This window comes from Rhineura floridana, chromosome 2, assembly GCF_030035675.1.
Source record: "Rhineura floridana isolate rRhiFlo1 chromosome 2, rRhiFlo1.hap2, whole genome shotgun sequence".
In the NCBI taxonomy this organism is placed as follows: Eukaryota; Metazoa; Chordata; class Lepidosauria; order Squamata; family Rhineuridae; genus Rhineura; species Rhineura floridana.
The window spans coordinates 32,222,625-32,366,803 of NC_084481.1; the positions used below are offsets into that span (position 1 = coordinate 32,222,625).

The 144,179-nt window shown below is 43.1% G+C and overlaps 1 protein-coding gene and 1 pseudogene across 1 annotated transcript; one reads left to right on the forward strand and one right to left on the reverse strand.

Moving 5' to 3' along the window:
• Nucleotides 1-3,118: 3,118 nt before the first annotated feature.
• On the forward strand, nt 3,119-120,846 carry TFPI (tissue factor pathway inhibitor). The gene is made up of 13 exons (XM_061612686.1): nt 3,119-3,458; nt 3,588-3,827; nt 45,712-45,858; nt 47,196-47,250; nt 47,361-47,418; nt 55,431-55,599; nt 75,329-75,451; nt 85,178-85,378; nt 97,350-97,394; nt 109,805-109,981; nt 113,225-113,308; nt 117,229-117,411; nt 119,214-120,846. Exons 1-13 carry the CDS (start codon nt 3,119-3,121, stop codon nt 119,318-119,320), a joined length of 1,929 nt encoding a protein of 642 aa, XP_061468670.1. The 3' UTR covers nt 119,321-120,846.
• LOC133376068 (G1/S-specific cyclin-D3-like) lies at nt 87,167-88,844 on the reverse strand (annotated as a pseudogene).
• Nucleotides 120,847-144,179: the final 23,333 nt, after the last annotated feature.

Below are 144,179 nucleotides of genomic sequence, written 5' to 3' on the forward strand. Positions count from 1 at the left end.
AATATCAATAAATGAAAGGATGTCTATAAAATTATCATTCTTAATATCGATACTTTAGAGGTGGATTTTTTTTAAAATATCCATTTTCAAAGATAGCTGTGGAAAATCACTACATAAAAATCTGATCGACAAATACAAAATAAGTGAATTAATGGAAAATGTGGCACCAAATTTGAATTGGATGGAATTCTAATGTATATTAATAAAAAAGAAGTAGAAAGTTCTTGTGTGAATCAGTTTTATGCACAGCTGAACCTATGTATAGTGTGCCTAACTCACACAATGTCTTACATATTTGGGAGCAAGGAGGTTACCTGTCGCTGCTCTCTGCACCACAGAACAACAGTGCCCAGCTGGGTGAGTGTGTGAACTGCCCCAATGATTATCTTTCATTGCTTTTGCACCACTAGGTCTTGAGGCACATAGGCAATAGCAAACAAATATTCCCAGTTCTACCAGAATTTAGGAGGTTCAATAACTTGTCAAGTGTTGCATTTCTTGTTAGTACGTTATATTTATTTATGATTTATTTATTAATTAAATTTATATCCCGCCCTTCCAGTAGGAGCCCAGAGTGGCAAACAAAAACGCTAAAAACACTCAAACATTATAAAAACAGATTTTAAAATATGTTAAAACAAAACATTTTTAAAAACATGTTAAAATAAAACATCTTTAAAAATATATTTTTTAAAAGCTTTAAAAGCATCTTAAAAAGCAATTCCAACACAGATGCAGACTGGGATAAGATCTCTACTTAAAAGGCTTGTTGAAAGAAGAAGGTCTTCAGTAGGCGCCCAAAAGATAACAGAGATGGTGCCTGTCTAATATTTAAGGGGAGGGAATTTCAAAGGGTAGGTGCCACTATACTAAAGGTCCACTTCTTACGTTGTGTGGAACGGACCTCCTGACAAGATGGTATCTGCAGGAGAACCTCAACTGCAGAGTGTAGTGATCAACTGGGTATATAAAAGATAAGACAATCTTTCAGGTATCCTGGTCCCAAGCTGTATAGGGCTTTGTACATCAAAAGCAGACCTTGAACTTATCCCGGTAGCTAATGGGCAGCCAGTGCAATTCTTTCAGCAGCGAGGTGACATGCTGGCGATATCCTGCCCCAGCGAGTAGTTGCACTGCCACATTTTGCACCAGCTGCAGCTTCTGAACCAACCTCAATGGCAGCCCCACATAGAGTGTATTACAGTAATCCAGACTGGAGGTCACCAGTGCATGGACAACAGTGGTCAGGCTGCCCCAGTCCAGAAACGGCAACAGCTGTCTTACCAGCCAAAGCTGGTAAAAGGCACCCCTAGCCACTGTATTTAGGAATTTTCAAACAACCACTTGATTAAATGACTTTCATATACAAATGCTGGAATAGTTTTCTATATGCTTGATTTCTGCCTAGCAAGCTAAAGCTAGACAGGTTTTTCAGTCACTTGAAAATGATATGATAAAGGGCATTGTTGCCTATGGTATGCATACTCCCAAGACAAAAAAGAGACCTGTGGCCCTCCAGATGTTGTTGGTCTACAACTCACATCATCCTTGACCATTGGTGATGCTGGCTAGGGCTGATAGGAGATGGAGTCCAACATCTGGATGGCCACGGGTTCTCCACCCCTGATGTAAGCCATAATCAATGATGCCTCTGTCATCAATCATCTGTCTTAATGCAACTTATGTGTCTTCAGCGGATGCATTGTAGAAATGCTAAGATGAATTGTCCCAGGTATGGAGCTCCTAGAAAAGAAAAACAACAATGTCCTGCTTTAAACAGTGTGTAATGGCTTTATCCATGACAGATTTCTCAGGGCTCTGATAAAATAAGATGAAAGACTCAATACTTCTGCTTTCTAAATCTGTTTCCCAGCTACCAATAATTGCTTTTATGAGCATTTTAGAGTATTTTTTCCTAGCAGTGAAGTCAAATGCGGCAAATTCACTTTTATAGATGGCTTATGTTCATCATGGAATGGTAATTAGGCAATTTAAGCAGCATTGTAGCTGTGGTGTATGACACTTGGAAAGGCAAACAAGAACGGACAGTTCAATATAAGCGTTTTAATCTAGTCTCTAACAAATTATTTTACCTTCATTACAACTCCTGTAACTACTGACAAGCTGCTTTATTGGGGGTCTGCTCATTGCTCAGATTTTCATAATTGACAAATGTCACAAGAAACAGAGCAGGCACTTATGATTACAATGAACTGCTAATGTTAAATTCCTAGGCGTTAAATTACTAGGGCCATGTTTGATGGGTGGGCGGTATGATGACGGCAGGTGACTCACTGAAATCAAACTGTATGGGCAAAGGTCACCGTCTTTGCAAGCCTAACAATCAGCTTCTCGTCTATGCCTGCAAAACCCATTTTGGTTAAACCACATCTTTATATGCATGGCAGGTGTAGAGCGGGTGGCATGGCTTGACCGAAACAGTCTCGCAGGCCAAAATGGGGTAACATTGGTGAGTAGCATATATTGGTGCCATTCTGAGCACCTTCCCTTCATGTGCTGACAAGGGGAGCCAGGTTGCACCTGGCAGCCGTGCCTCTCATCGATACCTTGTGTGTTGTCGACACCCCCTCTTGGCCACACATATTTAGTCAGAGTGTGAAGTGCCCCTGTATAAGTGTTATTCCTCTACATGAGGGGGAGAATGTTGGCTCATGATTAGCTGAGTCATTCCACAAGTCGGGAATGGGTTAAACTGTATGTAATTAGTCAAGGACACACAGCTGCAACTGATCTAAGGTGCTGGCAATAAATAGAAGCTAAGAGAGCCAGGCTGTGTGGGGGGATAGTAGGAGCATGTAATGTTGGTGAATGTATTTGTATTTGTTAACTGCACGTTGATAAAGATTTCTGTTACTAGCACGAATCTGGACTGTGTCGGAGTTCTTCATTCCTGTTTGCCGCCTTACTGGACCTGTTTTGTCAGTAAACCTCTGTGTCCTGTGCAGCAAGCTAATTCTGCCTTGCCTGTGCAGACTAGAGCTCAACGAAGGGTTATGGGCCCAGTCATTGCAGCTGAAACAACGCTCTTGTGAGGTTGTGCAACAGGCAAAGAATTAGAAAGTGCAAAAGAACTGAACAGCCAAGAAGGGTGAAAAGGATGGCAGCGTTTGGAAGCGCGTCTTTTCCCTTGGAGAGGCTGAGGAGCACCAACTACTCCTACTGGAAGGTAAAGACTGAAATGCTGCTGGTGAAGGAGGGTGTCTGGCACACTGTTGCAGAAGACCCCCCAGCAGCCCCACCGGCAGAGTGGATAAGAGCAGCAGAGAAAGCAAAAGCTCTGCTTATCCTAGCTCTGGAGAATGAACAGTTAATACATGTCAGTGGCTTAAACACAGCAAAGGAAGTTTGGAATGTTTTACGTGCTGTACATGTGAGAAAAACTGCAGGCTCTAAAGTTCTACTTGCTAAAAGACTGTACCAGACCCGATACAAAGAGGGTGAGTCCATGCAGAGGCATTTACAGAACTTACAACGTTTGTTTGCCGACCTGCAAGAAATGGACATACAGCATACACAGGAACAGATGGCATATATTACGCTGTCTACTCTAAATGATTCCTGGGAAGGAGTGATAAGTGCGTTAGAAAGTCTTCTGGACGCGGACCTCAGCATGACGTACATCACAAACAAACTACTTCAAGAAGCAGAACGCCGACAAGAGAAAAGTAAACAGAGCAACAAAGAAAACCCGGAGCGGAATGCACAAGGACCGATGGCGTATGGAGTGAAACGTTGCTACAGATGCGGCTCCACAACTCATCTACGCAGACAATGCCAGGCAGAGACGAAAAGAAGATTGCAACAAAGTGAGAAAGACCCGTTTAAAGTGCATGTCGTTGGCACTAAAGACAAGGACAATGAACTGCAAAACACATCCTGGGCTGTAGACTCGGGAGCAAGTCATTTTCTAGTAAATAATGAAAAACAGTTTAAAATCCTGACCCCAACAAAGAACCAGAGTGTTTATTTGGCGGATGGAAGCTGTCGGCAAGTTAAAGGGGTAGGAGTAATATATTTAAAATGTTTAAAAACGCTAGTTACAAATGTGCTTTATGTTCCCAGTATGGACAGAAATATTATGTCAGTAGCCAAGTTAAATGCTATGAATTATGTTGTTAACTTTGACAAAGGGAAATGCACAATAGCTAAAGGGAATAAGATTTGTGTGATAGGAAAGTTCAAAGAAGCCTTGTTCATAGTAAATGATGAAGCCCCACAATGTGTAAACACAGTAAGAAACAAACAAATGCATGAAAAATGTATACATTTGTATCATAGAAGATTGGGACATGTAAGTTATGCTACTCTACTAAAAACAATGAAACATAGTGCAGACTTACAGTTTAAACCTTGTAAGCAGTATGAGGACTGTGATGTTTGCAGTGAATGGAAATCAACTGCAGCTCCCATACACAAAGAAAGGCTAATTAGCACGCAAAGGCCATTTCAGTTAATCCACATGGATCTGGCCGGTCCCTTTAAACAGTCAAAAGGAAATGCAAAATTTTATTTTGTGTTGGTCGATGACTTTTCAAGATACGCTTTTGTTTACCTATTGAATAACAAAGCACAAGCCGCTGGGAAGTTACAGCATTTTGTGGAATGGGTAGAGGCGAGATTCAAAACCAGGATAGCTACACTAAGGTCGGATAGAGGAGGGGAATTTCTCTCCTCAACTCTGCAAAAATATCTGTACAGAAAAGGAATAAAACACGAATTAACAGCTCCTTTTGCGCCACATCAGGACGGTGTTGCAGAGAGATATCATAGATTTTTACAGGACACTGTGAGAGCAATGTTAGCAGACTCTAAACTTACCAGAGATTTCTGGGGTAAATGTGCAATTCATGCTAATTTTCTGTTGAATAGGGTATATAAAAGTACTGTGGATTGTACACCTTATGAAAAGATGTTTAACAGAAAGCCTTATCTAAATCATGTAAAGAAATTTGGAGCAATATGTTGGGCACATATTCCCAAGCCTCAACGTAAAGGCAAACAAGGTCCGAGAGCGTTAAAGGGTTACTATCTCGGCTTTGAGGGAGCATATCACAGAGTCTGGTTAATGAAAGAAAAACGTTTACATGTGTGTAGAAGTGTAAAAACACAGGAGCAAGACTGGGAAGACAATACACAACATGTAGAAATAAACATAGGTAGCACACAAGATGAGCAACAGGAAATAAACGTTAAACCTGATCCCCAGGAAGAGAGGGGAGGGGGAATTGTAGAAATTGCAGAAACTGAAGTTAAACAAGAGGCAGAGGAAAGAACAGTGGAATGTCAGAATGTTAAAGAGATAGAACAAAACATTGCACAGACAGAGAGTCCAGAAGTACCAATAGTAGAACCTACACCCATACTAGAGATAGAACAAAACATTGCACAGACAGAAAGTCCAGAAGTACCAATAGTTGAACCTACACACATACCAAGGAGATCAAAAAGAGCTAATCTGGGGCATCCTCCAGAGAGATTTAAAGTGATGACTGTAAAAGTAAAACAGGAACACAAAACACCAGCAAAGTGTCAGAATGGGGAAGATGACTGGACCGAGCAGGATTTTCAAGAATGGTTTGCAATGCTGGATGGGGGTAGAGATTGGCGAGATAAGTTACATAACATAAATGCTGACCAAAACATGTAATAAACTGACGTTTATTGAATATGAAAATGTAACTCAAATAGGAATGAGACTGTATGTATACAACTGTATTACGTATGTGTTCTAAAACTAAATGTAAATGTGAAATGAAATGTAAAACTGGAACAGCAGAGCAACAGCATCACCCAACTTGTGAAATGAGGTGGGGGCTGTTGGCTCATGATTAGCTGAGTCATTCCACAAGTCGGGAATGGGTTAAACTGTATGTAATTAGTCAAGGACACACAGCTGCAACTGATCTAAGGTGCTGGCAATAAATAGAAGCTAAGAGAGCCAGGCTGTGTGGGGGGATAGTAGGAGCATGTAATGTTGGTGAATGTATTTGTTAACTGCACGTTGATAAAGATTTCTGTTACTGGCATGAATCTGGACTGTGTCGGACTTCTTCATTCCTGTTTGCTGCCTTACTGGACCTGTTTTGTCAGCAAACCTCTGTGTCCTGTGCAGCAAGCTAATTCTGCCTTGCCTGTGCAGACTAGAGCTCAACAGAGAATACTGATTGGTTCAGTACACACACACCCCTGTATGGAGCTGCTGTACATGTGTAGGGCCACTTAGCTTTTTAAAAGACTAGCTAGCTTATATCCCACTTCATATTTCAACCAATCTCTAAGCAGCTTACATGTTTAGCATCATGGCCAAATGCATAGCTGGTGCAACCCCAACACATAAAGGATGTTCATATGAATACATCTTGTGTGGACCATGTACATGCAATCAAATATGGGGATGATCAACACAGGAAGTAGCAGATGAGGGGCTGTGCTTGCTGACTTTACCTCCAAAATCTACACAGTTATTTGCTCTCTTGCACAGAACCTATGAGCATCCAAGCTGTATGCATGTTAGCTCTCCCCACAATCTGCAGAACTCCAATTGTGCATACACATTTTACACATGCACACTGTGTGCAGAAGAGCTATGATGTGGAGAACTGAGGAAGGGCCAGCCCTGCTTCCCATTTTGATTAGCTAGTCATCAAGCTTTCATTGATTAACTCTTGCAGTGATTGCTGTTTCAGGATCTTACAGCAGCTATGACAAATTTGCAATCCTTTCTACAAGACAGAAGAAATGATTGACCAACATTTTGTTTAGGATGCTGACTCAGCTGATCATGTCCAAAAAAAAAGTTTGGGAGATAAAAGGAGAAGCTATTACTTTGTATATTTTAAAAGCTGCTAGGATACTCGATGCAAAAAAATGGAGGTAAGCTTCTATACCTTCCAATGGTATAACAAAGTTTGAGAGTTTGTAATAATGGCAAAAGTAACACATTATCTAAGGTGCAGAAATGGTGAACAAAGACAAGACGCTGTTATGGTAAAATGGCTGGATTTTATTCAGCATGGTAGAACTAGGAAGTATATGCCAAGTACACTTTATGGATTTACAGTGTTCAGATTTTACTGAAGGAGAACTTTTATTTATTTCGTTATTTTGAACATGAAGAAAGTTTCAGTAATAACTGGGGGGAAACAATACAGTGTCACCCTTGCTTGCTTGTGTTTATGATAAAGTGTCTATGATTAAATGCACTGAGTTTCATTCATGGATACTGATATTTTATATATTGTAACAGTAACTCAGGTGCTCAAGATTCTACAACATAGTCTCTTACCATATATGGAGTGAGAAATGCCAGATGTCTAAGCTGGATTTAGAAAGGCAAGAGGTACCAGAGATCATATTGCAAACATATGTTGGATATTGGAACTGACCAAGGAATTTCAGAAGATAATCACCCTGTGATTACAGCAAAACCTTTGATTGTGTAGATCACAAAAAAACTATGGAATGCTTTAAAAGAAATGGGGGTGCCACAGCATCTGATTGTCCTGATGTGCAACCTATACTCTGGACAAGAGGCTACTGTAAGGACAGAATATGGAGAAACTGATTGGTTCTCCATCTGAAAGGGGTATATTTTATCACCTTATTTGTTTTATCTATATGCAGAACATATCATACAGAAGGCAGGTTTGGATCAAGATGAAGGAGGTGTGAAAATTGGAGGGAGAAATATCAACAATTTAAGATATGCAGATGATACCATACTACTAGAAGAAACTAGTAATGATTTGAAACGAATGCTGATGAAAGTTAAACAGGAAAGTACAAAAGCAGGACTACAGGTGAACATCAAGAAGACTAAAGTAATGACAACAGAAGATTTACGTAACTTTAAAATTGACAATGAGGACATTGAACTTGTCAAGGATTATCAATACCTCGGCACAGTCATTAACCAAAAGGGAGACAATAGTCAAGAAATCAGAAGAGACCAGCTATGAGACAACTAGAAAAGTTCCTCAAATGCAAAGATGTATCACTGAACACCAAAGTCAGGATCATTCAGGCCATGGTATTCCCGATCTCTATGTACGGATGTGAAAATTGGACAGTGAAAAAAGTGGATAAGAGAAAAATGAACTCATTTGAAATGTGGTGTTGGAGGAGAGTTTTCCGGATACCATGGACTGTGAAAAAGACAAATAATTGGGTGTTAGAACAAATTAAACCAGAACTATCACTAGAAGCTAAAATGATGAAACTGAGGTTATCATACTTTGGACATATAATGAGAAGACCTGATTCACTAGAAAAGACAATAATGTTGGGAAAAACAGAAGGGAGTAGAAAAGGGGGAAGACCAAACAAGAGATGGATTGATTCCATAAAGGAAGCCACAGACCTGAACTTACAACATCTGAACAGGGTGGTTTACAACAGATACTATTGGAGGTCGCTGATTTATAGGGTCACCATAAGTTGTAATCCACTTGAAGGCACATAACACTCACAACAGTAATATATATCATCATAATAAAAAAAAAACCTTGGCCCTTCCTCAAGATACCTTCCTTTGCTGTTGTAAAAATAAAATGCTGGGGTTAATGAACCAGTTTTTTTAGTAAGCCATCTGATAATTCCACTCAGATGGTCTAGCTGTGAAAAGCATGCTGGAAGTATCACTTTATGTAAGCAGTCAGCCAAAGTAGGGGGGAAACTCTCTCTCTCTTTTTGCTACTAGCTAATTGAGCTACTGCTCTGGCTGCCCTTTATATTTCTCTCCCTAGCAAAGCTACTGAAGCTTCGAGGTCCTTGTGATGTTGCCAAGAGGAGAAAGAGGGTTTGCGCACTGAATAGCAAGGGCTGAAAATAAAGAAAGAAACAAGAGCCCTCGGAGCTGATTCTGTGCTCTCCACCTGGATGAGTGTACCTCTTCCTCCCTTAGTTTTTATATTGTGGTGTAATATTTAAGACCGAGGCTGCTGACAGGATGTTGATAGATTTGCTGCCACAACCTTGTCCACAACTGAGGCCATCTGAATTTATGGAGTCAACGTGACTGAAAAATGCTCTTGTAGCTCAATGTGGATCATGAGGAGTGGGGTCATATATTTTGCTTTTGACTCTGGAATATGATTGTAAACAAATACGTACTGGTTATATATGTGTTTCCCTTGTCAGGAAATTTGCATTATTTCCAGTGGAGAGGGTGGTATTGATCAAGGTCTCTGTCAGGAGTGGAAGGTGTGGAAAATGGGAAAAGATAAATGGGGAATGTGCTAGAAGTCCTAAATTACAGCAACCAAAGTCTGAGCTCACTTTTCCAAATTCTGAAACCACTGCTGTCAAATGTTGTTCATTTTCTGCCCTCAGTGGCTCAGGACGTTCTTCGAATACCAGGAGCAGGAGAGATAGCAGCTTCCATGGACTATGTGGAGGGCAACTTCTTACATCTGTCCATGGGAGGAATGTGTGGTTTCCTCTCTTAATCCATTACACGTAGAGACAGAAATAAGAGGAATCAGGAAGAATCACTTGCATTTCTGTTCCAATTCTTTGGCTGGAGAACCACATTGCAAAATTTGGAGAAGTGCAAATTTCAAAGGATAGCTGTGTTTCAGCTCACACATTGTTTCAGAATATGCAAATTAGGTCTAAGCCAAATTTCTTCTCCATCCTGCCGTGGCTATTCCTGTTTTTCTCTTAACTGTACTCTAATGTTTCCATCAAACTTCTTTATATTACTGCCACAAGTATCACACAAAATAATTTCAAAATCCCAGTTGATACTATAGAGCCGCACTGGTACTACAGGCAGAATCTTCCAAGCATTGCTAATACAGCTGCATCATGCAGGGATGTATTTCTTAAAATCATCATGGCTGCTGCCTATGGCAGGAAATTTGCCTGAGGTGTTGAATCTAAAATAATGGGCTGGAAGCCAGTGGTGGTGTTGGAGATCTACAAATGCACAAAATTAGAGCACTGAAATTTAGTCCCCATCATGTTCTGGTGTGGGAGAACCTGATGCAGGCAGGTCAAGGTTGCTGACCCACAGGGAGCTCTGACCGAGCAACTTGCTCTGACAAAGCGCAAAAGCAAACCAAGTCTTTTTAAGTGTCTGTCCCCAGACCACTTCTTCACAGCTCCACCCCTTTGTGGAGAACTTAGTTTCTCTGGTCTGAAGTTGAGCACTCCTCCTACATTCCATGGCTTCCCACTTGGTGCACTCTCTGTGTCATTGGACCGGTGATGTAATGTGGGAGGCATTTGATTGCTCAGGCTCAGAGGAAGGCACATGTGAAATCAAGAATGATGAGGGATAGTAGCCACAGATCCTGGTGAACAATTTTAGTAGAGTTCCTGAAAATAACCCAGCAACATATGTTGTCCTCCAGGAAAAATTCTATGCATCTTGTTCTTTCTGTTAAGTATCTAGAATACAGGAGTGTATTTCTTAATCTAAACCAAAAACTATCCTTAAGTTGTCCTTAATTTTTACTGTTCATGGATTGGCTGGTAGGGTTTTGTCTAAGAAAAATATGTACAGTATACACAAAGTGAATGATCATCAGATACCTTATCTGAGAGTCAACTTCAACAAAGTCACATAAGTGAAAGATATGGCAATCTCTCTCTTAAATCTGAACTTTTGAAAATGTCCATGCTAATTAAACTACAAAGGGATCATGAAGTGATTGTTTGCCAACTCTTACAGAATTAAGGTATAAAGGCCTTTTTTAAAAGTGTCCATGCTCAGATGAAGAGCTCCTGATTGTTCTTCCAGAAACCAGAAGTGATGAAAGAAGCATGAGTCCAGATTATGGCTCAAACCTCATTAGTAGAGACACAAAAAGCCATGTGATACTCCATCTGCAAATTGGTAGTATATGGAATTTAGGAAGTGGGAGATGTATAGAGAAAGGTTATCAGGAAGAGGGCCCAAAATTTAGCGTAGGGGTGGTCACCATGGTGGCCTTCTGATGTTGTGGGCTCCAACTCCCATCAGTCCCAGCCAGCATGGACAATGGTCATGGATTATGGGAGTTGGAGACTACAACATCAGGAGGGCACCACATTGGCTACTGTGACTCAGAGGGTGCTTTGGAGGCAAAAGGGTCTGAGTTTAATTTATGGCATCTCTAATTAAATTAATCTCAAGAAGTAATGCTGGCAAAAAAAAATGCTGATTGAGACCTTGGGAAGCAGCTGAGAATGAAAATGTACTGTATCGGGCCAGACAGACCAACGGTTTGTCCTGGCATAAGTCAGATTGATATGCTCATTTATGTTCATAGAATCACAGAGTTGGAAGGGACCTTGTAGGCCATCGAGTCCAACCCCCTGCTCACAGCAGGAAATCCACAGCTAGAGCATCTCCCGCAGATAGCTGTCCAGCCTCTGCTTGAAGACATACAGTGAAGGGGATCCCACCACCTCCCTAGGCAGTCGGTTCCATTGCCAAACTGCCCTTACTGTCAAGAAATTCCTTCTAATGTCCAGTCTGAATCTACGCTCCTGCAACTTAAAACCATTAGACCAAGTCCTACCCTCTGGGGCAGCAGAGAACAAATCTGTACCCTCCTCTATGTGACAGCCCTTCAGGTACTTAAAGAGTGCAATCATGTCACCCCTCAGCCTTCTGTTCACCAGACTGAACATGCCAAGTTCCTTCACCCTTGTTTGTTTTTCTCTTAATTATTTTTAGAAGTCACGTCAATAAATATAAGTCACGATGGCTATGCCACCAGTATCAGAGACAGTATGCCACTTAATATCAGTTGCTTAGGAACAACAGTGGGAGAGGGCTATACCCAGAGGCACCTAGGTAGTCACTGTGAGGAGAGGAAGCTGGGCTAGATAGGCCTTTACTCTGATGAAGCAGGGCTCATCTTATGTTTTTATGGGGCAAAAAAGTTAAAAGCTGAAAGTTCATCTAGTTGCAGTACTTCTGCATGTCATGTTTTAAACAAGAAAAGGAGCATTGCACTTTCTGCCAAAGAGGCTCTCATAGGATAAAGTCCAAAGCAAATGTGTCACAACAACAGATGAATTATAGAAAGAGAGAATGCTTGCAAAATTTATACTTTTGGGCCAAAAGTAACTGCCTGTTTTCCATCTATATTGGTTTGCAGAGAATGTAAGAGAGAATTTTAATTTTCATCACACCTGCTTGAATTATAATTTAATCAGAGTCCCTGCATTCACGTTCTGTAAAAGAGATTTGCTGGAATTGAAGTACTGTGGGATATGGAATTGCTGAGTTATTGTGTTTTCCGATAAAGGCTGAAACTCTGGTGTATCTCATTGACAAATGGACAAGACCTAAGAAAGACGGGGCTTGTGCAATTGTAATACTAGCAGCATTTTGTTACCATCAACCTAAGCTCCTTTCAAATAATTCCATAATGTTTTTAATTGCACTGCTTGCTTTTTTGCGAATTGGTTTTTGTTATTGATGTTACATAATTGCATTTCAGTTATGTTTTGCAAGGTGCAGGATAGCATTTTCATCTGGTCAAGAGGCTGGAAGAGAAACATTATTAATATACTACTTGTGGTGGAACATTGCAAAACTAAGACAACCATCTTTCCAGGGGTATTCACTGACCGCATTCAACAAGTGTACAATCTGAGCTGAACACTCATGCAGTTGTTCATGTGCAACTTTTAACATGTGTATAGTCTGTGCACCTGTGTACATAATAGTTAAGCTGTACAAATCAACAAGTGTACACTCTTTCATACAAACATTTGTAAATGTGTTGAGACAGCTTGTACCTGTTTATTGTAACACATGAACAAGCCTTACAGCTCAGCTGTCTGTGAATATTTTTATGTTTGCTGATCTAAAGCATTTGCATAACACTTTAAAACAATTGTTAACAAAGTGAAATAGGATAAAACATAAATAGCAACAAAATAAAAGTACTTTTCATCAGTGTCCAATGACCAACCCGGTTTCCTTAATTTTTCACTGTGAAAATATTAGCCTGCTCAAAAAGGATTGCACAGAGGGTTCATATACTCTCAGATTTCTTAACTGGTTTAGATCACTCATGTGATCAGCCCAAAAAGCTTTGCAATCACTCTAAATAAGAATATCTCCTTATCACTGATGACAGTACATAGCTAAATTTGTTCAGCTATGTAACATCATTATGACATCATGTTCACTTTGTGTTCTGGTGAAGAACAACCATATGAAAACATATCAGTCCTTATAATCATTGCTTTCTGTATTTTGTCATTAAGATACGACAGCTTTTAATTATTTAAGCCTATAGAACAGGAGAAAAGACATTTTAAGTTACCTAAATCTGAGAATGATATATTAATGCGCTGTCCCATATTCTTTTACGTTATAGTAGAGGTGCCTAACCTGTGGTCCTCCAGCTGTTGTTGGACTCCAGCTTGCATCAGCCCTTGCCACCATGGCCAATAGACAGGGGCAATGGGAGTTTTGGTCCACCAACAACTGGAGGGCCACACGGTGGCCATCCCTGTTCTAAAGCCACACTGATCTATAATTTGATGGGGGCAAGTCTTGGGATTTTAGAAAGAATCTCAGGGCTATTATATATTTGCAGAAACTTAGATTCAGAGGATTCCTTCCGTTTGCATAAGGAACCCTTTCATTTGTGGAAAGAGCTTAGCTCTAGCAAAGCTTCTACACATGGAAGTGGGAGGAGGCAATTTTCACTAACTACCCCTTTCCCTTGTAGCCCCTTCTATGTTGTTCCAATAGCAGCAGCAAGATATTTCAAACAAAGACAAAAGTTATTATATAGTTCAAAACTTCCCACCTCCTCCCAAGGTCTAGATGTGCTAAAGAGAGTCTATGCCCTTGGACCTTACTCAAGGTTACTCCAAAAGAGCAGTCAGTGAGTTGGGGCCCATTGCCTGCTCTGCTGAGATGCAAAACTTGAGTGTTGCAATATATACTGTTCCAGCAGGTGGCCCCAGTAAGCTCTGATCATTCCTCCAAAATCTGGGAAAAATACTATACTCTGATTGATGGCAGGTGGTAGCCAAAAAAAAAAAGGGGGGGGGAGGCTCCTGCAGTTCCTTTTGGTCTCTGCTGTTTCAGCCACTAGGAACACCAGACCAAGATCCTAGGTTGCAGTAACTAGCCAATAAGAGTTAGAAATAGCCAACCTGCTAGTGTGGCTCAAAACAAACAAACAAAACAAACAGGCCACCCTCCCTTCCTTGTATTTAAGCTAGGAAGGGTGAGCACATTACGATCACAGCCAACAGAAATTACTGACAAAATTTAACAAAGTGCTTTTGCCTGGGTAGAATGTGCCCTTGAACTGTGAAAATGTCTCTTGCTATTTTGCACCTGGCAGCCATCCACCCCTGGACACCCCTTGAATGGTTGCCCATGAGGATATGTGGCCTTCAGGCTGAAAAGATGACCCACCCCTGATTTACTACATTTACATTCCAGACACACACACAAGACAAAGATTTCTACAAATATTATGCACACCTCTCCATCTTCTATCCAGACAAGCAAGAAACATTAGCACCATTCAAGCATACATTACAGCCAGGCATAATTATTCAAGGAGGGCCTGGAGGAAGGTTGGTGAAGGATGTGGCTTGGAGAGAGAGGAAACATGGCCTGGTGGGGGAGGCATGGTGTCAGGAGAGGAGACATGCCTTGGTAGAGGTGTAGCTGAGAGAGTCTCAAAGGCCAGGTAAAGCAACCTGGAGGAGCACATTCGGCCCAGGGGCTGAACATTCCCACCTCTGCTCTACGTAATTACAATTGAATGGAAGAGAATATCAGAAGGTGGTTAAGGAGATGAAGCAAATACAATGCAATGCAAACAAGTTGAGATTTTCCAAACAATTTGTGTTTGCGTGCACGCCATCAACATGAAAATGATACTTTTTGCTCTCTTGGTAATACATTACCGCTGATAATCCCACCTTGGACTCTAGATCAGGTGTAATATTATCAGTGGGTCTCAAACACTGCAGCTTTTCCTAAGAAACATTATGCAGTGAAACTGAAAGGCCAGTGGGCTATTGAAACTGGGGCACATGCTCATCATGGAACCATGACATCACTTTTGGAAACTTACAAAACTAACACAGTCTTCCCCTTAAGCATCTCAGTGCAAGGTTAGTGCTTATCCTATTTATGTTATGGTCTGCAAATAATTACTTAATACTAGCTGTTCCTATGTGTAAGATTTGCTAGAGGAGAACATGATACAGATCATTTATCACTCCTGCCAATAACGCAAATATTTTCGCAGCCGACGATAAAACAGAAATATATGGCTTGTAATGCAGGTTGTGGTTTATGTGAACAATTTAAAGAGTGGCAGTGCCTTTCAAGCCACCCAGATCAATCATTCAGAATGGGAGACATTTTTATTATTGTAATAATCCTCATTTGGTAACATCCTATAAAAAAACCCAGAGGCGGACAAACACAGAATGTCATTGTCAAGCATTCTGAATTTTAAAATGGTCAGGCCCTAGGCTCGTTGCTTTTTAAGGCACTTTGCACAATCCAGAATCTATGGGTATGCTCTCCCAAACACAGAGATGTCTGCTCAGACTACTAGACAGGGTCAATCTTCTGTACTTGCAGCAAAGAAGCTCTTTGCTCCATTGAGTGGTGCACACAGTGGAAAAGGAAGGCGCAACCATCAGCAGATGGAAGAGCAGCACTGTCAGTTCTGACCATGACAATCACCTGTTAGATGGGGAGCAAAAGGAGTTCACACAAAGGAGAGCTAGAGTGCAGCAGTGGTACCCACCTAACAGAACTGCTAGGTAGGGATGGAAAGATCTGCCAGTGTTGGTATACTTCGTTTCTCATTTTTCCAATCTTAAATTCATTTCTCCACATTTCTGCAGTAATTTGCAGGATTTTTTATCTTAAAAAAGCCTCATGAAAATTCTCCAGCATTTTATTACGAATTTCTCCTAATAAAAACATTTTGTAGGCAGTTTGGACTTATGTACACATTTTTCAAGCACTTTTTCATCATATAATGCATTTTATATGCTATTTTCACTCATATCTTCATTTTTATGCACACTTTGCCCTATGTATTTTTATAAACATTATTTGGTTGGCGAATTCCATCACAAAATTCGGACATGTGTGAATTTTGAACAATGGCTATGTTTCAGTTCTTATATTGTTTGGGAAAGTGTGGATTTGATAGAGTCAGCTTGAAATGTGAACTGAATTGAATTTTGTACCCATCCCTATTGGTAGTGCAAGGATTTCCACTTGCACAACAGAACTTCCCTCTCTTTCCTCTCTCCGCAGGCCCCGCGCCCTCCCCAAATCTGCTCCAGAGAGTTGGGGGAAAACCCAAACCAAATTTAAGGGGCATAAGGGTACACAGGGAGAGAAGGGGGAGGGGACATTCCTTTGTGCAGCCAAAAGTCCTTGCACTCATGGATCTATTTACTGGGACACTGTCCTAAGTGCTTTCTTAACTTCATAGTCCCATTATCTGGTTGCAGAATGAGATGGCACTTGCACTTTTCCTTGGGCAGGCAGAGAAAAATTGTTACAGTGGTGGTGGTGGGGAGCAGGGGAGTAATGTTTCAAATTGCCAGCAGCAGAAGCTTGTCTCCCCACTTCTTCATTTCTTAAAAAAAAGGGGGACCTTTTTGCCACCACAGCAAGTGGTGGTAGTGTTCCAAGTGTGCTCTGATAGTCATTTCCTCCACAGTACCTCTGTGGAAGGGTGCTGTCTTGTGAAGTAGCATGTTTCCAGGAGCTCTGTTTGTTTGTTTTTAAAAATGATTGGCCCCTCTGTTACCACCACTATCTTGAATACTGTTCAGTTGATTATCGTGGAAACTATAGGTGCCCTACACCATATTTATTAATTCATAAATTTCATCTCAGACAGCTGAGAACTGCCATCTCAGACAGCTGAACCCCACCTCAGCTTGGATCTTGGTGGCATGAATCCCCACCCGTGGCTGAGCCAGAGATATGCTTGCATGAATCCATCATCCTGTGTCAGGTAAGCCCGGTGTAAGTCCCCAAAGAGGGGTGTTCTGTGGACATGGTGGGATTGGGATGGATCAGAGGAAGACCTACACCTAGTCGAAGCCTCTTTCAGCTCACTCACATGACCTGGAAAACTGGCAGAAGTTACATCAGCAAAAAAGGCTGGTGTAAGTCAAACTCTGTTTGAAAGGCTTGTTTTCCCTCTGCCAGGCTCGGGCCACCTCAGCCAACAGTATTTATTATTATTATTATTATTATTTTATTATTACATTTCTATCCCACCTTCCCTCCACAGAGCTCAAGGTGACATACAAACATGGTTCTCCCCCTCCTGAGTTTATCCTCATAACAACCACACTGGCGCTGCCTCCTGCACCGAGTTTGGAATGGGGTAATTTATGCCGGATTAATTTAAGCCACCATAAATTCCATTGTCTTTCCATAGTTAGGATTGCTTTGTCTATGTGTTTTTTATGTATAGATAGATTTTTTTCATACACAGTTACATACAAACAACCAGTAGATTATAATGCAGTCGTAATCAGAAAATTACAATGCAGATATAAAAACACTCCAAAGCTGTGAAGTGAAAACCTTCTCCCAGAAATGGGGAACTTTTCAATAATAGAGCTGAGCCCAAATATCTCAGACGACATTTTTCTAAGAAAAATTCTGAGATTTTTTGTTTTATTTTTCTCACTCCCCTAGAAAAAGGCTGCTTTGTAGAATTTTCTCTGTATATTCTCCACTGTATTTTTTTGTGGCAGCTGCCATCCCCCCCCACACACACACACAATGCCTCAGAACAGTCCTAAATGGAGGGTGCAAAATGGTGGCTAGGCTGTCTACAGGGTTTCTGTTGCTGCTCCTTCCAACATCAGGAAAAGGAAACATTTTTTCTTGGGAGAAAAGAGAAAGGTGCTGTGCTACTGTTACAGGTAGAGCCAATCAGGTGCTCCCATCAGTGTATTTGCACCATGCTGCCTTGCTCCTCCTCCTCCTCTACCTTCCGATCAGCAGTGAAATGGCCAACCAGAGGTCAGGTAAGTGCCACTGCCCCATCATGCCCTCTGCTATTGGGGCTGTCCCAAGACGTTTTGCTACCTGAGATGAAGGACATGATGGTGTCACCCGTTCCATGTACAAAAAACTCTTACTTCAACACTGGCAATGGAACAGAGTCCACCTTCACACCTGAAGGCACCAGGCTAGCTTAGGGGGCATAGTCAGGCTGCATGGCTCTCCCAGCTCTGTCCATTCTCTGCCCTTTAGCAGCTGCTGCCCGAGGTGGCTGCCTTACTCTGCCTAATGGCGAGGCCAGCCCTGTTCCCATGTTGTGCCCTCAACAAAAATAATTCTCCTTAACATTTGGGACTGGGGAAAGGAGATCTACTTGCCAGGGTGCACAATATTATTTGGCATCAAGTGGTCTGGAAGCAGAGTCACTAGGGGTGTGGATAAGTCACTCACATTTAGAAGTACCAAGAGTATTAGAGAGAATCTGCTGCAATTGCAGACTCTGCTTTATGTTCTCTCTTTTGCCAGAGGGGAAAAATACCATTAATAAAACCAAAACAAACAGAAAATTAATTTCATGTCCAAAACTGCTTTCATTCAATTGCTCCCGAATGAAATGTCACGTCATGCAATGATAAGGGACAGTAAAGGTCACACAGCTCCTTTCTATGCTTCACTTGGCATTAACACAAGACTATAGAACTACTAGAACTGAACAGTCCATTTGTTCTCTGCTTATATACCTGCAAGCAATATTTTCCTGAAAACATAAAACCCATTTCTCCTAATAATAGGAGAAATAATAGCATATTATGTGTATATTAAAATATTTTCAAACAGACTTTCATTGTATCTGAGAAATACAAAAGTTCTGTATAGGCTGTTACAGGAAGTGATGGAAACAGGAAGTAAGAGGCAGTTGTGCTTCCTGTCCCACCCGTCACACTTCTAACCCAAAGCCACTACCAGAAAGATCCTTACACTTTGCCTTGTTCACATTCTGACTTCTCTCTCTCTCTCTCTCTCTCATGTCCTTAATCTCCTCTTTCCTTGCTTTGACAATTGTTATTTTGTACATAACAAAGGTTTTCCTGGAGCCATTTTAATGAACTTTGCTCTTTGAAACAGTATTGGAAATTTCATATTAATTATTCCATCTTAGTATGTACATGACTGACAGTCACACTAGCTAAAATATTCTTTAGCACTCTCATAAACTATTAAATTGTATATGTAATCTTTCACATTACCTGCTTGCTTGTATGAAGAACATCATAGGGGGAGGAAGCAAAGGTTATATTTCATAATGTTTTCTTTCTGAAGTGGCAGGGCTTTCATATAGTGTGAAGCTTTTCTCATAATACTACGTTAATCAGAACTGTTGCCCAACCTCGTTTAAACATCTGAATAGATAGAATATAGGCCACATTCTTCGTCTACAGAATCAGGGCTGGCCCAAGACAGTTTGCTGTTATCAGCATCTAAGAGAGAGTTTCTACTAATATACAATCTTTGTATACAATTTTTCCTAAGATACACATTTTTTGCAAAGTAATTTTCCCTACCATTGTGCATAATTTTAATGGACACTTTATCCCAGTATATGTAATTTTGTACACATTATTTGGCTGGAGAACTGAACTGCAAAATTCAGAGAAGTGTCAATTGGAAAGGATGGCTCTGTTTTAGATCTTGTACTGTTTCAGAAAGTGTAAATTAGGTAGGCTCACCTTAAGATGTGAACTGAATCAAATTTCTCCCTACTCCTCTTCCTTCGCTTCACCCAAGGGATGTGGAGCAAGACATACGGCCTACACACCTCTGTACTTTAATACCTCTATGCCACTTCCTCTCCTGCAGCATCTGCCATCTGAGACAGCTTGCCTAATGGTAGGGCTGGTCATGTACGATGGGTGCCTTTAAAACTTAGGTAGGAATTTATTGTGGTGTTTTTCTTTAACTTTACTTCCATATGGATCTCTTAGCACCCACGATGTCCGACTTTGTTGCTGTAATTTTTATTCTGGCAGTCAGGATTTGGTCAGACAGTAGCTGCCAGTGGGGCAGCAAAGTAGCACTGTGTTATCCTTTGGCTTCCCAGCGCCTCATGTTGCTGCTGGTTACTGAGATGGGGAGGAGCGAGGTGCAGGGATCTTAGTGCGGTGCAATGCACGGAGCCAATCCAATGCTCCTGATGCCACATGCCACACAGCTCTGAGCTCCCCACACCTCATGTCTCCCCCTCTCCCTCTCCAGTGATGTGTAGGGAAGTGGGAGAGCAACACAGCCCCATCAGCTGCTCCTCAGGTCAGATATTCGCTTTTTACAAACTAGGAGGTGTGTATTTATTTAGTTTATTGATGTAGTGTTTGCTCTGCTCTTATGAGCTTCTTGGGTGCTCTTATGAAGCTGCAGCTAGCGCAAAATGCAGCCGCCTCATGGCGCAGTGGGGCAGACAATCTTCACCATGTTATGCCACTGCTGAAAGAATTGCACTGGCTGTGAATTAGCTGCCGAGCTAAGTGCAAGGTCCTGGTTTTGGTGCACAAAGCCCTATACAGCTTGGGACCTGGATACCTGAAATATTACCTCACCCCTTATATACCCAACCAGTCAGTGCACTCTGCAGGAGAAGCTCTGGATCTTATCAGGAAGACCGTTCCGAATGGTGTAGGAATCCAGCCTTTAGTAGGGCGGCACCCATCCTTTGGAACTCCCTCCAATTACATATTAGATAGGGTTCATCTCTACTGTCTTTTCGGCACCTATTAAAGGCCTTCCTTTTCAACAAACCCTTTAAGTGGAGATATTTATTCTAGCCTGTTTCTGTACTAGACTTGAATAATATGCTTTGATTGTCTATGTTTTTATTGTGAAATTGCTTTGGGATGGTTTGTAGGAAGTGATTCTTAAATAAAATGAAACAAACAAACAAATAAATAAATAAACAAATGTTTCTCACCTGATCATTTTCATTATGGAGCAAAATGCCTTCTTTGTTGCTTTTCAGCAGAAGTAATAGGCGGGGAGGGGTTGTGACCTTTTTGCAGTCTTTGTACAAAAGGCAAGATTTGAATGTGTTGGGATTTTAGTCAGTACAGCCAAGGGGGGCGGAGAAGGGGGGGGCATTCCATCTGCGTGGCTGTGATTCAATGCAATGTTCTGCTTTTCCTGTCAAAGCAGAAGGGTCTAAATTAGTGGCAAGCTACATGTGATTCAGGAATACATGGTAGGGGTGGGGGGAAGTGTTGGATCTCAGCCATTTTTCTGGCAAGGGGAATTTAACAAATTGAATTCCACACACAGAAACGATTAGCTCTCTGCTGGGGGGAAACAGGTACTCATTTTGTACCTGTATTTTTTCCCCTCCAGGAAGCCTATTAGACTAACATTGGAGACAGCAATAGAGTGATGGGGTGAGGAGATTTAAATTGGAGGAATGTCATTGGGGGTTACCCTCCTCCAGAACAGCTCCTTTAAACTTTGGAAAATATGTTCAGGACTAGGGGCTGCTGCCTCTGCTCACTGATTTGTTCATTTACCCCACCACTTAATCTTAGGAATGCCAATGCCAACTACCCCACCCCATCACCCTCACTAAATCCCATCTGCACCCAGGCCTTGCCAAACTCCCCTTCCCCTTACACCTGACAAAGCTTCCTTCCCCCCCTCACCAAGATACCTCCTCTCCTCCCACAGATCGTCAAGCTTCCTCCCCCCTTTTAGACCTTCTCCTGCAAGGATGGAGGAAGCAGAGGAGGGAGGCAGCCAGCTGAGGCAAGCTATGCAGGAACAGCTGACCCAGCCTGTCCTGACTGTCCCCCCATGGCTCACCCGGGCTTCCCCCTTGCCACCTTGCTCACTCACCCTCCTTGCTTACTCGCCCATTCACACCTGCCTTCCCCCTTGTTCACCCATTCACCCATCCCACCCCTTGCTCACCTGTCCCCCACTTGCCTGCCTACCTGGATCCACTTGCTCACCTGCCTGCTCCCTCACTCACCCGCTCACCTGCTCATCCATCCCTCTCCGTCACTCCCTCACTAGTCCTGCTCACTTGCCCCCTTGCTCACTCATTCAGGCTTTTTTTTTGGCTACCTGCCAAACCAATGGATCCAGGGTGGGCTTTTTCAGGAGTGGTCGAATCACCGCCTCTTTCAAGGCAGCTGGAACCACTCCCTCCCACAATGATGCATTGACCACACCCTGGATCCACTTGGTCAGACTCCCTCGGCAAGCTTTAATAAGCCAAGAAGGGCAAGGGCCAAGAAGATACGTTACTGGCCACATCATTGCAAGCACCTTGTCCACGTCATCAAGTCGCATCAACTGAAACCGTTCCCAAGAAATTGCAGCAGATGTTGCACTGGACACCTCACTGGGGACTACAGTATATGTAGATGGGGCATCAAGACTGCTACGGAGGCGAGCAACTTTACCCTCAAAGTGCCTTGCAAACAATTCACAGTGGGCCTCCGAAGGGTCTAAGACTCCATTTCCTGGAGTTGGTGTCAACAGACCCCTGACAATACGGAAAAGCTCCACTGGACGGCTACTTGAGGACGCGATGGAGAAGTGGGCCTTCTTCGCTGCCCTCACCACCACACAGTAGGCACAGTTATGATGTTTTACTCATGCCTGATGAGCCTCACAGCACGTCTTTTGCCTCTTGTGCTCTAGCCATCATCCAGCCTGTTTCATTGCCCTTAGCTCACTGGTGTACCATGGTGCAAGCCAGGCTCCACAGTGCCGGAGAGGGCACTCGGGGGCAATTGTGTCCAGAGCCCAATGTGCCTCGCTGTTCCACAGCGTGACAAGGGCTTCAATAGGGTCACCTGCTCTATCTACTGGGAACTCCCCCAGGGCATTCAAGAATCCAGTGGATTCCATTAGTCTCCAGGGGTGGACCATTTTAATCTGTCCATGCACCCCGTAGGGAAGGATCAGAGCCATAAGTCTAAACTTCACCAGGAAGTGATCTGACCATGACAATGGGGAGACATCCACCCCCCCATCTCCAGACCACCCCCTCCTTCATCTGGAGCAAAAACCAAGTCGAGGGTGTGCCCTGCCCTATGTGTTAGGCCAATAACAACTTGAGACAGCCCCATGGTCATCATGGAGGCCATGAAGTCCTGAGCCGGGACACTAGAGGCAGCCTCTGCATGGACATTGAAATCACCCAGCGCTATCGTTCTGGGCTGCTCCAATGCCACAGCCGAGACGACCTCCACCAGCTCAGTCAGAGAAGCTGCCGGGCAGCAGGGTGGATGGTACACCAGCAGCAACCCTAGTTTACTGTCTCCTCGGCCCGACACCAGGTGCAGGCCCTCACAGCCAGCTCCAAGACAGACTGGTTTCCTGGTGACAACAGATGGCAGTTCTATAGACCACAGCAACTCCTCCCCCCCTCCCTGCAGCCTGTGCTGGTGCTGCAGCGAGTATCCAGGTGGGCAAAGTTGGATTAGATCAACTCCTCCAAGCTGACCCACCCAGGTGAGGATTTTTTTTTAAAAAAAATCGCAAATTGCTGCAGAAATGTGGAGAATTGAATTTAAGATTGGAAAAATAAGAAACAGAGAGAACCAAAATTGACAGATCTTTCCATCCCTAATGGGTGCCCTGGGTTACATGCTCTGTTCTTCATGCAAATGTGCCTCTGGGGATAATTAGGAGACACTACATAGAAATGTCTGAAATGGCCCTCAGTGGCCACATGGGTCATGATGTAGGAACACAGGAAAGTGCCTTATACAGAGTCAGGCTGTTGGTCCATTTAGCTCAGTCCTGTCAACACTGATGGGTAGTGGCTTTCCAAGGTTTCAGGCAGGATCCTTCTGAATGCAAAGCATGTGCTCTACCACTCAGCCACGGCCCTTCCACAATTCTTCTTTTATAACACAGTGGATGGTTGGATTCCTTTTCCTCCCTAGCTGTTTTCTTTTCACAGCCATTATATTTCCTTCAGAAGCTGTGTTGAGGAGGGAATTGGCCTGACGTCCTTTACCTCTGGGTTATATTGAGAGGAAGCCAGGTCATTCCATTATTGCAGTTCATCTTTCTGTCTTAACACACTATGGTCCACAATAGCATGAAGAAAGGGGAGCTTTGACAGAACAGTTGTAATGAAAGCCACTAAGGTAAGATGCTCTCTGTATGCCAAGGAGAGAGACCTCACAACAAAGTGCTTTTGATTAACACTCCCCTTAGGAAATAGGTGAGTTATAAACAGTTCTCCTCTCTCTTTTTGGTAGAAATAAATCAGGATACAGGTAGCTAACAAACTGAGGAGTGCAGAATGAGGAAGAGCTGGATATGATCAGAACTTCATTTCCTTTCAAATCGTTTTTCACCTCATACAGTAACCTTGCCACATTTAGTTACCTGTCCTGAGACCAGAACCAACTAAACTTCTAGAAATATACCTTGTTTACTAAAGTTCTGAAAAGCAAGATAATGTTACTGAAGAAGAAGTCGATGGCAAAGAAATTTCCTCAGAATGAATTCTCCCATTATCTCATAAAATGTTATTACCTTACAACAAAGTGCATTGCAGTGAGGAACATTTTTCAGGTCGCAGGCCACATACCCTTCTAGACAACCTTCTGGGGGCTACATGCCAGTTTTGGGTGAGGCCAGAGGGACAAGTGGGCAGAGCAATGAATGTGAATGTTACCATTGTACAGTAGGCTAGTTTCTTTCCACATTCTCACACACCCCTCGTTATCCTCCACCCAGGCAAGCAAAAGTACTCAATGAGGACACAAATCTTGTGCGGTGTGAGGGATATGGCCTGGGAAGAATCGTGAGGACCAGAGAGAGAAGCCTGGAGGTCTGCATTTGGCTCCCAGGCATAAGGTTACACATCCCTGATATATATGGTTTTGAACATCCTAATTTAAATTAAGAGAGAAAGAGTTATCAAGGAGTAATCTACATTATCGTGAAAAGTTATCCAGAAAGATAAAGCTGGATGGGGCCAGTGATTGCTTTAGTCAACCCTACCTCCACTGGTTCATACCTCCCATTGCACTTAGGCAAGAATGTGCTACATCAATGCTCTACATGGAACTCTATGTAGGGCTGCCTTTGAAGACAGCTCGGAAACTGCAGCTTGTGCAAAATGCAGCAGCCAGATGGGTAACAGGGACCAGATGGTTCAAACCAGAGCTTGGAAAAGTTACTTTTTTAAACTACAACTCCCATCAGCCCCAGCCAGCATGGCCACTGGATTGGGCTGATGGGAATTGTAGTTCAAAAAAGTAACTTTTCCAAGCTCTGGTCAAACATATAAAACCGATACTGGCCCGCTTGCATTGGCTGCCTGTATGTTTCCGAGCTCGATTCAAGGTGCTGGTTTTGACCTATAAAGCCTTATACGGCTTGGGACCACAGTACCTGATAAAAGGCCTTTCCCAACACAAACCCTCCCATACACTACGCTCAACATCAAAGGTCCTCCTCTGGGTGCCTACTCCAAGGGAAACTGGGAGTCTGGCAACAAGGGAGAGGGCCTTCTCAGTGGTGGCCCCCAAATTATGGAATGATCTCCCCAATGAAGTTCACCTGGCGCCTACATTGTTATCTTTTAGGTGCCAGATCAAGACTTTCCTTTTCTCCCAGGCATTCTAACACTCTGACCCCAGGTCTTTTAACTTGTTTATCTGTGCTTCATGGTTTTTAAACTTTGTATGGTTTTAAAATTGTATATTTGTTTTAATGTTCAATGTTTTTAATTTTTGTAAACCGCCCAGAGAGCTTTGGCTATGGGGCAGTATATAAATGTAATAAATAAATAAAATAAACCACCTTGCTAAGTTATTTGCAAAGTAGTAGAAATGGGTAAAACCCACCATTCCTGATTCAAAATTCTCTGAGCAGTTTCAGAGAATTGTAGCAAAATCTCAGGCTTTCTCTGAGAGTTCTCTGGAAACCCAGAAAGACCAAGCCCATTCAGGAGCTGGCTGCAAGTCCGCTCTCCCATCCAGAGCCTACCCTGCTTTTCATTTCTTTAATCTGGGACTCCACAGTCCTTCCATTTCTGCTGAGAATGCTGGGATTTGGAGGATTAATTCTCCAGGCTCAATTCATTCCATAGACCTCCCTCCCAAGTAAAAATGCATAGGCCTTCATCTTTAATTCATTTGCCCTGTGCTTAGAAAATAGTCTGTAATGGAAAACACACTTGTGTGTGCGTGTTTTTATTGTAAAATCTAATCAGCTGCAGGCTTATACTTGAGCTCCACCTATAGGACATTTGAGAGTTAGCTATTCATCCATTTACCTAAAATGTAATTAAAACAAGAGTGTTTTAATGGAACTTTGAGCCACTGGTTATGATTTTCATTTTCCTGTTGCTGGAAGTTAGATAACTGGCAGTTTACCACATAAAGAATCCAGATTCTCCTCCTCCTGATTTGCCACAAGGCAGGCTGGGCTACAGACCAATTGCAATAAGAAGTCATTGAACTAAAATGCAGCTTGTAAATGCCAATTAAGATTGGTTAATATATTTCTAAAATCTTAATGGTTAGGTTGTAAAATAACACTGGCATACAGAATTAATTCTGCAGATAGACTCCCCTTTTTGCTTACTGGAAAGAGTATATAGGCATTGGCTTGTACAAACTCCCTGTATAGAACAATGGCTTCAAATGCTAAATATGGATTTGATTTAGTGTTCCATGTTAAGATTGAAATGTTCTAGGTACTGAGGCTCCACAAAAGCAGTTGCTTCTCTTTTCAGCACAATATACAAGATTTCTAACCACTACAGTCTTACAGTAGCTGCTATAGTGTTCGAGAGATAGTGAGTTAACTGCCTAAGGAACACTTTCTGTGGAAGTTAGAAACAATGATCTGTAAGAATACTTTTTTCCTGAGAGTGATCAAAAAGTCTTTCTAAAATCCAGTGTTGATTTTAAGCCAAACAGCCATTTCCAAAGCACCATTCAAAGTATTTGCTGTTGAAAGTTGAGAAGATTATATGGGTGTGGGGAGGTGAAAAGGCACCCCCACCAGAGAAGTCCATTGCATGAGGAGGAAGTGCTGTATATGGCTAGAATTTCACTTTGCTGCTGAATTTAGGGGAGCTATTCCTCCGCACCTCTGATAAACTTTACTAGGCTTTATCAAAAAAAATTTAGCATTCTTTCAGAATTCTTCAAATGAAAGCAAGAGCTGTGGATAAAATGTGGTAGCAACGTCAGATAATAATTCACTAATAGGCAAAAAACCTTGCGGTTTAAGAATGTACCTGTAGCCCACAGATATTTCTAGCAAACTTTAACAAGCAGGGAAATTGGGCAGCTATAGTGAATGCATCAGGGGAGCAAGAGACCTGACCTCCTCTCTGTGATATTGTACTGTCCTACAAGTTTGTAAAAATGCAAACACAGTTTGGGTTGGTCTTTCATAGTCCAATCCACTTCCTGTGTAGCTTGGAAGAATTTGGTAATATGTGCCTCTGAGCAAATGGTGAGTGGTGGCAACACCTGCCATCTCCAAAGATGGAGAATTACATTTTTGTATGTTTGTTGGTGTTCTTATTTTGCTTCTTTCCTGTGTTACTCCTCTTTCTACAAAGAATCTAATCTAGAAAATCATATTTCTCTCATTACTCTCAACACCTGCAATCAGCCCAAAGAACAGAAACAAGAGATGTGCTGTGCCGATCTTATTTTAGCAGGGAGGAAGCAACAATATTAAAACAGTTGATATAGTTCAGATAGTCACTTTAAATATATTTGATTTACTTCGCAATTTTAGTGAAATTTCCTACAGGAAATCATTTTCTTTTGCTTCTGTTTCTGTGAATATGTGAAGTACAACAACATTTTGCAACACTAAAAAAAAAACCCTCCAAAAACAATTGTGGAATAATGGCACTGACTGTTCTGCAGAATAGCTTCCAATGGACATGAGGAGTGTCTTAGTTTGCACAAGATAAAATAGTGGGAGGTGAAATATATTCTAGCAAAATTCTAGGTATGCTCTATGTTTTTAATTGGCCATGCCCACCTTTGCTTAAATGGAGTAGTTTAAGCATAGCAGGCTGAAAACATGCATCTTGTGCAGGCCAAGTTTGTTTTTTCCAACAGCCAGAGGAAGGGGGGAGAGGGGAGCAGAAGGAGGGGGAGGGGGAAGGAGGGGATTGGAAGGGGAGGGGGAGGGATGAAGGAAGGGGAGAGAAGGGGCAAAAGGGAAGTGATGGGAGGGAGGGAGGAGGGAAGGGCAGGTTTGATCACTTGCATGCTTATTGAGTTCAGTGGGATTTACGCCCATGCAATCATGCTTGAAAATGAAATGGACTGCCTTCAAGTTGATTCCGACTTATGGCAACCCTATGAATAGGGTTTTCACGTTAAGTGGTATTCAGAGGTGGTTTACCATTGCCTTCCTCTGAGGCTGAGAGGCAGTGACTGCCCCAAGGTAACCCAGTGAGCTTCATGGCTGTGTGGGATTCGAACCCTTGCCTCCCAGGTCGTAGTCTTAGGAAAGGTAAAACTGACCATGGGGGAGGAGAAGGGGGAGGGTGGATGGGAGGGGAAGGAGGGTATGGGAAGGAGGGGGAAGGAGGGTATTGGAAGGGGATGGGAGAGGGGAACAGGGGGTAAAGGAAGGGGGAGGAAAGGGGCAAGAGGGAGGGGATAGGAGGGAGGAGGAGGGGAGGGCAGGTTTGATCATTTGCATGCTTTTTGAGTTCAGTGGGATTTACTCCTGTATAAACATGTTTAGGATAGGTGAAACTGACCAGGGGGGGGGCAGGAAAGGGAGGAGGAGGAAGGGGAGGGGAGGAGATTGGGTGGGTGGGCACTGGGCAGAGAGGAAGCCCCTTTCCTTTCCAAAAGGAAAACATTGTGAACAGTAACATTCTTTTTCAGGGTTTAGAACATAAGAACATAAGAAGAGCCTGCTGGATCAGGCCAGTGGCCCATCTAGTCCAGCATCCTGTTCTCACAGTGGCCAACCAGGTGCCTGGGGGAAGCCCGCAAGCAGGACCCGAGTGCAAGAACACTCTCCCCTCCTGAGGCTTCCGGCAACTGGTTTTCAGAAGCATGCTGCCTCTGACTAGGGTGGCACAGTTTCCCCCACCTTTTTATTCTACAGCAGGCACATGTATCCTCCCACCCAAATTTAAAGCTATCCCTGGCCACATCCACACCAGGCCTTTATTTCACTTTGAGTCCTCTCTCCCAGGCACATGACTTAAGACCCGCAAAAAGCCAGGCAATCTGCAAAGCAGGAGCCACCTCTGCCAGCCGACTTATGTATCCCCTCCAGGGAAGGAACAGGTGGATGATATCAGCAACAGGTGGCTAAGTACCTGGGGGCCTGGTCCTGCAAGGCATGACCCCTGCAGAGGAGAAGTCCAACAAGGAGAAGGTGGTGGTGGTAGCTGAGCAGCAGCAGCAGCAGCAGCAGCAGCAGCAGCAGCAGCAGCAGCAAGCAAGCAAGTAGGCAGGCAGGCAGGCAGGCAGGCAGGCAGGCAGGCGGCAGCAGCAGCAGCAGCAGCAGCAAACAGCTCTCCTTTTCTGGGCGGTGGTGGTTCCTCCTGCAGGCACTGGGTCTGGTTGATGACATGTGTCACGAGAGGGCGGAGGAGTGAAACTCTTCTTGTTCTCATTCTTTCAGCAGCTTTTGATACTATTGACCAAAGTATTCAGGGGAGTGGGGGTTAGGGTACTGTGCTTCAGTGGTTCAATGGTTCTTCCAGAAGGTAGTTATAGGAGGCTACTGTTTGGCACCATGGAAGCTGTCCTGTGGTATCCTTCAGGGTCCTCCATGCTATTTAACATTTATATGAAGCCACCGGGTGCTGTCATGAGGAGATTTGGAGTGAAGCATCATCAATATTCTGATGACATCCAGGAAGTGAGGAGACAGCCTATTTTGGATGGGAAGTGAGGAGACAGCCTATTTTGGATGGGGTTGCACTCTCCTGGAAGGAGCAGGTCTGTAGCTTGGGGGTGCTTCTGGATTCAACACTGTCACTGGAGGCTTCAGTGGCCTTGGTGGGTAGGAGTGCTTTTTTCCAGCTCTGGCTGGGTCACCAGTTCCAGCCCCTTTTAGGCACAAATGCCACTGTACTCCATGCTCTGGTAACTTCCAGACTGGATTATTGCAATGTGCATTACATGGGGCTGCCTTTGAAGACAACTCAGAAACTTCAATTGGTTCAAAATGCAGCAGCCAGATTACTAGCTAGGATTCCATTTAGATCACTAATACGCAAAAAACCTTGCAGTTTAAGAATGTACCTGTAGCCCACAGATATTTCTATCAAACTTTAAAAAATAGGGAAATTGGGCAGCTATAGTGAATGCACCAGGGGAGCAGGAGACCTGGACTCCTCTCTGAGATATTGTACTGCCCTAAAAATTTGTCAAAATGCAAACATAATTTGGGCTGGTCTTTCACAGTCCAATCCACTTGCTGTGTAGCTTGGAAGAATTTGGTAATGTGCCTCTGAGCATATGGTGAGTCAAAATGAAAGATCACTTCTCTTCTCTACTCCTTCCCTCTCAAGCTCTGGATGTTTCCACGGGCAACTTGGTTTCATTTCTCAGAAAATGAAAGAGGGGAGAAAGGCTATGTGTTTAACTTTATGGAGAAAAAGTGAGAAAACAGGATCCACCTCAACACACCTTGCTATTCCCATGATCCTACTCAGTAATGTGAAATACTACCCCACATCACCCCAATTTGCCTCATTATTTGGGGTGTACGTAGAGCTGATGCACATCCCTCCCAAATTTCCAGTTCTGTCTCCATCCAGCTGGTTGACGTAATAAATGTAGTGCTCTAATATGGACTTGGGAAGTGTGATACCTTTGTTTATACACAAAGCCATCATTAAAGAAAGGAAGATTTTAGGCACAATGAGGGGGAGGAGAGAATTGTAAGGCCATTATGGAGAGCCAATGGCACGCTTTCACCTTGACTACAGGTCCATGTTATCTCTTTACAGGGGGATACAGTCCAGATAAAATAGACAGGAGCAGCTGATACAATTAGAGACATGGAAATCCTCCCATCCGAGGGGAGATTAAAAAGATGTGACTGCCTAAAGAGGTAATGAATAAAAGATAACCTGGTAGAGGTATATGAATTAACTAATAGCAGAAAGTGAAGGTCATACTGGGGTATTTATCCTCTTCTGCAGCACAAAAGAACATAAAGTATATATATTAAAAAAGAAACAAAGTAAAAAGTGACAAGAAGTATATTGTCTGAACATCTCCAAATGCTGTTGGATCAAATGGCAACCACAACTGGACTCTTCCCCCAGGCCAACAACAAAGTGCTTGACTGCTTTTGTAGCCAATCATCAGGTGACTTTCCATCTCAAAGTTTGTATATCAGGATTTGGCAATCCCAAGCTGGAAAGAGGGGGGGAGCATCAGGTGAATAGTGTGGGAGTGAGTGAGTTAGAATGTTGAGGAATGCTGTGTGTTCATTGGCTGAGTGAATGGGAGAGGATGCATTTATTGGTGTGTAAAAGTTGTCAGATAGGGCAAAGTTCTTGAGGAAGAGAGGGTTGGATTTTGAGAGAGGTGTTCAAGTGCGTACGACTGTGTTGTTATTCTCTGAGGAGAATTTACAAAGTGTAACATATACAAAACCAGTGAATAATATATTGTAACTACATGCATTCAGAACCAGAATACTGAGTAATCTTGTTTATATTTATTACATCTGTTAAATAAATAAAATTTAACACACACCTGATCATGATCTAGCTATCACATAGAACAAGTAGGTTGGCATAAGAAAAATAAGGGCAGCCACAGTTATTTATGGTGACAGCAAAATGCTCAGTAAGAGAGACACTTACTGGTATCAGGTATAACCCATAGCTGGTATCTTTGGTGGCTATAAATATCCAGAGGGATTGTGGCTTTCTGTTGCCAGTGCAGTTTGTAAGCAAAGGCTGAGGGGAAATGAAACAAGCACCCTAGAAACAGCTTTGCTTAACCATAAATGTGTGGTAAAAGTATCTCCATCTGCTCAAGGTAGAGTGTTGGCAGGGGAGATACGACAAACTCAATACAGATTTGTTTGAAAATCCAGGAGCAATGTAAGGTCCAGAACCTTTTTATTTTGAGGGGTAGTGCATTTCTATCTAGGACAAAAAGAAAAAAAACTGGTATCACTCCAGCAACAGGGTGGTCCGTCATCATAACTGCTTTCTCGTCAGGACTAAGCTTCAGTCTGCTGATTCTCATCTGGCCCATATCATATCTGTGCTCAGGTGTTCATTTAGGGATAGAATTGATGCCCATGGATTTGATGAAAATAAAAAATAGAGCTGGTTGTTGTCAGTATATTGATTTGAGCTGTAAATTGCCCTTCATAGGATTTGTAAAGGTTGACAAGTGTACAAACTGTGTAAAACAAGTGTAAAAACTTATCTTAATTGTATCACTACTATCCATCAGTGGGGAGGAGAGCCTGGCTGGGAGTCCAGAGTCTGTGAGTTCAAATCCCCACTTGTGTCTCCTGGGTGTCAAGGGCCAGCTAAAGATCACACCCACAGTGAGTGGCTCAGGGGTTATGTGCCCTGCCACCTGCGCAGCCGTGGGCAAGCTGCATAGTCCCAAGCAGCCCAGTTGCCCCCCAGCTGGCAGTTGCGGACAAGGAAGGGGCTGGCTTGTGCAGCTGTGGCAAGCTGAGCAGGCCCTAGCCAGCTGGGGAGGACTAGTCTCAGAGGGAGGCAATGGCAAACCCCCTCTGAATACGCTTACCAGGAAATCCCTATTCATAGGGTAACCATAAGTCGGGATCGACTTGAAGGCAGTCCATTACTCACCAATGAGAAATTCAAGTAGATGGTTTTTATATGCAATCAAAATAACTAATAAAAATAACTATTTTCATTTGTGTTGTCTGTTACAATGGCATTTCGAGTTTTCTCTGTGTGGACCTCTTATTAATTTATCAGGGGGGGGGGAAGATACCACAGCACATTCATTGAGATGTCTGATTAACTCTAGTAGAGCTGATGTTTTAATCATATAATGGGCCTTTCTAAATTTGCTTGCAGTGCTAGTTCCGATGCAACTCCTCAATTATTAATAAACAGTTGAACAAGCTCCTAATGATTTACATGGAACAGCTTCTGTATATTCTGTCCTGATGCATTTGCAGCAGCTTAGTCAGAAATCCAACCAGCAATTCAGTACCTCTCTTTTTTTGTTAAGAAAGCTGAGCCACCAATGATGATGCTATTGGAAAAATAAAATATTGAATTAACCTTTGGTTAGAATAGTAGCGTTGGAAGGGGCCTACAAGCCCATCGAGTCCAACCCCCTGCTCAATGCAGGAACCCAAATCAAAGCATTCCCAACAGATGGCTGTCCAGCTGCCTCTTGAATGCCTCCAGTGTCAGAGAGCCCACTACCTCTCTAGGTAATTGGTTCCATTGTCGTATGGCTCTAACGGTCAGAAAGTTTTTCCTGATGTCCAGTCAAAATCTGGCTTCCTGCAACTTGAGCCCATTATTCTGTGTCCTGCACTCTGGGACGATCAGTTGTATATAAAGCAAATGGTTGGAGCTGATTTTAATAGCAAAACTGGTATGGATAAGGGGAGCTGAATCCTCTCCTGATTCTATGGCTTACTTCACCACATCCATTCATGAAGGATAATAGCTACTAATAGAATCACAGAACAGTAGAACTGGAAGGGACTCCAAGGTAACTGAATTCAACCCCCTGCACAATGCAAGAATCCAACTTAAAGCAAACCTGAAAAGTAACTATCCAGCTGCCCCTTGAATGCCTCCCTAGGTAATTGGTTCCATTGTCATAGCTTTCTAACAGGAAGTTTTCCTGACGTTCAGCTGAAATCTGGCTTCCTGTAACTTGAGCCTGTTATTCCATGTACTGCACTCTGGAATGATCGAGAAGAGACTCTGGCCCTCCTCTGTGTGACAACCTTTCATGTACTTGAAGAGTGCTAGCATATCTCCCCGCAGTCTTCTCTTCTCCATGCTAAACATGCCCAGTTCTTTCAGTCTCTCCTCATAGGGCTTTGTTTCCAGTCCCCTGATCATCTTTGTTGCCCTCCTCTGAACTTGTTCCAGTTTGTCTGCATCCTTCTTGAAGTGCGGAGACCAGAACTGGACGCAATACTCAAGATGACGCCTAAGCAGTGCTGAATAGGGGGGAACTAATACTTCATGCAATTTGGAAGCTATACTTCTGTTAATGCAGCCTAAAATAGCATTTGCCTTTTTTGCAGCCACATCACACCGTTGGCTCATATTCAGCTTGTGATCAACGACAATTCCAAGTTCCCTCTCACATGTCGTATTGCTGAGCCAAGTATCCCTCATCTTATAACTGTGCATTTGGTTTCTTTATCCTAAATGCAGAACTTTGTATTTATCCCTGCTGAATTTCATTCTGTTGTTTTCAGCCCAATCCTCTAGCCTATCAAGGTCCCTTTGATTTTTTTTCTCTCTTCCACAGTATTAGCTATGCCCCCCAATTTTGTATCATCTGCAAATTTGATAAGTATGCTCTGTACCTCCTCATCCAAGTGGTTAATAAAAATGTTGAAGAGCACAGGGCCCAGGAGTAAGCGCTGTGGTACCCCACTCGTTGCTTCCACCCAGTTTGAGAAGGAACCATTGATAAGCACTCTTTGACTACAATTCTGGAGCCAACTGATAGTTGTTCCATCCAGCCCACATTTAGCTAGCTTGCTAATCAGAATATCATGGGGCACTTTGTCAAAAGCTTTGCTAAAGTTGAGATATATTATGTCCACAGCATTCCCACAGTCTACAAGGGAGGTTACCCGATAAAAAAATGAGATAATATTAGTTTGACAGGATTTGTTCTTCATAAATCCATGTTGGCTCCTAATAATCACTGCATTGTTTTTAAGGTGCTTACTGATTGACTGCTTTATAATCTGCTCCAGAATTTTCCCAGGGATTGATGTTAGGCTGACTGGTCTGTAGTTCCCCGGTTCCTCCTTTTTGCCCTTTTTGAAGATAGGGACAACATTAGCTCTTCTCCAGTCATCCGGCACTTCACCAGTCCTCCATGATTTTGCAAAGATAATAGAGAGCGGTTCTGAGAGTTCTTCAGCCAGTTCCTTCAATACTCTAGGACGCAATTTATCGGGCCCTGCCAATTTGAACTCGTTCAAAGTGATTAGGTATTCCTTGACCATTTGTCTATCAATCTCAAGCTCCAATCCTGCCCCTTCTACTTCATGTTTCCTGGGAGGGTCATAGACCCTTTTTTGGGAGAAGACTGAGCCAAAGTAGGAATTGAGCACTTCTGCCTTTTCTTTGTCATCTGTTATCATTTTGCCATCCTCATTGAGTAGCTGTGCCACCATTTCTTTTCTCTGTCTTTTACTATGGACATACCTGAAGAAAGCTTTTTTGTTGCTTTTAGCATCTCTCGCTAACCTCAGCTCATTCTCAGCTTTAGCCTTCCTGACACCATCCCTGCAATTCTGTGATACCTGCCTGTACTCTTCCTTTCCACTTCCTGTATGTGTCCTTTTTAGTTTTCAGGTCATCTCTAAGCTTTTTGTGAAGCCACATTGGCTTCTTCTGCTGTTTCCCCCCTTTTTTCCTTGTTGGAATTGCTTGCCATTGCGCTTTTAGAATTTCCTTTTTTAGAAACTCTCATCCATCTTAGACTCCTTTTCTCATTACAGTTGCTTGCTATGGAACCATACTTACAATTGTTCTGAGTTTATTAAAATCAGCTTTCCTGAAGTCCAGGGTGAGTGTATGGCTACTCTCAGCTTTTGCTTCTGTTAAAATCAAGTATGGTGTGGTCATTTCCCCCCAGAGTTCCCATAACTGCCACTTCATCCACCAAATCATCTCTATTGGTTAGAATCAAATCCAGGAGAGCTGATCCTCTAGTTGCTTCCTCCACTTTCTGTAGAAGAAAGTTATCTCCAACACAAGTCAGAAATTTCTTGGAGGGACCATGTTTGGCAGAATTTGTCTCCCAACAGATATCGGGATAATTGAGGTCCCCCGTTACTACTATTTAGTGGGTCCATGGGTGCTCTTAATTTTGAGGTCATCTTGTCATGCTGCATTTTATTTGTAATCCACTTTGGAAGGTTTTGTGTCCTGAAAAGGACATAAACAATTGTAGTACATAAACAGTATATTCAAGTGCAGATGTACAGGTACCATATTAGTTATTAATAGCCAATGGTAGCAGTTCCATATTTTGAGGGCCCCTTGGGCAAGATGTCCTGAGTGGGGGCCCCTTCCCTCAGTTAGTCTGCCCATGTGGCCTACTTTATATTGGACAGTCCTCTATTTGAAGGGCTGTCCTCTACTTGAAGATCCAAGTCCAAGATAAAGAGCCATGAGAAGAAAGAACAGTAGGGGACTTGAAATTGCCCATCAACAGTGGACACCCGGACAGCAGACTGAGCAGACACATGTGTGACCTGGCCACAGTCCTTGCCACTATGGTAAGGTGTGACGCCCTTCCCTGGCTCTCCCTGTCAGGTTCCTACCTGCTCGTGGCTACTGCCTCTCACTAGGCACCACCAGGGACTCCACCAGTCTGGACTGTCCTTTTTTATAGTTTCTGTCTCCGCTCTAGCACAGATCTCAATAGATCCCCCTGCTAGGCAGCACCACCAGTCATGTTCTACAACCAATGTTCCCAGAGACCTTGCCTGAGTCTCTCTATCCAGTTACATTCGTGACTGCGTGCCTATGCTGTTCCCAACCCCCTTGTATCAATGCAGATAACTCATAACTTAGGGTTGCTCTGGATACTTATAATGTTATCTTCTCCTCTTCACCGCTGCCACCATTTGTTACTGTTTCCCTTCAGCCTTGGTTATTACCTTACCCTCCCTTCTGGTCTGTGAAACCCCAGCCAAGGATCAGGCCTTCGGTAAACCAAAATAGTATTTATTAAATAACATTAATAACAAGATAACTTTGATAATGATCTACAAGCTTATGGTTTCATCTATTACTGTGATATATGACTTATTACTAATCCGAACTCCACCTCCCTCTTTCTCCACACTCTCCTGACATACACCAACTCACACCCACCTCCAAACTCCACCAAAACAACCCACTCACATCCACCCCGATTCAACTGTCATCCTTCCATTTATACTCTCAGCCATCCAAACACTCAGCCAATCATCCAGCATTCTACTGCTCATTTACTCCCCCTCCTCTTTCATTCCACTTACCATGTATCTTCTATGCAAACAGCACTTACCATATATACATTAATACAGGAACATCACATAAGGCATGCTGAATTTCCATTTAAATTATAATAATTATTTCTATGTTTACATCTGCAATAACAACCACAATGATAAAAATACAATGAAATAAATAAATAACAAATACAGCATAAACTGCTTCCTCAAAACCAGAAGTAAGACTCAGAACAGAAATTCATTTCATTGTTTGATAAAATAAGCTTCAGATCTCTTCCCAACTCGACTCTTGTTAATATATTGTATTATTAAATCCTTTAAAAAGACTTTCTACAAATAACATTTATTTGGACAGTGATTGCTTATATACATCCCTCCCTTCAAATTTCATCAAACGTTTTTATAACTGTATGTTTTGTAAATTTATTTATTATTTAAATTTATATCCCTCCTTTCCTCCTTGAAGGAGCCCAGGGCGGCAATCAAAAACACTAAAAACACTCTTAAAAACAAAATACTTTAAAACATATTAAAACAAAACATCTTTAAAAATATATTAAAACAAAGCATCTCCAAAACCATATTAAAACATCTTCAAAAACATATTTTTTAAAAAGCTTTAAAAACCACTAAAAATGTAATTCTGACACAGACACAGACTTGGATAAGTTTCTACTTAAAAGGCTTGTTGAAAGAGGAAGGTATTCAGTAAGCCCCAAAAAGATATGGTGCCTGTTTAGTATTTAAGAGGAGAGAATTCCAAAGGTTCGATGCCACTACACTAAAGGTCCACTTCCTATGTTTTGTGGAACGGACTGTTACCAGTGAGTAAATGTTTTAGATCCTCCAGGAAAACAGGAGAGGAATGAGTTAACGGGAAGGCTGAGTGATTAACCTTGGCACATTACAGACACAGCTGCGGGAGATTAGCTCTTCACACTTTAGCCCATAAAGCCGAGAGCTAGAGAGCAGCCTGTGTGGGGGTGTAAAAGGAGACAAAGGTGTTGATGCCGAGCGGTATGCTGGTAACTTTGTTGGTGACTCGTGCTAGTGAGTGTTTGAACTCTACTAATAGGACCTGTTGGTGCTACTTGCCAATAAAAGTCCTTCTTACTTGAAGTGCTTCTGTGTGTGACTGGCATTTACTCTACATTACTGGTACTTGGCTATAGACCTCATAATTACACGCTAACACGGACTTCCTGATAAGATGGTATCTGTAGGAGGCCCTCACCTGCAGAGCGTATATAAGTGGTAAGATAATCTTTCAGGTATCCTGGTGCCAAGCAGTATAGGGCTTTATAGACCAAAATCAGAACCTTGAACTTCGCCCAGTAGTTAATGGGCAGCCAGTGCAATACTTTCAGTAGCAGGGTGTCATGTTGGCGATACCCTGCCCCAGTGAACAGTCATATCATTACAGTTTGCACCAGCTGCAGCTTCCAGACCAACCTCAAGGGCAGCCCTACATAGAGCACATTACAGTAATGCTGCCTGGAGTTTACCAGTGCATGGACAACAGTGGTCAGGCTATCTCGATCCCAAAACAGCCGCAGCTGTCTTATCAGCCAACCTGGTAAAAGGCAATCCTAGCCACTGAGGTCACCTGGGCCTCTATGACAAAGATGGATCAAGGAGCAACCCTAGACAATGAACCTGCTCTTTCAGAGGAAGTACAACCCCATCCAAGGCATGCAATTGATCAATTATCCACATTCAGGAACCACAAACCCACAGCGCCTCTGTCTTGCTAGGATTCATACTCAGTTTATTGGCCTTCATCCAGCCTACCACCGAGTCCAGGCACCAATCCAGGGCTTCCACAGCCTCTCCCAATTCAGAAGTTACAGAGAAATAGAGCTGGATATCGTCAGCGTACTGCTGACACCTCACCCAATATTTCCTGAGGACCACTCCCAAGGGATTCATATAGATGTTGAACAGCATTGGGGACAAGATGATACCCTGCGGCACCCCACAGCACAACTGCCAGAGGGCTGAAAGACAATCACTCAATGCTATTCTCTGAAAACGACCCTGGAGGGTGGGATCGGAACCACTGTAAAACAGTGCCTCCAATACCCATCTCACCAAGTTGGCTCAGAAGGATACCAGAGTCAACAGTATCAAAAGCCATTGAGAGATCAAGTAAGGATAACAGGGTTGCACTCCCCCTATCCTTCTCCCAATACTGGTCTTCCATCAGGGTGTCCAAGGCCAATTCAGTTCCATAACCAGGCCTGAACCCAGACTGGAATGGGTCAAAATAATATGTTTCATCCAAGAGTACTTGCAAGTGCTCCGTCACAACCTCTCAGTCACCTTCCCTAAAAAGGGAGTGCTTGCAACCATGTGGTAGTAGTTACAAACCAATAGGTCCAGAGTGGGCTTTTTCAGAAGTGGTTGGATTACTGCCTCTTTCAGGGTGGCTAGGACCACTCCCTCCCACAAAGATGCCCCCTCAGTCACACCCCCTCAGCAAGTTTTAATAAACCAAGAAAGGCAAGGGTCAAGGGGACACGTTGTTGGCTGCATTGTAACATGCACCTTGTCCATGTCATCAGGCTGCATAGATTGAAATTGATCCCAAGAAGTTGCAGCAGCCATTGCACTGGATGCCTTACTGGAGACTATGGTAGATGTGGATGGGGCATCACTACAGAGGCAAGCAACTTTACCCTCGACATGCCTTGTAAACAATTCATAGTGGGCCTCTGAAGGGTCTAAAAGTCCATTTCCTGGAACTGATGTTCACAGATCCTCCTGACAATACAAAAAAGCTCCACTGGACAGCTACAAGGGTGCAATGGAGGCCAAGAAGCAGGCCTTCTTCGCCACCCTCACCACCACCCAATAGACATAGTTATGATGTTTTACTTGTGCCCAATCATCCTCACATCATGTCTTTCATCACTTGCACTCCAGCTGTCTTCCAGCCTGTTTCATTGCTCTTAGTTCATTGGTGTACCAAGGTGCAAACCGGGCTCCACAACGCCGGAGAGGGCGCTTAGGGGCAATGATGTTAAGAGCCCAGTGCGTCTCATCCCACAGCATGACAAGGGCTTCAACAGAGTCACCTGCTCTTTCTACTGGAAATTCCATTTAAATTTCCATTCATAGTAATATTACAAACCAATCGAAAAGTAACAGAAATTAGCAAATCTGTTACAATATTTTAATTTGAAATATGTTTACAGTTTATTCTTCCTGCATGGTATTGTTATCCAACCAATTCAGAATCAGCACTGATATGTGGAAAACATCTTGACTGTAGATTAAGCACTAAACATCTTTGTGTCTCCAAAATAATTACTGTTATGTTCATATAATTTCCTGTCTGACTAAAATATCTTTAAACATCAGGCAATAACAATAGCATGTTGCTCCAGATACTCTATCTCGAGGTTTAATAAGCCTAAATTTTGAACAGTTGGTTTTTATCTTATGGTTAAAGCCCTGTTGCCTTTAATGTTAATATGTTCTGACTGGTTGCCACCTTCTGAAGAGATTTCCATTATCTGTGGCATCACTTTCATATGTGTAGGCCTCCAGCCTTTCCTTCCGCTTTGATAACCTTCTTGCATTTGATATATAACACAATAAACACAAAACCCTTCATTCCTTCATTTGCTTTTTCTGGGATCAATTCCCCTCTGTATTCCATTGCTTTCTCTCTTTTTACCCACCTGTCTCATGTTGTTCTTCCTTTACAGATCAAACTGTATATCCTTACTCTTATTGGCTTTTTTTTTTTTTACTGCCTTACTCTTTTTAGCTACTTGGAACACAATGTTTGTGGGGGATAGGAGAGAACGAGGCAGACCACAGCTAGCTGAGATGAAGCAGTTCATAGTGTTATTAAAAAGAACATGGCACAGCACATTAGCTCAGCCTTTCCCAAACCGGTACCTTCCAGATGTTTTAGACTGCAACTCCCATCGGATCCCACCAGCATGGTCAATGGTCAGTGATGGGAATGGTGTCCAGGATGTGGAAGGGTGCATTTGCTATTAATACAATTTTAGAGGGAATGTTATAACAATGCTTCTTGTTGTGATCGCCCAGGAAGGGTGGCATGGATAACCAGACAAGATGCCCCCGTTACCCAATGCAGTTCCCCCAGGAGCTATGTTCATATGTTCATGTGACCATATGTTCACTGTAAAGTGGGCTGCTCTGTGTTATTGATTGATTGATTGATTGATTGATTGATTGCATTTATACACTGCCTCATAGCCGAAGCTCTCTGGGCAGTTTACAACAATTAAGAACATTAAAAACAAGTATACATATTTAAACCATATCAAATTAAAACCCATAAAAAACAATAGACAAGTTAAAACACATGCTAGAGTTATATAGTTCAAACTGTCTAAGTGAACCTGCAGTTATGTTTCACTTAATATCAGGTTATGCTGAATTTGCTGTTCTGTTACATGTACCAAATACTGTGTTTGTTAATTAATACAAATGCTTAGGATTTTTTTTTTTAAATCCAGCCTTGTGTGTCTGCCTGACTTGTTATTAGCAAATAGCTTTGTGAGTGTTCTGCTGTTCCCCAACTGAAATGGCCCTTCTAGGCTCGATCCAAAACTTCCCATATTGTTAGTGTTTTCCCTTGACTATATTGCTTCTTCTGCTATAGGAAAAGGCCAGCTTGCCCCCCTCAGTCACGTTTCATAAATTATAGGGATGGGCAACAAAATTGATTCAGTTCGCATTTCAAGCAGAATCTGTCAAATTTGCACTTTCCAAAACAATCAGAGAACCAAAACACAGCCATCCCTAGAAATTCACACTTGTTTGGATTTTGCAATGCAGTTCACCAACAAAAAACGTTTATAAAAAATGCATGTATTAGGGGAAATTGTGCATTAAAAACAAATATGTGAGTGAAAATAATATACAAAAATGCATTAGATAAGAAGAAATTGCTTGGAAAAATGTGTATATTACAGTAGGGCCCTGTTTATACGGCGGGTTAGGGACCAGCCCCCCGCCGTAAAGTGGAAATCGCCGTAAAGCAGAACCCCATTGAGTATAATGAGGCGCGTCGCGTGAAAATGATGCGAAAATGCTGCAAAAGTGCAAAAATCGGCTTTAAAATGGGGAATGAAAGCCACTGCATTAGCAGAACGCCGGGGAGCGAAGCGCCGGGAAGTGGGGCCCTACTGTAGTCAAAATGGCCTACAAAAAGTCACAAATTGCTGCAGAAATGTGGAGATCCGAATTTACGATTGGAAAAATGAGAAACTGAGAGAACCCAAACTGACAGCTCTTTCCATCCCTAAGTAAACATGCCCCTTACCCAAAAAGCAAATACTGTCACTTGAAAACTGATGCTTCATAAAGCTATCCAGCTATATAATTACTATCTAAAGCCTAAAAATATACACACCTCTGCCAGCATCTTTGTCCTGTCTTAATGACTTAAAAATAGGTAAAAAATAATAGCTTCTACATGCCTGGGTAGGCTTGACTAAACAAAAATATTTTTAGAAGGTGCCAAAAAGAGTACAATGAAGGCACCTGCTAATGTCAGAAGTTGTTGGACTCCAACTTTCATCAGCCCTAGCCAGCATAGCAAAAAGTCAGGAATGCTGGGAGGTATAGTCAGCAATATCTGGAGGGCCACAGGTTCCCTGTCAGATCCCAGGCATGATGTGGGGGAAGGGCCTGGAGATTTTGGGGGGGTAGCCTATGCTACAACCCTATTGCCATGGGGAGGGGGTATGAGGCTAAATAGTAGATCAAGCTTGAGGACATTTATGGAAACTAAGTTCCTGTATCTTTGTACTTATTGTCCAGATTTGGCTGGAATAAAGACGTGAAGGCCCAGGAAAAAATTCAGGGGGAAAACCATTGGGGTTCCCTCCCAAAATGGGGGGTTTAAAAAGATCCCCTCCAGTTTTTTCTAGTTTTTGCCTGGGCCTTCACATCTCTAGGCTGGAGACAGTCAGAAGTAGTGTTAGAGCAAAACAGGCATGGACAGTGAGTTGCTGGCCCTGGCCCTTCTCTAGAACAGTGTTGGTGTGGGTGCTTGTGCAGTTAGACTAAGACGTTGTTTTAGAAACAAAGATATGTGTGCTTCCCTATGTAGCATGCAGTCTCAAGACCTACCATTCCCCAAGTTCCTCCTGCTCAGACGGGGAGGAGGGAGAGCTGGTGGGAGGGGCAAACTAATACAATAATCAGGGTCTGCATCAGAAACCACATTTTTACAGAGTATTGTTGAACCAAACCTCTAACTAACTAACCTGATGTGATGTGTTAATTGCTCAGCTAAGGCAGTGATTCTCAAACGGTGCACCCAGGCACACTGGTGCGCCCTAAGAGGTGCCACAAATATTATGAAAGTATATTTTAAAAATGAGAAGAAACCCATTTGTATAGGGTAAGTAATAGTTTTCTATAGTTTATTTTTATTCATAGTTTAAAATATATTAAAATATTTTTAATTTTGTACATAAAGTGCGCCAGAATATTTTTATATGTTTTACAGTGCGCCGCGAACCAAAAAAGTTTGAGTACCACTGAGCTAAGGTGATATGCTATACTCTCATGAACCATCCCTAGATTATGAAGGCAGGAGGTACCTTTCAGCCCTTTGCGGTTTTCTTCCTACTGCCACCAGTAAAAGCACAAAAGGATCCTTATGCAATGTTTTAGAACCTGTAAATATTGGCAAGAGGGCTAAAAAACATAATTTCTTGGAATCTCTTGCCATGCCACTCGTGCCATGATGTCTGTGTTCTCCCTCGTCCAATACCAGTTGCTGGGAATCACAAGTGGGGCGAGTGCTGTTGTGCTCGTGTCCTGCTTGCGGGCTTCCCATAGGCATCTGGCTGGCCACTGTGAGAACAGGTGGCGGGACTAGGTGAGCTTTTGGTCTGATCCAGCAGGGCTCTTCTTGTGTTTGTATATGCATGAGCATATGATAGTTGCAGCTAGAAACGTCCACAGTTTGACTGGAAGCGACAATTATCATGTACTGAGGGTGTCAAGAGAACAATAACTCATTAGATATGTATGTTTTCTTCACCCTTTCCCAATAGCACCAGTAGTGGATAAGACCACCTCCTGTCAAGTTGCTACACCCACCCCTTTTGAGTTTGATTGATGACATCAGTGGATATCCCTCACCGGAAATCCCACCCCAGAAATCCCATCCCAGAAGTTCCAGTCCCCCAATGACTTCACGGGATATCCCGCCCCCCAGAAGCCCCATCTCTGATGTCCCATCCAAGAAACAGAAGCCATGTGACCCCCCCCCCTGTGAGCATGTGGCACCCCACTGGACCAAAGGGTATATTTTTTACTCAAAATGGGGTCCTGGATTGGCCCTATAGGGGCATGTGACCCCTCTACGAGCACATGCTCTCCAGGGGACCAATATGAAGAGGTTTAAGTCCCTTAGGTCAAAATAGTTTATTTTAACTCCATCTCCAGATTAGCCCAATAGGGACAACTGAGCCCTCTACAGCTACGTCACCCAATCGCGCACCAATAGGGCGAGGTTTTGAAGGAGTGCATTTTGCATGCCCAGACATGTTCTGAGGGTTGAACATGGAAGCATCAACAGCAACATTGGGTTAGTAGGTTTTTCCTATCCTCCAGCAGCTTTGAAAATGCACTCAAAAAGGCTGGTAAAGCCTAGTAGTTTACACACCACACATACAGACCATAAATGTACACTCATCATCCACCCATACAGTATACACACACACACACCTATTTCTCTTCACCTTTGAGAAGTATCTCCCCTTCCCTCTCCCTGCCCTTTCCATCGGAGTGCCGCAGGGAGGGTAGAAACAATGTCTCTTACTCAATTGTGAAGAAAAATAGGTGTGTGTGTGTGTGTATGCGCTGTATGGGTGGATGATGAGTGTACATTTATGGTCTGTATGTGTGTGTGGGTGGGTGTGCCTGTATCCAGTATACATTGGCATCCAGGCTAAAAAGGGTTAGCCACCCCTGTTTTACGGAGTGTTGTAAGCCCAGGATTGGCTCCTGCCCCCAAAGTGCTTCAAGGTTGTCTGGATCACATGATGACTCACAGTGGAATGTTGGAATGACTCCATTGGAAAGCCCTGAACTTGAGGTGATTTGAGGCTAAATAGGCACTGTCCCCACACAACCCAGAATGAAGACGTGATAGGACACAATAAGTGAATTTAAACTATGGGAGAAATATTTATTTACTTAAAAGTCTGGTCTGCAGCTTAAAACCTCACCCCTTCAGCATGGGCACACTTGCTACCAAGGTGAGACCTAGGAAACCATGCTCCTGGCAGGAGAAGCAAATCCACCTATAGGTCAGATGCCTTGATTTGTGTGCTGAGAGGTCTCTTCAAGTATCATTAGCCCTGAGGCAGTAAAGAGTTGGGCTCTTTAAAGCCATCAAGGCTCTTTATCCCAGGTTTCTTTTGAGCTAATAAAGTTGGTTTGGATAAGCCTCCTTTCACTTCCCTGAAGTCTCTGAATGCCCATGATTGTCCCCTATGCCTTGTCTTTCCCTCCAGCCTGCACTGAGCATGCCACGTGTGACCGATTCCTGCAGGAAAGCCTCAACGCCCCCCAACTACCTGGTACAGTAGAGCACCGGCAGCAACAACAACAAAATGGCAGGACTTCAGCCCAGCCCTTTTCATCACGTTGGAAAGACTCAGGTGTGTGAAAACCCTCCTGAAGTTTAGGGGCACAGATGTTTGGATAGATGGTGAAGATATTCAGCTGACAAGGTAGCAAGGATTGGTTTCGTTTGATTGTTTCTTGGAGGGTGCTATTACATTCAGGTCTTGTTTGGCTTCCCCGAAGCATCTGGTTGGCCACAGTGAGAACAGATGCTGGACGAGATGGGCCTTTGGTTTGTTCCACCAGCCAGGCTCTTCTTTTGTTCTTATGCTTTTTTTCTTTTAACATTAGAAAGCTAAGCTGCGGCTCCAAGCACCCAGCTGCAGATCTTTTAAAAAATGGGTACCAGAATGTCTCTGGGAATGACACTACAGGAGGGGTTCCCAGACTGTAGACCCTGGACAACCAGTGGTCCATGAGCTTCATTCAGGCAGTCTGTGCCATGTCTGCATGAAACATTCATATTCATGTGTTTTGATTTGTTATATCGTGTTTTCAAATTGTAATACAATAAAATACAATAGATAAGAAATAAAAGAAGCAATAAAAATACAATTAAAAATCATACAGCATCTAACATGGTGCATTACGACTGCTTTGACACACAGAAAAATCATGAAGTGGTCCACCAAGACCCGCAAGCACTTTACAAGTGGTGACGTGTGGGAGCCACTGCACTACAGGATGACACAGGGCCATTCCCAGAGCCACTCCTGGGGGGGAAATGGCTGTGCCCACTGGACATTGATCCTAGGGACATTCCAGCACACATTTTTAAAGAGAGTGGCATTTGGGCTGCTGATCAGAGCCCAACAGCCACTTGGAGCAGGCTTAGATTGTTTAAAGAAAGAACAATCTTTGTCTATGTGTGAGTACTGTATATCCACAAAGTCCCTGAAATCTCCCCACCTTCGCAGTGAAGGTATGTGGGGTATAGCGCTCGGCCCTCAACAAAAATTCTCCTTCTGAGAATTTTAGGGTCCACCGGAACTAGCTAATCCTGGGAGGGCAGCGTTGGGCAGGTTGCTATCATGACAGGTTCCGTGGCTATGGGGAGATTCAGTGAATCCAATAACCATGGCCCTATCCACACCTCAATGGACTGGGTTACAAAAGGCAGCAAAGCCAGCCCAGCTTGTTCAAGTGCATCTGTCCCTCTAAAGAAGTGGTACCCAATGGGATGCCCTCTAGATGTTTTGGGCTATTACTCCCATCACCCCTGACCATTGGCCATGCTGACAGGGGCTGATGGGTGATGAAGTCCAATGACATCTGGAGGTCACCATGTTGGCTACCCCTGATCTCAGGTGTGGGCAAAATTTGTCCACTGTGCAAGCTGGGCTGGGGTATGCTGTTGTGCCTTTGGCCTTAGATCTGCGATGCCTCATTCACACATGCAAGCTGCAACTTGATGAAGTGGTCACCAAGTAATGAGCACACTTCCTGAATCATTAGTCCTATAGAAATCAATGGAAGTTATTATAGTAAGGACTGTGCTACGTTTGTAGAAAGCTTTTTTTTTTTTTTTTTGCTCCAGGCTGTCCTTATCTTACCGGAGCATATTTGCAGTAGCAGCAGATATAGTTCCAAACACAGTAAATTCTTACCCAGGATGTTTACTATGTTTACTGATACAGAGACATTCCACATAAAGGTAAAACACCATGAATATTGTGCCTTGAATATTTGGCTCATCTGCTTCATTGCTTCCATTCTGTGCTAGCCCAGGGAACATTTCTGAAGTAAATGGAGTGATTTTAAGCAGCCATTAAGAAAATGGGTCATTGTACAAACCTATTCCATGGAATGAGGCAATTTAGATAAAGCACTAGGGAGAGCCAAATTACATAAATAATTGTATTCACTGTACTCATTTTTAATCTCACAGTGATGCTCTTAGATAAAAATATGGGGTCTAAGAACCCATAAGAGCCCTGCTGAATTAGGCCATCTATTCAGCATCCTGTTCTCACAGTAGCCAACCAGATGCCTCTGGGAAGCCCAGAAGCAGGACCTGAGCATAGCAACGCTCTCCCCCCTTGTGATTCCCAGCAACTGGAATTCAGAGGCATACCACCACTTGATGGAGAAAGGCCTGGAGCCACTATTAAGAGGGCTGACCCCAGAGGGTGGCAAGTTCAGACATTTACTGGAGCCCCATGACCAAAACAGGAGACACAATAAATCCACCCTGGGAAAATATGCTAAAACAAAAACACCCACTAATAACTAAGATGACAAGAAAATATCATTTCGATTAGAACTGTAATTAGAAAAAAACACAATGATGATAATGAACAATAAGCATTACAAAAGACGAAGCAAAGAATACATGCGACAAGGCCTACATTCCCACATGCATACAGATTCCAGAGATGGATTTCTGGGCAACTCAAAGGCCAGGCGGAACCCCAGTACCCCAAGAGTATCATGCTGCCTTTGAAGGCAGCACTCAAGAAGTCTGACTGCCTTCTTACTTATCGGCACCTCTGTCTGTCATTGGCTCTGGCTCCAACTACTGTTGGTCTCGCTTCTTTCCACCCTTCCAGTTTCATTAGATGCCTGCCACCACTGCACTGGACACTGCCTTTTTTTATTCTTTCACTGTGGGTTGTAACTTTGTCCCTGATCCCTCAGATCAGGAGCACCCAACATATTGGAATCCAGCTCTCATCAGATGCAGCCTTCAGCCAACATGGCCAATGTTGTAGTCCACACACCTGGAGGGCACCACACTGGCTACTCTTGCCTCAGATTGTTCTTGCAGAGCCCATGATCACATTACCCTCTCTCACCTTGCGGAGTTTGGCCATCTGTCCTCCTGCCACATAGAAAAGATCATTGAACCTATTTCACCTGTTTGTGCAGATCTGAGGTAAAATGTGCAGTAGAACACACAGCTATATTAAACCATTTCTACCTCTCTATCCTCTTCTTTGGCTGCTGTTCTGATCTTCTAATACCCACAGCAAAGTCTCTCCATTCTCCCTCCAGCCACACAATCAGTTAGAGCTAGGGTTGTCAGGTTCAGGGCCTGAGACTGATTCTGTATCTTTAGGAGAAGAGAAAGTCAGCCAAGTGCAGGTGTTCTTGCAACATTGTAATGGGAAAAGCCACAAGGTGGAATTCTCCCTTCCCCCTGCACAACTTTTAAAGATACAGAAGAGACCTCTTAGAGGCCGGGCCTGGTAACCAAGAGGTCTTCTGTATCTTTAAAAGTTGTGCAGGGGGAAGGGAGAATTCCACCTTGTGGTTTTTCCCATTACAGGGTTGCAAGAACACCTGCACTTGGCTGACTTTCTCTTCTCCTAAAGATATAGGATCATTCTCAGGCCCTGAACCTGGCAACCCTAGTTAGACCAAAGGTGGTCAACATGGTGCCCTCCAGATATTGTTGGGACTCCAACTCCCAACAGCCCCAGCCAGCATGTCCAATTATAAGGGTTGATGGGAGCTGTAATCCAACAACATATGGAGAGCACCCTGTTGGTTACCAGAGAATCAGACAGAAATCTACAGCAAACTGCTATGGTGACACCATTTTAGAATGTTCAGACTGCTTGATTGTAGATTTTATGAATTAATGTTGTCTCTTTCGATTTAATAAGCCAATTTGACAACACTAGGTATAATTTTTTGAATATGTACTATTTTTTAAAAGTATGCACTAGGATAGATGGCACTAAGTAGAAGCAGAACTAGGGATAAGAATCATGCTATAACCCACATTGCCAGGATTTAGCTTGCATGTAATTCTTGTGTGGTCTGGATAGAAAAGAGGGGAGATCTTGGATATCTTTAAATGAGTTAAATACCTGTGATGTTAAAAGCTGTCACCAGAGGGCCACAGACAATAAGGAATACCTTTACTTATTAAGACAATGAAATATATAGGAAGTTAGAACTTGGAAGCAAACTATAGTGGGTGCTACAGTTGTCTGTAACAAAGCCTCAATAGCATGAAAAAGAAGGGGGTCATTAATCCCTGCCCATTGCTTTTCCCCTGAAACTTTCATTTCCAGCTGCCTTTACTCCTGCACAGTGTCGTAGACTTGTGTTTGAGAATCCTTCTCAAATGCAGGTCTGAACCTCTGGCTTGTGTGGTGTGTGGGTGTGTGCATGTGTGCGTGCCTTCGGCTGCAGTCTTATGCATGCTCACCTGCAGGAGTGGTTGCAAAGATTCTCCAGCCAGGCAGGCACAGCATAATTTCTATCCCAGGTAAAATAATGAAAAGCACCAAGACTGGAATCTGAACACTTGGAAGATCAAGCCTTGTTTAGGAAGGATTGGTAGAAATTGTGTTATATTGCTTCTAGCACTTTTTGTTGAATGATAGTATGTGATCCAGTAAATGCTGCATTGCATGCTACAAAAGGGTTTTGATAAAGTCACCCATAGAATGCTCCTTAGGAAACTTGGCAGCTGCAGGATAAGAACCAGGGGCGCAGCACATTCTGCAGCCACCATGCAAAAGCACATGATGGCTTTAAAGTCCTGTGTCAGCCTCCATTTTTCTTGATTTGGCTTGTTGCTTTTTGCATCATCTATGCGCCCTGAGATTCCATCTCTTCTCCTTCTGTATTTATGATGGTTTCTTCATGGACTGGTTGGGGTCCAAATCTGAGAACTTCTGAGAACCCTATGACATGTTTGCAAAACATTTTCAGGACAAAGTTGCTTGCAATCACACTGACCTTAATGCCACAATTGATGCAGACTGAGGGAGGCATCTAGAACACTGTCTCATTAGATGAAGTCAGTTAGTGCAGCCTGGCAACATGGACTTATGTTTGGCTTATAAGTGTTCGACTCTCTTGACCTTTGCCCAACAAGCTTTGTAAGATATAGCCAACTCGGACAGGCCAGGTGCAGAGGGTAGTTAATGACTCATTAAGAGGGTAGTGATGCCAACTGCCTTAAAAAAGCAGTGGTTTTCTCTTTTTAAGAGGTCCTCCCTGGAGGAGTATCCCCAGACTACATACCTGCTTCTTCAGAGGGAGTTCAACCCCATCCAGAACAGGCAATTGACCTACCTCCCAGACAGAGGAATCACCCACCCACAAGGCCTCCATCTTTCCAGGATTCAAGTTCAGTTTATTGACTCTCATCCAGTCCACCACTGCATCCAGGCACCAGCCCAGGGCTTGACTCAGATATAATGGAGAAATAGTTGGGCATCATTAGCGTACTGATGACACCTTGCTCCAAAACTCCTAATGACCACTCTCAAAGGCTTCATATAGATGTTGAACAACACTGGGGAGAGAGTAGTGCCCTGAAGCACCCCAAAGCATAAACACCAGGGGGCTGAAGAGCACTCTCCCAATGCTACTCTCTGGACATGACCCTCCAGGTAGGAACAGAGCTACAGCAACACAGTGCCACCAATATCCATCCCACAGAGTCGCTCCAGAAGAATATCATGGTCAATCATACTGAAAGCTGCTGAGAGATCAAAGAGAAGGACCAGGGTTGCACTCTCCTGGTCCTTCTCTCTATAAACATCATCCTTAAGGACAATCCATCATGATTACAGGAGTGGATTACCTAGGCACATTTCCACCTGGCTTTAGGCCTAGTTTTGGTACCAAAATAGCCTTAGTCACCCTGATTGAATCCCTTTTTCAGGAGAGAGATGGGGGAGTATGATCCTCCTTGACTTTCAGTGGTTTCAGTACCATTGGCCACAGTACCTTTATAGACTGGATCTGTGAGTTGGGATTTGGGGGCACCATGTTATGGTGATTCTGGTCCTATCTGCAGAACCAATAGCAGAGAGTATTAGATGCTGTACCACTGCACAACAACCCTTCTCTGTGGAGAAGAAGGTCTGCATCTTCGTTCTGCCCCTCAGTCTCTCTTCAAAGAATCATAGAATTGCTCCCTAAATGGTCCTGTATATGAGTTATGCATGTCAAAAAGGGGTGTGTGTGTGTGACTTTTTGAACTGTATGTTAACATTGTTAAGATGTGTTTTTAACATATATATATAATCTTGAGTTATATCCAATGGCAAGCCTTTGAATCTTGTCCAATCCCACTGAGATCTGAAATGGTGCCTCTGCCTTGCACTCTGCGCTTGATGTTCACACAAAGGAATTTATCCTCTGCCTTTCTCTTATTATTTGTCAGGACACACCCACACCCAACACACACATACATATACTGGAGATCAGCATATATAGTCAAAATAAATATTTCACTCCCTGCTATGACCATGTGACCATATGTGTAATATATATCCTGCAGATGCTTGGCTAAAATGATGAGAGGCGAAAAATATTTCAAGATCACAGGGCCTCTGTTTATTCAGGTTTTAAAAACTATCTCTTACAGTTTTCCTGTTTCAGTTGTGAGCTGTATACACACAATCCCTTTTTTTCTTTGGTGCTTTTTCTAAGGCGCTTGTGGAAGAATTGTTTGTGTGGACAAATGTTCTTGAATAAAATAACTAACCTTGCCAATTCTTGCTGAATTGTGCTGTTATTTTGTAGACTCCTTCTACCTTCAGTTAATGGGAATGAAGAGGAAAATATTATTACTGAAAATGTGACCTTTCATTTAACATTTGCTCAGCTTTCCGAAGATTATAGTGGTAACCAAGTTTAATGGCATTTGCTCACACTGAGTCCTTAACTATCCTTGAACCTACTTTCTCCATTCCCTCCCCCATGCCCTCTATTTCAGATTGTAAGCTGTTTGGGGGCAGAGACCTCTCTACATTTTACTTATGTAAAAGGACAGGGTGGCATCAGATGCTGCTGTTCCTCTCACAAGATTCAGCAAGATGCCTCAGCTAACGTAAGAGATGGGGAAGAGATTTTTCTCCATTTTCTCCTTCTCTCTGCAGCCCCTTGCTTTTCTGGAGGGTTCCCCAAACTTCTAGAACAGATTTTCATGTGTGGGTAGCACAGGGGTCTGCAGCAGAAAGGAGGTATTGGCAAAAATCATCTTCTCTTTACTCTAATAGAGGCATCTTGCTAAATCAAAAGCTCTTAAAGTGAGTCGAACTGCAGCATTGCATTCCATCCCTAAAGCACCATGTTCCTTCACTTAAATCTGGGATGGGAAACCTGTGACCCTCCAGGTGTTGTTCAACTACAAAGGGCATCATCCCTGCCCATTGGCCATGCTGGCTCAGGCTAACAGGAAGTGGAGTCCAACAACCTCTGGAGGGCCACAGGGTTTTTGTTGTTGTTTTGCCATCCTAGTTTTCACATTCATTTCTGCAACTACAAAGAACAGGAGCTCAAAGTCAAGCCATATTAAACCATAATAGCTCTGTTGAATTGCAAGCGGTAGATTTCACAATGCCAGCTACCATGCTATCCTTTCTACTCCAGAGGATCCTTGGGAAACTGACATTCATTTCTGACTTTTGTCGGAGAAACCGTTCTCTAAACTCCTCCCATAATACTGGGGCTGGCTAAGCCCAACCCTTATATCAGGTACATTGAAGGCCAAACTACATGATGAATCATGTGGTTTACCGTCAAGTGCAGGATTTTTATTACACAAATGGCAGAAGCAGGAGGATCCAGGTTGGGACACTAGAATGTGGGTAGGGGGCTTTAACCCTTTGCCCCCCCACTGTGGTACGGATCCAGATCAGGCTTCCCTCACCTGCCATTTGCACAAGGAGGAAATTCCCATTAAGTCCCAAGAAAAAAACCCTGGTTACAGTTTATGATTAGACTGGAGAGCTTAATCAGAAGCCCAAGTTCAGACAACATAGGAAGCCAAACGTTAGCTCAGTTCAGTGCAGCATAGCATCAAAAAGGACCAGAGAGAAGCAAAACTAGGGGGAAAGGCCATAGATCAGTGGCAGAGCATCTGCCTTGCATGCAGAAGATGCCAGGTTCAGCTCCAGCATCTCCAGGTAGGGCTGAGAGATGAAACCTGAAACCTGGAGGGCCCTGCCAGTCAATGTAAACAATAGTGAGCTACATGGATCAATGGTCTTAAGCCACCTTCCCATGTTACTCTCTGGCAGCCTCCGGGTCTGTACTAAGTCAAGGTTTGGCTTAGTGTGGTGGGCAAACCAGACCAGTAACTGGCCCAAGGCTACCCAATGAACTTCATGGCTGAGCAGGGATGTGAACCCAAGTTTTCCCTGCCATAGTCCAACATACCAAACACTACATCACCCTTTGCCAGCTCACTATTCTATGACCGTCAGCTGATCTGAATACAATGGGTATTATGTTATGTTATTTTATTATTTATGTAAGGAATTTATGCCTCGCTTTTCACTATGGGCCTCAAAGCGGCTTACAGAACAACATACAACTTTTAAAACATAGATTAAAACATCAGTAAGTAGAAACATTATAACAATGTTCATCGTGCTAAGGTTATCTACTACTGCTCTTTATTGTTGGTTCACACACACAGCTGCCTAGATTTTTGGACTCTCGTTGAGGCATGGTTATCAATCCTTTTGGGATATGGCTATGGGACTGTCATGATGAGCGTCTGAACTTCAAATCTACCATCTCAAAGTTGCCCATCCCCTACCAGTGGGAAAGAATTTTGTATTCGTTTTAATGAGAAACTACCTAATTCACATTTCTCAAACCCGTACATGAACTGAAAAACAATTACCCTTCAAAATTTGCACTTCTCTGAATTTTGCAATGCAGTTATCCAACCAACAAATGTGTCCACAAATGCATGTATTAGGGGAAAGTGTGCATAACAATACATGCCCATCAGTGAAAATAACATATTAAAATGTATTATGATAGGGGAAACTGCTTGCAAAAAAATGTGCATATTAGTCAAAACTGCATACAAAAATGTGTACAGTAGGAGAAAGTTGCATGAAAATGCTGTTGAATTTTCATGAGGACTTTTTTTAAAAGCAAATTGCTGAGGAAATGTGGAGAACTTTAAAAATGGAAAGATGAGAAACTGAGAGAAACCAAAATTGACAGATTCGTCCATCCTTACCCATTGCTGCATTTTTTTTAAAAAAAGAAACATGTTAAATGCATAGATTTTGTTTGACCCAGAATGCATCTGCCTGCATGAGCAGGAGCATTAAAATGCAGCCACGGTCCAGTTAGAAACATAAGGAGCTGGGGCCGAAACCAGAAGAACTCCAAGTGTGTGGGTGTACATGCTTTGCATTTATTTTAATAAACACCCCCAACATCCTCCCCAAAGGCAAAACAGGAACAGTGTTTTACTATGCAAAGCTTCTAACAAATACAAACAGTCTCCGATAAACTAGGGGAAAGTGGAATTCATGGAATCTAGCAGCAAGCAACCCAAGTCTGAACATGTTGCAAATGCAGTGTTTCATACGGGACGAGAGATCTGTTTCCATTAACTCTTTAGGGAATGGGGGGGACATCTGTGAATGCAGCCTGAACTTAGTCAGACGGACTTTGTTCATCGTGTTTCCCATACATTGTAAAGCATGTTATAGCGATAGCGTGGGGAATTATCCTGAACGCAGGCAGGGCCACTGTGCTCTAAACAGGAAGCTCTGCTATTGCCTCATTGCAGCTGATCCTCTGGAATCCCAACGCCTCTCCAGAGTAAAGAAGGGCAACCTCAGAGCAGTGCAGTCACATCAGGCTGTTGCAGCTGTATTAACAGCTCAAGCAGCAAGCTCAATTACATTTCTCCTATTGTCTTCTCTCTTTCTCTCTTCCCCTCTGCCCCCAAGGCATTACCTTCTGGAGCCAAAAGGGGAAGAAGCAAGCACAACATTCCCTCAGGAATTCCCCCTTTTGGGGCAACGTTCAATCGGCGCTGAAACTGCTTGGTGAGTAACTAGTAATATTCGGTCCATTTAAAAATGTTTATTTTGCTAGATAAACATTTCCCCACCTCCCAGGTGGATTTCAGATTGGTGGTGGTGGTTCTTTTTAAATCTGCTCAGCGTGTGTTAGATACAGAAATGAAGACTGTAAGTCTCTGCATGTAGACCTCCGAGGAGTTGTTCTACGTGCGTCTAAATGTAAAGGGGCGCTGTGGCAAAAAGACGGAATCTCTGTAGTGCTTGAGGAAAATAAATTATTGTCCCATGCTTTCTACTCGGACACTTCATTTCCTTAGCTCTGCCCATGCAGCACAATCCTAAAGCATATACTGCTCAGAAATAAGGCTCTCTGGTGTAATCCCTCATGTAAGCGCTCCTGGGATTCCAGCCTTGATAAACATTCAGCACTATGATAAACTCCTGAAAAAGCAGTTTAAAGAAAAGCCATTGGGGGAAAGGAGTTATTCTGGCAACTACGTGCACACTTTAAGGCAGCCTTTCCCAACCTTTGGGTCCCCAGATGTTGTTGGACTACAACTCCCATCAGCCCCAGCCAGCATGGCCAATGGTCAGAAATGATGGGAATTGTAGTTCAGCAATATCTTGGGACTCAAAGGTTGGGAAAAGCTGCTTTAAGGCATGGGTAGCCACTGGGTGCCCTCCAGATGTTGCTGGAGTACAACTCCCATCATCCTTGACTGTTTTGCCTGAGGTTGATGGGAGCTGTAGTTTCACAACATCTGCAGGGTGCCATCTTGGCTCTCCATGCTTTAAAAGCAATACAATATAGAAAGGATTGGACTGGGGCTCAAGAGAGGGAGCAGCCCAGTTTTATACATACCTGTTATGGACAAGTTTATAAAGGCAATCATTTGGAGCAGGGCTGGGGAACCTGTAGCCCTCCAGATGTACTTGGACTCCAACTTCTATTAGCCCCATCCAACATGGGCAACGGTCAGGGATGATGAGAGCTGTCGTCCGGCAGCATCTGGCATGCCACATGTTCCCCATCCCTGATTTAGAGACAAGTAAGGATTGGTTCACATGCCAAGTAAGCCTATGTAAGTCTACTTAGAAGTAAGGATGGGGGGAGAGTCAGCTTGCATTTAAAGCTGAATTTATCATATTCACACCTTCCAAAGCAATATGAGAACCTACACACATCCATCCTTCAGAATCCACACTTATCTCAATGTTGTGATGCAGTTCTCCAACCAATGTTTACATAAACTCATAAACTAGATTAAAGCATGCATACAAAATAAATATATTTGTGAAAATAACATACAAAATGCATTATATTGGGAGACATTGCTTGCCGAAATGTTTACATTAGTAAAAACTAATGTGTTTATTAGGAGAAATTTGCACTAAAATGCTGAAGAATTTTCATGAGTATTTTGGCAAAAAGTAGCTGCTGTTTGACATGTTAGATAAAAGTTTCATATATATTCTGGTCCTTGAAGAGCTATGCTTTTCCCAATGGAGCAAATAGCAACGTGGGAGGGCTAAACTGCCCCTTCTGTCAGCACCATAGCCCAAATCCAAATTGCCCTCCCCAAGCTGCTTTTTAATTCGCCTATTTTAAAAAATGAAATAGTGAGACTATTTAGATGTAGCAGTCTTCCTCTAATGAACCATGGTCAAGAAACAGCATGGTACCTGCATGCTCCTACCTCCCTTTGCCCACACAGTGGAACAGAACAAGGATGAGTAGCTGGTGGCCCTCCAGATGCTGTTGGATAGTCCAACTTGGACTCCAACTCCCATCAACCCCAGCAAGCACAGCTAATGGTCAGGGGTTATGGGAGTTGTAGTCCAGCAGCATCTGAAGATTCTCCACCCCTAGAGCAGACGTTTTTCAGGTTTATTGAGCCATAGTTTCCCATTATCATTGACTCTGAAATGCCCTGTGAAATCTGATCCTGAATCTCCATTATCTAGTTTGGTTCTTAGTAGACTTAATACAGGACCATAGTCATGGGGGTGGGAGCTTGGCTTCCTCAGGAATATTGAAGTCCTTTCCCCTGGATTTTCAGCACTCATTAGAAAACAAACACAAATCTCCTTATTGTTGAAATGAGGAGAAGTGTAAAGGCAGCATTCTATACAACGGTATATCAAGAATTAAATTTGTCTTCTAGAATAATGGAGTGGAATTTCATTGGGGCAATAACTATGCATTTATTTGTGGATGTTCAAAAAACATAGTTACATTATATTAAACATTAATAACAAAATACAATTTTAAACATATTGGTCTTTATCCAGTTAAGTCATACTCAGTGTAGAACCACTGAAATAGGCTTCTGCTGGGAGGAAGGGCAGGATATACATACATAAATAAATAAATACATGGCCATGATTAACCATTGGTTTCAGTGGGTCTGCTGATGCAACCCACAGAACTTAGGCTACCTGTAGTAGCTTCTGGCTGTGCTGCCATGATTTCCCTAAGCTGTCTACTCCATGTGCTTTTAGCCTCCCCCTCCTGCAATACTTCTGGCTATGGACATGTCTGTGTTTATTTATTTATTTCATCCCATTTATGAGTCGCTTCCCATAAAATTTCTCAAAGTGATTTCACAGTAAAAACATTAACAATGAAAAACAGTTCCATATGTAAAACAATTAAAAACAATTCCAAATATAAAGCCAATTTCTGACTGAACACAGATACAGACTGGGATAAAGGTCTCCACTTAATAAGCATGTTGAAAAAGGAAGGTCCTCAATATGCTTCACAATTATTATAGAGGCAGTGCCTGCCTGATATGCAATGAATGAAGTTCCAAATAGGGCTGAGTCCCAGATTCAGCTGAGGTGTGAAATGAATCAGACCAATTTGGGGGGTTCCAGGTATTGGTCGAGTCAGGTTGAGACAGCTCCAGATCGCTGTGGTTTGGGTCAGGCAGCCCAGAGCAATCTGAGGCTGTTGGGGGTGGGCATCAGGAAAGAAGGAGAAGGGGAAAACCTGCTAAGAAGACCTACCTTCTTCCTGGGAAAAGCTGTTGAGCAAGGGAATGGATCCTTCATGGTACAAGGGTGCTGCTTAACAAGCAACTTTTCTGATCCCACAGAATTGAACCCCCTTGTTCTTGCTCCAGGGGAAGGAGATGCAACATCTCCTTCCCCCAACTCTCCCTTAAAACGTTGCCCAAACACCCAGGCCCTTTCTGGGTGTGAGACAGAACGGGAGTAGATGTGCCTCGTGTGAAAAATAATTCTCGTAGAGGCCTACTGGGATAATTGGCTCAGGTAGGTTTTGTTGGTGGGCTCTTGTTGGGCCCATATCAGGTGTTTAGGAGGAGTCTTACTAAGGAGGGACATGGGTGATGCCACCCCAATTTCGGTGATCACTGGTAGAGGGAAGTATAGCCATGGGGAGGTGATGAATTACCATAGAAGATGAGGGCAATGCTATCTACGCCTTGTTCCTAGCTGCCACTCCTCTCATTGCTCATCTGCTGTGCCCACTGGCCTGTGTGTGTTGTTTAACGCCAGATCGGTACACAATAAAACCATACTCATCCATGATTTGTTCGTGGATGAAGGTGCTGATTTGGTGTGCATTACCGAGACCTGGGTGGGTGAGCTGGGAGGAGTTGATCTGACCCAGTTTTGCCCACCTGGATACTCGGTGCAACACTAGCACAGGCTGCAGGGACCGGGGGGGGGGGGAGCTGTGGTCTACAGAATTTCCATCTCTGTCACCAGGAAACCTCTCTGTCTTGAAGCTGGCTGTGAGGGCCTGCACCTGGTGTAGGGCCAAGGAGACAGTAAACTAGGTTGCTGTTGGTGTACCATCAACCCTGCTGCCTGGCAGCTTCTCTGACTGATCCGGTGGAGGCCAGCTCAGCTGTGGTATTGGAGGAGCCCAGAACGATAGTCCTGGGTGATTTCAATGTCCACGCTGAGGCTGCCTGTAGTGATCCAGCTCGGGACTTCATGACCTCCATGATGACCATGGGGCTGTCTCAAGTTGTCACTGGTCTGATGCATAGGGCAGGGCACACCCTTGACTTGGTTTTTGCTCCAGATGGAGGAAGGGGTGGTCCAGAGATGAAGGGGTGGATGTCACCCCATTGTCATGGTCAGACCACTTCCTAGTGAAGTTTAGACTTATGGCTCCGATCCTTCCCTACAGGGGTGGTGAACAGATTAAAATGGTCTGCCCCTGGAGACTAATGGAATCCACAGGATTCCTGAATGCCCTGGGGGAGATCCCAGTAGATAGAGTAGGTGACCCTGTTGAAGCCCTTGTCATGCTGTGGAACAGCGAGGCGCATTGGGCTCTTGACACAGTTGCTCCCGAGTGCCCTTTCCGGCATTGTGGAGCCCAGTTTGTACCTTGGTAAACCAGTGAGTTAAGGGCAATGGGACAGGCTGGACAATGGCTAGAGCGCAAGTGGTGAAAGATGTGCTGTGAGGCTGATCAGGCACGAGTAAAACATCATAACCATGTCTATTGTGTGGCGGTGAGGGCGGCGAAGAAGGCCCACTTCTCTGCCACCATCGCATCCTCATTTAGCTGTCCAGTGGAGCTTTTCCGTATTGTCAGGGGTCTGTTGACATCAGGAAATTGAGTTTTAGACCCTTTAGAGGCCCGCTGTGAATTGTTTGCAAGGCACTTTGAGGGTAAAGTTGCTCGCCCCCGTAGCAGTCTTGATGCCCCCTCCACATCTACTGTAGTCCCCAATGAGGTGTCCAGTGTAACATCTGCTGCAACCTCTTGGGAACGGTTTCAGTTGATGTGGCCTGATGATGTAGACAAGGTGCGTATGATGATGCCGCCAGCAACATGTCTTCTCACCCTTGCCCTTCTTGGCTTAATAAAGCTTGCCAAGGGGGGTTGACCGAGTGGATCCCCTGAAAGAGGCAGTGATCTGACCATTCCTGAAAAAGCCCAACCTGGACCCATTGGTCTGTAACAATTACCGACCAGTCACAAATACCCACTTCTTAGGGAAGGTGATTGAGAGGGTTGTAGCACAGCAATTGCAAGTACTCTTGACCCATTTCAGTGGGTTCAGGCCTGGTTATGGGACTGAATCAGCCTTGGTTGCCCTGACAGATGACCTTTATTGGGAGAAGGACAAGGGGAGTGCAACCCTGTTACACTTACTTGAGCTCTCAGCGGCTTTTGATAGCATTCACCATGGTATCCTTCTGGGCCGATTTGGCGAGATGGGTATTGGAGGCACTGTTTTACAGTGGTTCCGATCCTATCTCCAAGGTCATTTTCAGAAAATAGCATTGGGTGATTGTCTTTCAGCCCCCTGGCAATTGTGCTCAGGGGTCCTGCAGGGTACCATCTTGTCCCCCATGCTGTTTAACATCTATATGAAGCCCTTAGGAGAGGTCATCAGGATATTTGGGGCGAGGTGTCAGCAGCATGTTGGTAATACCCAGCTCTATTTCTCTTTAACATCTGAATTGGGAGAGGCCATGCAAGCCCTGGACTGGTTCGTGGACTCATTGGTGGGCTGGATGAGGGCCAATAAACTGAGTCTGAATCCTAGCAAGACAGAGGTGCTGTGGGCTGGTGGTTCCCAAGTTCAAATAATTGGTCAGTTGCCTGCTTTGGATGGGGTTGTACTTCCTCTGAAAGAGCAAGTCTGTAGTCTGGGATTGCTCCTTGATCCGTCTTTGTTGCTAGAGGCCCAGGTGACCTTAGTCTAGAGTGCCTTTTACCAGCTTTGGCTCGTAAGACAGCTGTGGCTGTTTCTGGACCGGGATAGCTTGACCTCTGTTGTCCATGCACTGGTAACCTCTAGGCTCAATTACTGTAATGTGCTCTATGTTGGGCTGTCCTTGAGGTTGGTCCAGAAGCTGCAACTGGTGCAAAATGCAGTGGCAAGACTGCTCACTGGGGCAGGGTATCGCCAACATGTAACTCTGCTGCTGAAAGAATTGCACTAGTTGCCCATTTGCTACCAGGCCAAGTTCAAGATTCTAGGTGTACAAAGCCCTATAACAGCTTGGGACCAAGATATCTGAAAGACCGTCTTATCCATTATATACCCAGTCGATCACTTCACTCTGCAGGTGAGCGCCTCCTGCAGAAACCATCTTATCAGGAGGTCCGTTCGCATAACATAGGAAATGGACATTTAGTGTGGCAGCACCTACCCTGTGGAATTCCCTCCCCTTAAATATTAGACAGGCACCATCTCTGTTATCTTTTCAGTGCCTATTGAAGACCTTCCTCTTTCAACAAGCCTTTTAAGTTGAGACCTTATCCCAGTCTGTGTCTGTGTTGGAATTGCTTTTCAATATGTTTTTAAATCTTTTTTAAAAAACAATATGTTTTTAACCTTTTTTAAGATGTCTGAAAAACTTTTTAAAAACTATTTTTAAAGATGTTTTGTTTTAATGTATTTTAAAGTCTGTTTTTATGATGTTTTAAAGTGTTTTTATTGCTTTTGTTTGCCACCCTGGGCTCCTGCTGGGAGGAAGGGCGGGATATAAATCAAATAGTAAATAAATAAATAAATAAAACATTAGCCCCGCCTGCAAACTAATTTGGGACCGGATCCAGGGTGGAGTGGGTGGTTCCAGGTGCCAAAATCTAAATGACTAATTGCTGCTGCCCTTGGCATGTACTGGAAATAATTCATAATAGAATACCTGGCACGAACAATGTAAATAAGCATGACTTACAAGACTGGAGATTACAAAAAAGGAAGTAAGTCATAGCGAGAGGCCATACAATATGATGGTTCAGTGCTCCATAAATTGGTCATAAACCTAAAACAGAATAAATGTGAAGATCTGTGTTCTTTTCCCAAATATTTTACAGACAAAGGTAGAGGAGACAGACAGAAGGAAAGCCCATCACCGTCTGATGATGTAAAATCTATAAACCATTTAAAAACAAATATATACTTATGTAATCATAATAATTAAAAATAAAGATAAAATTAACAAAATGTTAAAACCAATACAATTAACCAAATAGTGTGTCTAGATAGGCTTGCTGGAACCAAAAGGTTTTATGCAAGTGTCTAAAGCAATATAGGGAGCCTGCCTAATGTAAATAGGTAGGCAGTTCCAGAGTACAGGTACAATAACACCTAAATAAATATTTATTTAGTTATTATTACTGCAATATGGGACAAAAGAGGAGCAGGGGCACTGAAAAAATATAAAGAATAAATTGTCCCGGAAGAATCCTAATCCTGTATCAATTCCTACAAGTTTTTCATCCTAAACATGTTCAATGGCAGCTACAAAAATGTCTCTGAAATCATTACCCTGCTGTTTTAAGGGGAAAACAGATTTAACAAAGGAAGGACAGCTGTTGATGTTCACTTTTTGGGGGTCAATGTGCTGTAATTGAGAGCAAGGCTGTAGCTCAGTGGTAGAGCATCTGTCTGGTGTTCAGAAGGTCCCAACTTCAATCCCCAGCAACTCCAAGTAGGGCTGGCATTGTCCTCTTCCTGAAATCCAGGAGAGTCGCTGCAAGTCAGGGTAGACAATACTGAGCTAGATGGACCAATGGCCTGAGCATAAGGCAGCTTCCTATGTCCCTGTTTTCATCATACATCTAAGTATACAACACGCTGGTTCTGTTAACACACCTTCAAAAAGCAGTTGCATTTCAGTGGCAAATTACCTGTAAGTGTCTTACCCCAAACAAAAAGAAATAGGTTCTTGAGATGGCTGTCGCTCAGTGGCTATAGCTCAATGCCAGAGCACATTCTTTGCATGAAGACGGTCCCGGTTTCACTCCCCAGCATCTCCAGGTAGAACTGGGAAAGATCCCTATCTAGAACCCTGGAGAGTTGCTGCTAGTCAGTGTGGCCAGTGGTCTAACTCGGTATGAGGCAGCTTCCTACGTTTCTCTGATATGGGCATTTCTATCCATATATCCATACTAGAGTATATGAACTTTTAAAATGGCAAATTCATGTCGAAAGCTACTTCCAGCTCCAGCGTTTTCTCCATTACATCTTAGAGTTGGAAGCAAGACTTCCTGTTGCAATATCCTCTTGTCAGGCACTGATTATTGTACCATCTGTATGTCATTTCCCTAACTCTTTTAGTCTGGCCTTGTTTCTTTAAAACCAAATCTCTAGGGAGTAAAGAAATACACGCAGAAACACTTGCTTTCAGAACTCAAACATTAGTTCCAAGTAGAAACAGAAACCCTTGAATGGATGCTGCAAGCTTTTTGAAGTCAAACTAAGTTCAGTCTAATATTTAACCAGTGCTGATGAATTACCAGCAAGCAACGCTGTCTGCTTCAGAACAAAAGCCGCCTTTTCTCCTTAGTTATTTCCTGATGCCTGTTTCACAAAGGGATATGAAGTGGTGACTTGCCTGTGCCATCACAGATAACCCCACAGAGAAAACATCTCTTGAAGTCACATCAAACACAACCTCTTTCCTGTAGATTTCATTCACGCACCTTCAGCCATATCATTCATCAAGCGCATGGTACCCAAGTGTAGAGAAATCAAATGATATAAATGCACATGTAAGCTATGTATGCCTTGCTTTTGTCAACTATGAATTTAAGATTCGGGGGGGGGCTCAACAGACCTGGCCCAGCACCCTACCCTGAATAATACTTCTCAGTAGTGATGCTGCCAAAACTTGCAATTGGCCAGTTCCAACAGTTGAATGACTGGATATGTAGCAAACCTAGGTCTCTCTCTCTCTCTCTCTCTCTCTCTCTCTTGGGAACTATAACATTAGGAACACAGGAAGTGGCCTTATACTGATTCAAACCATGGGTCCATCTAGCTCAGTACCATCTGCACTGATTGGCAGCAGCTCTCCAGAGTTTCAGGCAGGAGTCTCTCCCAGCCCTATCTGGAGATGCCGGGGATTGAACTTGGGACCATCTGCATGCAAAGCAGATGCTTTGCCACTCAGCGATGTCCTTCCCCCCAATATCATAATTCAAACTAAGATTATTTATGTGAATGTGGATGCACACAAGTTAATGTGTGTGCATCCACATTCAGCATGACTAAGTGTAAGCACTGACATATTTGCACATGCTCAGATGCTGATTGCTGTAACTCTTGCCTTGCTGAAGGAAACTGTGATCTTCCTAATTTCGGTGCACAATCCACAACACTTACTGCACTGCAGCTTCTTCCTCCTGCACTGGGCCTTGCTGCTATCAGCAGCCTCAGCTGCTCCCTTTGGCTCCGTTCCATCACAGTTTTTAAAAAACGGTTGCAGGATGTAAACACAGGTACACGGGAATCCAGCCAATCAAAGAAGGGAGCGTTGGGATGCATTGGCAGCGTGCCATGTGCCATGATGGGAGAATACTCCCAACATGTTCCGAAGTCCCACTTTTTAATGTACACATGCGCGAAAATCAAAGTTATGGGAAGTTGGGAATATGGTGAATGTTCAGTCACAATGATACTGTGGTTTCTGTTAACAGCAAGACAATTAGGATTTCTAAGAGGGGAAATTCATCCAGCCCTACTTCCTATCACATCTTCCACATTGCTGGGGACAGGTCTCTCTATTACACCAGCCTAAACTGGAAATAATAAAGAGATAACCATCACAACAATACAAATACCGTCTCAAAACATAAACACTATTATTCTGTACTAATTCAGAAAATTAAAATAAGTCCTAGTGTATGATCAAAAATGCATTCTTTATGCACCGATTCATAAAGATGGAGAAAGAGAAGAAGAATAAGAGGGAGAAGAACAACTGCTTTTTAAAGAGATACTATCCCACCAAATTGCAAAGCAGTCTTGAAAGGCATGACACAGTTCACGGTGCTAATTAGTGACCACTAACTCAAACCAAAAACAAAAAAATAGGTTTGAATTAAAAGCCAGGAAGCTCTTTCAATGTCTGTGTGGTTTATAGCTATTCAGTGAAAGGTTCTCCCTCAATGAACTTAACTGTATTGATTGACGGCTGTTTTTCTTATACAGTATTTACTGTTATGTTATGAAGGCTCTTGATAGCCTGCCTTTCATCTCAATGGATCCCAGGGTAGGATCCAAAAAAACAGAATACATAAAACACATCAATAAAATATTTTAAACAGCAGGAGCAAGTAAAACCACAAAGCTGGTTGTCTATCATCAACTGACTAATACTGTACTCTAAAACCCTAAAAATGCCTGGGGAAATGAGTAAGCGCCAGAATTGGTGCACGTGTCATTGCCAAGGGCACTTCTAAGGGGAGGATTATCCACCAATGGGGTGCCACCACTGAGAGGACTCCCTCTTGTGTCATCACATAAGTTCATTCATTCTTCTGACTAAAATGTGTTTTAATTCTTTTTAATATTGTATTTTCGATTTTGTAACCCACCCTGGGACCTATTGGTGAAGGGCGGGCAATAAATAATGATGATGATGCAGATACCCATCAGTGGTATGCAGAGGAGAACCTCCTCTGAACATGATAAGGCATGGGCAGGATGATACAGGATTCTCCCTGCAGCTACTCACACACACCCATGCCACCTTCCACCCTGTTCTGGGTTCCACAACTTCCTGGAGGTGATTCTTGTGTGTGTGAGAGAGAGATACTGGGGGTAACAGAAAGAGGAGAAATCTGGGGGGGAAATTCCCTTCCTCTTCACTTAACAGACACCTCTCATGGGTCAAAAGCCCTTCTATGAGTGCAAGGGCACCACCAACTGCATTACCCCTGATCCAAATATGCATTCAGTCATACATATGGTGTCTCAAGCAGGCTTATCTTTTCTTGTGTTTATGGATACAAGTTGAATTGAATTGAAACTTTATTTTTACCCTGCCCTTTTTCCAAACTGGAACTCAGGGCAGCTTACAAATAGAACTACATGTAGTTAAAAACATAGAAAAACATACAATTAAAATACAATTAAACTATGTACAACCTTAAAACCGTGAAAGGCACTTAAAAATCTAGAAACAATTTAAAATAACACAAATAATAATATAAAACAATAAAACAAGCCTTGTAAAGCCCAATCCTAAACACCTTCTATCCCAAAAGCCTGTCGGAATACAAAAGTCTTTACCTGCCAACAGGCAAGCTCATATAGGGAGATACGGTCTGACAAATAGTCTGGACCTGGGCCGTATAGGGCTTTAAAGGTCAAAACCAGCACTTTGAATTGTGACCGGAAACAAACTGGCAGCCTGTAACAACCCCTTTAATACTCTGGCTGCAGCTCTTTGTACCAGTTTAAGTTCTCCTATGAAAGCTTTGCAACAGCACAGTAGCATAATATTTTTTTAATGATAAAGCATGACTACTAAAGCAATGTTTGCTAAAAAAATTTTTAAGAGGAATTAAGCTAGAATTGTGGTCTACACAGACCCTTTAAAAATCTTTAACTTAAATTGTATTTGTGATAACTTCAGCCTTTTGTCCTGTAATTCCATCCCTTATCTGCTTTCTGTTTGCCCTTTTACCATATCTTTTCCTTTGTGCTGCAGCCACAAAAGTGACTCATTCAAAGTGACAGCACAGGAAATGGAATAGAGAGGGGAGGGACACAATTCAGTATCATTCAGTGACATTTGCTAAGTCTGTCTGTTGTTGGCTCATGATCAATATGCTGCCTTTTCTTTTGCTTTCCAATCTATCCAATAGGATGCACATAAAAACCTAAGGGGGGGAGAGGCTTTTAAAAGCTAGTGGTTGCTATGGAAATCAGACCTGCACAAAGTTGCATGAAAGAAAGGAGTTCTAAAGGTTTGACCCCACAAGGCTGCAAAGGAATGCTTTCAGTGCATGTAACTAAGCACACACCCAAATGAATATGTGTTTTTTGTCTTTTTAGAAATATCTGTACATGTTGTTTACAAACTAAGATGTGGAAACAATGCAATAAGGGCAATCTCCTTGTCAATGCTAAATTTCTACACTGTTTCACCCAAAAGGAGATAGATGAGGGCTGGGATTGCATTGACATCTGGCTGGCCCAGAATTTACCTGGGTAAGCAACAAACATGTTTGAAAGAAAGTGTGCCATGCTTGGCAGTTATTATCTGAATGCTTCCATTCTGCCTCTTACCACCTTGTGATGCAAATCTATGCAACCTTAATCCCTGACTGCCATGGATTTTAAATGGTACATGAAAATATGATAACACTCCATTATTACTAAGCACAACTGTTTGCAAATCCACACATTTTGTTTGCAAATTGCAATGGGATGTGCTTCCAGGAAGAAGTGTTCAGGATTATGGTTTAAGATTGCACAGCAAACACACTAAATATTTCAGAAAAAGACTGCAGTTGCTTCACAGTTCATTTGCTATTTTTATACTGCCTCAAGAGACAAACAATGCAATTAGTTTGTCTTACTTGGCATCCTTTAGTCAAATTCCAACATTTGACAATATCCAAAAATTTTGGACAACTTGGAATTTTGTGTAGGTCTGACAAGAGAAAGGACAACCCAATTAGCTGGTTTTGATGTAACCCTAAACCATAGTGTTATGTGAGCAAGACTTGGGCTTATACTCTCTCATCGGCCACTCCCTCATCCTGTTGCAACCTCCTGATTTCTGCTTTGAGAACAAACAATATCTTGTGTTTACATCCAAACTGGACAAAGGATGATTGGTGGAAACCATAGCCTGCAAATAAGAACTGCAAGCCACAGTCAGACTGTGGTTTACAATTCTGAGCATACGCTGGGAAAAGGTAAGGCAAGAGAGAACCTGAAATGAAGGCTCGCTCATATAACGCTAAACCATGGACTGAAGCCTCTAGCAGGGGTGGGACACTTCACATCTCTTTCTCCAGCCCTTAGGACTCTCCCTAGGCCATGCCCCCTCCCCTCCTCATCAGCCTTACTCCACACCCTGAAGTGCTTTTGCCTGGCTGGGATGACTCCTTGAACTGTGATCACAGCTTGGAAGTAACTAGTTACAAGTAACGAATTACTTGTAATTTATTACTTTTTTGAGTAACGAGTGGGTAACTTCATTACATTTTGCTAGTAATAGAACGAGTAGTAACTTCATTACTTTTGAGGAGTAATTGTAATGTTTCCAGCATTACTTTTGCGCATTACTTGGGGGGGGAGCAGGGGAAGTCTTCTGCTCCTCTGATTTGTGAATAAAAATCATGTGCTTCAAATTGGGCTTCTGTGCAGCGTTGTTCTTCCTTCATGCTCTATGGGTGCTTAGGAGGCGACAAGGGAGGAGGTGGAGAGTGAGACGGGGTGGAGAAAACAATTGTTTAAAAATTGACAGGAGTGGAAGGAGAAAAGAGCTGGAGACAATATATATATATATACAAAACATATGTGTGTTGGGGTATCATTGCTGGGGTGGGGTGAGGGGATGTGAGATTTTATGCCATTCTGTTAATCTTATGGATAAAATATATATATACTACTACCCTCTGTGTGTGTGCTTATTTTTAATGCTTTTTAGGCTACTTAGATGTGCAGCAGCCAAGGCCAGCACCTTGTAGGCAATTTTATTTTAAAAAGTAACTAAAATGTAATTGTAGCAATTACTTTTGAGTAAAAGTAAAGTAATCAGTTACTTTCAGAGCAATTGTAATTGTAACGGTAATTACTACTTTTGGGGGGCCATGTAACTGTAACTGTAATTTATTACTTTTAAAAAGTAATCTTCCAAGCTCTGACTGTGATGATGCCTCTTGCTTGCCTGGATGGAGAGAGGAGTGTGTGTGTGTGTGTAAAACCCTCTTCGTTTTGTGTGGCTGGAATGTAGTTTAATAACACCCTGCTTGCCGCGTAGCTGGCAGGCTGGGCACAATTGCAGGTTGGGACGAAGCTGCTGCCTCCATCTTGAATGAAGGCAAAGTTGCACGTCGCGTCTATGATGCAAGCGCAATGCAGCAGACCTTAGGGGCGAAGCGGCTGGGCTTATTTAAGCCCAGCCACCCCTCCTACCTTCCTCTTGCAGCTGCGATGCCCACCCTGCCCTCCCTCTTTTATGGTGTGCCTAGGGGTCGCTTTGGGGCTGAGTAGGAATTTTTATCCTGCCCACCCTTGTTGGCGGGCAGGTTTTTTGCCTGCTCCACACTATGGGAGGAGGAGGGAATCAGGTTATGGGGCGTTGTTATTAATAGGTGGTTTTGGCTAATTGGCTACTTGACAGAAAGGTTAATGCCCTCTCAGGGCAGTTCGTTATAGCACTGGTAGCGGAAAGGTGCGGGAAGGGAATAGTTAAGGACAGCTAGGTGGCCCCCTTAGGCACCTTTGGAGGTGATTGGCGGTTCCGGAGGCCTGTCTGTCATGGCTATGCAGCTGGAGGACAGTATATGGGCTGCCTTTGGGGCCAACTCATCTCATCTACCCAGGGGTTATTCAGCCCCAGGTGGGGATGACGTGGGAAGGCCCCCCTACTCACCTACAAGGTGTGGTCAGGGTAAGGGGTAAGCAGATGGGCTTGCCCTTACCCCAACAGGGGCTGGTCGCCCGAGAGCTGTTTGGCAAGCCACTTGCTCATAGACAGTTCCCGCACCTAGGCTTCCCTCTGCAGGTCACTTTAAATTGGGTTTTTTCTTGCTGTAATTTAATAAAGTGGCCCTTGTTCAACCCAAGCTGATGTCTCTGTGTTTTATTTTGTCCCTTAACTGCAGTTGTCCAAAGGTTAGTCATGCCAATTGTTCCTCCCATGTTTGCCTCTGGTCCCATCCACCGCTGGTATATGGCTCCCAGAAGGTTGTCCATGAGGGAATGTGGCCCTCAGCCTAAAAAGGTTTCCCCATTTCTGGCTCTAGGTGATAAGAGATTCAAAGATACAGAATTAGGCCAAGTAAGAATAAACGTTGTTTTTAAACCCATGTTTTTTGCAGTATTTAATGTAGATTCTAGTTTGAGCAGTACTACAGTACATGAGACAAGTGAGAGGAATTTATCTCTGGAGTCCTCACCTCTCTGCCCCTGTGGTGTAAGAATTTGAGATACATAAAGTGAGAGAAAAAGAGGTTTCTGTACTAGCTTGTGCAATGTGCCAAATACTAATACTAATTTCTAGGAATTAGTTATCTCTCCCACTCCTCTCCCAACAAGGTATCCATTTCAAGGGAATAAAAATATTGTGCAACTTTCATGGGCAGAAATGTTTCTTTTGAAAACGGCAGTTTTCTCCATAAAATCCTGTTCCTTGTAATCGCTGTTGGATCTAATCCATTAATGTTCAGGAAATTTTTCACATTTTTTTATTGCTGCTCACCAACATTTTTTTTTCATTATCTGCTTCTCTTTCTTAAGTTGCAAGACTAATGATCTCTGCAAGTTATAATCAGAAATCTCCTAGGGAGTAGTTTCCTTTAAACATATGTTCTTCTAATATAAAAGAGTCATTAACATTAACATAATACAGTGTTCCATTAGAGGACTGTTCAATTCTGTTCCTAATTAAATTCTTAGGAATATTTGATCCCAGAAGATTTCTTTTGAACTCAGAGCTAACACAAGAGAAATCTTGAAACAGTGTTTCGGACTCCCATAGAAAAGAAGATAATCTTACATTCTAGTAGTTCAATCAGGTTGGTGTCAAAGGATTTAACATTAGCAATGTGGTCTAGACATTTGATCAAGTCATTTACTCTATGACTAAAACTTCTTTGTGAGAAATTGTGAGCAAAGTATGTAAAACACACACAGAAATAGGATACTTGAAACTACTTGTAGGTTTGCAGAGAAGCAGTCTAGAATTCCAAGTTTAAAAACCCTCAAAGTTCTTCAGTCAGAGAATTGAAATTATGCAAAATAACTCATCCAAATAAATTGGTATTTGCAGATGTATGTTCTGATTGCATAGTGTGCTCAGAAATTGACTGCAATAAGTGTTACTGAACATCAGGAAGTACAGGAGGAAAAAAAATAGGAGTGAGGGGAGATTGGGGAGTAAATGTCATAGGGGAGTGCACCTATAAGGTGTAGGAAGCCTATTTCAGATATTGTCTAGATCAGGGATGGAGAACACATGGCCCTTCAGATGTTGGAACTACAACTCCCACCATCCCTGGCCATTGGCCATGCTGGCTCAGGGCAGAGCTTGGAAAAGTTACTTTTTTGAACTACAACTCCCATCAGCCCCAGCCAGCATGGCCACTGGATTGGGCTGATGGTTGTAGTTCAAAAAAGTAACTTTTCCAAGCTCTGGCTCAGGCTGATAGGAGTTGAAGCCCAACAGCATTGGAAGAGCCACTGGTTAACCACCCCTGGTCTAGGCAATTCAGTGTATATCTGTGCCAGTTCAATGCTGGTGATGGGGCAACACCCTCTATTGTACCGGTTCACATGGCGATTTAATGTGAGATGGGTTCTACTTGCATGCCTGTTTAATTTGCACAGTTTACATGAATAGGAGGCAAAAGGAAGGCATCTTGCTGCTTTCCCCTTTTACTCTGCAACAAATCAATCCAATTTTAATCCGAAAAAGGAAGGAAAAACCGTCTGTGCTTCACATCTCTAGAGGCTTGTAGACACTTCCCTCCAATGCTTTGGTGAGTCCACTTGCACTCCCTTCTCCTCCCTTTGTTATGTCATTTCCTGCTGCCTCCTGTTCTGCAAGCCTGCTGCAAAAAGTATTTTTTTCCTTTCCCCCCTAACGTGTGCAAAAAAGCATAACTCATTCAAACACATATTTGTATTTCTGCCCGATTCTGAAAATACAAACAATAGCACTTGAGGATTTTTATTTTTTTTTAATGAAACTTACTCTGGAACAAACAGCATGCTCGGTTGCCAAGGTAACCAAATGAAGTGATAGTTTAACCTTAAGAGGGTGTGGTTATTAGGAAGCTGCGTAATTGACCCTTTCCCTTCAGTATGAACGTAAAACAGCGGATTGAGTGCTCGTATATGGTAAGAAGTGTAAACCTTTAAATTCTATCGCGATGGGAAAAGCTTTGTCTTTAAAACAGAGTTCAGCTCCCATGTGAATGAGCCTCCAACATGGCAGTCGCCTCCCTCTCCCCAATGGAAGGTCCAGACTCGAGTTTGATCCAGCCATCTACAAAGAAGCTTAGCCAAATTCATACCTGGAAAGGAGGGAAAGAAATAACATTTGTCATTTTTTTGTCCCATCCTGTATTTAAAATAAAAATAAAAATGGAGAAAGTGCCATTCTGAGGGCTTTGCATTAGCAGCATTCCAGTGGCTCAGGGCTTGCTATTCATAGGTTTCAAAGCTCATCCTAGGAATGGTGCAGTCAGATAAAAGAAACAGCCCTGAAGTACTTCCCAAAGTAATTATTGTAGATACGGGGAAGTAGGGCAGTCCATGTCAAGTGAATAAGTGGATGCAGGACAATGTTTGAAATTGTAACATAGTGCATAAGTGTGATAATTGCATGGTGTCAACTAAATCAATGTGTTTTAGGGTAGAAACAGCCAATGTCACTCACTCCAGATGAAGTTGGACGACAACTCCCATCAGAATCTCATTTACGCAAAGAAACACTGAGTCATGCATTATCACAACAGTCTCTGACACTTTAACCATTTTGCCGCAAACCATTTTTATGTGTGAAAGGTTTTGAACTTTTTTTGGCATCAAGCTAGTTATAGTTTGGGGGGCAGGGGGTGGAGAGATTATCTCCAAAAGCCATCCTTATTCTGGTAAGGAAAATACACTGAGCTACAAAACACTTCAGTGCATTTGTGTTTGGCGGAGGGATTGTTGTCATGCAAGACAAAAGGCTCTGGGCTTTTGTTTGTCTGTTTTTGGCCCTTCCATCGGGATTATTTCAGATCACAAGTCCAAACAGTCCCACCATGACATTAAAATTAAATGTGGCTGACTAAAAGATAAAACTGGTGGTTCATCATGTGGCTGAACTAAGTGTAGGCTGAACTTCCCATAGCAGAAGAAATACATATGAGGGCCAAGGCTGCAATCCTAATCTCCAATATGCCATGCAGCAGGAGTTCGGATGCTGTAGAGGTCTCCCTCAGCCAGGGCCGGTTCTAAAGGGTGGCCAGGTTGGGCACTGGCCCGAGTGCCCCAGAGCTGCAGGAGCCCCTGAGGGGCCCTCCGCCATCCCCCATGCGATCTGCACCCCCCACGCCTCCCACTTACCTGTCAGCCAGCTTTTTATCATTGCCCTTAATGAAGATGGCAGCCGCAGCTTCCCTAAGGTACTGAAGCCACTGCCACCATCTTAGCTGATGGCAGAGATGTGTGCGAGTAGCACACACGTGTGCCATCAACAAAGATGGCGGTGGAGGCTTCATTCCCCTTATGGAAGCCACAGCCGCCATCTTCATTAAGGGCAATGCTAATGCCCAGACAGGTAAGGGGGGCTGTGGGGGGGTGGGGGGCACACACACGCATATGCGCGTGCACACACACGCATATGCGCGTGCACACACACACCGGGGGGCCAGGGCAAGCTGATGCCCAAGGGCTCCCGCATGCCTGGAGCCGGCCCTGCCCTCAGTCCAGACCCAAACAATCCCATCAACCTCCACCCACACAGTGATGCTGGTATCACTGCTCTGGCATGGAGCCTCTCTATTATGTCTGCTGAAAGTGCAGGAGAGCAGAAGTACAGGAATTCCCAGCGGCCGTAACTAGAAAAAGTACCAAACAGGGCATTCCAAGGGAGGAGGAAGAGGAGGAGGTGAGCTGGCCCGGGATCTGATGGATCCTGAGCCAGACCCACTGATGTCAGTTTGGACCTATTTGCCACACCAGCTCCAGGCTGGCAGCATGGAGCAGCATAGCAGGGCTGTAGGTGTGGAGGTGGCTACGCTGCTCCGTCATGCTTTGCTGCTGCCTAGTCAAAGCTAGGTTTGCTCTGTAAATTGTGTTATTGTCTGATGTAGTACACAAACGTGTTGCTGCATGGGCAGAATCGAGGACAAACTTTCAATGACAGCAAAGCTTTCAGTTATGGAGACAAATTTCAGCAAGTTTTGTGTTCAACCCCTGACTTAAATATAGGCACTATATTTTCAGGGCACATGCCTTGTTAACTCAACCCTTCTCTCCATCTTCTGGGAGGATGGATGGACCCACCTGCATTAGTTACAGGCTCAGGGCAGGGGAATCCTCTCCCCCACACTGGTGGAGAATAAGACGTCAAATCTCCCTCCTTGCCTTCTCTCCTAGTATCACTCCTGCTGTTATGGAGTGCTGACTCAGGTGGATGGGAGACACTTCTCCCAGCCTGGTTGGAGTGAGCAATAAAAAAAAAATAACCATTGCCTTCCAAGTTGCAATGGTTTCTCATGTAAAATTTGATCACGTGTTTCTGAGGACGTTGTCTATTATGTAGACAAGTGTAAACATTCTGAGGACAATGCCTTTGTATAATTATTGTTGCTGCAATTGTAGAAAAGAGGAATAAGATCCAGCCAGAACAGAAATACCTGGTGGGTATTTGGTTGGTCACAGTGAGAATAGGATGCTGGACTAGATGGGCCGCTGGCCTGATCCAGCAACCTCTTCTTATGTTCTTATTATTTTACAAGAGTATAGCACGTCTTAGAGCTTGAAGCTCTTTGAGTCTTTAGTTATCTTTATATATCCCAGGGATGGGGAACCTACAGCCCTCCAGATGTTGCTGGACTCCATCATCCCTGACCATTGGCCAAACATCTGGAGGACCATTGGTTCCTCACCCCTCAATTATCCTCCCTGAATTATCATCATTGCCATCCTGTGGAATAATTCAGGCTAAGCTGCAAGTCAATGATTTGTCCAAGGCCATTCAAACAAACCATGATGTTTCAAAGCAAATTTGAGACTTAAGTGCTTCTTGCACCTATGCACTGTGTTTTCTTTTGCTTATTCAGGAAAAGCAAGTAGAATGAGAATGGATGTATTCCTAGCTGCCGTCTTATATCTTCTCTCCAGCTATGTTCCTTGTCATGGGACTGCAACTTCAGCGGATGGGGAGGATTATGTACATGTTGTTGGTAAGAGATTTGACTTATTTGTTATCAGAAGCTACAGGGGCATTGAGATAAAATGCCCCTATTTGGCAGAACATAGTCAGTGCATAAGAAAAAAACTAGGTAGACAATTGTTTACTGTAAACAATTTCAGTTATGATTATATTATATGCAGGGTTTTTTAAAATTACTCATAAAAATAGCATATTATATTTCAAATAATTTTTGAACAGAAATTTAAAAAGTGTACATGTAGCTTATGATTGCAATGTGTTATACTTTTCTAATTATGAGGAGTCAAACAAGTTTAAATTTTCCTGGGCAGTCACAGAGGGCAGTTTATTTGTCTAATTCATAGCCTTTTTGAAAACCTTCCCAATATGCTTTAATCCTATACTCGCTTTTTGGGAGTAAAGCTGCAATGCCAATCACTCATACCAGGAGTAAACCCCATTGAATTCAGTAGGTCTTACTTTTGAGTAGACATGGTTAGGCTTGTGCTGTAAATCAATTGGACATTTGAATGAACATAGCAAAGGATTGTGTTTGTGTTGTAAATCTTTCTCTCCCCCCACCCAATCCTATTTTTAAAGCAATTAGGCAGGGCTTACCTAGGTGTCACTGCTTTTATTTTGTAGGAAACTAATACTGATTTAATTTTTAAAAAATGTTCTACAATTACCAACTGGTTTTGACAATAAACTATTATATGGGATTTTACATCTGTGTAAAAATACATGTGTATGGAGTGTGTGTGTGCATGGAGTCTTTCCAACAACCCTGTGAAGTAGGGTTGCCAATTGCAAACCAAGGCAGCCCACAACAATAAATAAATCCATTTAAAATCCAATAACCATAAAACAAGTATAAAACAGTTGCAAAACAGCTTCAAGTGGCATGATTCTGAATTTTGGGTTGGGTGAGTGAAGTTCCTTATCACTTGAGGTTGCAGTTCTGTGCAGGCTTCCCCGTTTGAGTAAGCCCCACTGAATACATTGGGACTTGCTTCTGAGTAAGCCTGCATAGGATTGCACCATAAATATCTTTACAGGTTGTGTGAATAAAAAACATCTTTGACAGTCATGCGTATATACAGTAAATATTTCTTCATACTACGTCCCAGTAAGTATCTGATTTCACACTGTGGTTGTACATTATTTCCTCTACATTTTCAATGTGCCCTAATCCTTGGGATTGTCATGGCCCCCCTCTGTTGTTTCACTCTGAGGGGCACTTTAAGCTGAGAGATAGTGAGTAGCCCATGGTCACCCAGTAAACTTTGTCGCTGATTTCTATTTAAATAATAATAATTAAAATGATTTACATGCAGGCAAAGTTTATGAAGTAGATCCACACAATACATTTAAAACACATTCAACTTGCCCTCAAAGTGCATGACTTCCCCCAAAGAATCCTGGGAAGTATAGCTTCCCCCTCACAGTTATAGTCCCCACTACCCTTAACAAATTACAGTTCCCATGATTCTGTGGTGGGATTCATGTGCTTCAAATGTGTTTGAATGTACTTTAAATGAATGGTGTGGACCTGCCCTAGGTATGCTGTTGATTCATTACTGAATTGACAAGAACCATTTTTAAAAAATACTTTTTTAAACAGAGTAAGGGCTGTAGCTCAATGGTAGGGCATGTGCTTTACATGCAAAGGTCCAAAATCCAATTTCTGGAAAAGACTATTGCCTGGAATCCTGGAGAGCAAATGCTACTCCATGTTGTCAGCACTGAGCTAGATGGTACCAAATAGGCTGTGTTGGTATAAGGTAGATTCTTTTGTTCCTAAAAGTGGAAAGAGACCCAAGGGCCACAGTGACTCTGAAATTTGTTTATGTATTTTATTTACAACATTTATATACCACTTTATTGTAAAAAAAACCTCAAAGCAGTTTACAGAAGGAATTAAAACAATAACATTGGTGGCAAAATCAGTTAAAGACAGATATTTAAAAACATTCAAAATAATAAAACCAACAATGAATTAAAAACAGATAAAAAACATAGTAATTTCTACATGCCTGGGTAGGCTTGCCTAAATAAAACATGTTTTCAGCAGGTGCTGAAAAGAGTACATTGAAGGTGCCTGCCTAATGTCAATGGGCAGGGAGTTCCAAAGTGTAGGTGCTGCCACAATAAATAATTGATTTCTTACAAGAGCAGAACAAGTACTATGTGGCACCTGTAACATGAAAAGCACACATTGAACTTGGTCTGGTAGCAAATCAGCAACCCGTACAGATTTCAGAGAAGAGGTATTATGTGCTGATAGGGTCTCACTCATGTCAGCAATCGTGCTACAGCATTCTGCACTAACTGCAGCCTCCAGGTCACATTGTGCTGCATGGGGTTTCTGTGACCTTGGCTGACTGGCTACCAGGTTTTTTAAGTTTTGATTTTTGGGTTAGGAACCCTGACTAGTTGTGGGATGCTGTTTTCTGCCTTACTCATAGGAATTGTTGTGGTTGGTATGGTATTGCATTTAGGAAATCATCACTGTCTTTTGTTTTTGTTTTTCCATTTGCTTTTCATTTACCTCTGACCTCACTCCCTTACATCCATAGAAGCAACAACAGGAGTTCCATGCGCTCAGCTCAACCCCCTTAAACCCACTGATGATGCATCTTGTTGTTTGCATTTCTTGCCCAATAGTGGTAAAAGAGAACTGACATACTGGGAAGTGTGGCTTCAGTTGCTGTTGTTCCCATAGCTACTTCCTGTGAAGGTAGATCAAATTATGTCTGTTTTCTCTCTGTTCGTTATTACTCACTGGAATTGGGTTGACTGTCAAAGTGAGTTTATAGCAGCCCACAGGGTAGGCAGAAAAGGGTAGAGAAGCTTCTTAACTTTTACTCATTTCTCATACCTCCCTCTGCAGTGAAGGGTCAAGTTTGTAAACAAGTTTGGAACAGCGACGTTAAAAAGGAAGCAGGGCATTCCAGGCAGAGGGTTGCCAACACTGCTTTGATATCAATATCTTTGCAGAGGATCCCTAGTGAAACCTTAGCAACAACACAACCCTAGCCATATCTACTGAGAAGTTAGTCCTGTTGAGTTCCATGGGGCACAGGCAGTAAATGTGCTTAAAACTGCAGGCTTTGGGGGCTTCCATAAAGAATACACCCCTCTAACATCTCCACAACACTAGGCTCCCTTCTTCCTACAATTGGCTTCTGGTGACTGGCCTGGCCTGAGGACAAACCCTCCTTGCCAGAAGCAAGTAGGCTAGATTAAATGTTTCCTACCTAGGCTTCCTAAGCAGGTGAGAGTGAATGATCCTGTCACTTCAGCTGGACCAGGGAAGATTTCAATCTTAATTCCCCGTCAGAGAATTTTTTTTCTGGTTTGAGTGGTATGCTCCAAACAACTTTGGTTGATGCTTAATGCATCATGCTTAATGACATGACTAGGACCCACCTCCATGACATCACTAGGGCCTGTCCCCGTGACATCACTAGGGCTTGCTCCATGACATCACTAGGACCTGCCCCTGAAAACTCAGGGTTGGGGATGTTTCTGACCTGTCAACCCTACTCAGAGAGGAAGGGAGCTCCAGGAAGCCGAAAAGGATAAAATACACTTGTTTTTACTTCCTCCCTCTGAGGCCTTCTCCAGCTGTGCCATAAAATGCTAGAGGGCTCAACCACTAAACCTAAACATTTTAGGTGGAGTGTTCTGGAGAATGAGAACCTTTCCTTTCCTTTCTCCTAAGGCATTCCTGTATAGCAGTTGTTTGTTGTTATGTGCCTTCAAGGCAACTACAACTTATGGCGACCCTATGGATCAGCTACCTCCAAGAGCATCTGTTGTGAACCACCCTGTCCAGATCTTGTAAGTTCAGGTCTGTGGCTTCCTTTATGGAATCAATCCATCTCTTGTTTGGCCTTCCTCTTTTTCTACTCCCTTCTGTTTTTCCAAGCATTATGGTATTTTCTAGTGAATCAGGTCTTCTCATGATGTGTCCAAAGTATGATAACCTCAGTTTCATGATTTTAGCTTCTAGTGACAGTTCTGGTTTAATTTGTTCTAGCACCCAATTATTTGTCTTTTTCGCAGTCCATGGTATCAATGTATAGCAGAAGTAGTTTTTTAACCCTATGGCTCCCATTCCTCCAACCTAATACCCCCCCCATTCACAATATGAACTCTATGCTCTGAAGGGCTTGAGGAAGTCTATCTCTTCTTTCTCTCCCTGTCACCCCTAACATACATTTATTTATTTATTTATTTATTTATTTATTATTCCATTTATATCCTACCTTTCCTCCAAGGAGACGAAGGTGGCGTACAAGCATGGTTCCCACCCTCTCAACTTTGTCTTCACAACAGTCCTGTGGTTATTGTGTGGTAGATTAGGCTGAGAGGCTGTTACTGGCCCAAGGTCACCCAGAGAGCTTCATGGCTGAGGGGGAACTGAACCCTGGTACAAAGGATAAAGCCCAATAATATGCATGGTTTGTTTTTAAAAACTCCTGTGCACACATCACTTTGTATGTTATAAGAGCCCTGGAGTACTAGGTATGTTCAGCAACCTTTATCCTTCCAGACACATTTCCCAAAGGGAATAAGTCACAGCAGGAACCTCTGGTCACTGTGAGAACAGGATGGGCCACTGGCCTGATCCAGCAGGCTCTTACTATGTTATTATTTTACAAGAGTGCAGCACTTTTTGAAATGCCTCCTCCTTGTAAATGTGAAAGCCCGTGAAGTACTAGCATCACAGTTTGAAGATTCAGCTCCTCTAACAGGAAAAGCTTTCAGCAGAGTGTTCGTGCGTGGGTGGCAAGTTGTCAAATCAAACTGATGGAAGGGACAGAAAAGAAACCCATTTTCTCTTCATGTGACAAGCTGTTTTCCCTTGATAATGTTCATCAACAAAAAGTATTTAGAAAGAGTCACCCAATTACAACAGTACAGAATCTATATAAATAAGAGCCCTACCTATAAAAGAAACATTTCACTCTAGCCAACAGAAGAACAGACCACAGAAATGAGTACTGAATTCTTCCCATTTGAAGCCATTTGTTCCTATTTAAAACCAATTGTACACAAATGGATGTGCATTTAGGCTTAACTGGAGAATTAAACTGCTGTCATATTCTGGAAAGAAATTTAGTTTGGCTGGCATGTATTGTTTTATTGTATTAGGCATTATCAAAATTGAGAGGAGATGCAAGACTGCTTTTTGCAAAAGTCACATGTGAAGCCTAGTTTTGGCATTCTGTGATAAATTCTAATAGAATGCACTCTATATTATATTTTATGAGCTGTTTTGTGTATAGTCAGTGATATAGTGGTGGGAGGGACACAAGGAAGTTCAACTCTGGAACTTTTTTTAGAGCAAGAGCAATGATGTCATCTGCCAGGGCACCAGGGTAATTGCTGGACTCACCCTTCCTCTGGGATGGGAATGAGGTGATAATGAAGTTTTCAGGTTTTACGGTTGTTTGTGACCTATTAGCACACAGGAAGCCAAGGAATGAGGCAGCTTCCTATTCTATGACCGGCAGCTGGGCCTTATATAGCATTTTTGGAAGGACTGTCCTTGGAGATGTGACTATGGATTCTTCTTGGTGGGATGCCCTTGTTGGGGTGTCTATGGGTGCTGCCATGATGAACTCTTGCACTTTAACATTTATCACTGCACCACTTACCATGTTTTCAGTGACTAATGATCCTAAGCATAATAATTTGACTTGATTTGATGTGAGTTCCGTTCTACAGAGCACTGTATAATAATCTGGGAGTATCTACAAATGATGTAATCTACTTTCATAATTGAATTACACATTTTTTCTGTTTTTAATCTCCTATATGTTATGAAAAGCCAGGAGTTGCTGTGGCTCCCTCCAATTTTTCTGAACTGTGAGGTTAAAAATAAAAATAAAAATGGGTGTCTGCTTGATATTCTGCAGCAGGAGTGGCTAACCTGTGGTCATCCAGATGCTGCTGAACTACAACTCTTATCCTCCCTGACTGGTTATGCTTGCTGTGTTTGATGGGAGTTGGAGTCCTACAACATCTGACGGGTCTCAGGTTCCCCCCCCCCATGTTCTATAGAGTTAAAGCTGGTACATTGCTAAATGTTTAAGTTGTAAAGTGGCCCAGAAATGTTAGCATCTTCGAAAACAATGTTGAACCCACTTTTCCTTCGCTCATTCAACAGAATTGTGGGAAATTACATTAGTCTTTGATTGGATCCAGACTAAGGCTGCAATCCTATACTTTCTTACCTGGGATAAAGTGATTGAAGTCTGTGTGACTTACCTCTAAGTAGATGTACCTAGGATTCTGCTATAAATTAGTTGAATTTAGGTCCCATTGAGTTAGCCATGACGTAAATTCTGGTGATTACAATGGGAGCTAATTTCAACTAGCTTAGTCTGGATCCAACGGATTGTGCAGAATTTTTTTTTAAAAAAATCTGCCCTACGGAAAACAAATACAGGAAACCTGTGCAAATGTATGCAAAAAAGCATATTTACATCGATTGCCTTTATTCTGCATACTTTATTCTGCTTCTGTTAGTCATGGGGAAATAGTGCACCCAGAGAAAGTTAACTGCAAACAGGAACAAAGCACAAGTATTTTTAGGAACCATTTCAGCCATTCTGCCAGCGCTTCTTTTAGCCTCCATGGTGAAAGGAATGAGTGTTCAGAACAGCCTTAATTTTCACAGACACAAGGACTAGAAACTTGCTATTAAAAAGCTCAGGATATGGACTGTTATATCCACTACCAAATCCACATTTTGCTTTTCCTGCTTACACCACCCTGTAGAATATATGCGCAGCCCTAACCATAGACTTGCATTCAGTATAGCAGATTATTGCAGGGATATACTGCAGGCATCTATATCAAGCGCAGCAGATGAGTTTTCCTGATGTTGTGCTGCCCCACTTTCTCAGCCCCCTTCATGCAACACCATTTTAAACTCAGTCCCTAGGGGGCAGAGGAAATTTTCAAAAAAATTATCTGGGGAAGAGACGGAACTTGATAAATAGTGGAGGCAGGAGCAGTGGGTTTTCTGGGATGTATTTGTCTGTCTTTAACTAATTGCTCTGCCATCTCTTGCAGCGATGAAGCTGCTGCATTTGGTAGCTACGTGGGCTCCTTTACTCTGTAATGTCACCCTTTGAATGGCACCAGGGAAGATTTTTCCCTGCCCAAAAGAATGATTTGCCATCCCTCACCCAATATCTAATCTTAACAAGTTATTTTAGTGCAGGGGTGGGGTATCTAGGGCCCTAGACTACAACTTCCATCATCCCAGACCATGCTGGGGATGATGGGAGTTGGAGCTCACCAATAACTGGAGAGCCCCACATTTCCCACCCCTGTTCTAGTTTCTCATATGTGTGTGCCACGTGGGATTTAGATTCTACGCCATCATTTCAGTGGCAGCTTCTCCATACCACATCAGAGGGGCCTTACCTGCTCCAGACCCAACTCCATTTTTCCCAGATCTATGCCAGACAATCTGTTTCCAGAACAGGCTAGGTGGATGGGTCCTGCCACACACATGAGCTTGCTTCTGCCCATTGGTACTTTACTAATTTTCCCTTCCTCCCCTCTTGTAACTTCAACAACATATTTTTCCATTTGTACTTTTATTCATTTATCTTTATTTTATAATAGCACCACATGTTGGTTTTTGTTAGTTGTGTGGTGCAATTATACAAAAAAAGGAGGAGAGAAAAGTGGAAGGGAAGAGGGGTGTGGGGGGGGCTTATCCACATGGGAGCATAACTTTGTGCTAAAGACACTGTTTTTACCTCCATTTTCTGTTTGCACCGTCTACAGTAAGGGCTCAATGCCAGCTGCAAACACGGTATTTTCTAGCCACACTTGAGCCACACTGCATCAGTCATGCAGTTTCCTAAAGACCACGCCCTCTAATTTAACATTCCCACTCCCTCTCATTACCTGGCAACTGAGCATGCTCAGTTTGTTCTACCGGTAAGTTTCATTTTAAAAAACAACCCAGAAGTGCGATTATTTGTCTTTTCACTGCTACACTACAACTGAAATACAAGTCTTTGTTTGAGCAGTGTTATGCTTTTGTGCACAAGTTAGGAGCAGGAAAGAAAATAAAGACACCATTTGCAGCAACATAAAAAAGCATTGCAGAACGGGGGAGAGCAACTGTAAGTTGCAGGAAAGAAAATGAACAAAGGGAGGAGGAGGGAGTGGGCATGGAAAAGGGAACAATTCACACACCCACCTAAAAGCATAAGAGCAAAGCATCTACAAGCCCTAGAGATACGGAGTGAAGACTTTTTTCCTTCCCTTTCAGATTATCAGATGATTGGGTTAGTTTGGATTTGCAGTGGGGAAACAGTGTGATTTCTTCTGTTTGCCAGCAACATCATGTGAACCATGCAAATTTAAAGGGGATGCTAGTAGCACCAGACCCACAGTAACTCGCCATGTGGATAAGCCCCCCCCTCTCTTAAGGCTGTAAGTAAGAAATGCCCATGTTTCATAGAAGTAGCTTTAGTGAGTAATTAGGTTGTCTACTGTGAGAACAGGATGCTGACCTAGTTGGCCTGATCCAGCTCTTATGTTCTAGAAGAATGGAGCATTTGGTCTCCTAGCCAGGCATAGGTGATACAGGCTTTCCATATGTCTTGATAAATAGCCATCTTCTGCTGTCTACATTATACTGCCGACATGTGTAGGACAAGGAAGGACTTTTCTCAGTCCACTGATGAACTGATGGGTACTATTTTTTTAAAAAAAATTTTTTTCCAGCGCTGCTGAATTATGCACTTGGTTACCAACAGGGCACAAGTTATCAAGTTCCTCTGACCAGGCATGAGCTTCCATACAACTAGTGTATGTCCCACCAGGGCACTTTCTCAAACTGAGTCAATCCTGATGCTTATGTCAGATCAAAATGGGGCTTACTGACCCCAGAGAATTAGTGCACCCCCAACAACTGGATGTGCTAATCAATGGCGTACAGAACAGGCATAGCGGCTCCCAATATGTATGACATAAAGAGCTTTTGTTGAATTAAGTACAACATTAAGTCAAGAGTGGATATTTTAGCAGAGTTTTCCATTCTGCCAACTGGGAAGCAATTAATTTTTGTGGCTCATCGTAAATGCTGTATATGCCAGAATACTCTACCTTTCATTGAAGTATGCAGTCAAGTTACTCCAGCTAATCCATGCACTGTTCTTGTAGTCATGCGCTTCTCCTTTGGTGACATATATGGCTGTTTCTATCAGGGCTGTGGAGTCAGAGTCGTGGAGTCGGAGTCAGAAGCAATTTTGGGTGGAGTCGGAGTCGGTAGAAATGTACCGACTCCGACTTCAAAATAAATTTTGATTGACAAATTTTTTAAAATATAAATTCAAAATGTCAAAGAAGCTTCCCATGAAGTCAGCTGTAGTTGAGCATTTCACCATAACTCAAGCTGGAAAACATTTTGTGTGTCAGGACCCAGATGAAGACAAATGCTGTGATGCCAAGATCAGCGCATATTCAGGCAGCGATAAGAATGCTTCTATGAGAGCTTCCAATTTAAAAAGACATTTACAGCCCTTTCCAGGGCTGTGGAGTTGGAAGCAATTTTGGATGGAGTCGGACAGTAGAAAAATAGAGGAGTCGGAGTCAGAGCTGAAGGTTTGGCGTACCGACTCCACAGCCCTGGTTCCTATACTGGCCATTTCCTTTCAGGATGGCTAAGTTTCGGGGATAATGATATGCTGTGCTTTCATTCACCTCCCTCCAGGTCCTGCTTTGCCCCCACTGAAACTTGGCATGTCAATCTGTGCCTTGAAAGCTGATGGTGGCCCATGCAAAGCATTGAACACCCGATATCACTTTGACATTCAAACCCGCCAGTGTGAAATCTTTAACTATGGTGGATGTGAAGGCAATGAAAACAACTTTCTAACCCTAAAGGAATGCCAGGAAACATGTATCGTACCAGGTCAGTACATGTCTTTCTTTTTTTCAGATTAAGTGCAGCATATTTTCCTTCCAACTGATCACTAAAAGAACTACTATTTAATTTTAAGAATTGGCACCTAAGTTTGCTTTTTTCCTCCTCCTCCTTTCACCCATTTTCCTTTTGTGTCAAGCCTTTTGGATTGTCAGCCTGTGGGCAGGGGCTGTCTTGTTTTAATTGGTTGTATGTTAGTCCTTCCAGCAGCCTTTTTGGCTGAAGTGTGCGGTATAAAAATGTTCTATATAAACACATAAATAATACATCTCTTCATGTATCATATTAGAGCCAGCCAATGCAGACAACCGCTTATCAAATGGCAAGGCTGACTACCAGGCTATTTGTGTGGTTGTCTGCATAACTACAAATGGGGAAAAGGGTTTTTTTTTGCCATGCTTTTTTTTTTACCCTGCAGTAAAGATTTCAGTCTTCATTGGTAAGGATTTGACACATTTCCCATTTGGCAAGTTGCTTTTCTGTATTTACCCTTCTTTTATTCTTTTATTACTTCGTTTTTTTTTACTCAGCATATTTATTTAGAACAGTGGTTCTCAACCTGGGAGCCATGACCCCCAGGGGGCCCACAGAGTAATGCAAAGGGGTCTGTGAACAGTAAAGAAATTAATTATTAATTATTATTTTTAAAAAGTCTTCACTCCCTGAACTCTGTCTGCTCCCCACTGATACTGCAGACGACACCTCCCCCTTGCTCCAAACAAGAGGGGAGGACTTTGCTGAAGCACCAGAGGGTCTTTCAAGCATGCCGAGGGCAGGCATCTGCCTATACCACATATGGCAGATGCCAAAGGAGGCTGAGGGAGGTGCTACCAGGAAGAAGAGGGGATTACTATCCTGACTCCCAGTCTCTTCACACTGCCGCTGCTGACAACATCATTACTCAAAATGAGAGAAGAGGGCTTTTCATGAAGCAAAAAGAAGCAAGCCTGCAAAGAAAGGCTGCTTTCCCCCTTCCTTCCTGGCAGCCAGCCTGCCTGCCTTTCTTGACTCCTGTTTCTCTACCACCTGTTTTAAAATTTATTCTTATTTGCGAGGCTGCCCAGATCTCGACTTTGGCCCAGACGGAGCCAAGGAGCAGTGAGGAAGCTCAGGACTTGCTCGCCTTCCATCTCTGAGGCTAAGTGTATGTGCCAGTGTCCCTCCTTTCTTCCACCTACATTCCATCCCCCCAACCTCTCTCTCCAAGATGCTGCAGCAGTTGAGGATTTCTCCCCTCCCACATGCTCAAATGCATGCACACCTGCAGATGCTTGCGAGAGGGGCAGGTGTGTTTGTGTGTGTGCGCGCGTGCTGATCTGTCTTTTGTTCCACTCTCATTCCCTAAGTACAGGCTAACCAAGTTGTCAGTTCAGATGATCACCCCAAGGCCTAAAAGCACTAATCCCCCCTCTTCAACCTATCCATCCTTTTGTCTTCACAATCTAGCATTCCCACTACTGCCACATTGCTGCTTCTTGATGATGATTTTTTAATAAAAGCTCATCAGGTTGGCTGAGGCTGGAGTTCAAAAAAATTATACTGGCAGCACTTGTAGGAAAACAAATTCAAATTTTTGATTAGCTTTTGACAATTGGCCAGGAATTAATAGCATGTGGGTTAGGCTGGTGTACTGGAATACTCCAGCTGGTCTCTGGATTCAGGTTTCAGCTGAAATATCAAATCCTGTTGTCCCCCTATTCATTCATCCTCTTGCACTAAGCTCAACATGCCTAGTTATCCACAGCTGTTGGTACTTCACATGAACCTTACTCCTGATCAGGTGTCACCTGTAAAAAAATTAAGATGACATGGTTGAATGGAATTAGGTGATTACGGTTGCAACCCTAAAATACTTCCATTGGAATAAGCCTAATTGATTTCAGTGAGACTTCCTTCTCTGTAGACAAGCATAGGATTCCTCTGTAAAAAGAAGAAGCCAATTTTCATTCTAACTAGGAATGTGAAAATGTGGATTGTGAGGATCTATGCAACGTTTGGCCACATGTTGAAGTGGTTGTGTGACTGTGGGAAGTGTGCATAAACATTTATTTTTATTTATTTATTATTTCATTTGTATCCCACCCTTCCTCCCAGAAGGAGCCCAGGATGGCAAAAAAGCACTAAAACACTTTAAAACATCATAAAAACAGATCTTAAAATACATTAAAACAAAACAGCATTAAAAACATTTAAAAAACAACTTTAAAAAAGGGTTAAAAGCATTATTAAAAAACTTATTAAGCAATTCTAACACAGATGCAGACTGGGATAGGTCTCAACCTAAAAGGCTTGTTGAAAGAGGAAAGAGGAAACATGCATATATTAGTTTAAAAATGCATTATATTATGGGAAATAGCTTGCAAAAATTTGTATATTGGGGAAAATTGCACAGAAAAATGTGCATATTCAGAGAAATTTGTGCTAAAATGCTGATGAATTTTCATTTTTAAAAAATTGTAAACTGATGCAGAAATGTGAAAAACTGAACTTGAGAGTGGAAAAATAAGAAACTTTGGGAAATTGAAATATACAGATCTGTCCATCCCTGGGCCTAGATGAGATAGAGAGCCCATAAACTCCTGCTTCAATGCTACCCGTGGCAATCATGGATGATGGATACATACCAAATGTGTAATCTGTAGCACACAGTGCAATGAATGTGCATGTTGCTTCACCAAGTCCACCTCAAGGCCCCATCTTCACTATACATTTAAATCAATTTCATACCACTTTAAATAGTCATTGTGCCTCCTAAAGAATCCTGGGAACTGTAGTTTAAGGATGCTGAGAATTGTTGGGAGACTTCCTATTCCCCTCGCAGAGCTACAATTCCCAGTGTTCCCTGGGAAGGGGGTTTGACTTTTAAACCACTCTGGGTATTGCCGCTCTCTTAACAATACTCAGGGTCTCTTAACAATACTCAGTGCCCTTAACAAACTACAGTTCCCAGGATCCTTTGGGAAAGTGGTATGATATGGATTTAAATGTATGGTACAGATGGGGCCTATAATGAGAAAGCAGGAGCTTCTGGAGAATATGATCGAGGAAGTCATGTGCTATCATTCATGTGAGGTCCCATTTTAGCTCAAGAACTAAAGTCTCCAGTCCAAAACTTCATATGGTGTAATGGACTTGTCTGTATACATGCAGAATTTCTCCACAGTTAAAGGCATGGTCTCTTGCACCTTGGAGTCATACAGAGAGCCCCCAGAAGCTGCAAGTGGGTTTTGTGAGTGGAGATGCAGGAGAGATCGCAATCCACATGACTTACAAGCAAGGGAAAAAACTCTTCTTTGCTTCTTCATGTCTGCTTTTTATATGCCTCCAGCATCCAGAAAGCCAACACCTTCAGTATGTAGGGTTGGATCTCCTTCTGCAGGAACTGAGAATAAGAGACCCAAGGGTTGTAGTGCTTTTCCTGGCTGGGCAGATTCCAGACCTCCTGTATGACCATAGCATCTAGGAAAAAAAGGGTATCACCACACAAGATTATCACACTTTGAAGTAAACAAAGTCATACATATATTGCAATCTAAATAGGGAGGCCTCCATAAGACCACTGAGTCCAGAGTCTAAAATTCATTAACTGCACCATTTGGAACAAGTGCATGGACAACTGGGTGTGAGCTAAATATGCAGAATCTGTCAAATGACCTCTTCAATATGCACTAGAAATTCTCTCTCTGTTTTGCTAATATTTATGTGTGAATTGAACCTGTGTGGAAACATTATCCTCATTTTCACCAGGCTGATATGAAGCAATATCAAGCTCCAAAGAGCAGATTCCATTTTACTGTCTCTGGGTTCCATCTCTCAGGTCTAAAAGCAAGAACATGAAGTCTAGTTTAGAGCAGGATGGTGTTATTTTGACTTTTCCCTTTGGGTTCAAGTATACTTGAGGAATATTCAGGGTATGGGGGGGATCTCCAAGAGAGTCTGTAGGCATTGGTTGTTCTCATCTCTGTTAAAAAAATGCATATCTATTCCAAGGTGGTGTTCCAGAATAAAAGACAAAGATTATCATAAAATTTGGGGAGAAGCATTTGTTAGCTTGTGAGACCAGCTTGTGAACCTCATTTTTCCCATGGGAGATATCTAATGAGTGAAGCACATGAGTTCTTATAGGTTGCGGTCATAAAGGATGTCTGGAATGCAGAAAACTATGTTGGTCATGTATCCTACTTACAAAAGATCATTCTCTAGGAGCCTTCTATTTGAAGGTCTGCCTGTTCCAAGTCCAGTTAATAAGAAGGAAGAGAGCAAGGACCTTGAAGGTGCCCATCAGCGGTCAGCATCTGGACAGCAGGCTGTTCAGGCATGCAGGTCACCTCTTCACAGTCTTCCCCGGTTTGGTGAGATGTATTGCGTTTCTGTTTATATTATAATAATAATTTCTTGATTTGCATCTATACATAGAAATTGGCACATGCAAATTTTATTTATGCAAATCTGTGTCCTCTTTATTGGCAATGAAGAAGTGGCCATCTTACAAAAAGCACCAAGGTCTAACAGAAATGTGATCACCTTACTAGCCCACATGGCTTACAAGATGCTGATTATGTAGATTGCACAATCAGCTATTTATTATTTATTTATTTATTAAATTTATATACCGCCCGACTAGCAATAGCTCTCTGGGCGGTGAACATAAAATAGCATAAAAATACAATGAATAACAAAATAATACTAAAATACAATCATCAATCCAATACAATAAACATTTTAAAAAGTAAATCAGTGTAACTTAAAATGCTTCAGAGAATAGGAAGGTTTTGACCTGGCACCGGAAGGAGAGCAGAGTCGGCGCCAGGCGTACTTCCTCGGGGAGACTGTTCCATAGTTCGGGGGCCACCACTGAGAAGGCCCTAGATCTTGTCATCACCCTCCGGGCCTCCCTCTGAGTTGGAACCCGGAGGAGGGCCTTCGTAGCAGAACGTAGTGCACGGGCCGGTTCATATCGGAAGAGGCGTTCCGCAAGGTATCGTGGTCCCGCACCGTATAAGGCTTTATAGGTTAACACCAACACTTTGAATCTAGCCCGGAAACATATTGGCAACCAGTGCAAGCTGGCCAGAACAGGTGTTATATGCTCGGACCGCTTTGTCCTTGTCAGCAATCTGGCAGCCGCATTTTGCACTAGTTGTAGCTTCCGAACTGTCTTCAAAGGTAGCCCTACGTAAAGCGCATTACAGTAATCCAAACATGAGGTTACCAGAGCATGTACCACTGATGTAAGGTCCTCTTTACTCAAATAGGGACGCCGCTGGGCTACCAACCGAAGTTGGTAGAACGCATTCCTAACCACCGAGGCTACTTGAGCCTCAAGTGAGAGGGAAGAGTCTAAAAAGACTCCCAGACTACGAACCCAGTCCTTTAGGGGGAGTGTAACCCCGTCCAGGACAGGGTATATATCCACCATCCGATCAGAGAACCCGTCCACCAACAGCATCTCAGTCTTGTCTGGATTGAGCTTCAGTTTGTTAACTCTCATCCAGTCCATTGTCGCGGCCAGGCAACGGTTCAGCAAATCGACAGCCTCACCTGAAGAAGATGAAAAGGAGAAGTAGAGCTGCATGTCATCAGCATACTGATGACAACGCACTCCAAAACTCCTGATGACCTCTCCCAACGGCTTCATGTAGATATTAAAAAGCAGGAGGGACAAAACTGACCCCTGCGGGACCCCATATTGGAGAGCCCGCAGTGTCGAGCAATGTTCCCCAAGCATTACCTTCTGGAGACGACCCGCCAAGTAGGAGCGGAACCACTGCCAAGCAGTACCTCCAACTCCCAGCTCCGCGAGCCTCTCCAGAATGATACCATGGTCGATGGTATCAAAAGCCGCTGAGAGATCAAGGAGAATCAACAGAGTTACACTCCCTCTGTCTCTTTCCCGACATAGGTCATCGTACAGGGCGACCAAGGCTGTCTCAGTGCCAAAACCGGGCCTAAAACCCGATTGAAATGGATCTAGATAATCAGTTTCATCCAATAGTGCCTGGAGCTGGCCAGCAACCACCCGTTCCAAGACCTTGCCCAGGAACGGAACATTCGCCACTGGCCTGTAGCTGTTAAAATTGTCTGGGTCCAAGGAAGGCTTTTTCGGGAGTGGTCTCACCACTGCCTCTTTCAGACAGCCCGGGACCACTCCCTCTCGTAAAGAGGCATTTATCACTTCCTTGGCCCAGCTACCTGTTCCATTCCTGCTAGTTTTTATCAGCCAGGAGGGGCAAGGATCCAGTACCGAAGTGGTTGCACGTACCTGTCCAAGCACCTTGTCCACGTCCTCGAGTTGAACCAACTGAAGCTCATCCAACAAAACAGGACAAGACTGTGCTCCGGACATCTCACTAGGATCTACTGCTATAACTTGAGAGTCTAGGTCCTGGCGGATACATGAGATCTTATTCTGGAAGTGATCGGCAAACTGATTACAGCGGGCCTCCGATGATTCCACTGTGTCCGGAGGGTTTGAATGGAGAAGCCCCCGGACAACTCGAAAGAACTCCGCTGGGCGGCAAAGAGATGATTTAATAGTGGCAGCAAAATGATGTTTTTTAGCTGCCTTCACTGCTCCTACATAGAGCTTAGTCGAAGCACTAACCAGCGCATAATTGTATCCGTCGGGAGTTCGTCTCCATTTCCACTCAAGCCGCCTCCTATCTTGCTTCATCGCTCTCAGCTCCGGAGTATACCATGGAGCTGTATGAGCTCTACACAGGAGAGGGCGTGCAGGAGCGATCGTGTTTACAGCCCGGGTCATCTCCGTATTCCACAGAGTGACCAGGGCTTCAGCAGGAGCGCCAGTCCTATCAGCCGGAAAATCCCCCAGAGCCCTTTGAAAACCTTCAGGATCCATTAGTCTCCGGGGGCGGACCATTTTAATAGGTCCCCCACCCTTGCAGAGGGAAGAGGTTACTGAAAGTCTAAACTTCAGCAAGCAGTGGTCTGTCCATGACAAAGGGAGTGTTGTAAAACTCCCCACATCCAGATCACTTTCCCCATGCTCAGTAGCAAAAACAAGGTCTAGAGTGTGCCCCGATACATGTGTTGGACCACTAACATATTGAGATAGCCCCATGGCTGTCATGGAAGCCATGAAGTCCTGAGCCGCGCCAGACAAAGTGGTCTATCATTTCAAAGCTATCATTTGCTTTGAATCAATGTGGGCAATGCTTTGCCCTCTCACTGTATACACATAGGGCAAGTAAAATAAGCCGATGTTATCACAGGTTTGATGATCTTAAAACCAACCCTGGAGAAAGTGTGGGGAGAACCTAATGGGAAACATAATTTAACTGAACAGGAGAACTCTACAGGGATTTGGTTATTCCAGAGTTTCCAGCCGAGAAAAGCACTTATCAAATTACAGGCCAGTTAGCTTAACTTCTGTCCCTGGAAAACTGGTAGAAAGTATGATTAAAGCTAGATTAACTAAGCACATAGAAGAACAAGCCTTGCTGAAGCAGAGCCAGCATGGCTTCTGCAAGAGAAAGTCCTGTCTCAGTAACCTATTAGAATTCTTTGAGAGTGTCAACAAGCATATAGATAGAGGTGATCCAGTGGACATAGTGTACTTAGACTTTCAAAAAGCGTTTGACAAGGTACCTCACCAAAGGCTTCTGAGGAAGCTTAGCAGTCATGGAATAAGAGGAGAGGTCCTCTTGTGGATAAGAAATTGGTTAAGAAGCAGAAAGCAGAGAGTAGGAATAAACAGACTGTTCTCCCAATGGAGGGAAAGTGGAGTCCCTCAAGGATCGGTATTGGGACCTGTACTTTTCAACTTGTTCATTAATGACCTAGAATTAGGAGTGAGCAGTGAAGTGGCCAAGTTTGCTGATGACACTAAATTGTTCAGGGTTGTTAAAACAAAAAGGGATTGCGAAGAGCTCCAAAAAGACCTCTCCAAACTGAGTGAATGGGCAGAAAAATGGCAAATGCAATTCAATATAAACAAGTGTAAAATTATGCATATTGGAGCAAAAAATCTGAATTTCACATATACGCTCATGGGGTCTGAACTGGCGGTGACCGACCAGGAGAGAGACCTCGGGGTTGTAGTGGACAGCACGATGAAAATGTCGGCCCAGTGTGCGGCAGCTGTGAAAAAGGCAAATTCCATGCTAGCGATAATTAGGAAAGGTATTGAAAATAAAACAGCCGATATCATAATGCTGTTGTATAAATCTATGGTGCGGCCGCATTTGGAATACTGTGTACAGTTCTGGTCGCCTCATCTCAAAAAGGATATTATAGAGTTGGAAAAGGTTCAGAAGAGGGCAACCAGAATGATCAAGGGGATGGAGCGACTCCCTTACGAGGAAAGGTTGCAGCATTTGGGGCTTTTTAGTTTAGAGAAAAGGCGGGTCAGAGGAGACATGATAGAAGTGTATAAAATTATGCATGGCATTGAGAAAGTGGATAGAGAAAAGTTCTTCTCCCTCTCTCATAATGCTAGAACTCGTGGACATTCAAAGAAGCTGAATGTTGGAAGATTCAGGACAGACAAAAGGAAGTACTTCTTTACTCAGCGCATAGTTAAACTATGGAATTTGCTCCCACAAGATGCAGTAATGGCCACCAGCTTGGACGGCTTTAAAAGAAGATTAGACCAATTCATGGAGGACAGGGCTATCAATGGCTACTAGCCGTGATGGCTGTGCTCTGCCACCCTAGTCAGAGGCAGCATGCTTCTGAAAACCAGTTGCCGGAAGCCTCAGGAGGGGAGAGTGTTCTTGCACTCGGGTCCTGCTTGCGGGCTTCCCCCAGGCACCTGGTTGGCCACTGTGAGAACAGGATGCTGGACTAGATGGGCCACTGGCCTGATCCAGCAGGCTCTTCTTATGTTCTTATGTTCTTAAATTGGCTGCTGATTAAAGACAGCCCAGAGATGCAAGTTGCAATAAATCTGTCTGCCATAAAAAAACAATCTCACTTGCTTGAACCGGGCTAAAAGAAAAGCTCCATACTTTGCAGGGCAACAGTGTGCTGCTGATAAAGAATGAGAGACATGCCTTTGTATTTCAAGACACATATACATGAGGTGTTTACTAGTGATGGGGGACAAATCAATTCAGTTCACATTTATAGCCAAATCTATCAAATTTGCATTTTCCAAAACAATAGAAATGAAACACAGCCATCCTTCTAAATTCGCACACATCTGAATTTTGTGAATCAGCCTTCTAACCAAAAGAATGGAACACATATATTACAAAAGCACATTTATTAGGGGAAAGTCTGCATAAAAAGGAATATATTCATGAAAATAACATGCAAAAATTCATTATATTCGGAGAAATTGCTTGACACAATGTGTTCATTAGCGAAAACTGCATACAAAAATGTGTTTATTGGGAGAAATTTGTACAAACATTCTGAAGAATTTTTGTAAAGTTTTTTAAAAATACAGATTGCTGCAGAACTGAATTTAAGGTTGGAAAAATAAGAAAATGAGAGAATCAAAATTGGCAGATCCTTCCAGGGTTTACAAATATGTGACTTAAGTGTTTACTGCAGATTATGCTGGTTTCATTGTATAATCTGGAGTAACTTGGAGACTCACAACTGAAAAAGACTTTGCATGAGCATTTTCTGGTGCATTTAAAAACAGAAACGGGAAAAGGATTCATAGATTAAGCCTAAAAGTATGCATGCATGCAGGGAAAGGGCCATAGCTCAGTGGCAGGTTCCATCCCCAAGCATCTCCAGGTAGGACTAGGAATGTTCCATATCTGAAATCCTGGAGAGCTGCTGCCAGTCTGTGTAGATAACATTGAGCTAGATGGACCAGTTGTCAGATTTGGTATAAGGCAGCTCGCTACATTCCTATGTGTGCATGTGCAGATATCAATCATGGTGATAAATCATACAATCCAGCAATTCATTCAGGTTTCATTGAAACTATTAAGGAGTCAGACAACTTTTCCAGGCTGGACATTGGAAACCCTCATTAACCATTCCATTGGCAGCCATTCCATTGGCAGTCTCAGCCATCGTCTTTGGCTGCTGAGTGTCTGGAGTCAACTACATTTCAGCACTTCAATAACTGCCTTTTTTTTCCTGGAGAGAACAACAGCATGGGGTTGAGGTAGATTTTGTTGGCCCCAGTTTTTGTGCACAGTGGTCACAATCCTTATTGGCCCTTCCTGCATCTGCTAATTTTTTTTAAAAAAACAGATATGTGAAGTGATACAATCTCACATTTCACATGTTGTCCCTTGGACAGATGCAGTCTTGTCTGAAGTTTCCTGTTGCAGGCAAGGACAACTGGAAGAACAGCCTCTGACGGAAAGATGAATGATAGGGTTGGGTTTTTCCCTGTCAACCTTGAGACATTCAGTTGTGATCATGCTCAGTAACTCTAAATGAAAATGTGAAAATTTTGCTAGATAAACGCTCTGGAACCATGAGAAAGGGCTGTATTCACTGCAGTAAGGTATATAATTAAATGGGCAAAAATATTTACCTTTTTCTTTTTTCTTTAGCCTTTCGTTGTTTTGTACGTTAGGCTTCTGCTTTCTGTTGGGTTCCCCCTCCTCCATCATTCCCCTGTGCTTGCTTATTTCGAAACCAAAGGAAACACTTGGCAGCATTTCAGTGCTTCAGCATCTCCTTCTGCCTGGGAGCATGAGGATTAAACTACAACTCCCATCATCACTGTCCATTAACATTTTCTGCCAGGGATGGTGGGAATTGTAGTTCAGTTCCCACAACAGAAGGAGGCACTGCAGCTTTAGGACACTGGAAATGTCTTTGGTTTTGACAGAAGAAAGCTTGGAGGAACGCAGGGGTGGGGAGAGGCCAGACAGATCTCTCCTGTCAAACCCACAGTGTCCTGCTGCCACTTGCCTGGCCAACAAAGTACACTTTATTACATTAGGAGAATGGAATGGGCTGGTGGAGTTCATGTACATAAGAAGAACCAAAGTGAGCAACCTGCTCAAGATATGCAGCACTGCTCACTTGGATTTTGCTTGCAGAAATTCGACAGGGACCTAATCAGGTTCAAATCTGAGACACTTGGGGAAGCATGCTGGTGCAATATAGTGAATTTGTTTGTACACTGGCCTTGTGGCCAACTCTGAGTAACCTGTCATACCTCTGGCTCATCCAGTTAAGTCAGTGTATCCACCCCAGATGACAGTCATGTTACAGTAGGGCTGTTCCTATGAACAGCCTGGTGAACTGAGAGGGAAGTATAATCACATCAACAAGCTATGGCCCTCCAGTGTGCCTGTTAACCATGTCCCCTTGTGCTGCATGTTTGACATCATGTGGCCACACCCACCCCAGACATTTATTCCACTTCCAACAGTCATAGCTTTCTCCAAAGAATCCTGGGAAGTGTAGTTTGTGAAGGGTGCTGAGAGTTGGTAGGAGACCCCTCTTCCACTCACAGAAGGACAATCCCCAGAGTTAAACAAATTCTGTTAATTTTAGCTATGTGAGGTCTCCTAGCAACTGTAAGCACCCTTCACAAACAGTTACCGGGATTCTTTGGGGGAAACCATGACTGTTGAAAGTGGAATAAATGTCTGGGGTGGATGTGGCCTTAAGCACATAGGCCTCCTCTATGGGAATAGGAGACCTGTGTAGCTCTTTGGACATGCTGAGTGCATGGCTGTTGGGGGCATTGAAGGTGGGCATGCGAGAGGGGTGTGGTTTGCAGGTGAAATCCCTATCTTCCCTAAAAGCCTGAGGGTAGTCCCTTGAGCAGCCCTTACACAAAGACTTTGTGAAGCAACATATGAAATGGAGAACACATTCAAATCCTATTTGCATTTTTCCACTTCTAACCTGTCACCATTAATAGTAGACATACATATGCAGTCATAAATAGATTAATATAGTTACAGATGTATTGCCACTCTGAAACTAAAGGTAGCCGTTCCTCACTGTGTGTCATTTACTGTTACATTTCCAGGCCTAATCTAAATATATATTGTTTCATTTGCAGATTTGCCTAAGAAGAAAAAGAAAAAGAAATCAAGATTTAAGAAAGGTAACCTTACTTATTGAAGGATGTTCTATTTCAACATGTTTTATCATCAATCAGTGTAATAAGCTAATTTCCAAAGAGGATTCTGGTTGAGTTAAGTTGCTATAAGGAAGGGTGGAGCACTTCCAGCCCACAGGCCTAATTAGGCCCACCAGGCCATTTTGGCCAAGCCATGCCCACCTGCCCTCCACATAGGGTTGCCAGATCTCCGGTTTTCAGCCGGAGTCTCCGGCAAAAGGGGGCCGTCTCCAGTCTCCAGCCATACTTACATTAAATACGTGGATCTCCGGCTTTTCAGCGGCCCCCTCAGCCACGTATGTGTGATTGACACATGCATACATTGAAGGCTGTGGCTGGCCGCCTTCCCGCCCTTTCTCAGTCAGGCAGGGACTGCAGAGACAGGAGGACGAAGCGGCTGACAGCAGGTGCCTGAAGCGCCATAGTCGTTCCTGTGCTTGAGCGAGGCCCAGCACGTCTAGCCGCCGCCCCTGCAGGGACCCCCCCACAGCAGCCCCTGCCCGCTGCCGAGTGGTACACAGCCACAGCTGCAGCAGCAGCAGCCCCGCCACCCACACAGCTGCAGGTGAGGGTGCTGGAGTAGAGCCTGCAGCCGCATGGCCGAGTGAGGGCAGCCTCCTGGCCCTCATCTGCCACGTGGGCGCCTTCGGCCAGCTGCCACCCCTGCAGGGACCCCCCCCAGCAGCAGCCCCCGTGGAAGCGGTTGCTAGAAGATGGCATCTGAGCGGCCTGGCAGCCTCAGCAGGAGCCATGAAGGGGTGGTGGCAGTGGAGGCCAGGCTGGGCCAGCTCCTTCTTAGCCCCGGCCCGGAGCCAGTTCCCCTGCTCCGGAAAGGACGGCTGGCCGCTTCACCCCTCATGCTGTGGGCACCGCTGGGTGGCAGCAGCCGCAATGGGGCTCAGCAGTCTCTGGCTGGGGGGGCCCATCACGGCCACTGCCGCCCAGCAGCGCCCACGGCATGAGGGATGAAGAGGCCAGCCGTCCTTTCCGGAGCAGGGGAACCGGCTCTGGGGCTAAGAAGGAGCCGGCCCTGGCCAGCCTCCACTCCTGCTGAGGCTGGCAGGCTGCTCGGACCGTCTCCTAGCAACCGCTGCCAAGATGGCGCCCACATGGCCTGGCAGCCTCAGCAGGAGCGGTGAAGAGTCGGTGGTAGGGGCCGTCTCTCTCTCTCTCTCTCTCTCTCTCTCTCTCTCTCTCACTCACTCACTCACTCTCTCTCTCTCTCACTCACTCACTCACTCTCTCTCTCTCTCTCACACACACACACACGATTAAAAGATTCAGGCACAAAGATTAAAACATGCACACATGCACAAATGTAAACTTAACTTCTTCAGTAACACACAACTATCATACTAAGAAAACTAGAGGAACAGTTCTTTCCCTTAGACGTGCAAAGTAGCACTTGACAGTTTTAAACATTTATCAAAGTATTATTGAAATAAGCTTAGGCCCATCATCTTGGCTGCTAGCATTCAAGACTTTGCATTAAGATTCAGTAGCAGCAACCTATACAACTTTTTTTCTGCAATGACAAGTTACTATATTTCAGCTGATCAAGGTCATCATAAGATCCTCTCTCCAAAGCACTGCTACTTCTTGGTACTCACAGTTTATGTTAACTATTTCAAGTGTTCAAAGTGCTTCACGTGCACCATTTCAGTAATCATTACACCACGTTAAGGCAGAAGCAACTCACCCAGTGGAACAGATCTACAATGCCAATATCTTAATGCCTCATCAGTCGCTGAAAGCCGCAGCAAAGCTGCTGCTAGAAAGTTAGCATTGCAGCTCCACCCCACATGGTGAGCCGCTTCTGCTGGGAGGTAGGCCACAATAATCATTCTCATACTGCAGATGGGGAACCAAGAAAGATTCCATCAGCTATAGGCAGAGCTTGGAAAAGTTACTTTTTTGAACTACAACTCCCATCAGCCCAATCCAGTGGCCATGCTGGCTAGGGCTAATGGGAGTTGTAGTTTAAAAAAGTAACTTTTCCAAGCTCTGGCTATAGGAGAAGAAAAGAGACAGGAGTGCATGCTCTTCCCTTCTCTGCTGAACAACCAGCAACTTTTGGCTCCTCCTGCTCTTGAAATCTTTCCATTTCAGCTGGTGATTACAAGAACTCAAGAAACAGTAGCAGTTTTCTTTCTTTTTTCCTCCAAATCCCTTTTCCTTTTGTGGCATTTCTTTTTAGATAAGGGATGGGGAACTTCAGGCTTCTCTATCTGGCCATCAAGACTCTCCAAGTCATACCTCCTATCCAGCCACACCAATTCTCCCAGGCCACATCCTTCACAGGACCAGCTCTGCACCCTCTGTGAGTGTTTTAGGCTGGCTGAAATATATCTTTGAACACTGATAATAATTCTTGCTTGCCTACATGAAGAATAGGGAGGTGTGTGAGAGTGCAGAAACTACCCTACTGTTCAAAAGTGAAGTGCACATTCAGTACTCTGCCCGCTTTTGCCTCAGCCCCACCCACCACTGGCATGTAGTCCCCAGAAGTGAATGTGGTCTTTGGGATGAAAAGGTTCCCCATCTCTGCTTTAGATTGTAGGCCTGAGGGCAGGGACTGTCTTACATTTGTAAGCCACTCTAGGTGTAGTGGTTAAGGTGTTGGACTATGACCTGGGAGACCGGGGTTCGAATCCCCACACAGCCATGAAGCTCACTGGGTGACCTTGGGCCAGTCACTGCCTCTCAGACTCAGAGGAAGGCAATAGTAAACCACCTCTGTCTGAATACTGCTTACTATGAAGACCCTTATCTGGGATCAACTTGAAGGCAGTCCATTTCAATTTTGCATCACCCTAAGCTTGTGAGAAAGAATGACCTTGTCACTTCAGATGGACCTAGGAACACCCTATTTTAGGTAAGATTTCTATTTTAATCTCCAATCAGAGAATTTTTTTTGAATGGTATGCTCCAAGCAACTGTGGTTGATACAATGTATCATGTTTAATGATGTCACTAGGGCCCGCCCCATGACATCACTAGGGCCCGCCCCATTACATCACTAGGGCCCGCCCTGTGACATCACTGGGGCCTGCCCCATGACATCACTAGGGCCCGCCCCCATTTTCTCAGGTTTTTGGATGGTTCCGACCAGGCAACCCTACCTCTACATGACATCAGTTGTGGGGCACGTAAAGCAGTAGCTGGACCAAAGAGGGGGTTGCCAATCAACTGATTGGTGGCACTTGCAAAATCTTCTGCAATACACACTGAAGCCTTGACTATCAGCTGATAGTCGGGGCTTCAAAGCTCACTGCAGGGCTCTCTGCAAACATTAAGGACCAGCTGATTCTCAGTGCTTGAAAAGACCCCTGCACAGCTGAAGCCTATACTTCCTAATGCAGATGAGTGAGGGGGCTGGAAGAATCAACTTGGATTCAAAGTGATTCCTACAGGGCTTTGAAGACAAACCAGGTTCTGTGGAAAGAAAAATTGTTCCCTTTTAAAACAGTCTAAAGGAACTTCACCAGTGGTTTCTAGCACAACCACAGTGACCACATGAAACTGTGACTAGTGTTGTATTTTTTGGCTTCCTTTCTTCATTAGGAAGGAAAGAGATTTAAATGATTTTTCAGGAGATATTCCAAAATGAATTAAGGAGTAGAAATTATCTAGTTAACAAAATTTGGACTCTTTTTTTTAACCTAGGTCTAGGAAGTTTTTGTTACAATTAGCTGTGTTTTCAATTGTGGGGAAATATTTATAATACAGTACATTAAGTGCACAATTAACTGCACATAATATGGTACATTAACTCACTCATTTGAAACTTGGACAGTTTAAAAAAACATATGGTCTTTGGCACCAAATAAGGGTATCTTTGTTCTGTGTGTGTGTGTGTGAGAGAGAGAGAGAGAGACAGACAGACAGACAGAATTAGCCAAAGAGCAGATTGCATGACAGTTCTGGGTATTCATCAGATTCTTTGCACAATAGTTTTCCTCCTCCATAGCAGTTACCACATTTTTAGACACCTTTTTCTACCTATATGCAGGATCCTGAGTTATAATATCAGTGGAACAAATAGTACACGTGGTGTTCACAGTTGCACAAGCATTCTATAGATGTGTTTATGAAAGTCTTTCCTCTTGATATCGTGCTTGGTAAAATCTTGTAGGAGGAATTGTAGGCCTGAGCGACAAGTCTAGGAAGATGTATGGGTGACACCGTCATGTCTCCCAGTAACATTTCATTGAAAAATATGCATGACATATTATATTTACTTCCTCTCCTTGTAGTCTGCTTCACTGGCTGCCACCTATGGAATGAACAAAGAAATACTATGTCATATCAGATGTATTTTTCAAATTAAAAGAAAAACCTAGAGTGCCTACAAAGTGCTGCACACAAAGTGCTGCACAAAGTGCTGCACACACACACAGAGGTAGTAGAATAATTCTTTTTATTCATAAGATAGCAATGGTGGTCTCTCTGCTGGTAATGGAGGCAGGGAGGGAGGCAGAGGCCACTACTCAGATATCTGCACGTCACACCAAGTGCAGCCCTCCCCTCAGCCACTGAACATAATCTCTCTCACTTAACCACATCCTGGACTCTGCCCTGCCACCATCTAAGGGTCACCCACCCAAGCAAACATTTCCCCCTGACATTCAAAAAAGTTAAAACACTGTAAATGCAGCAAAGTAGCCAGGGAGGGTGGCAAAGGCTGCTTTGCATGCCAAGCGAAAACACAGTATTCACACACACACATGTCACCTTTCACTTCCAGAGTTCTTTGTCTCCATTCTGCTGCTGCCTCCTTCTCCTCCTTTATCCATGTTCTTGCCCTCCAGCTCCTTTCTCCCTCCACTCCGTTCTTCTTCACCACCGTCCATTTTTTAAAACAATTGTTTTCTCCACTCCACCCCTGTCACGCTCTCCACCTCCTCCCTTGTCACCTCTTACCCACCCACAGAGCATGACGGAAGAGCAATGCTGCACAGAAGCCCAGTTTGAGGCACATGATTTTCATCCACAAATCAGAGGAGCAGATTTCCCCTGCTCCCCCCCCCGGCCAAGTAATGCCACAAAGTAATGCTGGAAATATTACAATTACTCCTCAAAATAAAATTACTCCTAGTTCTATTACAATCAAAATGTAAAGGAATTATCCACTCATTCCTCAAAAAAGTAATAAATTACAAATAATTCATTTTTGTAACTAATTACTTCCAAGCTCTAAGTGTTACTGTGGAGACTTAGAAGGGAACACAATTCGGACTCTATCTTCATGGGCAAGGAAACCTCAGCAATAAGAGATGGGACATCTCCAGCAGATAGGTTGCTATAATATCTGCTTGTCCAGTGGTCTAGGAAGATGGTCTCTCCCACACTAAGTATCCCAGGGCTTCTCTACCAACATAGAAAAGTTGGGTCCTAGTCCTATGCCAGCAACCACACCTCTCGTGGGCCTTATTATCTACAGCAAGCATGAGAAAAATTTTTGGATCCACAGGCCAGATCCTTATGAGGCTTTAGCCTTGCAAGCCAAATTTGACAGGTGGGTGGGGCTGCCCATCTGTCAATCATCTGATGTCACAATGCTGGGCATCAGCCAGTGGGTGTTTTCTGTTTTCTACTGGCATCAGGTACACCCAATCCAGCAGGCTTTGGCTCTGCCACCCATCAGTTGATGGGTACTAGAGCAGAAGCCTGCTTCCCTTTCTAATGAACAATCAAGAGTATGCTTTGTTGTTGTTGTTGTTGTTATGTGCCTTCAAGTGGATTACAACTTATGGCAACCCTATGAATCAGCGACCTCCAATAGCATCTGTCATGAATCACCCTGTTCAGATCTTATAAATTCAGGTCTGTGGCTTCCTTTACGGAATTAATCCATCTCTTGTTTGGCCTTCCACTTTTTCTATTCCCTTCTGTTTTTCCCAGCATTATGGTCTTTTCTAGTGAATCATGTTTTCTCATGATGTGTCCAAAGTAGGATAACCTCAGTTTCATCATTTTGGCCTGTAGTGATAGTTCTGGTTTAATTTGTTCTAACACCCAATTATTTGTCTTTTTCATAGTCCATGGTATGTGCAAAGCTCTCCTCCCACACCACATTTCAAGTGAATTGATTTTTCTCTTATCCACTTTTATCACTGTCCAACTTTCACATCTATACATAGAGATTGGGAATACCATAGTCTGAATGATCCTGACTTTAGTGCTCAGTGATACACCTTTGCATTTGAGGACCTTTTCTAGTTGTCTCACAGCTGCCCTCCCCTGTCCTAGCCTACTTCTGATTTCTTGACTATTGTCTCCATTTTGGTTAATGACTGTGCCAAGGTATTGATAATCCTTGACAAGTTCAATGTCCTCATTGTCCACTGTAAAGTTACATAAATCTTCTGTTGTCATTACTTTAGTCTTTTTGACAGTCAGCTGTAGTCCTGCTTTTGTGCTTTCCTCTTTAACTTTCATCAGCATTCATTTCAAATCATTACTAGTTTCTGCTAGTAGTATGGTATCGTCTGCATATCTTAAATTATTGATATTTCTCCCTCCAATTTTCACACCTCCTTCATCTTGATCCAATCCCGCTTTCCATATGATATGTTCTGTATATAGATTAAACAAATAGGGTGATAAAATACACCCCTGACTCACAACCTTTCTGATGGGGAACCAATCTGTTTCTCCATATTCTGTGCTTTCAGTAGCCTCTTGTCCACAGTATAGGTTGCGCATCAGGACAATCAGATGCTGTGGCACCTCCATTTCTTTTAAAGCATTCCATAGTTTCCCATGATCTACACAGTCAAAGGCTTTGCTGTAATCTGTAAAGCACAGGGTGATTTTCTTCTGAAATTCTTTGGTCCGTTCCATTATCCAACGTATGTTTGCAATATGATCTCTGATGCCTCTTCCCTTTCTAAATCCAGCTTGGACATCTGGCATTTCTCGCTCCATATATAGTAAGAGCCTTTGTTGTAGAATCTTGAGCATTACTGTACTTACATGGGATATTAAGGCAATAGCTTGATACTTACTGCATTCCCTGGGATCCCCTTTCTTTGGAATTAGGATGTATATTGAACGCTTCCAGTCTGTGGGCCATTGTTTAGTTTTCCATATTTCTTGACAGATTTTTATCAAAATTTGGACTGATTCAGTCTCAGTAGCTTGTAACAACTCTATTGGTATGCCATCTGTTTCTGGTGATCTGTTTCTTTCAAGTATTTTAGGAGCAGCTATCACCTCACATTCTAAAATTCCTGGTTCTTCATCATATGGTCCCTCCATGAATGAATCTGTCATCCTGGCATCTCTTTTATAGAATTCTTCAGTGTATTGCTTCCATCTTCCTTTTATTTCATCTCGATCAGTCAGTATGTTTCCCTGTTGATTATTCAACATCCCTACTCTTGGTTTAAATTTCCCTTTAATTTCTCTAATCTTTTGGAACAGGGCTCTTGTTCTTTCCTTTTTGTTGTCCTCTTTTATTTCTATACAATAACTATTGTAATAGTTCTCTTTGTCCCTATGTGCTAGTCACTGTATTGATGCCATAAGTCGGGATCGATTTGCGGGCAGTCCATTTCCTTTTTCAAAAAATGAAGACACTGATATCAATGTGTCCCACAAATTTTATTTACCATACTGCAGAAATGTTATCGCTTTTGATTAATGGTAAACATACGGCCCACATATTGGCACATTATCTCAAAAATGCTTTATTTATATATTTATAAACATATTTCAAAAAACATCAAGTGGTTTACCACAAATGGAAATGGACTGCCTTCAAGTCAATTCCGACTTAGCAACCCTATGAATAGGGTTTTCATGGTAAGCGGTATTCAGAGGTGGTTTACCATTCCCTTCCTCTGAGGCTGAGAGGCAGTGACTGGCCCAAGGTCACCCAGTGAGCTTCATGGCTGTGTGGGGATTTGAACCCTGGTCACCCTGCATTCAGAACAGATTACTTGCCTATCTCCTGGACATGGGAACCACCTACCTAAAGAGCCTCCATCCTCCCAGGATTCAAACACTGTTTATTGGCCCTCATCCAGTCCACTACATCATTCAGTCCAGCACCTTAACCACTACACCACACTAAAAACCATATATAGTAAAAACCATTAAACATACAACAAAAACAAGGTCAACTACTGCAAAGATAAGTCTTCTCAACTGCCTGCATAACCTGGCAGAACAGAAAAGTTCCAGCAGGCATTTATAGGTTAAAACAGAGGGTGCCTGCTGAATCTATGTTGGCAGAGCATTCTGGAGAACTGGGCTGATCACACTGAAGGTTTGATTTTGTGTCAATGTTAAATGAGCCTCGCCAACCTGGGGGACAACCAATGTTGCTTCTGCAGATGATCTCAGTGATCAAGCTGGGATATAAGGGTTCAGACAGTCTCTAAAGTACCCTGGACCTAAGTTGTTCAGGACTTTGTAAATTAATACAAGGACCTTGAACCTGGCTCAGTAGTAGATGGGCAGCAAGTGCAGATGTTTTAACATGGTGCCACATGTTGGCCATGTGCCCCCATTAGTAATCTGGCCACTGCATTTTGCTTCCAAACTAGGCCCAAGGGCAGCCCCACATATAGTTCATTGCAGTAAACCAGCTCAAGGTTACCAGTGCATGGACTACAGTTGTCTGACTGTCCCTGTCCAGGAATGGTCGTAGTTGACAAACCAGTGAAAACTGGTAAAAGGCACTCCTAGCCACAGAGGATACTTGTGTCTCTAGTGTCAAAGATGAATCAAGGAGTACCCCTAAGCTATGGACCCCTGCTCCTTCAGAGGCAGTGTGACTGCATTCAGAACAGATTACTTGCCTATCTCCTGGACATGGGAACCACCTACCTAAAGAGCCTCCATCCTCCCAGGATTCAAACACTGTTTATTGGCCCTCATCCAGTCCACTACATCATTCAGATACAGAGTGTTCACATTCAGATGTTATGGAGAAATAGAGCTGTGTGTCATCAGCATACTGATGATACTTTGCCCTGAAACTCCTAATGGCCACTCCCAATGGCTTCATAAAGATGTTAAATAGCACTGGGGAGAGAATAGTACCCTGTGGAACTCCATAGTTCAAGTGCCAGGAGGATGGAGGAACACTCAACTGTCTCTAGACACAGCCCTGAAGGTAAGAATGCAACCACAGTAATATGGTGCCTCCAATACCCATCTCACTGGGTCAGTCCAGGAGGATACCATGGTCAATGGTATCAAAGCCCACAGAGAGCAAGCAGAAGTAACAGGATCACACTTCCCTTGTCTCGCTCACAATAAAGGTCATCCATCAGGGTGACCAAGGCTGATTCTGTTCCAAAACCAGTTCTGAATCCAGATTGTAATGGATCTAGATAATCAGTCTTATCCAGGAATGCCTGCAGTTGTTCCACAACCACCTTCTCCACCACCTTTGCTAAGAAAAGTGTGTTGGTGACTGTTCTATAGTTGTTACATTCCATTGGGTCCAGAGTAGGCTTTTTAAGAAATGGGCGCACCACCACCTCTTTAAGGGCAGTGGGCAACACACCATCACACAAAGATGTGTTTAGCATAGCTGTGATCCCCACCGCTACATGGCCCAATTATGATCCTGAATATGTGCTTAGTCAGCTCCGGAGCAAGATTTACACCACTTTCATTCTAGCTATCTCTTAGGCCAAACACTAGATGAAGGCCCTCCAGTCCCGTTCCAAGAGAAAGGGGTTTCCTGGTGATAGGGAGTGAATTGCTATGGACTATAGCAACACCTCCCCGCTGCCCCTCTAGTCTGGATGTCACACCGAGTACCCAAGTGGGCAAATCTGAGTTAGATCTGGGCTGCCTAGCTCCCCCAACCAGCTCTGGTGATACACACCAGTCGGCCCATTCATCCATGACTGTATTCTTCATTATTCATCATTATTGTAAATGAAGCTATTTTCAAGATAACAGTGTAGAGTTCATCTCTATGTAGCATGTCACCATAATTCTCAGTTAATTTGATTTTGAAAAGGTTTCCTCTTGGTTTCTCCCATGATTGTCTTGATTGTAAAAGTACTCTTGGCATGAGGCCCACTGAAAATCAATGAAGATTGTACCAGAGTGTCAGCTTGAGAATTGAAGCCAATATGTTTCAAAAGGCTTCCTTTCTTAGCTAAGTTAAGATCCCACAAGGCTCTGGTAGGCAAGTTCTGAGGGAAATTAGCCTGAGCAGGTTGCAGTAAGTGGGCAGTGCAAGCCTCTGATAAAGATTTGCAGTGTTTCAGACAGCTTCTTATTTGAGTAACAAATGGTGGGGAATCTCCCAAGGAGAGCAGAATCTATTCCAAAGCTCAACTGGAGACAATGTATTTTCAAGCAGACCTGATGATGGTTTCAGATCCTGGCAATGCAGCCTCCTCTGAGCATGTACAGCCGCCTTCCCCAACCCGATGCCTTCCGGATGTTGCTGGACCCACAACTCACCATCAACCCTGATGATTGGCCATGCTGGCTGGGGCTGAGTCCAACAACATCTGGAGGGCACGAGGTTGGGGAATCCACCTCAGACTTTAGTTCTGGTGGGTTTGGGATGCTGACTCTGTGGCTAATGGTTCTGCCTCTGGAACAGGTTTAAGTTCATTGCATAACTTTTTCAGCTGGAGTGTGGGAAGGCAAAAGCCTTCATGAAACTATCCCTCCTTTCTTCTTTGTCATGGCCACCTGTTTGATGGCCTTCTTGGTGATGGCAACCATGCTCCCAGCTGCTGTTGGGTGCTGTTTTCTTACCCCTAAAACTGCAGAGTGAAGGCAGGGAATATTGCCCTCCATCAGGTTTGATCTGAGATGTCATGATCTCTGAAGCCAAATCCGAGTGAAGGCAATGCTTCCTGCTTATACTCTGGTGTCTTCTTAATTAAAAAAAAAATGACCCAGCAATAGCTGGGAGTATGATCATCACCAGTAGTGATATGCTGCATGCATGCTTCGCTCCTAGTTGTCTCCCATACATTGTCCAAATGCTCCTATCTTTGCAGCTTGTGATCAGGACTGCCTTTCAGAGACATGGAGTCTAGGTCATGGCACATACAGGCTATGGAATAAGAGGCTTGAGGGTTGTATGATAGAATTGCCATCATTCTCCAATTATTTGCCAGGTGTATGTCAAGCTGGGGCTTCAATCCTTCTAAATAATCGAACTGAGGTTTCAGTTCTTTGAATGCTGGACAGTAGAGTCAGGAGAATTGTGGCCAGGATAAAGTAGAAAATTCTATTTGTGTCAATTGTGCTATTGCAAAGCAAGTAGTTTGAAAAACAGGTTAGGAAATAGAAGAACACACAACTCATATCTCTGCAAGAAACAGTTTATATATTTTGTTTACTTGTCCATGTATATAAAATGTGGGACCATATGGGCTATGAAATAGTCATATATAGCCTGTGGCCTACCAGCAACCTGACCCACCCACATAGTTGGTTTTGCAAACCTGAGCACAAGGTTTAGGAAGCCCCTGGTCATTTGGTGTTAGGGATCAGGGAGATATTTAGTTCAGTTCACATTTAAAGGGAGAATCTACGTGATTCACACTTTACAAAGTGATAAATGATATTCATATTCACTCTTTCCCACTCTGCCTTGACACTGCCAAATGTTTCGCTGCAGGGACATTTGAATTGGTACCTATGCCCTGCTAAAAATATGCCCCCGTACATAAACATATAATCACAAGGAGTCCAAATACATATGCCCTGCTCCCATATTTGCAAGAGTCTTCCAACTAACTTAAATGGAGAAGGCAACTCCATGTGTGTAAACAAATAGTACACACAGTTAGGGATGGAGGAGAAATCTGATTAAGTCCACATTTCTATCTAATTTGCACTTTTTCAAACAATACATGAACCAAAACACAGCCCTCCTTGAAATTCCCACTTCTCCAAATTTGCAGTGCGGTTCTTCAGCCAAAAAATGTGTACAGAAATGCATATACTAAGGCAAGATATGCATAAAATGAATATATTAATGATGATGATGATGATACCTTTCACAAATATGTATATTAGGCAACATTGTATACAGGAATGTGTATATTAGGAGAAATTTGCACTAAAATGCTGTTCATGAGGATGGTTGTTTTTAACATTGCTAACTGAGGTCGAGAATTGAACTTAAAGAAACCGAAACTGACAGATTCACCAATCCCTAGTTGTCACTGATGATTAACAGACTGCATTCAAATCATGTCATGTATTTTTGAACATATCGAAATCTTCCATATTAAAACTGGAGCATTAAACAATTGCTTAAATCAGTCCCATTGAAACCAATGAGACTGAGAAGTGCTCAACTTTAGTGAGATCATGCCCACTTTTGGTAAGCAAGCAGACTTCAACAGGTAATACTGAGAAATCTGACATTTTCTCTCCTGACACATTCACAGAAAAGCCTTCTTACTGCCTTCTGGAGAATGACCCTGGAATCTGCCGAGGATTGATTTCTAGGTATTTTTACAACAAAGAATCTCTGAAGTGTGAAAAGTTCCAGTATGGTGGTTGCCTAGGAAACCAAAACAACTTTCATACTTTGAAAGAATGCCAAAACACCTGCCAGGATAGTCGTAAGTGACCTTGTCTTCTGATACTAAACATGTTATTGTATCTCTTGGTGCCTGTGGTAAAAGGTATGGTGGTCTATTTACCACGTGGTGAAGGTTACAGAAAAGTTCCAAGATCAGTTTGAAACAGTGATGTCAGCATATCTCTTTTCTCTAGAAAATGTAGGGAACCTTTGGCCCTCCAGATGTTGCTGAACTCCAACTTCTGTCAACTTCAGTAAACAATGCTAATGGCCAGGGACCATGGGAGCTGTAGTTCAGCAACATTTAGAGCATCAAAGGTTCCACAAACCTGCCTTAGAAGATAAGTTATAACTTATAACAGAGACAGAATCACTTCACATTTAAAGTGAGAAGGTGCATATTGAATGCTTCCCCTGCTTACAGAATTCCAGCACATGGAACACAAGGATATCAGAGAGAAGATTGGGATACTACCTACAACCACTCTCCCTGAAATATAAACAAGCAGCCCCCCACCTTAATCTGAAGTCATGGACCACACACACATTTAGTTTCTGCATACATATGCTGTAGCTACTATGAGTTGGATCCAGATTAAGGCTGCTGTACTAAACCCACTGACCTGGGAATAAGCCCCATTGAATTCAATGGACTTACTTCTGAATAGACATGGTTAGGATTGTGTTGTAAATTAGCTGAACTTCAGCTGCAATCCTATACACCCTTGCCTTGGAGTAAGTCAAATTTAGTGGTGCTTACTTCTGAGTACGCATCTATAGGATTGCACTGCATGTTCCCATTCAAATCAGTGGGGCATAAGTCATGAGTAACTTGTCCCATTCATTTTAATGGTACCTAAATTCAACCAACCTAGGCTGCAATCCTAACCCTACATACCTGAGAGTAAGTCCTTTGAACTCAGTGGGACTTTGGAATAGACATGGTTAAGATTGTACTGTTAGACTAGATCCAACTCATTGTTTCTTCTTAGGCTGCTTTCACACTGCACTTTATTCCATTATTCTGACAATCTCTTAGCTGGTAATTTGAGCATTTTATTTGATCTTTCACGTGACATCAAAGCAAGTTCCGGAAATCTAGTGGAAAATAGTGGAAGTTTAGTGTTCATTTCCATGATAAATGATTCCAGAAATAATCCTTTTGTAAGCTTGGGGACCTGGATAATCACTGGAGTTTTGCACTAGCTGCTGCCGCTCACATGAAAGGCATTCCGGCATGCAATGCATTTCCGCTGTTCAGGCGTACATCAGTATTTTTTTGGACTGAAGAAAATTCTACCGGTATCTTGGCATAGCCATAGGTAATAGCTTCCCCCTCCTCCTTTTCCCATACACACCCCTGTGTCCAGACACCCCACAAAAATAACGTCTGATGCTAAAGGGAGAAGAATTACATGGTGGCGGGATGAGATCTTAGACCTCCTACATAGTGAGGAACGACAGTGCGCATGTGAATAATGGGTGAGAGATGAAAACAAGGATTTTGTTGCAGCAGCATGAAAGACATTTGCGTGGAATGCCGGTATATCAGCTGAAAAAGCTATGGTTCCTTAACACAACAGGTACTGCAGTGTGAAAGGAATTTTAGAAATTGGGACAAGAAGCACTACCATTTTACTCTGCGTAACTGGTGCAATAAGCCCCATGTGTGAAATCAGACTTAGGGCTCATCCAGACGACTGCAAAATGTGTGACACGCCCGCTATGTGTGTTCGTTATTTTTCGGTCGTCCAAATGACGTCTCGCGCTGTTACGCATTTTCGCAGGTTAAATCTGCTCCTTGCAATACCAGCAAAAATGCGATTTGCTGTTTAAAATCAGGAATCATCCACTGTGCCTTCAGGAGTTAGGACGCAATACCGCGGAGTTTAGAGCTGATGGGCGGTTCTTGGGCCTTTCCCCTTGCCCCTTCTCCTCATTCCAGCCAATCACGTATCTGCACTTTTGCGCATGTGCGAGAATAAGCCTGGGAAAATTGAACCAATCATTGCAATGGTGGGGTGTTGGGGGGGGGTCTGCAACTACTGTGCAGATGCATTTTATTTTTTGCCAGCCTGCAAACTGGGCGGCCACTCTGGGTGAGATCTGCAATGCACAGCAAGTGAGAAAGGGGTGGTGGTCGATTTCAGCTTGCCTCCGGAAAGCTTTGTCAATTTCATTGTACTTGCTGGGGTTTTTGCTTCAAATCAGAAAAGCATACATTTGTTTAAGTGTAATACCGCAAATACAAACTTAGAAAAGGGCTTGTGGTTGGTTTCAAGCCTGCTCCGGAAAGCTTTGTCAATTTCATTCTCCATGGGAAGGAAAGGGAGAAGGAGGGTGTGTGTGACACGTTTCTTGCTTTTTTGGAGAAATAAGTGCAATTGCCAGCGTGTGTATCTCCTTAAATATCAATAAAGGCAGAAAAGCATACATTCGTTTAAGGGTAATATTGCAAATGCAAACAAGAAAAGGGCTTCTGGTCGGTTTCAAGCCTGCTCCGGAAAGCTTTGTCAATTTCATTCTCTGTGGGAAGGAAAGGGAGAAGGAGGGGTGTGTGACACGTTTCTTGCGTTTTTGGATAAATAAGTGCAATTGCCAGTGTGTGTATCTCCTTAAATATCAATAAAGGCAGAAAAGCATACATTCATTCAAGCATAATATCGCAAATACAAACAAGGCAGGCGTGAAACTGACCAGCAGCCTTTCCTTCCCAGGCAAGAACTCCTTTACAGCCATATTGTGCTTCGTTGCAAAGGGGGAGAGGAGCATAAGTAATTTTTTGGCTGACCAATTGGTTGATAGGGGGAGGTTTTAGAGGCGGAGCTTGGAAAAAGCGAAAAGAATGTAGGGATCTTACCGCTGTGTGTGCGGGTGCAAAAAAGCATTTTTTTTAATTGAGAAAGAGCGAACTAAAAGGCAAAGTGAGGACTATCAGATGACAAACCGAATATGGAAACCGTGGATTATCCCGCTCCTTTTGGATAAGCCCTTAGTCTTGGAGCAAGGCAAAGTTGAAGAGTAATGACTAAATCCTCAAAGAAGTTGTGTGAACAATATTGTAGGAAAATGCAGTATTGCTGAATATAAAGTGGGAATAAACTACATTTGTAAGTGAAATGTAAATGAACCTAAAATTACAAGTTATATTTAAATAAAATAGTGAAAAGAGGGTTTCCGATAATGTACCCTTATTATATTAATTATATATCAATCACTACTTTGTCTACTTATTACACCTGCTTTTTAAAAACCTCATTTACCATTGTTTCTTTGCCTTCAGTCCCTTTGGCCAATTCATTGCAAATAGATGACAACAGCATGCCCTTTAATTCAACAAACAATTCAGCTCCAGTTTTAAAGCAAGGTATGTGCCTATTAAAGTTTAGCGTTAAGTAAGGATTATCGAGTTGCCTAATCCAAGTTTTTCCCTGAGGTCTCCAAAGAAGAGCTGGTGCATTAAGAATTCTCTGTTCTGTTTGTCATTTATAAATGTTAAAATGGGTATAAACTACTGTTTTTGTTAAATACAAGTAAAATGTAAAGGAACCTAAAATAACTCATTTCCATTACATCTTTATCTCCCATACAGCACCAATGTGTATACAGTATGTGTTTTGATAAAACATAACAAAAAGTCAGTCTTGATGTGCTTGTATATGTTCAGGGGAATGTGAGTGGTTGATGTGAATAATAACTGACCATGGCACACATTCACCAGACCTCATGGAGAATGCGCACATGATTCTTACACGAAGCAGGAATTGTACACATTTCCTGGTCAATATACATAATCTCAAAAAGGCCTTGGGTAATGTACATCTATTGACTAAATTTTGTATATTCTCCAGTCATTATTTTTCTGCATGTTTTTCTGCATAATCTCCAACAGGCCTTGGGGAATGTGCATTTATCACCTGAATGTTGTACATTCTCTGGCTATCATGCATAATTCCCAACGGACTTTGAGGAATGTACATATCATGACTGCATTGTGTACATTCTCTGGACAATATGTACAATCTCCAGGAAGCATTCATGGTTGTATCAAGTTCTTTTTGGTGGAGAATTACCAATGTGTAGGAGTACATGTGCACATCAATAAGACACCAGACAAGGGGAAAAGAAAATCTTGAAGCAATCATACATACAATATATCCCTAGTCTGATGGCTAATTTTGATAGCAAGGCACTCAAAGTTAGACTTCAGCACATAGTTAAATGATGGAATTCGCAACCACAAGATGGTGCAATGGCCACCAACCTGGATAGCTTTAAAAGAAGATTAGAGAAATTTGTGGAGGATAATTCATAGCTACTAGCCTATGTTATACCGCCAGTGTCAGAGGTAGTATGCCTGTGGGGATCACAAGTGGGGAGAGTGCTGTGGCACTCAGGTCCTGCTTGCTGGATTCCCATAGGCATCTGGTAACTGTGAGGATACCATGCTGAACTAGATAGGCCTTTGGGTTGATCCAGCAGGGTTCTTCTTACGTTCTTATCAAGATAGCTTTTGGGGGGAGGTGTGTTGTTTTTAATCAATGCACACATGCACATTGGTGCTGAGGATAAGGAGAAAAATGTTAGTGAACAGAAGGAAGTGAAACCACCACAGACTGAACATGTTCCATGATAGGAAATAATTTTAGAAAATATGGAAAGCAAGGTATAAATACAGTAAAATAAAGAAGATCTACTTTTGAATATCTATGGAAGATGAAGCTTGGGAATGTGTATTGTCCATAGTTTTGTTATTGATTAATTCTGCTTGGCTTATTTTCCGGGAAAGGCTTTTCTATTACTCAATGCCTAGCATATCATGAGTCTGTTAGTGAAAGGCATGGGCTGGCCATTAGAAAATTCCCCTGCTACAAAACTGTTCTGCACTATTTAGGGCCCCTTCTAACTTAACGTCAATGCTGTAAGGGTCAGGGCCACTTGTGTCCTTCTGCCCCTCTTGCTCTTGTGAAATATGAGATGATATGGAAGGAGTCCTTCATGCAGCCTCTGCTGACACCTGCATCATCATAGTGTCTGGAAGAGGCAATGGTGGCATGGGAAGAAGCTATGCCATGTGAAGCAGCCTTGCGTCGAGCTAGGCCATTGGTCCATCTAGCCCAGAGAACTCTTTATTCTGACTGCTGGCAGCAGAGGATATCCGCAGCCCACCAATTAAAAATTCCAGAGATTGAATCTGGACACTTCTGCATAGACTGCTCTACCACTGAGCTGTGGTTCTTACCAGCTCCTTCCATGTGACTTCATGTTTCTGACATGGCATGCACACTTCAAGCCAAGTTGTACATGGTTAGCAGATGAATTATTGCCTCTGAATTTATTTATTTATTTATTATTTGATTTATATCCCGCCCTTCCTCCCAGCAGGAGCCCAGGGCAGCTGGAATTTGCATCTCCCTTGGAGTTTCTGTGGAACTGATGGGCCCCTGGTGCCCTTACACTAATAAAATTAATGCATGTACACATTTTAATAAGGATTAAGTAAGGACTTGAGCTAAATTCATTTTTATCTTCGATCTTTACTAATTTGTGATCTGAAAGATGTCGTTTAATATTTCTCCACAAGTCTTCACCATATTGGAGATTGAGGCTTGTCATTTTTGTGATCCACAGTTGTACAGAAGGGAGAAAGGAACAGCTGGAAAAGGAGTGATCACTTTCGCCATGTTTTTCTGCGGGCAATCTGCACTTGCATTCACATGTACTTCTGGGAACTCAGATAGCTTGTGGATTGTGGATAGTGATTAGAAAAGAAGGAATGAATGTGGGAGCCATCCAGTGAGATTGCCTTAATAAAGTGTTGAGTATGCACATGACTGGAAAGTGTCATGTTATTTCCTGCATTGCAGCTCCATTCACCACAAACTCTAGAGATCACTTGAGCCACAATCATACGACAAAGTAATGGAATAAAGCAATTTGTTTTGAAGATCATTGAGTGGCATTCTGACAAATCAATACTTTTTTTGTTTTTAAAAAGGGCCAAATTTCTGTGCCTGATGTCTGTGCATGTATAGAGATTAAGCACACACGTTTCAATGCTGCAGTATTAATTTTTTGTTTTGTGTAGACATGGTTCCCGAATCTTTAGCTCTCAAAACTACTGCCAAAATGGGCATAGGGGGTGTGATGCTTATGGTCTAAATTATGGCAATTGTACATTGTATAATTTTAAGCTCTATTGATGAGTTTGTTAAAGTCTGTAATCCTTTTATATACTGTACTATATAGGGAGAATTACTACTAAAAGCAAAGTAATGTTAGAACTCAAGTGTCAAATTTAATTTAATAAACCCAATTCATTGTGAGTTGTTTATTGTTGTAAACATTGTTTAGGCCATTATCTACTTCATTCCTTTTTTGATTTATTGTATGATCTTTATTCTTTCCCTCCATACATTTTTATGTATGTTTTCTTTCTTTGTATTTTAATTTTTGTGAAGAAAAAATGTTAAAGGTCATAGGCTTTTAGTTATCTGATATCATAAGCCTATGACCTTAACATTTTTCAGTGTTGTAGCTCCTGCCCTTTGGATGTGCTCCCAATGAACATCAGGCAGGCACCTACCATGTTGACATTTAAGCCCCTGCTGAAAATTAATCTGTTCACCCAGGCTTTCCCTGAGGGGTGATTCGCTATGTTGATGTATTAATCTGATCTTCTGATTTGTGATGTATGTTGTGCTTCTTTTATGAATGTAATTTTAGTGTTGTTTTTAAGCTATTCATGGCCATTATATTTTTTTCCTTAATGTTGGCAGTATAGATTTTTTTGCACATAAAGAAAAACAAATAAATAGTGAGTAGTAATCAGCCATTTGACCATCTTGTGAGCATTATTGGGGTTGGGCCAATCTGTCATATGAACATACTGAGTCAGACCATTGGTCCATCTAGCTCATTAATGTCTACTCTGACTGGCAGTGGCTCTTCAGGGTGTCAGGCAGCAGGAGTCTCTCCCAGCCCTGCCTGGGGCCTTCTGTGTGCAGAGCAGATGCTCTGCCACTGAGCTGTGGTCTATTTCCAGACCATGTCACTTTTGCCTATTTTTACTCATAATTCTGTTCTATTTCCACATTAGTCTGCACTTTTTAAAAAGAATTTTTCAAAATAATTATGACAATGTACATTTATTCTACATCTGCATTTTCTCTCAAGATAAGGACTGCCACACAACATTCAGGGAAGCACATATTTTCTAGCAGAACACAAACGCAATAGCATTAATGATTCAGGTGATTCTAACCACATTTTTCTTAATATCCCTAGAGGCAGCCCTGCTTCCTTCACTTTGTGTGATGCATATGGACAGAGGCCTCTGCAAAGCCAACGAGAAAAGATTCTACTACAATCACACTCTTGGAAAATGCCGTCCATTCAGCTATAGTGGATGTGGTGGGAATGAAAACAACTTTACCACTAGAAAGTCATGCCTGCGGATGTGTAAAAAAGGTATAGTCGGAACAGACTGAGGCATAAAGGTTAATGTTTTCTCCTCAGCTAAAAAAAAAAAGTTGCTGTCTGAATCACAAATCAAGCAAATTTAGTCCTGTGGTTTAGCACCTCCAAAGTGTGGTAGGTAGCTGTGCCTTTAAATGCAAGTTGTTTTTTTTAAAAAAGCACAAATTCCCAGTGCACCCGGGGGGGGGGAGCATACTGATTGGGACACTAGCATGAGGGGAGGGGACAGGCTTTAACCTTTCACCCCTTGCTGTGATCCTGATTTGAATCACACACAGAGGCAAGATGGTTGCTATTTGCTTTGAGAGAAGGAAATCTCCCACTTGCTTCAACTGGAGCTTTTTTTTCTGGCCTGGGGCCGCTGATCTGGATTGGGACCAGAGTGGGGGTAATGGTTAAAATCCCCCTTACCCTAAATCCAGGGTCCTGATCCAGATTGGCCCACCTGAACCAGTAAGTTGGTTAAAAATTAAGTTTTAAAAAATGATCCTCAGCATTGTAGCTAAAGTAAAATGTAGTTTGACCCTGAATCACAGATGTGTCTCTGACAGAGGAATCATATCTGAAGCAGATCAGTAATTCAGTAGCGTAGTGGTAAATTCAGAAGTGCAGGGCCCCTTCACAATAGTCACACCATGCCCTCGTACAGCCACACCCCCTTTTCCCCTTTCCCTCATCTCTCTTTCTCTCCATGTCATCTAGGAGTTGACACTCCACTACAACAGACATCCCTAGGAGCCAATCAGCAAGAAAGGGGAGGCTGGGTGTTAGCTACTGAGAAGAGCCTTCTCAGTGGCTGACTCATCTCCTTCCACTATGATTGGCTCCAATCAGCATGAAAGGACAAGGACTCTTCTCAGCGGCTAACACTCTCCCCTTTCATGATGATTGGCTCATACATAGGGACCTGGCTGGGACCTTGCTCCTAAAAAAGTAATGGGTTTACGACCCTCTGCATCCCCAAATGACTACAACCCTGATCAGTATCCAAAGCTGTCTGAGTCATAATGCATCTATAATGTGGCCATTTTTTTCCTTTTGCACTCCAGAGAGGCAGTGTTGTATAGTGTTTAGAATATCAGAGTAGGTCCAAGAAGAGCTGGGTTCAGTCCCCACTCGGACATGAAGGTTACAGAGTGGCCTTACACCACTTGGTGGATGGTATTCAGTGCTAGTCCTATTCAGAATGGACTCATTGAAGTTGATAGCCATGACTAATTTAAGTTCCTTGATTTAAACAGGTCTACTCTGAATAGGGCTTAGTTGACTACAAGCCACTGTCCCTCAGGGACATTAGTTGCACAATTACCGGTTGCATGAATAGTTTTAAAAAATATATGTCAGCATGGAGGGCCTGTTCTGGATCCGGACTGGCATGAGGGGGTGTAGGTGAGCTTTAACCCTTTGCCCCTGCTACAGTCCCAGTCTAGATTGGAAGTGCTGTGCCTGCTACTTGCACTGGGAGGGAAAAAGCTTCCATTGAGTTACTGCAGTTTATGTTTATTACTTTAAGTAGCTATCCTAATCCCATTTACCTGAGTCAGTCCCATTGAATTCAGCGGAACATACTTCTGCATAGACATGGTTAGGATTGCAGCCTTAATTGTTGTTAATTTATATAATACCCTCCATGAGGATTAGTGTATTACCCAGAATGAGAGGACAGGTGGCTGCTCTAAGGTAAATCCTAACCTAGGATTAAACAGAAGAGCATGGGAAGGGGGGTGAAATGGGGAAGAATATTATAGTACAGGGTTTGGTAGACTGTGCCTGTATTTCTTGTTCCCCTGCAGGCTTCATTAAAAACCAGAGACAACCAGGCAGAATGAAAATCCGCCGGAAAAGAAAGAAACGACCCGTGGAGCTGATAGATGGGGAAATTGTCATTGAAAGGATATGACTTCCATTCTCCCGTTGCAGATCATTTGCATTTCCTGCCTTTTTGAACACTTTGTATACACATTATTTATCAAGATTTTATATTGCTGCTGCTTCTGTGTCCCCTCTGTCTCGTGTAAGTTTTGTAGATGGTATAAACTGAACTTTTTATTGTTATGCTAGTTGTGACCCTGGCCTGTGTTAGTTACATAGAAATAATTACACTCACACCCACATCCCCAGCATAAAAATGTTTTCAGGATTCCAGGACATAAGGCTGTGAACCTGAATTCTTGTATCTTCAGTATTCCTGCTAAAATGTCTTTTAATCACCCATGCTAATCTGCTACAACTAATCCACTGTGACTATGCTAATCATCCATGCTAATCTGCTGTGACTAATCCACCCAAATAATCCCAGTGGGGGCTATAAATCCTGTTATATGGGCTTTGCTAAAGGAAAGGCTTTAAGATTGCAGGCAGAGCAATCCTATGCATGTCTGCTCAGAAGTAAACCCTATTGAGTTCAGCAGCGCTTACTTCCAAGTAAGTGTGTATAGAACTACAGCCTTATTCCATTTTATTTCCACTACAGTGGTGACCATTTGTGGCCTGTAGATCTAATATAATGGCTGAGAATTTCCAGAGCTTGAAGTAGCTGGGAACAAGTTCCTCTCCCCAAAGATTATTTGTGAGTAATTGAGGAAATTCTGTGGATCTTTTGTTCAGGACACAAGAATCACAGGGTTAAGCTAACACAGGTTCAGAATGCTTGATATCTGCAGTTTGCAAGCTTGTATTAGAACTGGGATTGGTTTAGAATTCCAGAATTAGATCATATGTGAGAGCTTTTTCAGAATCTAATTCCATGTAATTTCCACCTTGAGGAGACTGAGGAAAAAGTGATGTTCCATAGGGCCAGCTTCTGGCTTTTGAGATTCATCCATCCCTTCCTCTGGCCCCACCCCTTAAAACTAAGTCTGTGGGCACACACTTGAAAAGCAGCCAGAATAGTTTTTCTGGCTGTGTTTGGGAGTGACTCAGCCCTCTGCTAGCCACACCTCCCTTCCCTATTATTAACCTCAGGCCTTTCAGGACCACCCACAGCATATTGTTGGGCTAATCACTATCTCTGCTTGAGCCTGCAGCAAATAATTTCCATTGGCCACACCTGGAAGGCAAACAGGTTGAACTACCAATTAGTTGTAAAATCTGCCTGAAGCTGAATTAAAAACAAAAACTAGAGCTTATCCAACCAGGTTTTAGAGTGAAAAAGGATGGTGTTTGACTAGCATTCTGTGCCTCCATTGTTTTTTTAAAAAGTGATGCACTGGAACTAGAATAAGAGTAAGTGTGTGTCTACCCTAAATCAAGTCTAATCTAACATGACAGTCCCCTGTTATCAAATAAAATACAAACCTTTGAAATTGTCTTTTATAATTTTCTTTTTGAAAAAAAAAGTAACTGTACCTATGTGCTGGGGATAATTTTTGCTGGGAATGATGTGCCTACTGAAACTTACTAAATAATAAAGGCTCTTGTAAAATATGTCAGTATTTCAGCTGGTGTCACAATCTCAACCACATCAACCAGAGAGCCTTCAGGCTTAGGGCAGTATATAAATTACATTAAATAAATTAATTAAATAAATAAATAATCAAATCAAGTCTACCTCAAATTTCATGGTTGCTAGCAATTGTATTAGAAATGGAATGGCAATTACCTGAATCATCTCTGGCAAAACATCAAAGTCAATCGTTCCATTAAAATCTGGTTGCAGTTGTTCCCAATACGGAACAATTGAATCGTAGTTTGCAACTACCACTACTTAAAGTGGTTCTTCTTGGAACACCTGACAGGCAATCTGTTGTGCTGGTGAGAACAGCAATCTGCAAGTAAGTGTTCAAAGGAACAACTGAAAATCACATTCATACTAGAGTCATAGATTGGTCTGTAAAACCGATCGTCACATCCAATACAGACAGCAGCTAGCAAAAACTAAATCGTACACACGTACACAGTTCAGATGAAACAAGTCAAGCCAATTCTTTCTCAGACTTGAATCAAGGCCATGCACACTTTCATGAAAAAGAGCATAATAACCTCCAAAAAGGAAATGCCTGCAATTGAACGAGACAAAATGGAGGATCTTCTCTACAAGGAAAGGCTAAAATGTTTGAAGATTTTTTTAGAACACAGATGGGGAACCTGTGGCCCTCCATATGTTGCTGGACTATATTTTCCGTCATCCCTGACCATTGGCCTTGCTAACAGGGGCTGATTTGTGGGTCAACAACATGTGAAGGGTCACATGTTTCCCATCCTTGGTTTAGAAAAAAAGACAACAGGTGAAGGGACATGATAGGAGTTTATTAGATTATGCTATACAAAATTATACATGATGTACTTTTATAAATGTATGATGTTTTGTCTACTTTAACTTTTCTATAAACCTTTGATAACTGAATGGTTCTGGAGCATTTAAATCAGCCGTGAGGGAACTTTGGCCCTTTGGATGCTGCTGAACTACAACTCCTGTCAACCCTAGCAAGTATGGCCAATGGCCAGGAATGATGAGAGGTGTAATTCAGCAACATCTGGAGGGCCAAAGGATTCCCACACCTGTCAAGGTAGCTTAACAGCTTTAGGGGAAACAGGAGAATCTCTGCTGTCTCATGATTGTATCAACGTTTCAACAGCTGATTGCAAAAACAATAAAGGCTTGGAAGCAAGGAGGTGTGTCAGACGAGACAATTCAGAGATGCTCTGCAACACTTGATGTTGTTTGACTTGTAAATATTTTGTTTCACTTAAATTTCTGTATAGTTATGACACTGAGTCATTTTTTTAAAAAAAATACGTTCTGCTTTTAGTATAAGGTACCCTTGAAGTTGCACTTAGTTTGGAAGTTACACCTAGGGCAAAATGATGTATAATGGCCCATACCTGCCAGCTGGGGCCTTATGATCTGCAGGGGAGATCTTTCTTGTGATCCTGCCAATGGGTTTGGCTCATATATGGTGATCTAAGAGAGAGAGTTCTGTGTAGTGGCTCCTCATTTGTTCAACTCCTTCCCTGTGGAATTATGCCTGTCTCATTAATTGATAATCTTTGACCAACAGCTCAAGATGTATTTCTACATAGGCATTTGGGGATGAGGGTAGGCTTGGATAAGAATATTTTAGCAATGTCCATTGCTGATTTGCTTTGCTTTTTGTGCTATGGTTTTATTTACCAGGTCGTTGACCATGAGGTGGTGTTAAAGAGCAGAGCAGAGCAGGGGCTGGGGGATGGATGAGGAGTTTGTGATTAGGCAACTGCAAAAAAGGGTGTGTGCATGTGACCCTTTAGATCTCAGCCAATGTTGAAGAATTAAGAACAGCTGCCATAGTATCCAATAAAATAGAAGCTGTAAAATACAAGAAAAACAGAATTTGTATTAACATATTGAATAATTTTGATTAGACTGAGAAGTTCAGTCTGTTTTCCTTCCATGCAGACTACTAAACTGAGGTACACATGAATATAAAATTGTGTGTATGTTCCAAATAAGTTTATTTCTGGCTCCCTGATCTGTTATTTGCTAGAGTGTGCTGCCCTCTGGTGGACATTTTTGCTCATCAGAATTCAAGGCTGATGCATGCTCATGTACCTCACAAAAACGTGTGTGTATGTAAAAACGCAGGAATCTGCCTTGTACCGATTCAATCCATTGATCCATCTAACTCAGTACCGTCTACAGTGACTGGCAGTGGCTCTCCAGAGTTTTAGGAAATGGTCTTTCTCAGCCCTACCTAGCAGTATTGGGGATTGAGCCTGGGATTTCCTGCCTAGAAAGCATGTGCTCTCCCACTAGGGTTGCCAGGCTCAGGGCCTGAGAATGATTCTGTATCTTTAGGAGAAGAGAAAATTCAGCCAAGTGCAGGTTTTCTTGCAACACTGTAATGGGAAAAACCACAAGGTGGAATTCTCCCTTCCCCTTGCACAACTTTTAATGATACAGAAGACCTCTTGGAGGCCGGGCCTGGCAACTAAGTGGTCTTCTGTATCTTTAAAAGTTGTGCAGGGCGAACGGAGAACTCCACCTTGTGGTTTTTCTCATTACAGTGTTGCAAGAACACCTGCACTTGGCTGAATTTTCTCTTCTCTTAAAGATACAGAATCATTCTCAGGCCCTGAGCCTGGCAACCCTCTCCCACTGAGCTATGGCCCATCCATATATTTTGAATGTAAGGCATAATTATAATATCTGAAGAAACCACTGTGCCTAATGGCCACAACCCACTGAGACCCACTGCCTGCAAGGGGAAGAGGACCATCGCTGCCCAGGGAGGGAGAGCCATCTGCCTGCTTTGCTGCTGCTGCTTGGATAACATCTTTGATCTCTTCTTCTTGGGCTTCTGCTCTGTATGTGGGCACCTTGCAGGACCAGGCCCCAGGTACTCAGCCAGCTGTGGCTGATACTGTTCCACCTGTCCCTTCTCTGGAGGGGATATATAAGCCGGCTGGCTGAGGGGGCTTGGGAGATCCAGTGCCTGCAAGGGAAGAGGACCATCACCGCCCAGGGAGGGAGAGCCATCTGCCTGCTTTGCTGCTTGGCCAACATCTCTGCTCTCTCCTTCTTGGGCTCCTGCTCTGCACGTGGGCACCTTGCAGGACCAGGCCTCAGGTACTCAGCCAGCTGTGCCTGATACTGTTCCATCTGTCCCTTCTCTGGAGGGGATATATAAGCCGGCTGGCTGAGGGGGCTTGGGAGATCCAGTGCCTGCAAGGGAAGAGGACCATCACTGCCCAGGGAGGGAGAGCCATCTGCCTGCTTTGCTGCTGCTGCTGCTGCTGCTTGGCCAACATCTCTGCTCTCTCCTTCTTGGGCTCCTGCTCTGCACGTGGGCACCTTGCAGGACCAGGCTCCAGGTACTCAGCCAGCTGTGCCTGATACTGTTCCACCTGTCCCTTCTCTGGAGGGGATATATAAGCCGGCTGGCTGAGGGGGCTTGGGAGATCCAGTGCCTGCAAGGGAAGAGGACCATCACCGCCCAGGGAGGGAGAGCCATCTGCCTGCTTTGCTGCTGCTGCTTTGCTGGCGTCTCTGCTCTCTCCTTCTTGGGCTCCTGCTCTGCACTTGGGCACCTTGCAGGACCAGGCCCCAGGTGGCGTTTTACGTGGGAAGAAGAACGGTCTTAGAGCTGGCGTTTGGGCGCACAGAATACGGGACTGTGTCTTCTGTGTGGGTTTGAAGTGGATGAATGGGTGTTATAAGAGTGTATGTTGTGAGTGAATGTGTATTTTTATGTATATGAGTTTTTTGTATTTATAGTTTATCATGTGCCTCGGGAAGAGATTTTATCATCAAGAGGGGAGACCTGAGGGGGCCCCAATTGCCGTAGTGACGGGTAGAGGGAGGTATGGTGATATGAGAGGGACGTGCCAGGTAAGGAGAACGCGGCCCAGACATGTAGTGGCTGTGCCGCGTTCTGGTCCTTCTCATACCCGCAGGGTTGTTGGTTGTCCTATCAGCCAACACTCAGATCTCCAGTTGCTGCTTTTTAATGCCAGATCGGTACATAATAAAACCTCCCTCGTCCATGATTTGATTGTGGACGAGGTGGCCGATCTGGCATGTATAACCGAGACCTGGGTGGGCGAACAGGGAGGAGTTAGTCTGTCCCAGCTCTGCCCACCGGGGTATCTGGTTCAGCATCATGGTAGATCTGAGGGTCGGGGTGGGGGGGTCGCTGTGGTCTATAAGAGTTCCATCTCACTCACCGAGCACCATGTCCATGCAATCACTGGTCTGGAGTGTTTGCACCTTGTGCTGGGCCAGAGGGACAGACTGGGAACTAACAAACTGAGACTCAATCCTGACAAGACTGAGATGCTGTTGGTGGATGGTTTCTCTGATCGGATGGTGGATATATACCCTGTCCTGGATGGGGTTACACTCCCCCTAAAGGAACAGGTGCGTAGTCTGGGAGTCATCTTAGACTCTTCCCTCACACTTGAGGCTCATGTAGCCTCGGTGGCCCGGAATGCGTTCTACCAATTTCGGTTGGTAGCCCAGCTATGTCCCTATCTGAGTAAAGAGGACCTCTCATCAGTGGTACATGCTATGGTAACCTCGCGTCTGGACTACTGCAATGCGCTTTACGTAGGGCTACCTTTGAAGGCGATTCGGAAGCTACAGCTAGTGCAAAATGCGGCAGCCAGACTGCTAACAAGAACTAAGCGGTCTGAGCATATAACACCTGTGCTAGCCCGTTTGCACTGGCTTCCAATATGCTTCCGGGCCAGATTCAAAGTGTTGGTACTTACCTATAAAGCCTTATACGGCGTGGGACCACGATATCTGTCGGAACGCCTCTCCCGATATGAACCGGCCCGTACACTACGGTCTACTACGAAGGCCCTCCTCCGGGTTCCAACTCATAGGGAAGCCCGGAGAGTAGTGACAAGATCTAGGGCCTTCTCAGTGGTGGCCCCCGAACTATGGAATGGTCTCCCCGAGGAGGTGCACCTGGCGCCGACACTATCATCTTTTCGGCGCCAGGTTAAAAACTTTCTCTTCTCTGAGGCATTTTAATTCCTGTTAATTGTAAATTATTATATTTTGATTTTGGACTGTACAGTTTTGTGTACAGTTTTGTGTTATTTTTATTGTATTTTTAATGTTCACCGCCCAGAGAGCTGTTGCTAGTCGGGCGGTATATAAGCTTAATTAATAAATAAATATAAATAAACCATTGCTGACCCTCACATTGTGGTTTGGCTTGCATGAACACAGAGACAATCTGATCCTAAGCATGTTTCCTTAGAAGTAAGTTCCAGTGAATCTAATGAAAATGATTTCCAGGTAAGTAGGAATGGATTCATGCATGGTGTTAACATAATATTTCACAACTAGTGACTTATCACTAGATGACTTTCAGCTGAATAGGCAAGCTGCTTAGCTTATCAGATTACACTGAAGCTTGGTCTTTGATCAGGGATGGTGTTGTTGTTGTTGTGCTTTCCAAAGTACAAGAGGTCCCTGCCCCAAGGAGCTTACAGTTTAAAGGGTGGGAAAGCAGATGGTGGGGAAGTTGCTGACAGAAGGTGGTTTCCAGTCCTCCTATGAAATCTGGGGGAAGAGAGATCTAAGCAAGGGGGGGTTGCTGTTGCATTAGCTGTTCCCCTCCTGGTTTAAAAATGGCAGAAGCAAGCCCCCACTCTGATAAAAGGCAGAAAGGTGGAAGATGAAGATGCTACCAATGGAGGATGGTTTCCAGTCCTCCTCCTATAGTTCAATGCTATATTTCTTAAATTAATTAAAAATCAGCCAGGCATTTTTAAGCTTTTAAACTGCAGAAGATGAAGGTCAGAGTATGGGGCAAGGTCAGTATTAGGATTACAGGTACTCTGAACATGGCTGATTTTTAATTGATTTCAACAGATTATTAGAACTCTGACAGAAAAAAGTCCAAAAGGGGTCTGGTTTTTTTCTCTTTTTACACTTTGAACTCTCGATTCTCTCGAAGGGCTGGTTCACATATGAGCCAAGATCCGCATTAAAAATGCTGCTTTTCCCATTGCGATTGATTTTGACAGTTCACATACTTCTGCCCTCGCTACGAATAAATTGGCTGTTTTTCTTTTTAGCATTCACGTGTGTGCATTTATTACTATCAGCATTTCCTTGTTGCTGTGCCCACACATTAGCATGTTAACTGGGGAGGCGGGGAAGGGGCGGTGTTTCCCTAAATGAAGGGAGGAATAGGCACTTGAAAGAAAGGGAATCACCTACAGCTGCTCCCTTCCCTGCGGTGCAGGCTTTCTCCCATTCCCCCCTGCTCCCACCTGTGGCTGTTAGGCCGTCCCTGCATGGGATTGGTGTGCCTTTGGCACCCCAGGACAAGCCTCAGCATGCGTTCTGAGAAACATAAAAAAACCCCAAACAATTAACTTTAGAGAGACATTAAAAGCTGCTACTAAAGGAAGCATTGACCGTTTAGAGTGGAGCAGATGCTGGGATGAGACTCCAAGGCAGCTCCCCTTTCCCCTGCACTTTTGGGTGCTCATAAATTACTCCAGCGGCATCTTTGCCAGCCTCCTCTCACTATGGCTGGTAGCTCCAGCGAGTGGCACATAGCGGCTTGCGGACCCCCCCCCCCCAGCTCAAGCGAGAGAGCCGGCCAAGGCTGAAGGGGAGTCTCCCTCTCTGGCAGTGGGGCAAGCAAGATTTCCCCAGGAAGAAATTTCCCAAGCTCCAGCTCTTCCCTGCTACCCTCGGGGAGTTGTTGGTGTCACTGCAGAAGAGAGAGAATGGAGGGGTGGGAGGGAAACTTGCTCACATCACATGCAGAGAGCTTTCACATAATTAGATATTCTAGGGTGAATAATTTGGATGAATGTGATTTTGTTTAAAGGAGTGGGGGAGGAAATGTATTGGGGGGGAAAGTGGGAGAAAGGAAGGCAAGAGCAACCAGAAGTTGCTTCATCAACAGCAGGAAACAAAATGACACCCAGAGCCAGTTAAAGGGGCGGAGAAAAGGGAGGATCTAATGGTGAAGAAACTGCGTAGCCAAAAAAAGGTGCTTAAAAGGTAATACATGGTAGAAGTGCACCAAAGCAGGTGCGGATTTTAAAAGCAATTTTGGGTTTTTGTTGCATCGATTTAATCCGGAGTTAAAGGCAAAAGCAGCTGAATTGTGTTGGCAAAAACATCATGCAAACGGTCCAAATTAAAAGGATCTGCAAAAAGCATCAGATCCAGATTACACCGGCATCTGATCAGGCCCTGACTGTTTTGTGAATCACCATGAAAATTTTGAAGCTTGTTAAGCAAGCATTTCTGAGTTGAGAAGGATACGTTTTGTATGATTTTGTTTTGAAATGAGCTTATGGGAAGCATCAGAATGTCATGGGGGGTATTTTCAATTTAACATTGTGGAATGCAAGTAATCCATGCTGACTATAGTATACAGCTACTCTCATGGCTATATAATACATTGGTTTTCTCCTGACAAGAAAATTACTTTAAAATGGTGTGCCAATTGTAACAATTTCCATTTATAGTATCTAAAATGATTAGGAATACTTTGTATCTATATTGGGAAAGTGGCAAAGGGGAGAGATTTTATTCACTCTTGGTGGCCTGCAGAGCTTGGAAAAGTTACTTTTTTTGAACTACAGCTACCATCAGCCCCAGCCAGCATGGCCACTGGATTGGGTTGATGGGAGTTGTAGTTCAAAAAAGTAGCTTTTCCAAGCTCTGGCCCTGTGACTATGCCAAGTAATATTGGTAAAAACATGCAAAGCCTTCTGTGTTATCCTGAAGGAAATAATGGTATTGGAGCTTACAGTGTCAAAGGGGAAGATATCTAAGGAAGAAATGTTATTAGATATGAAGTGCTAAGGAGCAGATCAGGCTAGTGGCCTATCTGATCCAGCATCCTGTTCTTACGGTGGCTCGTGGGAACAGGATGCTGGATTAGATAGGCCGCTAGATGCCTCTGAGAAGCTCACAAGCAGGATGTAAGTGCAACAGCTAGAGGTAGGCAAGAATTTTGATTCAGTTCTCATTTCAAGCAGCATTTATCAAATTCGCACTTTCCAAATCAATATGAGAACCGAAACACAGCCATCCTTTGAAATTTGCATTTATGAGAATTTTGTGATGCTGTTCGCCAACTAAAGAATATTTACAAAACAAATGCATATATCAGGGGAAGGTTGGCATAAAAATGAATATATGAGTGAAAATCACATGCAAAAAAAATGCATTAGATGATGAGAAGTGGCTTACCAAAATGTGTACAAAACTGCTTACACAATGTATTTATTAGGAGAAATTTGTATGAAAATGCTGGAGAATTTTCATGAGGATTTTTTTTTAAAAAAATGACATGTTGCTGCAGAAATGGGGAAAACTGAATTTAAGATTGGGAAAATGAAAAACTGAGAGAACCAAAACAAGCAGATCTTTCCATCCCAAGCAACAGCACACTGTCTCTGAACTTGGAGGTAGAATATAACAGCTGTGACTAGTAGACATTGATAGCTTATCCTCCATAGTCTTGTCCTTTTCACGCTTTACACCTTTAAAGCTGTCCAGGTTGGTGCAACATAATCAGCATTTTTCACTTTTCCACCTATGGAAACGCAAAAATAATGACTGGAAGGAGGAAGGAGGATAACCAGCTAAGGGCAGATTTACAGAGACCTAGGGCATAAAGGGGATCAAGGGATCAGGTGTGTTAAAGACAACAGAAAGGTCAAAGAAGAATGAATGTCGAACGGAGGCTTTTTGGCTTTGCAGTGTGGACTTCAGTGATTTTGGGGAGGGCAAGCTATGGGCAAGGAATGAAAATCAGGTTGCAGAGGGCCAAGAACAGAGCTGAAGGAGACAAAGCCATGACAGCAGAAGTAAGCAGCAGACTCCAGGAGTTTGGAGTGAAGGGTAGAAGGAAGTTGGGGAAGATGGAGACGGAAGATGAATCAAGGAAGGGGTGGGTGGGTTGGAGAAAGGGGAGACGGCATGTTTGAGCTCGGTATGGAAGGAGGCAGAGGAGATGCAGAGAGAGAGGTTGACTATGTGGAAGGGAGGAGGAATAATAGTGAGGGAGAAGGCAATCAGGGAATGGGATGGCATCGGGGGGCACGTGGAGGCCTTAGATGAGGAGAGCAGGATAGCCAGCTCATCAAGCAAGATGGGAGGAGAGGGAAAGGTAGAGGAAGGTATAAAAGAAGGGGAAAGTGGTAGGAAGGAGATGGAGGATTAGAGAGGGTGGTTTTTATTTTAGCATTGGAAAAGTTGTTGGGCAGAGAGTAAGGAGGTGGGAGGTGGCCATTTCACACATGTAGGCTATAACTTGGTTGTCTTCCATGTGGTCACACTTGACAATTGGCAGATGAATCAACAAAGCATTGAATTCCCACAGCTGGAGGCTGTGTGCTTCTGAACACCAGATGCCAGAAATGGCAGGAGGGGAGAGTGCTCTTGCATTCTGGTCCTACTTGTGAGCTTCCCATGGACATGTGGTTGGCCAATGTGAGAACAGGATGCTGGACTCGATGGGCCATTGGCCTGATCCATCGGGCTCTTATATATGGTTTTAAAAGATCTTTAAAACACGTTTTGGTATAGCAGCTCATTTCTTTTGTCATTGACGTAGGCGATCATGAGAGCTGCAACCATGCAAAAAATACACATTGTACAAGCAACACTGGTAGGAAGACAAATTCCGTTTCTTGATTAGTCAAGGATTCATAGCATGTAGGATAGGCTAGTGTTCTGTACACTTGAGCTGGTCTCTAGATTCAGGTTTCAGCTGAAATATCAAATCCTGCTATTCCATCTCATTCACTCCTCTTCTCACAGTAGGCTCAAAGTGCCTGGTTATACTGCAGCTGTTGGCACATCATATGAGCACTTTGCCTTAAACCTGATCAGATGTGAACCTTGAAAGAATTAAGATGAAATTTAGAAGAGGGTGCTTACACAGAAGCAAATATTCATCTTAGATGTGGGTGGGGGAATTTGATTGAATTCACTGTGAGATTAAGACTGTGATTCTATAAATGCTTAAGTTGAGCTCTCCACATGTCTACATCAGTTTACAATGTAATATTTTTAAAGGTTCTCATGAAAATTCACCAGCATTTTAGTGTGAATTTCTCCTACAATAATTTATGTATGCAATTTTCCCTAATATAATGTGTTTTTGCAGTCAATTCTCCCAAAAATAATGTATGTTGATGCACGCATTACCCTAGTTGATGCATTTTTTATATATGCTTTGCTTGGCAGAAGACCTGCATTGCAAAATTCAAAGTGGTACACATTTTGAAGGATGGCTATGTTTTGTTTCATGTATTGTTTTGGAAAGTGCAAATTAGGTATGTTCACCTTTAAATGTGAACTGAACCAAATTTCTCCCCCAATCTTATTTGGGAGTAAGTCCCATTGAACTCAATATGTCTTACTTTTCAGAAGAAATGTATAGGATTGCACTGTGAATTGTTTAAAAAGCAAGTCATGGGTCTTAACTGGAATGTGAAAATGTGGATTGAGTGAATCTATGCAAGATCTGGCCACATACTAATGTGGTCATGTGGCTGCATTAGCATGCATTCATCTCACAACTCGGCCTCCATTTACCACTGAAAGTAGAAGCCCAGTCAAACAGTTTAAGCTGTGAGGCAGGCATATCTTGAATCCCATTATCAAAGGTGCTGTGGACTTTGAAGAAGCATTAATACAGGGCGAACAGGACAAACGAGCTAAGCGGAAGGCACGTCAAACAAATCCTCATCGCAACCATCTTCCATCTGGAAACCTATGTCCTCACTGTGGGAGGCTGTGTGGATCCAGAATTGGCCTCCACAGTCACTTACAGACCCACTGTTAAAGACCTTATCTTGGAAGACAATCTTACTCGGCCACGAGTGATCGCCAATGAATGATCTTCAATCCATCTGTTATTAATTTATTAAATTTATATCCAACCCTTCCTCCCAAAAAGACCCCAGGGCAGCATCTGTTATTCCAGAGTACTAGCGCACCCCCATTGTGACTTAACAATATCTTGTCTCACAGGCCTCCATTTTGTTTGGAAATGATAGCTAAGGAGGGCTAACAAATTAGAACAGGGGGCATTGCTAGGGGGTGGAAGAATACATACAGAACTGCAACATCTTGCACTCTACACACACACATTCTAGTTTCCGTTACTTTCACTTAACCCCTCCCCATTTCCTTGTCATCTGAAGCATCATTGTGCCGATTCCATGCATGCACTACCTTAAAATCAAACACAACAAAAAAAATCTATTTCTGTATCTCTGGAGTATCAGTAGATTAAGTCATCACATAGCCAAAGAAGATGTCAGACATGCACAGTATGTAGGGTGGGGCCAGATGTTGCCTGAAAGGTGCTCTTTGGTCATCATTACAGTCAGGTAGTAAGGAACAAACAAGCATAGGAAAGCCAGCCTGCTGGATAAAGGCAACAGCCATCTAGTTCAGCCCAAGGGAAGCCTGAAAGCAGGACCTGAGTGCAACAGCATTCTCCCCACTTGTGTCTCCCAGCAGCCAGGGCTGTAGTCATCCGGGGTCTCAGGGGGCTTAGACTCCTTACTTTTTTTGGTAAGGGTCCCTATGTCTCCAGCATCTTACAAGCTAATCAGCATGAAGGGGGAGTGTGCTAGCCGCTGAGAAGGATCTTTCAACATGCTTCTTTGTCCTTTCTTACTGATTGGAGCCAATCAGAGTGAAAAGAGGTGAGCCAGCTACTGAGAAGACTCTTCTCAGTAGCTAACACTCTTTCCTTTCATGCCTATTGGCTCCTAGGAATATCTGTTGTTGTGGGAGAAGGTATTGACAAGGATCTCATTCTCAACCCAGCAGGGAGTGAGAAGGATAGGATGGGGCATCCTGTGACTATCATGAAGGGACCCTGCTCTTCTGAGTTTGCCACTACACTACTGCCAGCAGCTCATATTCAGAGGCTTACTGCCTCCAACAGGGCAGTCTTACTGTTTAAACCACACATTGCAGAATAGCATATAAGGCCCAGAGCTTGGAAGTAACTAGTTACAAGTAACGAATTACTTGTAATTCATTACTTTTTTGAGTAACGAGTGGGTAATTCCTTTACATTTTATTGTAATAGAACTAGGAGTAATTTTATTACTTTTGTGGAGTAATTGTAAAATTTCCAGAATTACTTTTGGGCATTACTTGGGGGGGAGCAGGGGAAGTCTTCTGCTCCTCTGATTTGTGGATGAAAATCATGTGCCTCAAACTGGGCTTCTGTGCAGTGTCGCTCTTTCCTCATGCTCTGTGGATGGGTAGGAGGCGACAAGTGAGGAGGCAGAGAGTGAGACGGGGTGGAGTGGAGAAAACAATTATTTAAAAAAATGGATAGTGGTGGTGAAGAATGGAGTGGAGGGGAAAAGGATCTGGAGGTCAAGAACATGGATAAAGGAGGATAAGGAGGCAGCAGCAGAATGGAGATAAAGAACTGTGGAGATGAAAGATGACAACGTGTGTGTGTGTATACTGTGTTTGCACTTGGCACACAAAGTGGCCTCCACCACCCTCTCTGGCTACTGTGCTGCATTTGCAGTATTTTAACTTTTTTGCATCTCAGGGGAAAATGTTTGCTTGAGTGAGTGTCCCTTAGTTGGTGGCAGGGCAGGGTCCGGGAGGTGGTTAAGTGAGAGAGATTATGCTGTCTGTCTGAGTGGGGGGGAGTTTGCACTTGGTTTGACGTGCAAAGATCTGAGTAGTGGCCTCAGCCTCCCTCCCTACCACCCTTACCAGCGGAGAGACCACCATTGCTATCTTATGAATAAAAATAATTATTCTACTACCTCTGTATGTGTGTGTTTATTTTTAATGTTGTTTTAGGCTACTTAGATGTGCAGCAGCCAAGGCCAGCACCTTGTAGGCGGTTTTTTAAAAAGTAACTGAAATGTAATTGTAGTGATTACTTTGAAGGAAAAGGAAAGTAATCAGTTACTTTCAGAGCACTTGTAATTGTAATGGTAATTACTACTTTTTGGGGCCATGTAACTGTAACTGTAATTTATTACTTTTTAAAAGTAATCTTCCAAGCTCTGATAAGGCCTCCACATTTGTGGAAAGGGAAAATGCTTGAAATAACCATCTCGGATACATCAAACTTTACAGAGAGCTGTGAGTTCAAGTATTTAAAATTCATTGGAATTCAAGGCTTGTTCCTGTGTGCGTCGGGGCACATGGTAGCTATATGGACTAACTTTCCAGGCAGCTCATGCAATCTTCCCAATAGGTCATCACAGCTGAGCTGTTCTCATGCATGCTGAGAAGTTAGCCTGGGTAGTTTTTTTGTTTACCAGCATGTTGGTCAAAACCCTTCCCTCTCCACTTATTTTTATTTATTCATTCATTTATTTAAAACATTTATAAACCACTTAAATGTTTTTTAAAATCTCTAAGCAGTTTACAGCATAAAAACAATAAACAATAGTACTTGTTCTACTCAGAGTAGATCAACTGAAGTCAATAGAAATGCCTAAGTTAGGTTCATAAATTCCAATGGGTCTGCTCTAAGTAGGACTTAGCTGAATGCAACTGTATATCCTTAAAACAAAAATACTACATAAAATGAACAAAATAGTAGTATAAAAGCATATTAGGGTTGTCAGATGTACACAAAAGAGACCAGGGCTTCTGGACTTTTAGTAACTGTGTAGAAGGAGCAATTTCAGCAGATTACATCTACTGTCATTTTCTCTTCTATACAACTATTGCTGAATATTTTCTAAAGTTGTTGTTTGATTTTTATTGGCATTTTTTATTATTCTGTAAGTTGCTTTGAGACTGTTTTGGAGTAAAGAAACACATCAAAGTAAGCAGCAGCAGCAGGGCAGGAGCCCTGTCCTCTTAATTTACCTGGCCATCTAACATAGACATGTCTGAAGACATGGAAACCTCAGGAGTAGAAGATGGAGACATTATAGTCCTTTCTCTTCATTCTGTGGTTCAGTGGTTCTTTGTAGAGATGGTTGAGGGAGAGGGTTTCTTCTCATCCTCCAGGACCCTTCTAGGTCTTCCCTATTTATATAGAAGTGTCAGGGCTCTGATCAATAGCCATGTCAATGACACCTTCTCATAACATGGGAGTCTGGAACAACAGGGCCTGGGAATTTGTGGTAATGATCCTGTCAGGATGTATGGGTGGGATTCTGATGTTTCTGAGAATGAGCTAGGAGAGGGGGGCGGCTCGGCTGAGGCGTCTGAAGAGGAGGGGGAAGCTTCCCAGATAGAGGGGGAAAATCTTGAACAGACAACAGACTCGTTTCTCATGCACTCCCCCCCTAGGAATGTGCTGCAGTTACAGACAGAGAGGGAGGAGGAGGATCAAGGTCGTTCGGCTGCAGAGAAGGGTAGAGAGAAATCACCTGAGGTGTTGGACCAACCCCCCCACTTCCCACCATCCTTTCTGAATCAGAAGGGGAGGAGGCAGCCGCCCCCCCCATCGCCCCACACCCGAAGACAAAAAGGCACCAAAGAAAAGAGGAGGGAAGGGGCGTAGATGTGGGCAGTTTGAGGCGGAGTGAGAGGATCCGGGCCCGAAAGCCCCCTTGATAAGGGACGGGGAGGGCTTGAAACTCTGTTCTATCAACTCTCTTCCATGCCGCGGGTTTTGGTTCATGTTAAGAGTTCATGAGGCGGAGAAGCCTATGTCTGGAAATTACTCTAATAAAAACTGATTTGCTTTCATCAAGTGATTCTGTTCTTGAGTCCCAACCCGGGCACGACAGATCCTGATGGTATCAGCCTACAACTCATATCATACCTGACCATTTTCCATGGCTGGAGCTGATGAGGTCCAGCAATATCTGAAGAACCCTACAGAGTCCCCATCCCTGTCCTACAGATGCAGATGCAGTTATGTATTAGACCAAGATGAGACAATGTGTCCATTCCAAATGCTGCTGTACTACTACTCCCAGCATCCCTGACTGTTGGCCATGCTGTCTGGAGCTGATGGGTGTTGGACTCCAACAATATCCAGAGAGCTCCATATTGGCTACCCCTGTATTAGATTAATATGTCCTTATTCATTAACATGAAAGTGGTAGCCCATGTCTTGAATTGGAATCTGCTCAATTTATCAACGGATTACCCCTGATCAGTATCTCATGGAAATCTCTTAGGCTAATTTTTCACAGATGCTGGACCTGTCTGACAGTCTTTCCATGGAGGCCTGACCTTCTGTTTCTTGGTTGCCATGATGATAGTAATACCAGTCACTCTGCTAAGCTCAGCTGTTACATTTAATCGCCCACAGTGTGCAATGTTTACTACTTCTATAATTACAGATATTTGAATATTGGACCTCCAGAGCAAGAGATGGTTGTTCATATGGATTATAATCACATTTGTTAAAAGCCATAGTCCTGAAGGATCTTTGACATCATACAGTGCAGGCTGCCCAGCTTCATACCAATTATTTCTGATTTCAGCTCCATCTGATTAGATTTCATCACATTTTAAAAATGATGGCTCAAATGTCAGCACATGTGTCTCACACATTTAGGGCCTGTAAAAATGTTAGGGTAATTCTTATACATATGAATTGTAAAAATGAAGAGCAGCTGCTTTCAAAGATAAATTTGTCGTGCTCATCTCCACATGGCATGGCAACTGTTAGTTTGCCACTCTCAGTCCATTTGATTTTGCGTAGCCCTCTCCTTGGTTTCTCTTGTGATCATTCTGATTATCAGATGACTCTGCCATCCTGAGTTCCACTGAAATCAGTGAAATCGGCAGAGCAGTACTTTAGGAATCAGGATGAAATTTTGCAGAAAGCTTCCAAGTTCGGGCTAGATTGAGAGCCCAGGGAGTGATGATGATGATAGGCAGGAAATGAGGGAAAATTAGCCATGATTCAGGAGCAGGGGAACCAGCAGGCCACTTCCCTCTCTAATGGCCTTGCAGAAGATGTTCCAAGCCTTCTTTTTCAGGAAGATTTTTGGGGCTATATGAGGTTGCTCCCATTTGGACGTGGTTTTAATTATTGAGATTAAATTGTTTGTGATGGTTACTTTTTAAAAACCTTTTCCTGATATACTTTAGTGTTTGTGGTTTCTTTATTGTATCTATTGCTGTTGTCAAATTGTTTCTCAAATGTTTCCATCATCATTTTGACAAGCTGTCAGCTACCTTGGGCCCAACGAGGAGAGATGCTGTGTGCGTGTGTGTAGACAGACAGACAGACAGAGTGAGTGAGTGAGTGAGTGAGTTTAAACAAATAAGAGATCCTTGATAGAGGACCTGGTTTCCACAACACATGGTGAGTGAGGAGAGACCTTAACCACGAGTTTTAATTCAGATGACACTCTAAGCCAAACCTTGGTGTAGCACAGCATAGCACAGGAGCAAAAAAGGGCCAGCGAGGAGCAAGCGGCTTCAGGTTATTCTCTGGGAGCCCACACACTCACACAGTCCTGGTAAGACATAGTTTGTCTTACCTTGTCATAAAAAGCCAGGCTGGTATCCAAGGTACCACCAAGTAACTCATTCCATTAGCACAAGGACTTATATTTGCTCAAGAGAGCTTCCTTTTTATCTTTCCCACCCCCCAAATCTGTTTGTGGAGTTTTCCCCAACCCTCCAGAGCAGATTTAGGGAGGGTGCATAGGAGGATGGGGGGGAAGTTCTGTTGTGCAAGTCTAAATTCTTGCACTAATGGAACAAACTTGTTGGATTCAGTCCTTGGCCTATATGTTGCTTGCTGTATTATTATACAGCCACAAGAGTGGCTGTATACTACAGTCAGTAGGGATTTTTTGCGTTCTACCATGTTAAATGAAAATACCCCCCCACGTCCCATTCTGGTGCTTTCTGTAGTTCCAATTCAAAACAGAAACTTACAAGGCTTATATTGTTGGATTCAGAATCGCTTGCTCTGGAAGTTTTCTTGGTGATACACAACCCCCCCCCCACGGAGAATCCACAGGTTAAAGTGAAAAACGGGAGGAAAAAAACCTAGAAGCCGTTTGGACTTTTTTTTCTTGAAATTGACATAATCTGTTGTCCTTGATTACAACTCAGAGATGACTCTAAGGTATCCCTAATGAATTGCCCGAGCTTGCCCAACAGTACTTCATCTGAAGTAGGTTTAAATTAAAAAAACAGCATGGTTTATTTTTAATCAATTTTTTTTAAAATGTATTGTAGTGGGTAATAATGTACCGCATGCGTAGAAGAGTTCTTTCGGTTTCACTTTCTTTCTTCCTCCCCCTCCCCTTCCAGTTACTTGGAGGAAGCAGGGGAAGTCTGCTCCTGTGATTGGTGCGCAACAGACGTGTGACTCACACCGGCCTTCTGCCACTTGCTCTGTGTGAGGAAGCAAGAGAGAGAAAATGGCCGATAGAGGGAGAAAGCAGCAGCAGAATGGAGGTGAGTGGGAAAGTTTAGAATATTTTTTTCCAGTCTGATGTGCTTCAGAGTGAACAAATAAGAAGACCTAGAGCCCAGCTAAGTCTTGCTAGCTGGATCCTCCAGAAGGTCACGTTAACCTGCTTTTCTTGATTCTGCCTTGTGTAATTATAAGCATTAAATGGTGCTGTGCTTCTATCGCTAGAATGAATTTCCAGTGTAACATAAGATTGGTTTGGAGAAATGTACTGGTTTCCAAAGTAAACTCTCATGAAACCAACAGGCTTCTTTTTAAAACATCAAAGCTTTGGCTATGGGGCAGTATATAAATACAATAAATAAATAAAATAAATAAATCAAGTAAGGAAAATTGTGGATTCGCATGTTAACAGGTTTAAGTAATTGGGGTACACCTATAAATCATACCAGCAACAGAGGATACTGTGTTTTAGCTTGCATATTGTTTTGGAAAGTGCAAATTAGGTACATTTCCTTTTAAATGTGAACTGAATCAAATTTCTCCCCCATTCCTAGCTGAACTGTGGTCTTTACATGATTTGTCTTTCTTGTGAATATATACACCTTTAGCCCTTCCCATGTTAGACGCAGATACTTATTTAGCTGTGTTTAGGCTAACACATGAAGGGTTAAACCAGGGATGGGGTCAGGAACACACATGCAAGCACAGATGCAACCCAATATATCTGGGTGCAGCAGCTACATTTTAGATTTTTGCGCAATTATTGTGAAAGATTTTAAAGCTAGATTGATTGCACATGATTTTGAAGGGAAGGAGGATAAAGTCTACTCAGAAGTAAATCACACTGAGTTCAGTGGGACCTGCTCCCAGGTAAGTGGAGCGGAGCATGTGTGTGCTAGCAATGAGCTTCAGGAAAGGAAGGAGGAAAACTGTCTACTCAGAAGTAAATCCCATTGAGTTCAGTGGGGCTTACTCCCAGGTAAGTGGAGCAGAGCTTCTGAATAGACTTTTAAAAAATTGCAGTCCTTCAAAGCTCCCCCCCCCCATTATTTGACTCTTTCCTTCCCTCAAGCTAGATTCAGCGAGTGGGGAAGGCAGGCAGTGGGAGAGAGCGCAGGTGGGGGCAGGGTGATTGAGCCAATGGAAAGGGCAGGCTGTGGGAGACAGCGGGGGTGGGAACACACATACACACACACATCACCAGAAGTAAGTTCCACTGAGTTTATTGCAGCTTACTCTTGAAGTGAAAGTGAACATAGAATTACAGCCTTTAACTTCTAAATTCAGTCCTTTCCTTTAAATACTAGGTGATTTATCAATAAATATTATGAAATTTATGTCTGTTAAATGTTCAGTGTGTCATCATGTGACTCTTACTGTTGCTTGTTAAACACCTGCTCTTCAGGATAGTGCCACAAATAGATTCCAAAAAGTCTGCTTTAAACTTGCTCTGAACCCCCTGTAGCATATAATGAATGTAATGAATGTTCCAGTTTGTCTGCATCCTTCTTGAAGTGCGGAGACCAGAACTGGATGCAGTATTCAAGATGAGGTGTAACTGGTGCTGAATAGAGGGGAACTAATACTTCACGCGATTTGGAAACTATACTTCTGTTAATGCAGCCTAAAATTGCATTTGAGTTTTTTGCAGCCACATCATACTATTGGCTCATATTCCACTTGTGATCAATGACAATTCCAAGATCCTTCTTGCAAGTATCCCCCATCTTATAACTGTACATTTGATTTCTTTTTCCCAAGTGTAGAACTTTGCATTTATCCTGGTTGAATTTCATTCTGTTGTTTTCAGCCCAATGCTCCAGCCTATCAAGGTCCCTTTGTTTGTCTTCCACAGTATTCACAAGGTTTTCCCAAGGTTTTCCGTTTGGAAAGGAAAGTGGGTTCCCCTCTGCCCAGTGCCCATCCACCCAATATCCTCCCGTCCCCCTCCTCTTCCCCTCCCTGCCCCTCCCCTGGGTCAGTGTTGAACTATGAACTGGGAGACCGGGGTTCGAATCCCCACACAGCCATGAAGATGACTGGGTGACCTTGGGCCAGTCACTGCCTCTCAGCGTCAGAGGAAGGCAATGGTAAAACCACCTCTGAATACCATTTACCATGAAAACTCTATTCAAAGGGTCACCATAAGTCTGGTTGACTTGAAGGCAGTCCATTTCCATTTTCAAATATGATTGCATAGAAATAAATCCCACTGAACTCAAGAAGTATGCAAATGATCAAACCCAACCTCCCTTCTCCTCCCTCCTATCCTCTCCCTCTTGCCCCTTTGCCCCTCCCTCCCCATTCCCATCCCCTTTCAATCCCCTCCTCCCCCTCCCCTTCCTCCCCCTCCCCTTCCTCCCCTTCCTCCCCCCCGTGGTCAGTTTTACCTATCTTAAGCATGATTGCATGGAAGTAAATACCATTGAACTCTATAAGCATGCAAATGATCAAACTTGCCCTCTCCCCCTTCCTTTGCTCCCCTCCAATATACTCCTTCCCCCCCCTTTTTCCCATGGTCAGTTTTTCTTATCCTAACCATGATTGCATAGGAGTAAATCTCATTGAACTCAATAAGCATGCAAATGATCAGACTTGCTTTTCTTCTCCTTCCCCTCTCCTCCCCCTTCCTCCTCCTATCCCCTCCTCCTTCTTTCTCCTCCCCTGCCCACTCCAGCCTTCCCCCCCTCCCCACCTGGTCAGTTTTACCTATCCTAAGCATGATTGCACTGGAGTAAATCGCACTGAATTCAATAAACATGCAAATGATTTAACCTGTCCTCCACCCCCCCTCCTTCCTGCTTCCATCCCCCTCCTCCCCTCTGTGTTTCATCCCCTCCCTCCTCCTTCCCTCCCCATCCTGTGTGGTCCGTTTCACCTATCCTAAGCATGATTGCAGGGGAGCAAATCCCATTGAACTCAATAAACATGCAAATGATCAATCCATTCTCAGCAAACTTGCACAGGACAGGATCCCATTTCTTACCTCCCGGATAAAAAAGCAGGGAAATTCACTAATAGGCAAAATACCTTGCTGTTTAAGAATGTACCTATAGCCCACAGCTATTTCTATCAAACTTTAAAAAGAAGGGAAATTGGGCAGCTATAGTGAATGCACCAGGGGCTCAGGAGACCTGACCTCCTCTCTGAGATACTGTACTGCCCTACAAATTGGTCAAAATGCAAACACCATTTGGGTTGGTCTTTCACAGTCCAATCCACTTCCTGTGTAGCTTGGAAGAATTTGGTAACATGTGCCTCTGAGCATATGGTGAGTGGTGGCAACACCTGCAATCAGCCCAAATAACAGAAACAAGACGTGTGCTGTGCTGATCTTGTTTTAGCAGAGAGGAAGCAACATTATTAAGACAGTTGATATAGATCAGATGGTCACTTTGAATATGTCTGATTTCCTTTGCAATTTTAGTGACGTTTCCTATAGGAAATAATTTTCTTTTGTTTCTATTTCTGTGAATGTGTGAAGTACAGCAACATTTTGCAAAATTTACACTAAAAAAACTCCAGACATAATTGTGGAATAATGGCAGTGACTATTCTGCAGAATAGTCTCCAGTGGACCTCAGGAGTGTCTCAATTTGCACAAGATAAAACAGAGGGAGGTGAAATATATTCTAGCCAAATTCTAGGTGTGCTTTATGTTTTTAATTGACTGTGCCCACCTTGCCTTAAATGAAATGGTTTAAACATAGCAGGCTGAAAACATCATCCTCTTTTTTCCAACAGCTAGAGTCATTGCTGAAGCAGCAACATATTGGAATCAGTCTGATTTTTCATCAAACTGCAGGTCCAAATTCCACTGTTAATGCACCCAAAATAGAAATAGGACATAACCTCCAATTTGAAACACAAAAGGCTGTGTTCACCATCATATGACACTGACCAATAAAAAGGCTTTGAAATTAATAAAAATAAATTTGACACAGATTTCTGGGATGAACAGTGAGGGAAATAAAATTTTCTAGTTCACATTCTCTGTAGAAACATTAATAACACAGAAAAGAAGCAAAGTAAGAAGAACACCAACAAACATACAAAAATATAATTCTCTATCTTTGGAGATGGCAGGTGTTGCCACCATTCTCCATATGCTCAGAGGCACATATTACCAAATTCTTCCAAGCTACACAGGAAGTGGATTGGACTGTGAAAGACCAACCCAAATGGTGTTTGCATTTTGACCAATTTGTAGGGCAGTCCAATATCTCAGAGAGGAGGTCAGGTCTCCTGCTCCCTGGTGCATTCACTATAGCTGCCCAATTTCCCTGCTTTTTAAAGTTTGATAGAATAGCTGTGGGCTATAGGTATGTTCTTAAACCGCAAGGTTTTTTGCCTATTAGTGAATATTATTATTATTTTTAAAGTGTCCTTAAACAAGCCATTTTTATTTTGAAAGAAAATAAAGTATGAGAACCCAGTCAGCACTGTGCTCCTGATTAGGGATGCATGAAAATTAAGATTCAGTTTGCATTTCAAGCCAAATCTATTAAATTTGCACTTTCCAAAAGTATATGAGAAGAACTGAAACACAGCCATCCTTCGAAATCCACAGTTATTTGAATTTTACGCCGCAGTTTGCTAACCAAACAATGTTTACAAAATGCATGTTAGGGGAAAGTATGCATAAAAATGAATATATGAGTGAACATAACATGCAACAATGCATGTATGATGAGAAATGACTTGCACAAATGTGCACATGAGTCAAAACTGGCTCCAAAAATATATTTATTAGAAGAAATTCATATTAAAACGCTAGAGAATTTTCATGAGTTCTTTTAAAAAAATCATAAATTATTTATTTCGTTATTTATTTATTTATTTCATTAAGCTTATAGACCGCCCCATAGCCGAAGCTCTCTGGGCTGTTCACAAGACAAGAAATAGCAAAGTACAATACGTGTATCAATATAAAACATATAAAAAGTTAAAAAATATTAAAAATTAAAACAATGTCAGCGTATACTAAACATAATTAATTAAAAAGCCTGGGTGAAAAGAAAAGTTTTAACCTGGCGCCGAAAAGATATTAACGATGGCACCAGGCGTATTTCCTCTGGGAGATCGTTCCACAGTTCGGGGGCCACCACAGAAAAGGCCCTTTTCCACATTGCCATCCTCCGAGCTTCCCTATGAGTAGGAACTCAGAGGAGGGTCTTTGATGATGAACGTAGTGTATGGGCAGGTTCATAACGGGGGAGGCGTTCCAACAGGTATTGTGGTCCTATGCCGTGTAAGGCTTTATAGGTCAAAACCAGCACTTTGAACCGGGCCTGGAAACAAATAGGCAGCCAGTGCAGGCGGGCCAGAGTCGGTGTTATATGGTCGGACCGTCTGGTCCCCGTTAACAATCTGGCCACTGCATTCTGCACAAGCTGCAGTTTCCAAACCGTCTTCAGAGGCAGCCCCACGTAGAGCGCATTGCAGTAATCTAATTTTGAGGTTACCAGCGCATGGACTACTGAAGCGAGGTTCTCTCTGTCCAGATAGGGGTGCAGCTGGGCCACCAGCCGAAGCTGGTAGAAAGCACCCCGTGCCACAGAGGCTATCTGAGCCTCAAGTGACAGGGATGGATCTGACTTCCAGGAAGGGTGACTTCACTTGTGCCTGCTTTTGAGACGGGCTCCCACCTCAGAAGAAGCTTATTCAGATATAAATCAGTCAGAACATTTTTTTTTTGACTGATGAAATTTCTCCCGGGCAGGGAGAAACGTAGAGATCAACCTCAAAAGCCTGTTTTTGTTGGGAGGACTGGATTTCATTAATTTATGAGAAAAGGTCCAGCCAGCAATGCCGGACGGACTTCTGAACAAGCTCTATCTGATTAATGCGACACGTTTATCTTTTCTTCAAAGAGAAAACGGACTAACAGGCAAGCACCCTTCTTTCTATCTTTTTTTTTTACTTGGTTTAAATTGTTGCAGCAAAAAGAGATTTGTCAAATGAATCAGCTTTAAAGAACTTCTGGGTGAG

Excerpts from the sequence above, each read along its gene's own strand:
- TFPI (XM_061612686.1), top strand. The coding sequence starts at position 3,119 with ATGGCAGCGTTTGGAAGCGCGTCTTTTCCCTTGGAGAGGCTGAGGAGC. Across the intron at positions 47,251-47,360 it reads CTTGATGAAGTGGTCACCAA|GCTGTCCTTATCTTACCGGA; the intron begins GTAATGAGCACA and ends TTTTTGCTCCAG. Across the intron at positions 85,379-97,349 it reads GGAAACATGTATCGTACCAG|ATTTGCCTAAGAAGAAAAAG; the intron begins GTCAGTACATGT and ends TTTCATTTGCAG.